The following is a 144,179-nucleotide window of genomic DNA, read 5'->3' on the forward strand; positions in this document are numbered from 1 at the left end:
AGGGACATGTACAGAACATGTAAACATAGACTTTCCATGTGCTCCACCATACGGATTGTCAATACACACATATGTAGTGACAAGTGTGGTGATGTCACCTGACACCCACTACATATGTGAGTATTCACAAAATGTAACCTACATGAATCATTTTGTGACGATATGCAGGTAATGACGCAGTGTGAGCCCAGGACAGTCATGTAACATACTAAAATGGCATCCGCCTGGCTTGCATGCATTGGACAGATGGAAGTGACCTCGTTCAGCCGGCGGCAGTTGTCATTGTGGAAGGCCGTCGCAACTGCTGTGCACTCCTCATTGGTTAACATGACGTCTATGGAAAACTGGGACCAATGACGATCATCGCCGGCGCTGACGGTCATGACCGCTGCAGTGATGACTGCCATTTTGTATGGGTAAGCTCACTTAACTCCTGGCATTCGGGCAAGGAAGACCTCCACTTTGTGTTGTGCTGTGTCCTGAATCTTGGAGCAACGATGGCACGCACTGCAGGGGATAGGACCCCAGCATTCACAGCTGAGGAGGTGGATAAACTGGTGGAAGGGGTCCTACCCTTGTATGGGCTGTTGTATGGGACTCCAGGACAACAGGTCAGTACAACGTCCTTTGTCCTATATTTCAGGTGGTGTTTGATGGCGAATGTATATGCACATTAACATGTGATGACTTATTTGGGGTTTTGCATGCACATTATTTGGGTGGTGCATGGTATATTGGCAATGTGCATGAACCGTGTATGTTGTGTGTCGCCAAAGGTTGCAGTTGTATTGGTATCATTTACATCATGTCCTCCATTTTCGGAATGTTTCCCATGCAGGTCAGCACCCACCAGAAAAAAGGATTGTGGAGAGCCATCGCCAAGGAAGTGCGGACCCTGGGGGTCCATAGCCGGCAGAGCACCCACTGCAGGAAGCAGTGGGAGGACCTGAGACTCTGGGCCCGGAAGACCGCATAGGCCCAGCTGGGGACTGCCTCCCAACGAGGAAGGGGTGCCCATCGGACCCTGACCCCTCTAATGAACACATACTGGAGGTGGCCTGCACAGAGTTGGATGGGCGCTTGAGGGCAGCACAGCAGCCACAAGGGGGTAAGTGTAGACTGTTAGGTGATTTCTGCATGGTTGTCTACTGTGACACTCACTGAACTTGGGATTTATGTGGTCAGATGAAATTTGGGGAGGGTACAGGCCTGGTTGTCACACCAATCATGTTGGAGTGTGACACATTAGCTATATACAGCCATGCAGGAACAGAAGTGGTGGTACTGTAACACACATTTTACTGTACATATGGGTTACTCAAATGTTCAGGCATTTTACTGGCTTCACACTCCATCTCTGCGTATACTGTAGTAGTCCAAAGTGTTCTTATTGGCACTGTATTTGGGTATTGACAGGTATGTTAATTAACATTGCAATTGATTTAATTGCAATATCATGGACATCTGTACCAAATGTAATCCATACATACCTATCAATTAGGTTGTGTGCACAGTTCCTCTGAGGTCAGATTTGTTTCATCCTGTCATGACTGGCATGTGGTTGGGTATGGCAATGGGTTAAATTGTTGGATTAGTCAGTTAGCCAGTTGACAGGCATGTAGGACGTTTCAATCAGGTGTCTAGGCTGCAGGGATGAGGTAATAGGTGATAAGTTTGGATATGGCTTGCAGGGCTCTATTGTTCATAACTGCAAAATGGGCTCTTGTTTTCCCAACATATGTAAATGTGTGTATTGTTTGTATGTGAATTGGATGTGTGGGTTTTTACCATTTACTCCCTTTCTTTTTCTCCCACCCTCCTTCTCTCTCCACCTCTGTCTAGGTGTGCATTAGCATCATCCGGCAAAGGGGGAAGGCACCGGCGAGTGGGGATGCAGCAGTCCACGGGACCCAGGAGGCTGGCACCAGCGAAGCCGAGGGGACCAGTGGGACGGAGGTTGAGGGGAGCACCACAGAGGAGACTGGACCTATCACCACATCTGATTCAGATTCCTCCTCCGATGGCGGCTCCCTGGCGGTGGCAGACCCATCTGGGACCACCCCAGCACCATCCTTGACTGCCACCCCCTTTACCAGCACCGCCATCCCTGTAGATCCCCACCCACTTGCCTGTGACTGCTCACCCAGGAGGGTGGGCATCTCCTTCGCCGCAGGCACCTCTGTCCCTGCCTCATTCGGCCTTGCTTCCCTCAATGAGGAGGCTATTGACCTCCTGAAGTCCATCTCTGTGGGGCAGACAACCATTGTGAATGCCATCCAGGGACTGGTATCCTAGATACAGCAGTCCAATGCCTACCTAGAAGGCATTCACAGTGCCTTGTCTTGCCTACAGAGAACATTTCAGGCTCTGGCCTCCTCGTTGACGGCAGCCAGTGTCCCTTCATCTTCCATCCCCCCCTCTAGCTACCTGTTTCCAATCCATAACCCCTCTCCCTTCATCCATCCAGGGCACACCTACAGACCAGCATACATTCACTACAACAGACAAGGCACGCAAAGACAAACATAAGCACCACAAATTCAACTACAGGCATGCACACACACAACACACATCTGCATACACAACAACAGACACTTCCCACACTGCCCCCCCTTACAGTCACATCACCACTCACACCTGCCAGCACTGCATCATCACACACTGGTCCTGCTAGCATTCCTGTAATACTCTCAATCACCACAACAGCAGACTTACAGACACCCACACCACATCCGCATTCACCATGACCACCTTCTCTGCCACCTGCAGCACATCCACTTCACTTGCACACATCACCCCAGCATTCACTCACACGTCTTCCATTCCCTCTCTCTGCATCTCTACCCCCTCCTCCCAAGATATGCACACACACCCTCTCACCCACCCAACATTCACCCACCACACACATGCACACTTTGCACACACCAGCATCCACGTACAGCACACCAACACATCACACAAGCACTCCCTCTACCTCCACTCCCATCCCCATTCATGTGACCACCCCTGTGTACCTAAAAAAGTCTTCCTTGCTGCCCTTGACCTCTTCCCTACTCCTCTTCCACCCTGTGGTGCCCCTAAACATCATGTCCCCTGCCCCTCCCAGGCCCTTCCACCTCCCATTCCTCTAGTGCCCCCATTGGTGTTTTCCCTGCTTCTTCACCCAGCAAAATGTCCACCCCTCCCACAGCCAACTTCCCTCCTCCCAAGCCCAAACAGAGACACCCCCTTTCAAATCCAAGCCACCTCCACCTCCCCTAAACCCCTGAGGTGCCTGCATGTCCAATTGATGCCCCTATGACGTGGAGGCCTATTTGCTATCAGGAGTCAAGTTGGGGCCATGATATGTGGACTATGTGTCCTGCAGTTCTGCAAGTTGAACTTGCCATTCAGCACATTTTGTATATTGCTCATTTTAATTTCATGGTTCCCAATACATCTGCCCACATTGCTGTGGTTGGCAAAATGATATGCTTGTCCTGGTTTCCTTCTACATGGTGGTGTGACATCTGTGTTCAGTGGTGTGTGAGGTCTGTGTATGGGTTGTGTCTGGGTTGTTGCATGCCCTGGGTAGATGGGTTGTGCCATGTGCATGTTGTTATGTGTCTGACTGTTTGCTTGTGGGATTGTATGGGGCACTGTGTGCGTCCATGTGTGTGGTGCTGCACCTGTGTATTTCTTTGTACGTGATGTGTGATCTGTGTCATTGTTTGGATGTGTGTTCACTGCTATTGACTGTGTGTCATTGCTACATACAGATTTTGGTGTTTGTGTATGTGTGGTGTTTCACAACATGCCTGTCTAAGACTGCGTTGAAGTGTTTTTGGTCTAGTTGCCGTTGTGCAATTCTGGGATGTTGTGTATGGATGTGTATGACTGTGTTGGTGGTGTTTGTGTGCGTTCTGCTGTGTGTTTGGCACATATCTGCTTGGCTTTGTGTGTGTATTGGGTACTTGATTTTACGTATTTTGTGTGTGCATGTGTGTGTGTATATGTGTGTGCTGGTAAGGTACGTTTGTATGTGTGTATGTTTGGCCTTCGCTGTCCGTGGCGGGAGTGCGTGTTATGTGTGTGTGTGTATCACTGCCATTTCCTCCACATTGTGCTAGGCGTACTTACGGTTGTCCTCTTCATCATTGTCGCTTGCCCTGAAGGTGTATGGCGAGATACAATGCTGGGAGGATTGCAGTTCGTTTGTCATGGCGAATGCATCTGTGTACCTGGAGGTGAGTTTCTTCTTTTGTATTTCCTGTTTTGGCCAAGATTGTCATCAAGGTCAGCCCGCCCTGGATATCCTTGTGGTCTAGTGACTCGTAATGTAGTGGGTGGGACATTGATTCCCGCCAGCTTGAAGTTGGCTACCGCCGCAAGCTGCTGCTCGTCGGCGGTGGCAGTACTGGCGGTAAGTTTTCTGTGTTGCATTGTGTTCACTGCCTTGCTCGTTACATGGTGGTCTGAACCGCCACCCTGGCAGCATCCTCACCGTCACCACCGGTGTGGCGGTCTGGTTACCGCCAAACTCAGAATGACCACCTAAATCTGGCCCAACATAGTGTTACCATGAGTAAAATGACAAAACAATGAAGTAATACTATCACAAAATGTGGTGTAATATGCCGCATAATTAGCCTGTATCTGTTGCATAATGTAGTCATCCCTTGCCACATAATTATATCCCCCCCTGCAGCATATTTCCTGTGGCTCTTTCAATAATCTGCTCCCCCGCTTAAGATGCCACACCAAGTCCTTCACTCTATACTGCCCCACCCCACCCTGCCACAGTCTGTCTACCTTCTAAATTGGGAGGAAAATCTATGGGAAGCCATTCATGTCAAACTTATAGCTCCCCATATAGGACTCCTCCTGAAATGCATAGAGTGCTGCAAAATGAATATGGCACACAACAGAATGAATGTGATATGTGTCAAAATAAATATGATACCTGGCAGAGTGAATCGACTTTGAAACAAAACAAATATGAAACCTGGTGGAATTAATATGGTACTTAGTGATTAATATGAATAACACACACTCTTAATTGAATAAGAGAAATGCTGAAATATATATCAATCACGCTGAAATAAATATGGCCCTCATTGTAAACAGTATAGCAATCACTGAAACGAATACAATATTCATCAAAAATGAAACATTTCTTGAAATTACCAGCATATGCCAGGAGGAAATTTACATATTTTTAAATGAAAATGAATATGACAGATTGAAATGAATTTAAGGTACTGAAATTGATATATTATATTCCGAAAATAATATAATGCATATTGAAAATTGTATAACATGCCCTGAAATGAACATTACACATGTTGCAATGAATATGAATTGCCCAAATTCCAATGAATATGAGATATACAGATATGGATAGTAGGTCATTTAAATTGAATATGGCTTGCGCTGAGCCCCATTGAATTGAATTTGACATGCCTTCAAATGAATATGACCAAATTTGAAATTCTCATGACATCTGTCAAAATGAATATGACATGCATTGAAATTATTATGAGACATATTCAAATAAATATGCTATATGGTAAAATGGATACTTTGCATCTTAAAATTAGTATAACTGTTAATATGGATATGACATCCATGGAAATAAATATAACACTAATTTAAAGGAATATAACACATGTTAAAATGAATAGGAGATGAGTTGAAATGAATATTAGCTTCACTGAAATTAATTTAACATGATTTACAATGAATACGAATAACTTTTAAATGAACATGACATTTATCAAAATTAATATGGCTTGCTTTGAAGTGATATGATACACATTGACATGATTACAATATGTGTTGCAATGGATATAATTCATGTTAAAACGAATATGATGTGGTAATATGAATGAAACATCCATTGAAAGGAAAATGACACATGCTAAGATTAATATATGACACGCACTGAAATGAATATGAGCCGCAGTGAAATTAATTCAACATGCCTTAACCCCTTCTGTGCCAAGGACGTAATGGTTACGTCCTGAGGCACAGTGCTGCTGTGCCCAGGACGTAACCATTACGTCCTGTGCACAGAGCCCAGAGGAAGCGCTAGCGCTCCCTCTGTGGGGTTCCCCCCCACCCCCCCAAGTCAGGGATGGAAGGGGAAGCCCTTCCCCTCCCACCCCCGACCCCCCCTGTGACGTCAGCGCGCGAGCGCGCGCTGATTAGTCACAGGGTCTCCCCCATCGTGCTGGAAGCAGAGCTTCCAGCGCGATTGAAAGAGAAATGCTTTTGCATTTCTCTTTCAATACCATGGGGGAGGCCCCGAGAGGCTTCAAAGGGAAGGAAATGTATTTCCTTCCCTTTGAAGTCTCTCACAGGTTTCAAAAGCCGGATTGCTTGCAATCCGGCTTTTGAAACCCCACTAGACACCAGGGATTTTTTTTTTTTCAATGAAATTGTCAAAAGGGAGCGACCCCTTGGGCAAGGGTCGCTCCCAGGGGGGGCATTTTTGTAGGAAGGCCTTTTCTGCCCCCCCCTGGGGGCAGATTGGCCTATTATTAGGCCGATCTGCCCCCAGGGGGGGCAGAAACCTCTAGGCACCAGGGACCTTTTTTTTTTTTTTTTTTTGTGATGTTTTCTTTTTTTTTAGGTGGGGAGCGATCCCTTAGGCAAGGGTCGCTCCCCTACAGGGCAATATATATTTAGGCCATTTCTGCAGATTGGCCTATTTTGATGAGGCCAATCTGCCCCCAAGGGGGGCAGAAACCATTAGACACCAGGGAGTTTTTTTTTTTGCGCGAATTTCACGCAACGGGAGCGACCCCTTGGGCAAGGGTCGCTCCCAGGGGGGGCATTTTTTTGGGAAGGCCTTTTCTGCCCCCAGGGGGGGCAGAAACCTCTAGGCACCAGGGATCATTTCTTTTTTTTTTCTTTTTGTTATGTTTTCTTTTTTTTTTAGGTGGGGAGCGATCCCTTAGGCAATGGTTGCTCCCCTACAGGGCAATATATATTTAGGCCATTTCTGCCCCCCTTGGGAGCAGATTGGCCTATTTTGATGAGGCCAATCTGCCCCCAAGGGGGGCAGAAACCATTAGACACCAGGGAGTTTTTTTTTGCGTGAATTTCACACAAGGGGCGCGACCACTTAGGCAAGGGTCGCTCCCTGGGGGGAGGGGGGATTATTTTAGGCCATTTCTGCCCCCGTGGGGGGTAGATCAGCCTATTTTGATTCGGCTGATCTGCCCCCAAGGGGGGCAGAAACCACTAGGCACCAGGGATTTTTTTGTTTTTCTGTTTTACAGATGGGGAGCGACCCCTTGGACAAGGGTCGCTCCCCTGGAGGGGCAAAATGTATTTAGGCCATTTCTGCCCGCTTTGGGGGCAGATCGGCCGATTTTAGGTCAATCTGCCCCCAAGGGGGCAGAAACCACTAGGCACCAGGGATCTTTTTTTTGCGCCGTCACGCAAGGGGAGTGACCTTGTAGTCAAGGGTCGCTCCCCGGGGGGGTTTGGGGGGGCAAAATTATTTTAGGCCATCTCTGCCCCCCCTGGGGGCAGATCGGCCTATTGGTATTAGGCCGATCTGCCCCCAGGGGGGGCAGAAACCTGTAGGCGCCAGGGCAAATTTTTTTTTTTTTTGTTTGATAGTTTTTTTAGATATGGGGAGCGACCCATCAGACAAGGGTCGCTCCCCTGGGGGGCAAACTGTGTTTAGACCATTTCTGCCCCCCTTGGGGGCAGATTGGTTGATTTTACGTCAATCTGCCCCCAAGGGGGCAGAAACCACTAGGCACCGGGGATTTGTTTTTTGGTGCCAATGTCACGCAGGGGGAGCGACCCCGTAGGCAAGGGTCGCTCCCGGGGGGGGGGGATGGAGGTTCAGGGGGCAAATTTATTTTAGGCCATTTCTGCCCCCCCTGGGGGCAGATCGGCCTGTTATTAGGCCAATCTGCCCCCAGGGGGGCAGAAACCTCTAGGCGCCAGGGCAAATTTTTTTTGTGTGTTTTTTTTTTTTTGTATGTTTGTTTTTTAAGCGATGGGGAGCGACCCATCAGGCAAGGGTCGCTTCCCTGGGGGGGCAAACTGTATTTAGACCATTTCTGCCCCCCTTGGGGGCAGATTGGTCGATTTTAGGTCAATCTGCCCCAAGGGGGCAGAAACAACTAGGCACCGGGGATTTGTTTTTTGGCGCCAATGTCACGCAGGGGGAGCGACCCCGTAGGCAAGGGTCGCTCCCGGGGGGTTGGGGGTTGGGGGTTCGGGGGGCAAATTTATTTTAGGCCATTTCTGCCCCAGAAATGTGAGGAACATGTGTTTTTTTAGCCAAATTTTGAGGTTTGCAAAGGATTCTGGGTAACAGAACCTGGTCCGAGCCACACAAGTCACCCCATCTTGGATTCCCTTAGGTCTCTAGTTTTCAGAAATGCACAGGTTTGGTAGGTTTCCCTAGGTGGCGGCTGAGCTACAGGCCAAAATCTACAGGTAGGTACTTTGCAAAAAACACCTCTGTTTTCCTTCAAAAATTTGGCTGTGTCCACGTTGCGCTTTGGGGCGTATCCTGTCGCGGGCGCTAGGCCTACCCACACAAGTGAGGTATCATTTTTATCGGGAGACGTGGGGGAACGCTGGGTGGAAGGAAATTTGTGGCTCCTCTCAGATTCCAGAACTTTCTGCCCCAGAAATGTGAGGAACTTGTGTTTTTTTAGCCAAATTTTGAGGTTTGCAAAGGATTCTGGGTAACAGAACCTGGTCCGAGCCACACAAGTCACCCCATCTTGGATTCCCCTAGGTCTCTAGTTTTCAGAAATGCACAGGTTTGGTAGGTTTCCCTAGGTGGCGGCTGAGCTACAGGCCAAAATCTACAGGTAGGCACTTTGCAAAAAACACCTGTTTTCCTTCAAAAATTTGGCTGTGTCCACGTTGCGCTTTGGGGCGCTTCCTGTCGCGGGCGCTAGGCCTACCCACACAAGTGAGGTATCATTTTTATCGGGAGACGTGGGGGAACGCTGGGTGGAAGGAAATTTGTGGCTCCTCTCAGATTCCAGAACTTTCTGCCACAGAAATGTGAGGAACATGTGTTTTTTTAGCCAAATTTTGAGGTTTGCAAAGGATTCTGGGTAACAGAACCTGGTCCGAGCCACACAAGTCACCCCATCTTGGATTCCCCTAGGTCTCTAGTTTTCAGAAATGCACAGGTTTGGTAGGTTTCCCTAGGTGGCGGCTGAGCTACAGGCCAAAATCTACAGGTAGGCACTTTGCAAAAAACACCTCTGTTTTCCTTAAAAAATTTGGCTGTGTCCACGTTGCGCTTTGGGGCGTTTCCTGTCGCGGGCGCTAGGCCTACCCACACAAGTGAGGTATCATTTTTATCGGGAGACGTGGGGGAACGCTGGGTGGAAGGAAATTTGTGGCTCCTCTCAGATTCCAGAACTTTCTGCCACAGAAATGTGAGGAACATGTGTTTTTTTAGCCAAATTTTGAGGTTTGCAAAGGATTCTGGGTAACAGAACCTGGTCCGAGCCACACAAGTCACCCCATCTTGGATTCCCCTAGGTCCCTAGTTTTCAGAAATGCATAGGTTTCGTAGGTTTCCCTAGATGGCGGCTGAGCTACAGGCCAAAATCTACAGGTAGGCACTTTGCAAAAAACACCTCTGTTTTCCTTAAAAAATGTGGCTGTGTCCACGTAACGCTTTGGGGCGTTTCCTGTCGCGTGCGCTAGGCCTACCCACACAAGTGAGGTATCATTTTTATCAGGAGACGTGAAGGAACGCTGGGTGGAAGGAAATTTGTGGCTCCTCTCAGATTCCAGAACTTTCTGCCACAGAAATGTGAGGAACATGTGTTTTTTTAGCCAAATTGTGAGGTTTGCAATGGATTCTGGGTAACAGAACCTGGTCCGAGCCACACAAGTCACCCCATCTTGGATTCCCCTAGGTCTCTAGTTGTCAGAAATGCACAGGTTTGGTAGGTTTCCCTAGGTGGCGGCTGAGCTAGAGGCCAAAATCTACAGGTAGTCACTTTGCTAAAAACAGCTCTGTTTTCTGTGATGTGTCCACGTTGTGTTTTGGGGCATATCCTGTCGCGGGCGCTAGGCCTACCCACACAAGTGAGGTATCATTTTTATCGGGAGACTTGGGGGAACATAGAATAGCAAAACAAGTGTTATTGCCCCTTGTCTTTCTCTACATTTTTCCCTTCCAAATGTAAGACAGTGTGTAAAAAAGACGTCTATTTGAGAAATGCCCTGTAATTCACATGCTAGTATGGGCACCCCGGAATTCAGAGATGTGCAAATAACCACTGCTTCTCAACACCTTATCTTGTGCCCATTTTGGAAATACAAAGGTTTTCTTGATAGCTATTTTTTGCTCTTTATATTTCAGCAAATGAATTGCTGTATACCAGGCATAGAATGAAAACCCACTGCAGGGTGCAGGTCATTTAGTGGCTCTGGGTACCTAGAGTTCTTGATGAACCTACAAGCCCTATATATCCCCGCAACCAGAAGAGTCCAGCAGACGTAACAGTATATTGCTTTCGAAAATCTGACATTGCAGGAAAAAGTTACAGAGTAAAATGTAGAGAAAAATTGATGTTTTTTTCACCTCAATTTCAATATTTTTCTTTTTCAGTTGTTATTTTCTGTAGGAAACCCTTGTAGGATCTACACAAATTACCCCTTGCTGAATTCAGAATTTTGTCTACTTTTCAGAAATGTTGCGGTTTCTGGGATCCAGCGTTGGTTTCATGCCCATTTCTGTCACTGACTGGAAGGAGGCTGAAAGCACAAAAAATCGTAAAAATGGGGTATGTCCCAGTAAAATGCCAAAATTGTGTTGAAAAATTGGGTTTTCTGATTCAAGTCTGCCTGTTCCTGAAAGCTGGGAAGCTGGTGATTTTAGCACCGCAAACCCTTTGTTGATGCCCTTTTCAGGGGAAAAACCACAAGCCTTCTTCTGCAGCCCATTTTTCCCATTTTTTTGAAAAAAACAAAATTTCACTGTTTTTTGGCTAATTTCTTGGCCTCCTTCTGGGGAACCCACAAAGTCTGGGTACCACTAGAATCCCTAGGATGTTGAAAAAAAGGACGCAAATTTGGCGTGGGTAGCTTATGTGAACAAAAAGTTATGAGGGCCTAAGCACGAACTGCTCCAAATAGCCAAAAAAAGGCGGGGGAAAAAACAGGAGGGGGAAAAGGCCTGGCAGCGAAGGGGTAAAATGAATATGACCAATGCTGAAATTAAAATGAAACATGAATTTAGTATGATAAACATCAAACTGAATATTGCATATATTGAAATGAGTATGACATGTTTAAATGGATATGAGATATGTTAAAATGATTATGACAGGTGTTAAGATGAATATGACATCTATTGAAATGAATTTGGCATCGTTTGAAAGGAATATGACACATGGTAAGATGAATATGACCCACTTTGAAATTAATATGACACCTGGTGAAATTTACATGGCCCACATCACAATTAATATGACATTCATTAACATAAACTTAAATTAATATGAAACTATGTGAGATAAATGTGGCAAGCTTAGAAATGAATAAAACACATATCGAAATGGACACAAGATATGTATGGCGTGCATTGAACTTATGTTGATTTCCTTTAAAATTAATATTACATATCAAAATTAATGTTACATATTCTGAAAGGATATGACATGGACTAAAATGAATTAACTAAAATTAATATACCACACATTTAACAGAATATAAAACAAGGAACCAGTCTTTACCACACATCCATTACATGCATCAATTTACAATGCAGGTACACAGTACTTTATCACGCAGGTAAGTATTTTTGTATATAACATCATTTTTTATGCTTGTGTAGAGATAAAGGGAGATGAGGATGATTTTAGGGTTTAAAGGTTGGTATAGTTAAAGGGTGGTATGGATAATTTTTGAGTTTAGAAGTGGGTACTGGTAAAGGGAGGTAAGGGCGATTTTAGGGTTTAGGAAGTGGTTTAGGAAGTGGCTAAAGGGAGGTAAGGAATAAAAAGGGGGTCCCCCCCAAAACTAAAAAGACCCACACGCACTCACATAGACCCTCATTACGAGTCTGGCGGTCTTCAGACTGCCCGACTCGCAGAGTCGTTCCCACCGCTGATGGGCCAGCAGTGTGGACCGCCATATTACCACTTCCCCGTTCCTACCGCCAGGGCGGTCGGACTGCCAGGCCAGAGATAAGCATTTCTGACCCAGTGGTCCATCCAAGACCACCAGCAGTATTACGAGTCCCCTTTCCGTCAGGTTTTTCGGCGCGGTAGCAGTGACACGAAAACCCTGGCGGAAAGGCCACCCCATACTTACTCCCCCACAGACACGCAAGCACCCAAACGCAGAAACATCCACATACTGACACACACGCACACACACCCTGACACTCACTCACACTCAGAACACCCTTACACTCGTGCACGCACACACACACACACAAAACACCCACCTCCCCTTTTGGCTGGTCAACTTACCTGGTTGTCGAGGTGGTCGTCTGGGAGGGAACGGGGCCTAGAGCTTGCACCGCCACCAGTGCCCCACCAACACAATACCGCCACACCGTTTTTAGAAATTAAATACAGTAGGCGGTGTTTTGTTGGCGTGGCTGTGTCGGGTGTGCAACTGTCACTAGACCGCCAACCACCAGTACGACTGTTGGCAGTTTTCTGTCTGGAAAATGGCAGAAAACCATCAGCAGTCGTAATTTGGCGGTATGAGGACAACTGTGCTGGAGGTCTTTTGGCAGCCACCAGAATGGCGGTCGGCAGTCTTCCCCCCGAAGTCATAAAGATGAATGATAATTATATATATATATATATATATATATATATATATATATATATATATATATATATATATATATTTGTGTGTGCACACACACATATGTATATATCTTTATTATTTCAGGGTTAGAGTGCAGGATACATTATGCAAAAAAAGAAGCAGGGAACTCTGAGTAGCTCCCAAGCTTAGATGAAGAGCAGCTCCTCAATATGGAGCACCCTACAACACCACTGACACTCTGAATCTGCTCACCTCAAATGTCAATTTTTCTAACAAAATGTTTAAGCATAGACTTGTACAGTTCCATCCAGACCAACGTAGAAAGTGACAAAGGCCTTCATTATGACATTGGCGGTAAGTCCTGCTTACCGCCATGCCGACTGCCGCCAACGTACTGCGACCGCAGCGGTATACCGCTACCCAGATTATGACTCACACATAGCAATCCATCACTATACAGCCACACACACAAGTCTGCCAGCCCAAAGGTCAGTGATAAACTGGCGGTAGCAAAACCCACACCGTTACGCCAACACAACTACATCCACAGCATTATGACCCACGAATCACCGCACCGGACAATCAACCGCAGTAAACCATTGCTGGTACATACAGCCGCCCTCAAAATACACACACACATACAAAACAACACCACATTGGTCAATTCAAACTACACACACACCTGACACTCATACACACACCACACCCACACCACTATAAAACACACACACACACACATTACCCACATCCCTTTACGACTAACAAAAATTGCCACTAGAAAGAGATACAACAAGAGCACCCACACAACCAGAGCCACAGAACACCATCACCCATACACCATCCATGCGCCTTACAGCTCACACCCTAACATATCACCCCACACACCCTCACACACACCACACACACTACACCGATGGCACCACAAAGACACCCCAGGTTCCAGAGGAAGAGCTAAGAGTCATGGTGGAGGAAATTATCCGGGTAGAGCCACAGCTATTCGGATCACAGGTGCAGCAGACATCCATCGCTAGGAAGATGGAGCTATGGCGGAGAATCGTGGACAGGGTCAACGCAGTGGGACAGCACCCAAGAAGAAGGGATGACATCAGGAAGAAGTGGAACGTCAATGCCGTGGGACAGCAACCAAGAAGAAGGGATGACATCAGGAAGAGGTGGAACGACCCACGGGGGAAGGTGCGTTCCATGGTGGCAAGACACCAGAGAGGAGTAGAGAGGACTGGCGGCGGACCCCCATCTCCTCCCCCACAACTAACAGCATGGAAGGAGCAAGTAATGGCAATACTGCAACCTGAGGGCCTGGCAGGAGTAGCAGGAGGACTGGACTCTGGTAAGTCAACTCTCTATTACTATCACCGCCCCTACCTGCATGCCATCACATACCCCCACCCCTACCCTCACCCCCATCACCCCTCCACCTCACATACACCCCACCATCACACCCCACCCATCCCAATACCAAGCCCTGCATGCACCACCAATGCATGGACATCACTTACAGCCCTGCATGGACACCCATCTCTAAAGCATGCACATTAGAGAGAATCATCTAGCCCACAAAATCACTACTAACACAAGGCAAAGCTGACAGGGCAATCACACCTATACAGGGCAACACACCCATGCACAACATGTCACACGCAGAAACATTAACACTGCATTTACATCCCCACAGGTCCCACACCGGAGAGGAGGTGCCAGAAACATCCAGTCCCCCCACAGAAGAGGCCCACAGTGGTGACAGCAGCTCTGCTTACCTGGATCCGGATGACCAACCTGGCCCATCAGGGACCTCCGGACAGTCGGTTACCCAGGCACAGTCCCATACCACCACAGAGCCTCCCCCCTCAGGAAACACCACCACAGCACCCACCCAGTGGATACCATACCTCTGTCCCCAGGACATGTCAATCAGCAGTGTGTCCACCACTACAGGGATCCAAGGGCACCCCACAAACACAAGACGATCAGGGACCTGGGGTCAGTGAGCACACGGTTCAGGGGACAGAGGCACAGGACAACAGGGAAGCTGGGAGGACTGCTGTGTGACAGGGGGAGGACAGGCCCAGGGAACCGACTCTCCACGAGGCACTCACCAACATCCTGGGAGCATACCACCATTTCCAGAAGACGATGGGCCAGATACTGGCCAAGCTGCAGGAGACCCATTGGCTGCAGGAGGGACAATAACTGGGGATCAGGGAGGACCTGAGGGACATCCACACAACCCTGGTAACCATTGCAGGGGTGCTGGCAGACATGGCCAACACTATGAGGGAGGAAGTGGTACACCAACGGGCCCCTGACACTAGCCAAACCGATGAACAGCCCTCCACCTCTGCTGACGCTAGTGGACAGGAGGCCCCGCCACAGGAACAACAGGCCACCAGCACCCCACCCCCTGCAGAAGGAGAGCCACCACACAACCGGTCCCTGCGACCCAGGCAGAAGCCAGAGAACATTGCCAAGACCCCCGCCAGAAAATAAGACTCTCCTGATTGTCACCCTTGTGTCCCACTCTGTCACCCTGTCCACCTTGAACTGCCATTGCTCCACTTCCTATGCCCCCTTGGACAATGCACCTGTGATACAAATAGACTGGACTCTATCCTGGACTCTCCTCCACCACCCCCCAGCCTATATACCCCATCCATTTATTAGCACATGAATAAACATCCTTGTGAAAAATACAAGTATTGAGTCTGTCAAGTGATTGAACTATGTATTAGTTTCACAGTCTGTAGACATTGCAATTTAACTGTACAGTCATGTATACTTAGGTATGACCTGTAGTTTGCTGCAGTCAATACACCAGGAGCCAGAGTGGGGCACAGATATCTGTGAATAGACATGTCAAAGGCTACAGTAAGTGGCCATAGTAGTGGGAACATCAGCCTGCCAGTGAAACCTTACAACATAAAACTGCAATGGTAGGTGAAGTTACAGTATCTTACCTGTGTGTCACTGGAAGTACTGTTGAATGATTGCTGTTCTGTTGTCCACATCCTCATCCTCTGCCTCATCTTCATCACTGTTCACAGGCTCCACCGCTACCACAGAACCATCTCCAGCCTCATCCGCCTGCAGAAAAGGGACCTGGCGACATAAGGCAAGGTTGTGCAACATGCAACATGCCACGATGATCTGGCACACCTTCTTGGGTGACTAGCACAGGGAACCACCTGTTAGATAGAGACACCGAAACCTGGCCTTTAGGAGGCCAAAGGTTCACTCTATAATTCTTCTTGTTCGCCTATGTGTCTCATTGTAGCGTTCCTCTGCCCCTGTCCTGGGATTCCTCACTGGGGTCAGTAGCCATGAGAGGTTGAGGTAACCAGAGTCACCTGCAAATATCGAGGGATACCAGTTAGCCAGACACTAACCTTTAGGGCCAACCCCACACCCATATACCAACATCCACTGGGTGGAGACCATGCACTCACCTATTAGCCACACCCAGTGCCTCTGGAGTTGAGTCATCACATATGGGATGCTGCTATTCCTCAGCATAAAGGCATCATGCACAGACCCAGGATACTTTGCATTCACATGGGAGATATACTGGTCCGCCAGGCACACTATCTGCACATTCATAGAGTGCAAGCTCTTTCGATTTCTGTTAACCTGTTCATTTCTCCGGGGGGGGGAGGGACAAAGGCACTATGTGTACCATCTATTGCCCCAATGATTTTGGGGATGTGTCCCATTGCATTGAAATCAGCTTTCACTGTGGCCAAATCCTCCACCTGGGGGAAAACGATGTAGCTGCGCATGTGTTTCATCAGGGCAGACAACACTCTTGTTAACATTATTGACAACATTGGCTGTGACATTCCTGCTGCCAAGGCCACTGTCACTTGGAAGGCGCCAGTTGCCATGAAATGGAGCACAGATAGGACTTGCACAAGTGGGGTGAGGATTGCTGAGATCAGGTCTGGCTCCAATTAGGCACACAGCTCTTAGATTGTGGCCCTATCAAGCCAGCCTCTGAGGATAATGTGCCTGTCCTCCATTGTTGCCAAGTCCACCAGTGGCCTGTACACGGGGGCATGCCTCCATCTCCTATTCATCCGCAGCGGTTGTAATTTAGGGGACAAAACAATGAGCACCTGGTCAGTTTTTAACATTTCCTAAATGTACAGTGCATTGCATGTTGTGACAGAAACAGTAGGTTTATGTTTAGCCCCAAAATGTGCCTATGTGTGCTTTGACGCAGTTAGGTGCCATGACCTGCACCCCCCCTGAAATGGCAGCCACCTGTCCTGTGTAGATGGACAGGTGGAAATGAGATAATGCCGCTGACATTGTGCGCCATTGCGGGAGGCGGTTGAGTACCGCCGTGCAACTCATTAGTTAACATTGGGCCCTATGGGTTACAGTAGCCAGTGGTGATGTCCCAAAGTACAGAAACGCAAGCACTCAGACACCCAACAGCCATCCACCTCACACCTCCTACAACCACTCCCTCTTCCTCCACTCCCAAACCTTCGCCCCCTTCCCACCCCAGTGTCCCTAAGAAGCTTTTCCTCTCCGCTTCCCTCCCCCTGCCCCCTCATCCTTCACGTCGGCCCAGGGTGGACAGTACCCAGGCCAGCATCTCGGCCACCCAGTCCACTGCCACTGTAGTTTCGGCAGCTACTACAGGTGTGAGAGGCTCCAAGGAGACACCCATCAGCACTGGAAGTGTGCCTTCACCAGCTGCCAAGGGGAAGGGCAAAGATGTACCACCAGCTGTCAAGGGGAAGTGCAAGGAGGCACCACTACACGGCAATGGCAAGGAGGGACCACCAGACGGCAAGGAGGCACCACCACATGGCAAGGGCAAGGAGGCACCACCAGACGGCAAGGGCAAAGAGGCACCACCACACAGCAAGGGCAAGGAGGCACCACCAGACGACAAGGGCAAGGAGGCATCACCACACGGCAAGGGCAAAAGGCCTGCCGCTGTAGGCAGGAGGGACAGGAGGCCTGGTGCTGTGACAGAATCTGAGCCCCCAAAACCAACCATGGTGCTTCAGCCATCGGAGGCTTCATGGGAAGGGCTGGAACCTCCCCCACCACTGGCAGCACCGACACGAGCACCACTGCCAGCACCTCTGCCAGCAGCGGCAGACCCAGTGGGCAGCTGTCCAAGGCTGCTGGGGAAGGGCTGGGGCCTCCCCCCACCACTGGCAGCACCGACACTAGCACCACTGCCAGCACCGCCACCTGCACCGCCGTCAGCACCGCCACCTGCACTGCCATCAGCACCGCCACCTGCACCACCACCAGCACCACTGCCAGCAGCAGCAGCCCCAGTGGGCAGCCGTACGAGGCTGCGGGGAAAGGGCTGGAGCCTCCCCCCACCACTGGCAGCACTGACACCAACACCGGCACTGCCACCACTGTGCAGCTGTTGCCACCGGCGGATGGTCTGTACCCCTGCCTCCATGGAGTGTAATGCATCCTGCCCACTGCAAATCTTGTGGGTATGACACCCAGGTGAGAGACTGTGACCTTGCATGCCCAAAGATCTGCATCACAGGACAAAAGCCCCCCTCCAGAGCCAGAGGAAGAAGGCATCTACTCACCCCCTCCTTGCCAGGATGAAGCACACTGGGCACAAGGGCCCCTCCAGAACCAGTGGAAGAAGGCATCCACTCACCCCATCCTTGCCAGGATGAAGCACACTGGGCACAAGGCCCTCTCCAGAACCAGTGGGCAACCCACCCACTAGAGAGAATGTGGCTTTGCACTCCCCAGGACCAAGCAGTAGGCAAACCACCCACTAGAGAGAGTGTGGCTTTGCACTCCCCAGGACCAAGCAGTGGGCAAACCACACACTTGAGAGACTGTGACCTTGCACTCCCCAGGACCAAGCAGTGGGCTAACCACCCCCTTGAGACACTGTGGCCTTGCACTCCCCGGGACCAAGCAGTGAGCAAATCACCCACTTGAGCACTCCCAGGACCAAGCAGTGGGCAAACCACCCACTTGAGTGACTGTGGCCTTGCACTCCCCAGGACAAAGCAGTGGGCATGTTGCCCCCTCCAGGACAAGTGGCATTGTACCATCTGGGGTGCCCCCCATTCTCTGTCCCACTGAGGTGCCTGTGTATTTTCGACCTGATGCCCCAGCAGTGTCCTCTCCGTGTTGATACAGGAGTAAGATGGGGCCTTGGTCTAAGTGATGTGGCCCTGTGGCTCATGGACATTATGGACTGGGTAGTGTCCCTCCATCTGTATATCTGTAAATACTGTTTTGAATTTAGAGGACGTTTTTTTCTGGATTTTTATCTTATTCCACTCACTTTAATCACTTCCTTTTGTCCTTGCATTATTCCTGAGTGGTACAGGGTGAATATGTAATGTTACTGCATCTGTTTGTGTGTATGCTTTTGGGGGTGGGAGTGGGGGTGTTGCATGTGTGTGTCACTCTCTTTTCCCTCCCCCCTCCCCTGTGTGCTAGGCGGCAGTACTCACTGTGGTCGTCGTCGCCGGCGTTGGTATTCCTGGTGTAGGAGGAGGTAGTCCAGCATGGGGAAGATCTGCAGTTTGGGCTCCATGGCGTTGTGGTTGTTCCCTGAGTCTCCAGAGGTGAGTCCTTTGACTTCTGTGTTCTGTTTCCGCCGTGCTTTTGTTGTTGTTGGTACCGCCCCGGAAAAGGTGCCGGATAGGCCTCTTGTAATAACAGTGGGCGGAACCTTGACTTCCACCTGGCTGTTGGCGGTTACCGCCGCAGTGCTTGTTGCTACTGCAGTGGTGGTCGGTGTGTTAAAGTGGCTGTCTGTGCTGGCGGTTTCCGCCATGGTCATAATTCCATTTTTTTTACCGCCGGCTTGTTGGCGGTATTACCGCTGCTTTATCACCGACCGCCAGTGTTGTAATGAGGGCCATCGTCTTTTGCCAGTGTAAATAAGAATTGAGGGGTGATAAGTGGAGAATGAGGGTTAAAGAGGGAGATTTGATAAATGAGGGTGATGCCATCCATGCAGAGCTAAAAAATAACAAAATCCTTTGACCACTCCAGGCACTGTATCACACCTTTGAATTGGAAAATATCATACAAGCCACCTTGGAATGAATAAAAGCAACCCCTGACTCATATTTTGCTCTTATTAGAGCTCTCCAGAGAGGTATGAGGACTGAGAGTAAGGCATGAAGAGTAAGTAGTGAGAGATGGTGAGTGCTGCATGAGGTATAGATGAGTAGTGAAAGATGGGAAGTGAGAAATGAGTGATTAAGAGTGAAGGTTGAGAAATGAAGACTAAAGAGTAAAAACACAAAACCAAGGATGAAAGGTGAGGGAAGAGGAGTGAAGGATGAGGAATAAGGGATGAGATTTAAAGAGTGCAAAATGGTGAGTGAGAGATTAAGAGTGAGATGTGAAATATGATTGAGGGACAAGGGGTAATGAGTGAGAAATGAAGGATGAAGAGTCAGAGAGGAGAAGTGTAGGACACGCAGTGAACAAACATAGGTAAAGAATGAGGTGTGAGAATGATGGCCTAGGGTTGAGGCCCAAGCAGTGAAAAATGTGAATAGTGAGGGACAAGGAATATGGCATGAGAAGTAAAGACTGAGGCGGGAGCAATGAAGTATGAAGAAGGAAAGATGAGACGTGAAAGATGCAGGATGAGAAATGAGAAGTGAAAAATTAGAAATGAGGGGTTCTGGACAGGATGCAAGGAATGAAGGAAAATGAGGAAAGAATAAGAATTGAGGAATGGGAGATGACGATTGAGGGATAAGAACTCTGAAGTAAGGAAAAAACAATAGAGTGGTGAAAATGGAAGAATGTAGAGTGAAAGCTGGGGAGTGAAGATGATGAGTAATATGAGGTACGAGAGTAGAAGAGGGTCAGATAAATGATTAATGGTAAGGAATTAGGATTGATAAATAAGAACTGAGGGGTGATAAGTGGAGAATGAGGGTTAAAGAGGAAGGTTTGATGAACGAGGAGTGATCAGAGAGTCAAGAGGAAATTGAAGATGAGAAATGAAAAGAGGGTGAGCTGATTGATGGTGAGGGATGAGGAGTGAGGTTAGAGTAAAAAACAGGGCATTTGGGACGTCCTTTATATTTTGTTGGAGTAAATTACCACATCGCCCTGACGGAGGTGCCTGCAGACAAATTTTGAAATGTCCATTGGCCTGACAAACATTTCAGGCATTGACAGGTACCATTGTTACCTCTGCACCTAAAATTTAAACCAGACCCAAAGCATGATAAAAGAGAAGTAAAGAATTAGGACTGAAGAAGAAGGGAAGGGCTGAGGGATGAAAAGAAAGCCAGGAGTGAGATGTGATGAGTATTGGATAAGGACTGATGAGAGGGTTGAGGAGTAAGAGGGTATACATGAGGAGTAAAGGATGTGGAGAGGTGTGTGTTGGTGTGTGGAGAGGGGATTGCATACTCACAGTGAAGACCTGGTTGCATGATATGATTTACTTTAACCAACTGACTAGAACTCTAAAATGTCACCGTTAACCAGGCTCCATGGCTCAGGAACATCTGGTGTCCATTGTAAGAATATCTGCTAGATATCAACGGCATCAAAACTGGTTAAAGCTTGGGCCAAACATGAGGAATGGAGTAGGGATGGACGAATGATGGGAATGTGTATACAGACTAGTTACTGGACAAGAGCTCCACATGCAATGATACCTAATGCACCCTTATGACCCCATTTCAACTGTGAATAATGCTACTGTACTTTGGAGGTTCCATCCTGATGTGTGGAAAGGATTTCTGGGCCAAGGGGTACACTGCTGGACTGTTGATATACACAGGGCCAATCGAGTTATGCCAAAGAGGAGGGCCAAATTGTGTGGCAGGGTTAACTAAATTATGCAGTAAGAAAAGCCAAATTATGCAGAATGATACTGCACATTTTGTGATAGTATTAATGTATTATTTTGTCATCCTCCAGGACCACGTTCAGCCTTCTGCAACTTCATCGCTGACTTCATTGCCGCCTCACCGTAGACTCCAACAACTACACTTTCCTAGGTAAGCTCAACTTCCATTTCGATGACCACAATGACATCAACACTACCAACCTCCTTGACAGCATGAGCAACATCAGACTCACCCAACTCGTCCATAACCCCATGCACACCACATGCCACACACTAGACCTCCATCTTTACATCCAGCGACCGCATAAGGTATAGCCACACCACAAAACTCACCTGGACCGACCACACCATTGCTCACTTCAATATCACCAGCTCACGGACCTTTGCCCTCAGTCTGCCCACCAACCCCACCACAGCTGGGGCAAAGTCTGAAAAGACACATGAGTCAATGCCCTCAACACCACCCACCCCAACCCCTCCAATAACCTAGACCAGTGCAACAATTGGATCAATTACTGAACCAACAGCATTACTCCCATACGCAACAACACCCACAGAAGGCCCACCAAGCATGGCAGCTGGTACACGGAAAATCTCAGAACCACAATACAACACTGTAAACAACTGGAAAGCAGATGGCGCACCAGCAAGGACATGACTGACAAGATCACCCTCAATACAGCCCTCAACCTGTACCACAGACAGTTGAGAGAATCAAAGAAAAATGCCTTAACCTCACATACCGAATCAAGCTCCAATATCAGCAAGGAACTCTTCAACATCATCACAATAATTCTTCAACCCCTTAACCACAACAAACAACATTACCCCCTCACAGGAACTCAGCAACAACTTTGCAAATGTCTTCCACAAGATCGCCAACATCTACAGAACTTCAAACCCAAGGCCACCAACTTCTTCAAGCAACACAATGACCCGGTACTACCACAGATATCTGACTAACCAAATGGAGCCAGCTTGCCCCACAGGACACTGCCTACATTATGAACTCAGTCTACTCAGTGGCCCCAATCGACCCATGCCCAAACCACATCTTATTCCATGTATTCACCACCTTGTTTAACACCTCAGTTGCCACAGCCACCTTCCCTGAGGACTGGAAACATGCAGAAGTCAAAGCCCTACTAAAGAAACCATCAGCAGACCCCAGCGAACTTGACAACTACCGACGGATCGCCCTGCTCCCATTCCCAGCCAAGGTATTAAAAAAATCCTCAACCAAAAGCTCTCCTTACATCTGGAATGGAACCTCCTACTCGACTCCTCCCAATCCAGATTCCGCAGCAACCACAGCACTGAGACAGTCCGCATCACAGCTACTGAAAACACCCGAGCCCTACTCGACCGAGGAGGGACTGTGGGTCTCATCCTCTTAGGCCTCTCAGCATCCTTTAATATGGTCTCCGACCACACATTCAGCACAAAGCAGCACAGCATAGGCATCCGAGGAGCTGCTCTCAGATGACTTGCCTCTTTCCTCACCAGAAGAATGCAGTCTTTTAGCTTGTCATGGATGGAATAGCTAATCCTATGCTTACAGACATTGCTGTAAAAATGGCAAAAGACTGAGGGCCTGATTGAGCTCTTGGATAGGATTAATATTTTGGATGAGTGAGATATCAATCACAGTTGTGACGGAGTAACTCATCCGCCAAGATCTCAATCAGGCCCTTTGTCACTTTCTAGCTTGGCATGAAGGGAACTGTACAAATCATATGCTTAAAAACTTTGCTAGAATAATGGACATTTGAGGTGAGCAGAGTCGGAGTATCAGTGGTGTTGTAGGGTGCTCCACCTAAACGTGGAAACTACTCAGAGTTTTCTGCTTCTTTTGTTGCATAATTCATGCAACACTGTAATCCTGAAATTATAAAGATTGTGTGTATTTTTATTTTTTAAGGGGGAACACCCTTTTTTATTCCTTACCTCCCTTTACCTTTACTCACTTCCTAAACCCTAACATCACCCATACCTCCCTTTACCTGTACCCACCGTAAACTCAAATATGATCCATACCTCCCTTTACCTATACCCACCTTCAAACCCTAAAGTCATCCTTACCTCTCTTTACCACTACACGCACATAATAAAAAATATATTATTTATAAAAATACATACCTGAGTAATCAAGTACTGTATGACAAATGTAGAAATACTTGCTGCGTCGTAAATGGACGCATGCAATGGATGCATGGTAAAGGCTGGTTCCTTGTTTTATATTCTGTTAAATGTATGGTATATTCATTTTAGTTAAATCATTTTTGTCCATATCATATCCTTTCAGAATATGTAATTTTAATTTCAATATGTAATAATAATTTAAAAGTAAATCAACATAAGTTCTGTGCAAGTCATATTCATTTAAACATTACTTGTGGTCATTTCGGTATGTGCTTTATTCATTTCAAAGCATGCTACATTTATCTCACATAGTTTCATATTCATTTCAAAAAGTGTCATATTCATATTAATAAATGTTATACTAATTTTGATGTGGGCCATAATAATTTCACCAGCTATCATATTCATTTCAAAGTGGTTTGTAGTCATCTCAACATGTCTCATATTACTTTCAATTATTGTCAAATTCATTTCAGTAGATGTCATATTCACCTTAACACCTGTCATAACAAATTTAACATGGGTGATATCCATTTCAACATAGGTCATATTCATTTCAATATATGTAATATTAATTTTGACAAGTATCATTTTATTTTCAGCATTGCTAATATGCAGTTTAAGGCTTGTTGAATTAATTCCAATGAGGCTTATATTCATTTCAATGCATGCCATATTCATCTTAGCATGTGTCATTTTCCTTTTAATGGATGTCTCATTCATATTAACACATCATATTAATTTTAACATGAATCATATCCATTGCAACACTTATCATAATCATGTCAATGTGTATGATATTACTTTTAAAGCAAGTTGTATTCATTTTGATAAATGTCATGTTCATTTTAGAGTTACTCGTATTCATTTTAAAACAGGTCAAATTCATTTCAATGAAGCTCATGTTCATTTGAACTCATGTAATATTCATTTTAACATCTGTTATATTCCTTTCAATCAAAGTTATATTTACTTGAGCTAATGTCATATTAATATTAATGCTTGTCCTATTAATTTTAAGATGCAACTTATCCATTTTAACAAATATCATAATCATGTGAACATGTATTATATTAATTTCAATACATGCCATATTGAAACGTGTAAGCATTTTAGCTTTGGTCATATTTATTTGAAGGCATGTCAAATTCAGTTTAATGGGGCTTATATTCATTGCAACACAAGCTATATTTATTTTAAATCATCTCCTATTTATGTTTTATATCTCCTATTTATTGCAATCTGAGTAATATTTATTTTAACATGTGTAATGTTAATTTCAGTGTATGTTATATTATTGTCAATGTGCATTATGTTCTTTCCTGAATTTAATATCTTAATTTCAGTAACATATTTATTTCAATCTTTCATATTAATTCAATGTATGTCATATTCCTTTTGATAAATATTGTATTTGTTTCAGTGATTGCTTTACTGTTTACTTTAAGGGCCATATTTATTTTAGTATGATTGATATATATTTCAGTATATCTCTTAATAAATTTGGTGTATGTGTTATTCATATTATCCACTAAGTACCATATTTACTGTGCCAGTTTTCATATTTGTTTTGGTTCAAGTCATATTCACTCTGCCAGGTATCATATTTATTTTGACACATATTACATTTATATTGACGTGTGTCATATTCATTTTGACATGAGCGGCTTCCCATAAAAAGCAACAGTGATAGCGGAAAAGGTGATGACGGCAGGGACTTTCTGCATAAGGTTGCCATTTTTCAATAGTATCAACTTAATGGTTTGAAAGAACTGAATTTCAGGTTAGTAAAGATTAAGGGGGTTATTCTAACTTTGGAGGAGGTGTTAATCCGTCCCAAAAGTGACGGAAAAGTGACGGATTTACCACCAGCCGTATTACGAGTCCATTATATCCTATGGAACTCGTAATACGGCTGGTGGTATATCCGCCACTTTACCGTCACTTTTGGGACGGATTAACACTCCTCCAAAGTTAGAATAACCCCCTAAGTGCTCAAAAATGTGAACGTAAAATTATGTTGAGACTAACTGTGATTTTGTGGGTTACTTGAGCAGTTTTCCTTGAATTAATTTTTGTCGTTGCTGATGTGTGAGAGTCTATTACAGACATTCTGAAGAGAAATGTTGTATTTATGTTATATGCAACATCCATAAAAATTATGCATGAGAACACTGAGGGCCCACAGAGATTATTTACAGTAATATCAGTAAACTGCTGCTGTGTTGCAATATTAATAGTTATTAATAGCTACTGAATGTTAGATGTAAACACATTCAGAATTTGGAGGTGTCTGTGCACTGACAGTGACCCGGCCAAAGAGGGCATGAAAGAGCTGAAACTGGATCATAAATTATAAACTGTTTTGAACAGGGTTCCCCAAAATCCTTAAGATGTCCCTGCAAATAGCGAGTCTGGGCTGTGTAAACAAAAATTCCCTAAAAATGGAACATAAACCGAGGTTTATCTGCTTGTTCATTTGAGTGTCACCACGTTTGGTAGATTGTTCTCTGTTCCTGTTCGGAGTTTGCTCTGTTACCCTTCAATCGATTAGAATTATTATTTTTCCCTGCCAGGGCGTTGCTTTTATTTTATTAAAGGATCGCTCTTTGACTTCACACGTATTTACACTGCATGCTCACGGTTTTCATTTTATCATCTGTGATTTATTGAATATTTATAATTTGTTGGAAAAATATTTTCTACTCATGCTCTACAGCACAAGGGAAATGCTTGACAGATGCCATTTTTATTAGTTTCTGCAATTCAGATCGTGCCTACTTGGCAAACAGAATAAACTCTGCAGAAGTGTTATTTTTGAAATAGTTGTTAACAGGCTCAAAGAATGTGAAGCAGCTTATGTTTAAAATGTGTCATACATAAATTTACCTAAAATATGAAATATCTGAGCCCAGCTGCTTGCCCTGCCTTTATCCATGTAAATCAATTTACAGCATTGTGCATTGTAGCGAGTTCTTCACAGCCTCCGAAGAACTAGGCGAGATTGCAGAAACAATGGACGAGTGAAAAAAGACAGATAAAAATATATCTGCACAACTTTTGCTACTTACCTCATATGGAATGGAGAAAACACATATGAAGCATTTATTAGAAGGTAAAGTAATACTGTAACTGAATGCACAGCAACAAGGCGGCAAGACTTATCAAATTACACGGTTTAATGGTTTCTGTGTATTGAACGTTTTGTATTGTCATTTCTCATTATGCCTGTGTTGTCTGTGTTATATTTTGTCTTCTAGAATAGGTAGTGTACTTGAGGGCATGTCCTAAATGTAAATATTATATGTAGGAAAATACCATCCTTTGCGTGGTTACCCCACATCTTTCTCTATCTGTTTTTTGCTGGCTGTAGAACTCTTTGCACTTTACCCCTGCTAACCTGAAGTAAAGTGCCTGTGATCCCCCTCTTACCATGACTGAACTGGCATAACCCTAATTGACATATGTAACATACCTACAAGTACCTACGGGTACATAGTTTACCCAGGGCTTGCAAGTTAAATGCCAATAGTGGAATGCAGCACCTATTGTGACGTTCACTACAACGCCAGTGCAAACATGGCTTTAGGGCTAGCATTGTAACTTACAATTGAACCTGTCAAAATAAACTCTTTTGACAGGTCTAAAACTTCCTTTCAAATGTTAATAAGTCACATCAGAGTAGGCCTATGGCACATAAGGCATGGCTCTCAGTATTGAGAAGTAGGACATGTAGAAAACTAATTTTAAACATGTCCTCACAGCGACTAGCACCTAAGACCTCTTTTCACTGTAACAAGGCTGGATGTTCAATCGAGAAACATTGGGATGCACTATTTAATTCAATAATGTTATATTTGGCTAGGAAACAGCTAGAAATTTCAATGTTGAACTTTTTGGCACAGTTATTAAAGCCCAATTACCTGATGAAGTCCCATTTTTAATACATTTTAAAGAAAAGGTACTTGAAGAAAGTTGCATTTTCTGTGCCAAAAGCCCATTGAGGTTAATTTGCCTCCAGCTTCAGCCCTCTGAGTGCTCAAGCCCTGAATTAGGTGAGAAAACCACTCCCAGACCAGAGATAACGAGCAGCGGCATTTCTGTTCCAATGACAAGATGACCATTTGGGCAGTGCCCAGGATCCGGATTAATGTCAAAGAGGTTTCCTCTGTTACAGGCAAATGTTAGCTGACACCTAGGCACAACCCTTGCATTGTTCCCTTAGTCAGGCAGTCTTCCAATGGACTAGGAGCTGCTCCCAGAACTGGTTTGAAGTGACAACAGAGTAGTGGGTGCTCATTTCACTGGCCATACTGCTGGGGTTGACACACAGGCTCTGCAAAAGTGGAGGAGGGGAGGGATTCACCATCCTGGATTTAGGAGAGCTGTAACATAGGATTGCTTGCAGTAGGATGCATGGGAAATTCTGAGAAAGAGAGTAGGGTAGCCCCTGCATAGATTCTACTCATCTACCACCCGGCTCTAAATCAATTTCTCTTTGGCTGTGAATATTCTAGGTTCACATTTTCCTTGATCAGATTTCTTTTCTACAAATTTGTGATCTAATCTGACCACCAGGTCAATAAAGTTGTTGCTGTCATCTGGCGGATCTACTACCTGAGCCAATAAATCATTCGCATTGTCTCATAAACCCCTGTAGAACAGAGAAGCTCTCTTCTCCTTTGGGCCATCTTGATTCAGCAACAAGTCTATTAAATGCGGTCAAATAAGTAATGATATCCTTACTCCCCTGTTTAAAATTCAGTATGAATTGCATAAATGTGTGTTTCTCAAACAATTTCCTCATCTGAGTCTTAAAGTCCACACAATTATATAAGATTGCATCAGCCCTTTCCACCAGTTGTACTGGCCATGTAGCAGCAGTTCCTCCAACAGAAGAAAGCATAAATGCCACGCGCGATTGATCATTCGGAAAATAAGTAGGTTTCCTTTGATTTAAATGAGTAGCAAACTTAGATGATTCCTCATTAAATGTTTCAGGAGGGGGCCAGTGGGACACTATATGATGCAAGGACCTGAATAACTGGGTTTGACACTCCTTCCTGACCTGCTGCACCACCCTCAACATCTGATGCCTGCATGTCAGAATAAACAAGAGTAGAGAGTTTAAGAGTAAACTTGGTGTGAGCTTTCCCACTTGAACTAGAAATAGTTTTAGGTCTAGCACTTTTTCATCCTGGACTACCTTGTAAATTGTCTAACCTTTGTTAAAGCTGATGTGCTTTGGCTTGAGACATTTATACTTCTTTTTGTGAATCCTTAGTTTTATTCTGTAGGGGTACTAGTACATCAATTACATCTGCCAAGAAAGGGTTTTTGAGATTACATCTCACTCAGACAAGAATGCTTAACTTGGGCATGTGATTCTGTAATGTATGGCCAGAACCAATTCAGTTGTTGGCTGTGCAATCTTGTGGCAGCGATACATGAATACCAGAAGTTGATTCCCTATATCGCCTAGAGCCATTTAACCACCTGAGACATGAAAAGAACTCTAGGAGATAACAGAACCCCGGGGAGAAAGGAAGTAGAGATGAAAAACAAAAAGATGGCGTCCTAAGGTGCCTTCAAGGGGACTGCATCAATTCTCAGCATTGCATTTTCCTTCAGTGATTTAGTATCATCATGCACCTACCAAAATATAATGAATTTTATAGAACTTTCACATCTTCAGCATCAACAAGACCAGAAATAGAATATAGATTGATAAATGTATGTTCTTACCCTATATTTCCCACTTTCCTATGTAGTATCCAGTGGCTGGAAAGCAGTGTAAATCCTGGAGAAAAAAAAACAAATACAGGCTGATGTGTGAATAAAAAAACAGAATATCACTGCAACTACATCAACCCTATAACATCTAATACTGACCTAAACACCAAAAGAGACAGGGGTTAAGGAAACCTAGATAAAGCTGGAATTCCGCAATGTCTTGAAAAACAAAATCCATAGGAAAACTGGTTGGTTTCAGGTGCACCTGAAAGTCTTTAGAAACAAATAATAGTCCTGGACTCTCAATCACTATGCTTTAGTAGAGTAAACATGAGTTAATAGTCTTACTTCTTTTTGCAGAATGGTCATATCATCATCCATAAGGTACATGAAGACCCAGCATTAGACGGTAGTATAGGTCCAGAAATAATTTTATGCGCGCATCTTACCAATTCAGAAGAGCAGTCAGCTTTTGGTAAACCATTCTTGGTACCCTTTTTGTCTCCACAGATTCCATGGAAGAATTTAACTCCACAAACAGAATAAAATGCCAGGTAATCAGCAAAATCAGGCGCTACAATTGAAGAAGAGCTGAAATCCACTCCAGTGGTCATGGAAAGAAGCAGCAGCGAAACCGTTGTGGACAAAGGTAAGTAGCAGCAGCATGACTGTTGTGAGCAAATGTAAGTAGCATGCATTAAACACAGAATTACAGATTATAGTGTGCAGTTTTCATGTTAGAGAATCCTGACTGTGACTAACACGGAATCCAGGAGGAGGACTGATCCAGGGAAATGTGGAAAGACTGGATCAAATCACCTGCCTCAGCCTTTCCCCTCACTTCTTGGTTTTCGGCTTCACTGCACACGTTGAACAGGGATGAGCGGTTGCAGCCCTGATAGTGGATGGCCTGGAGCAGAAATCTCCAACCTTTTACATAATAAGAGCTACTAATGTTCAACGAGACTCATCAAGAGCTACTAATTTATTAGTGTTGTAATAGTGACCACATCAGGGCGAATTATGTTAGTGCTCACATTATGTAAGATTACTACCAGCGTTCGCCATCACCTCGGTGAATCGGGCGTGTTTGCCAGCAGTAATGTTAACATTCATTGGTTTCTCCTCATAATCAACACAGAGGTAAAATGTTTACAAGCTATGCACGTGTACACAGAAACAAACAAGCGTGGCTCTCCCGCAATGGCGAAGGAGCGTCGCCCCCCTCCAACAGTAGCAGCTGCAAAACATTTACGATAAAACAATAATAAGAATTGCATGCTGCTTTATTTATTTGGTAGTAGGGCATATATAAAAGGGATAGTCTGGAGTATATCTATCTGAGTGAATGTTTAGAACACATTTTGAAGGTCCCATCCATCAGCTAGGTTTGTCAATGGCTTAGTTTAGTAAGTTATTGGCTGCAAACAATATTAGAATTCCTTTCACATTGTTTGGGTTATCATATAAAAGGAAAGGTTCCTCATTATGCTCCGGTATTTCTATGTTTTGGTACCTTCTAGGGGCAGGAGGAATATCGCTGGTGTTTTTCTAAGCTGTGCAATTAAGCACTCTAACGTAGGTATATGTGGATATAGGTGGTAGTTGGCCTGTGATGTGTTTATGGACTTTAGGAAGTATACTTTTAACAATTTTGGTTGTGGGATCCTGGGAGCTAGTGCTTGCCTCGTTTATATCTTGCAATACCTCCCTTACTTCTATTTGTGTGACATTTGTGGGGTGGTTGAGCTCCCTTGCATGAATCACAACATCAGCCTTTGTAGTGACCCTCCCATAGCATGCATTAGAATAAAATTTGTTATATTTCCAATTTATATTTTCTGTTGATGAACTTTCTTGGCTGCCGGTGATGCCCATGTAATTTAGTAACTGCTTTCCTTTCTGCAATGTTATTTATTTTGCTGTCTCGTTCATTGTATCTGAAAGAAGTGTAATACTATAAATAAACACAATAGATTCAAGTTTGTATGTTTGTTATTTACATGTAAAATTATGCAACTACTTCTATTTTGTATACTTATATGTATGTTCTGTTTATATGTTGCACACTGCTTTGAAGCTTTTCTGGTGGGGTTGTTCTAATGTGAAGCAGTTGATTTCTTTTTAGTTGGATGAAAAAAATGGTAGCTTCATTTCAAATGTTGATTTAATGGTAGTTTGTGGAGGTTGAGGTCATTAGGTTTAGTTTTAAACGCTACTTGGGTAAGTTTATAGTTCTTTATTAATTTATTTGCACTTGCTTTGTTTTGTCTTTTTGCTGGTTTGTGATAGCTGTTTTTTTCTGGCAATTTATCATATTTCCATGCCATAGTGGGTTTTCTTCTGAAGTCTATGTAATTTTTTCAACAAATACGTTTTAGTTCAAATATAAGTTTTGCTTACTTGGTTAGGTAGTTGTTGAGATGTATACTTGTCTTCTTTAATGGTCTGGTCAGATAATTCGCCAGAGTTTCCTCATCTTGCAGCATTTGTAATTTAAAGTATTTAAATGTTTAAATTATTGTGCCTTTTACATTGTTGATTTAATGGTTTGTTTGATTTTGTTGGTTAAAGTTGTTTATACATTGAATTTATAGATTGGTTTAGTTTTAGTTTGTTTTTTTGTCATTATGGGGGTCATTCCAACCCTGGCGGTAGACTACCGCCAGGGCCGGGGACCGCGGATGCACCGCCAACAGCCTGGCGGTGCATCCATGGGCATTCTGACCGCGGCGGTACAGCCGCGGTCAGAAACGGGAAACCGGCGGTGTCCCGCCGGTTTCCCACTGCCCTAGGGAATCCTCCATGGCGGCGCTGCAGGCAGCGCTGCCATGGGGATTCCGACCCCCTTACCGCCAGCCTGGTTCTGGCGGTTTTGACCGCCAGAACCTGGCTGGCGGTAACAGGTGTCCTGGGGCCACTGGGGGCCCCTGCAGTGCCCATGCCAATGGCATGGGCAATGCAGGGGCCCCCTAACAGGGCCCCACCAAGATTTTCAGTGTCTGCCAAGCAGACACTGAAAATCGCGACGGGTGCAACTGCACCCGTCGCACCCCTTCCACTCCTTTCCCTTCGGAGCCGGCATCCTCATGGAAGGGGGTTTCCCGCTGGGCTGGCGGGCGGCCTTCTGGCAGTCGCCCACCAGCCCAGCGGGAAACTCAGAATTACCGCGGCAGTCTTTTGACCGCGCAGCAGTATTCTGACGGCGGGACTTTGGCGGGCGGCCTCCGCCGCCCGCCAAAGTCAGAATGACCGCCTATGTCTTTCTATGGTAAAGCTAAATTTAGGTTTAATTAAAATAGTTGTTTTTTATAAAAAGTGTTTTTTATTTTTATTAATGATAAATTCAATATTTTGGCGAGATTATTGTAGTCATTATTTTGTGAATCAATATTTAGGACATATTATACATATATTTAATGGTGATTGTATTTTTCTCTCCGATATTTATGTTTTTTATTTAAGTAAAGATCATTATATTTACCAACGATATTTGTGTCCCGATATTTGGTTTTTTTACTAGTAACTTACAGAAAATTGATATTTTTCTGTTTGGATATTGCATGCGTCGATATTATACCAGTGATCCATCCAAGGACCACAGATTGCCTCAAACTTGTGGAGTTGGCCTTGCTTCATGTATGTTCTCTTTTCAAATGTGGCCAGGTGGAACACTTCAGTTGTCCATTCAGGACGTGAGGGCAAAGTTATGGTGCACAAATGTTGGAGTGTGCATACCTTTGCTGTAATCAGTGCAGCTGCTATCCACCGTCTCCAGAGGGACGTAGTTCGTCAATGTCTGTAGTTTCATGTAGTAGGGTCAATTTTGCAGATTTCGCGAAGAGGTAGAGGCTCGCCTTTTGTAATGTATACCAAACCTGTGTCCAATAGCCTTGGAGCCAAGGACAACACCATAGAATGTGGAAAGGGTCACATCCTGGTTGCAAGCAGTGCCAAAAATGATTGTTAGGCAGGATTCGGGTGCTGGTCAGTTTGTGGGGGTCCAATACCAGTCATGGAGCACTTTGAAGTATGTGAATTTTAGTCTGGCCTCTGGGAGTGCTTGATCATGAGATGCCAGAAGGTCAATCCTGTTTTTGTGAGAAGACTGCCTATCCAGGCTCCCAGCCAGTACCCTTCAGCCATGGCCCTAGCAGTCGAGAAGTTTTAAGCATTGATTTAACATCTGATAGAAACTTGTGGCCATGAGCTGAGTGTCCCCAAGTGAATAGGCATTTCTAAAGTGCGGAATCCTGGAGTTGGCTTGAGCTACGTCCCAGTGCATCGGTCATATGTGTTGCAGTTGCCTATAGTGCCAGCCCTATGAGTTGGGTAGGGAATAAGTTGTGCACAATGCTTGGAAAGGGTGAAAATCACCCTTCTCTTATAAATTGTCTACTGTCCGTATTCTGCATTCTTAACATACTTCCCAGTTGATCATCTTTCCTCTGTTCTGGATGTCTCCTTTGGACCATAATGGTGCCTCTTGGTGCAGTGCACCATCCACCCCTAACACTCTATCGGAGTCCCTCCAGGCCAGGCTTCTCCAACAAGTAGCTTGTGAGCTACTGGTAGCTCTCAAGTTACTTGTAAGTAGCCCTCTGTTGTGCACCATAAGTAAGAAGCTTTTGCTTGGTGGAATTAATATCTGGATACCAAATTGAATTTATATTTGAGACAAACATATCTTTATTTACAGAACTCATAAGTTGATATTTAAAGTAAAATGGCTGAATTTCCAAAATATATTTAAATATGATGTTTCAGTGATAAATCATGTAGCACAGGGCAGACTTAAACACATCTTATTGTCCTGGTACCAGATGCATTGCTGCTATAGGTGGTATGCATTACTCATGTAGAGGCATTCCATAGTGGCAAAGCCTTTATAGGTTTTGCCTGAACAGTGCATGCAGCGCATGAGCAGCCCTTGTAAAAAGTTTAGAAGGGGCTTAAAGCCTACCCCTTAGTTACCATTACTTACCATTGATTGGCTTGCACACCACTTTGTTTCTTCGCTTCTTATTGGTTAGTGGTGTGCTTTGATTCCTGCTTCCTCTTGGCCTTGAAGTTTTTGTCCTTGCTGTGGTGCAATGTCCTTCCACTGGCCAGTCACAATCCTGCATTTACTTTTTTTTTGTGTTTGTTTTGGACATGCACTCTTAGAGAGTGCATGTCCCTGCAGTGGTGTTTCACCCCCTGTGAGAAGGTAGCCTCTTTCTAGCCTTGTTACCCCCACTTTTGGCCTGTTTGTGAGTGTATGTCAGGGTGGTTGTCACTGTTTTCACTGTCTCACTGGGATCCTGATAGCCAGGCCCCAGTGCTCATAGTGAAAACACTATGTTTTCAGTATGGTTGTTATGTGTCACTGGGATCCTGCTGGTCAGGACCCCAGTGCTCATAGGTTTGTGGCCTATATGTATGTGTCACTGGGACCCTGTCACACAGGGCCCCAGTGCTCATAGGTGTGCATGTACATGTTCCCTGTGTGGTGCCTAACTGTCTCACTGAGGCTCTGTTAACCAGAACCTCAGTGGTTATGCTCTCTCATTACTTCCAAATTGTCACTGACAGGCTAGTGACCATTTTTACCAATTTACATTGGCTTACTGGAACACCCTTATAATTCCCTAGTATATGGTACTGAGGTACCCAGGGTATTGGGGTTCCAGGAGATCCCTATGGGCTGCAGCATTTCTTTTGCCACCCATAGGGAGCTCTGACAATTCTTACACAGGCCTGCCACTGCAGCCTGAGTGAAATAACGTCCACGTTATTTCACAGCCATTTTACACTGCACTTAAGTAACTTATAAGTCACCTATATGTCTAACCTTTACCTGGTAAAGGTTAGGTGCAAAGTTACTTAGTGTGAGGGCACCCTGGCACTAGCCAAGGTGCCCCCACATTGTTCAGAGCCAATTCCCTGAACTTTGTGAGTGCGGGGACACCATTACACGCGTGCACTACATATAGGTCACTACCTATATGTAGCTTCACCATGGTAACTCCGAATATGGCCATGTAACATGTCTATGATCATGGAATTGCCCCCTCTATACCATCCTGGCATAGTTGGCACAATCCCATGATCCCAGTGGTCTGTAGCACAGACCCTGGTACTGCCAAACTGCCCTTCCTGGGGTTTCACTGCAGCTGCTGCTGCTGCCAACCCCTCAGACAGGCATCTGCCCTCCTGGGGTCCAGCCAGGCCTGGCCCAGGATGGCAGAACAAAGAACTTCCTCTGAGAGAGGGTGTGACACCCTCTCCCTTTGGAAAATGGTGTGAAGGCAGGGGAGGAGTAGCCTCCCCCAGCCTCTGGAAATGCTTTGTTGGGCACAGAGGTGCCCAATTCTGCATAAGCCAGTCTACACCGGTTCAGGGACCCCTTAGCCCCTGCTCTGGCGCGAAACTGGACAAAGGAAAGGGGAGTGACCACTCCCCTGACCTGCACCTCCCCTGGGAGGTGTCCAGAGCTCCTCCAGTGTGCTCCAGACCTCTGCCATCTTGGAAACAGAGGTGCTGCTGGCACACTGGACTGCTCTGAGTGGCCAGTGCCACCAGGTGACGTCAGAGACTCCTGCTGATAGGCTCCTTCAGGTGTTAGTAGCCTATCCTCTCTCCTAGGTAGCCAAACCCTCTTTTCTGGCTATTTAGGGTCTCTGTCTCTGGGGAAACTTCAGATAACGAATGCATGAGCTCAGCCGAGTTCCTCTGCATCTCCCTCTTCACCTTCTGATAAGGAATCGACCGCTGACTGCGCTGGAAGCCTGCAAACCTGCAACATAGTAGCAAAGACGACTACTGCAACTCTGTAACGCTGATCCTGCCGCCTTCTCGACTGTTTTCCTGCTTGTGCATGCTGTGGGGGTAGTCTGCCTCCTCTCTGCACCAGAAGCTCCGAAGAAATCTCCCGTGGGTCGACGGAATCTTCCCCCTGCAACCGCAGGCACCAAAAAGCTGCATTACCGGTCCCTTGGGTCTCCTCTCAGCACGACGAGCGAGGTCCCTCGAATCCAGCGACACCGTCCAAGTGACCCCTACAGTCCAGTGACTCTTCAGCCCAAGTTTGGTGGAGGTAAGTCCTTGCCTCACCTCGCTGGGCTGCATTGCTGGGAACCGCGACTTTGCAAGCTACTCCGGCCCCTGTGCACTTCCGACGGAAATCCTTCGTGCACAGCCAAGCCTGGGTCCACGGCACTCTAACCTGCATTGCACGACTTTCTAAGTTGGTCTCCGGCGACGTGGGACTCCTTTGTGCAACTTCGGCGAGCACCGTTTCACGCATCCTCGTAGTGCCTGTTTCTGGCACTTCTCCGGGTGCTACCTGCTTCAGTGAGGGCTCTTTGTCTTGCTCGACGTCCCCTCTCTCTGAAGGTCCAATTTGCGACCTTCTGGTCCCTCCTGGGCCCCAGCAGCGTCCAAAAACGCCAAACGCACGATTTGCGTGTAGCAAGGCTTGTTGGCGTCCATCCGGCGGGAAAACACTTCCGCACGACTCTCCAAGGCGTGGGGGATCCATCCTCCAAAGGGGAAGTCTCTAGCCCTTGTCGTTCCTGCAGTATTCACAGTTCTTCAGCCTAGAAAGAGCTTCTTTGCACCAACCGCTGGCATTTCTTGGGCATCTGCCCATCTCCGAGCTGCTTGTGACTTTTGGACTTGGTCCCCTTGTTCCACAGGTACCCTCAGTCAGGAATCCATCGTTGTTGCATTGCTGATTTGTGTTTTCCTTGCATTTTCCCTCTAACACGACTATTTTGTCCTTAGGGGAACTTTGGTGCACTTTGCACTCACTTTTCAGGGTCTTGGGGAGGGTTATTTTGCTAACTCTCACTATTTTCTAATAGTCCCAGCGACCCTCTACAAGGTCACATAGGTTTGGGGTCCATTCGTGGTTCGCATTCCACTTTTGGAGTATATGGTTTGTGTTGCCCCTATCCCTATGTTTCCCCATTGCATCCTATTGTAACTATACATTGTTTGCACTGTTTTCTAAGACTATACTGCATATTTTTGCTATTGTGTATATATATCTTGTGTATATTTCCTATCCTCTCACTGAGGGTACACTCTAAGATACTTTGGCATATTGTCATAAAAATAAAGTACCTTTATTTTTAGTATAACTGTGTATTGTGTTTTCTTATGATATTGTGCATATGACACTAAGTGGTACTGTAGTAGCTTCACACGTCTCCTAGTTCAGCCTGAGCTGCTTTGCTAAGCTACCATTATCTATCAGCCTAAGCTGCTAGACACCCTATACACTAATAAGGGATAACTGGGCCTGGTGCAAGGTGCAAGTACCCCTTGGTACTCACTACAAGCCAGTCCAGCCTCCTACATTGGTTGTGCAGCGGTGGGATAAGTGCTTGAGACTACTTACCACTCTTGTCATTGTACTTTTCATAAGAGAAAAATATACAAAACAATGTCAGTGTATATACACATAGCCAAAAAGTTTTGCATTTCCTCTTTTCTCTCTTTTCTAAGTGCTGAAAAGTACTTCTAAACTTTCAAAAAGTTCTTAAAAGTTTAAAAAGTTTTTTCTGTCTTTCCAAAAAGTTCTGAAAACTTTTTTCTCTTTTTGTATCACTTTAACTCTCTCTAAAAAAATGTCTGGCACAGGCCAAAAAGTTGAACTGTCCAAACTTGCATATGATCACCTTAGCTGGAAAGGAGCAAGGAGTCTCTGCATAGAGAGAGGTTTGAGTGTAGGGAAGAATCCTTCCTTAGAACTGTTAATTAATATGCTTAGAGTACAGGATAAGGCCATAAGTGCCCAATCTGTAGAAAAAGTAGCTAATGGTTCTCAATCTGATCCAGGGACTCCCCCAGGAAAAGGTTCAGGAAAGAAACTTCTCAGCCTGCCCATTACTAGACAGTCTAGCATAGTTGGTACAGAGGTTGAATCACATCATACTGATGATGTGCTCTCACATTATGCTGGTAGCCAAGCTGTTAGGGTGCCCTCTGTAAGGGACAGGTCTCCTTCTGTTCATTCCCATCATACCTCTGTATCTAGAAATGTCCCTCCCACCCACCCTGATGACAGATTGTTAGAAAGGGAGCTCAATAGATTGAGAGTGGAACAAACCAGACTGAAGCTCAAGAAGCAACAGCTGGATTTGGATAGACAGTCTTTAGAAATAGAAAGGGAAAGACAGAAGTTGGGTTTAGATACCCATGGTGGCAGCAGCAGTATTCCCCATAGTCATCCTGCAAAAGAGCATGATTCCAGGAATCTGCACAAGATAGTTCCCCCTTATAAGGAGGGGGATGACATTAACAAGTGGTTTGCTGCACTTGAGAGGGCCTGTGCTGTACAGGATGTCCCTCAAAAGCAGTGGGCTGCTATCCTATGGCTATCATTTAGTGGAAAAGGTAGGGATAGGCTCCTTACAGTGAAAGAAAATGATGCCAATAATTTCCAAGTTCTTAAGAATGCACTCCTGGATGGTTATGGCTTAACCACTGAACAGTACAGGATAAAGTTCAGAGAGACCAAAAAGGAGTCTTCACAAGACTGGGTTGATTTCATTGACCATTCAGTGAAGGCCTTGGAGTGGTGGTTACATGGCAGTAAAGTTACTGATTATGAAAGCCCGTAATAACACAATCCTGAGAGAGCATATACTTAATAATTGTGTGTCTGATTTGTTGCACCAGTACTTGGTGGACTCTGATCTGACCTCTCCCCAAGAATTGGGAAAGAAGGCAGACAAATGGGTCAGAACAAGAGTGAACAGAAAAGTTCATACAGGGGGTGACAAAGATGGCAATAAGAAGAAAGATGGTGAAAAATCTCAAGATAAGCATGGGGATAAGGGTAAAACCAAAGATCCCACTTCAAATCTTAAACACTCTTCAGAGGGTGGGGATAAAACAAATTCTTCCTCTTCTTCACAACCTGCACACATTAAAAAGCCTTGGTGCTTTGTGTGTAAAAATAGAGGCCATAGGCCAGGGGATAAGTCCTGTCCAGGTAAACCCCCTGAGCCTACCACCACTAATACATCAAGCTCTAGTGCCCCTAGCAGTAGTGGTACTAGTGGTGGGACTGCTGGCAACAGTCAAGCAAAGGGTGTAGTTGGGTTCACTTATGGGTCCATAGTGGAAACTGATGTAATCAGTCCCAAGACAGTTTCTGTCACACCTAGTGGCATTGGCCTTGCCACAGTGGCTGCTTGTCCCCTTACAATGGATAAGTACAGGCAGACAGTTTCAATAAATGGTGTTGAGGCCTTGGCCTACAGGGACACAGGTGCCAGTTTCACTTTGGTGACTGACAACCTAGTGCACCCTGATCAACACATCATTGGACAACAGTATAAGATTATTGATGTCCATAACTCCACTAAGTTTCTTCCCTTAGCTATAATTCAGTTTAGTTGGGGTGGAGTTACTGGCCCTAAGCAGGTGGTGGTATCACCTAGCTTACCTGTAGACTGTCTCTTAGGTAATGACCTAGAGGCCTCAGGTTGGGCTGATGTAGAGTTTTATGCCCATGCAGCCATGCTGGGCATCCCTGAGGAATTGTTCCCTCTCATTTCAAGTGAAATGAAAAAGCAAAGGAGAGAAGGCCTGAAAATCAGGATCCCTCTCCATCAACAGGTAAAAAGGGTATCACAGTATCCCCTAACCACCCTACCATTCAGGATACTATTCCTGTGGTAGGAGAAACCTCTCCTGGGGTGGCACCTGTTCCAAGGGAATCATCAGCTGGCAAAGCTGGACTCCCTGAGGTGGAAGTACCTCTCTGTGGGATAACTAACATTGGTGGGAAAAACAGCACCATTTTAGTTAACATGGAGCATCCCTCCAACCCTCCCAGAGAAACTTTAGTGCAGAAACCCTGCACTACCTCACAACACTTAGGACAGCATCCCTGCCCTAGTGTGGAGCTCATAGGACAGCATCCCTGCCCTGCTCCAACTCAAGAGAAACAGCATCCCTGTTCTCTCTTCCAGCCAGATGGACAAAGTTTTTGCCCAGCTATGGCTTTTCTGAGACAGCATCCCTGTCTGGCATTTCCATCACTACAAATAGGTTCAGTGGACAATTCCCACTGCTCTAAACTAAAACTTACTGATAGAAACTCTGAAAATACATCTTCACATTGTTGCTTAGCTAAAAAACTTCAAACAGGGTGGTTTACATCCCCACAGGGAAGTAACCATATAGTGGATGATAAAGGGAGTAACCAGTCTATTGCAGAGCTACTCTCTACTTATCACCACTTAGACAATAAAGTCTCAACTGGCTAAGGTTAGCCTTATTGTCCTTCGTTTGGGGGGGGGGTTGTGTGAGAAGGTAGCCTCTTTCTAGCCTTGTTACCCCCACTTTTGGCCTGTTTGTGAGTGTATGTCAGGGTGGTTGTCACTGTTTTCACTGTCTCACTGGGATCCTGATAGCCAGGCCCCAGTGCTCATAGTGAAAACACTATGTTTTCAGTATGGTTGTTATGTGTCACTGGGATCCTGCTGGTCAGGACCCCAGTGCTCATAGGTTTGTGGCCTATATGTATGTGTCACTGGGACCCTGTCACACAGGGCCCCAGTGCTCATAGGTGTGCATGTACATGTTCCCTGTGTGGTGCCTAACTGTCTCACTGAGGCTCTGTTAACCAGAACCTCAGTGGTTATGCTCTCTCATTACTTCCAAATTGTCACTGACAGGCTAGTGACCATTTTTACCAATTTACATTGGCTTACTGGAACACCCTTATAATTCCCTAGTATATGGTACTGAGGTACCCAGGGTATTGGGGTTCCAGGAGATCCCTATGGGCTGCAGCATTTCTTTTGCCACCCATAGGGAGCTCTGACAATTCTTACACAGGCCTGCCACTGCAGCCTGAGTGAAATAACGTCCACGTTATTTTACAGCCATTTTACACTGCACTTAAGTAACTTATAAGTCACCTATATGTCTAACCTTTACCTGGTAAAGGTTAGGTGCAAAGTTACTTAGTGTGAGGGCACCCTGGCACTAGCCAAGGTGCCCCCACATTGTTCAGAGCCAATTCCCTGAACTTTGTGAGTGCGGGGACACCATTACACGCGTGCACTACATATAGGTCACTACCTATATGTAGCTTCACCATGGTAACTCCGAATATGGCCATGTAACATGTCTATGATCATGGAATTGCCCCCTCTATACCATCCTGGCATAGTTGGCACAATCCCATGATCCCAGTGGTCTGTAGCACAGACCCTGGTACTGCCAAACTGCCCTTCCTGGGGTTTCACTGCAGCTGCTGCTGCTGCCAACCCCTCAGACAGGCATCTGCCCTCCTGGGGTCCAGCCAGGCCTGGCCCAGGATGGCAGAACAAAGAACTTCCTCTGAGAGAGGGTGTGACACCCTCTCCCTTTGGAAAATGGTGTGAAGGCAGGGGAGGAGTAGCCTCCCCCAGCCTCTGGAAATGCTTTGTTGGGCACAGAGGTGCCCAATTCTGCATAAGCCAGTCTATACCGGTTCAGGGACCCCTTAGCCCCTGCTCTGGCGCGAAACTGGACAAAGGAAAGGGGAGTGACCACTCCCCTGACCTGCACCTCCCCTGGGAGGTGTCCAGAGCTCCTCCAGTGTGCTCCAGACCTCTGCCATCTTGGAAACAGAGGTGCTGCTGGCACACTGGACTGCTCTGAGTGGCCAGTGCCACCAGGTGACGTCAGAGACTCCTGCTGATAGGCTCCTTCAGGTGTTAGTAGCCTATCCTCTCTCCTAGGTAGCCAAACCCTCTTTTCTGGCTATTTAGGGTCTCTGTCTCTGGGGAAACTTCAGATAACGAATGCATGAGCTCAGCCGAGTTCCTCTGCATCTCCCTCTTCACCTTCTGATAAGGAATCGACCGCTGACCGCGCTGGAAGCCTGCAAACCTGCAACATAGTAGCAAAGACGACTACTGCAACTATGTAACGCTGATCCTGCCGCCTTCTCGACTGTTTTCCTGCTTGTGCATGCTGTGGGGGTAGTCTGCCTCCTCTCTGCACCAGAAGCTCCGAAGAAATCTCCCGTGGGTCGACGGAATCTTCCCCCTGCAACCGCAGGCACCAAAAAGCTGCATTACCGGTCCCTTGGGTCTCCTCTCAGCACGACGAGCGAGGTCCCTCGAATCCAGCGACACCGTCCAAGTGACCCCTACAGTCCAGTGACTCTTCAGCCCAAGTTTGGTGGAGGTAAGTCCTTGCCTCACCTCGCTGGGCTGCATTGCTGGGAACCGCGACTTTGCAAGCTACTCCGGCCCCTGTGCACTTCCGGCGGAAATCCTTCGTGCACAGCCAAGCCTGGGTCCACGGCACTCTAACCTGCATTGCACGACTTTCTAAGTTGGTCTCCGGCGACGTGGGACTCCTTTGTGCAACTTCGGCGAGCACCGTTTCACGCATCCTCGTAGTGCCTGTTTCTGGCACTTCTCCGGGTGCTACCTGCTTCAGTGAGGGCTCTTTGTCTTGCTCGACGTCCCCTCTCTCTGCAGGTCCAATTTGCGACCTTCTGGTCCCTCCTGGGCCCCAGCAGCGTCCAAAAACGCCAAACGCACGATTTGCGTGTAGCAAGGCTTGTTGGCGTCCATCCGGCGGGAAAACACTTCCGCACGACTCTCCAAGGCGTGGGGGATCCATCCTCCAAAGGGGAAGTCTCTAGCCCTTGTCGTTCCTGCAGTATTCACAGTTCTTCAGCCTAGAAAGAGCTTCTTTGCACCAACCGCTGGCATTTCTTGGGCATCTGCCCATCTCCGAGCTGCTTGTGACTTTTGGACTTGGTCCCCTTGTTCCACAGGTACCCTCAGTCAGGAATCCATCGTTGTTGCATTGCTGATTTGTGTTTTCCTTGCATTTTCCCTCTAACACGACTATTTTGTCCTTAGGGGAACTTTGGTGCACTTTGCACTCACTTTTCAGGGTCTTGGGGAGGGTTATTTTGCTAACTCTCACTATTTTCTAATAGTCCCAGCGACCCTCTACAAGGTCACATAGGTTTGGGGTCCATTCGTGGTTCGCATTCCACTTTTGGAGTATATGGTTTGTGTTGCCCCTATCCCTATGTTTCCCCATTGCATCCTATTGTAACTATACATTGTTTGCACTGTTTTCTAAGACTATACTGCATATTTTTGCTATTGTGTATATATATCTTGTGTATATTTCCTATCCTCTCACTGAGGGTACACTCTAAGATACTTTGGCATATTGTCATAAAAATAAAGTACCTTTATTTTTAGTATAACTGTGTATTGTGTTTTCTTATGATATTGTGCGTATGACACTAAGTGGTACTGTAGTAGCTTCACACGTCTCCTAGTTCAGCCTGAGCTGCTTTGCTAAGCTACCATTATCTATCAGCCTAAGCTGCTAGACACCCTATACACTAATAAGGGATAACTGGGCCTGGTGCAAGGTGCAAGTACCCCTTGGTACTCACTACAAGCCAGTCCAGCCTCCTACACCCCCCTCCTCCCGCTCCCTTGTGGAGCTTCCTCCAAGTTGTGATTGCATAGAAGTGTACACCATTATCATGCGTGCCTGCTTATGTTGTAGTGGCCAGGAAGTCTTCACATACTTCAAATAATCACAGGCTTTGAACAAGCTTTAAAAATGTACCCCCACACAGCCATACAAGGCTTATACTATCATTTCAATCAAAGCATATGGAGACACCACCAACAATCTGCACTAAGTGTAGAATAATCTACAAACAGCCATTTTGTCGTTGAAATAAAAAGAAGATACCAATAGCCTATGCCCCTTTCACAGAGTTAGATAACCAGTACAAATACAAATAGAAAGCTCTTTTACTAAAAAAAGAAAGACAAACTGAGAGCTCTAATGGATTATTTTGAAGACACTTAGGTTGGCAGACGGCATCACTCCAGACACAAATGCCGACCAAATACCTTGGTGGAATGTATATGACAGCACCTTGGCACAGGTAGCCAAAGCACACAAACACTTCTAAGGATGGCAGAATGGCTTCCAGTCCCTGCTAAGCAGAACCCAACCTATAATCTACAAATTTGTAGAAGCATTACGAAAAGAGGAAAGCTATCAACAACTTCGAATGGAGCAATCTGTTAGCAATGCTGCTCCTAAACTTAGCAAACAAACCAAAAGATGTATTGCATGCTACAATGTAAAATCAAAATCTTCATAATTCAATTCAATTCAATCATTATTCATGATTTGGAACTCAATGAGGTCCACTTGATTTAAAACCTAAAATACACTAGCCAAAACAATCATAAAATCGGTAACACCCACAGTAAGACATCATACAAATAAATAATTCATAAATCCAACCTCCCCTCAGTTCTCTAATGAATATCAGCTAATACATCTCCTCATAAATGGTATAGCAGTTAAAATCCCAAATATAACACATACATGGTTCAGAGAGAGTTAAAGTGCAGCATGGCAGTACACACTCCCATGATTACCCATAATGGGCTCCCGCTGCCTCATTCACACATCATGTATATATAGAAAGCAATACCCCCTCCTAGCAGTAAACAATATATCCATAATATACATACAAAGCACCCCCAAAACATATACGTTCTCGTACAAATAACCTATAAGAAGTGTAAACATAAACGCCCCCCTCATAGCGGCAAAACTACAGTAATACAAATTCATAAAACACTAAAAAATCTAGGTGCTTGTGCACATTACCGCAATCTTCAGAGAAGAAAGACTCTTGCGCCCATAATCTTCCCATAAATGCTCCCTCTCGTCCAACCAGACACCCTAAATGTAAACAAGGAAACTTCCCCAGCTACAAACGCATGTTTAAACACATCCATTTATAATTCCCTTAATAGTTGAAAGAAGAATGCATTATTATAAATTCATAAATCCCTTAAAACTTTTACATTCTCATACATATTACAGCATTCATAGGGAAAAACAGAAACTCTCGTGCAATCTCAACAGAGGATACCCTATATTGTAAAAACATTAAACATAAATAACAATACAGTGGCTGCAGAACCGCGGGACAAAAAGTACATGATTGAGATCTCAACATTCAAAATCACACAAATTACAGGTTTTTCCCATTTCTCCATGCAAAGACCAATTTGCTATAAATTATTTAAAGGAAGCAAATTAATTTGAAATAAAATCATAATACGATGAAGACCATGTTCCAGGTTCCAAAACAAATATCTCTGGGCCACATTAAGCGCTCTGTCCTCGGTTAACACCTGTAACCTTTTTTACGCTCACAATGCATAAAATCTCTCTGCCAACTTGCAAAACTAGTAACACTTTTTAACAAAGATTTCAATTCAATAGGGAAGGGAGATTATAATCTCTTCCTGCAGGCCTAAATATCTCAATGACAGTGCAAATTCTTGAGAAAACGAGTATTTCATAGGGTCTGATTAAAAGATTTAATGGTTCATGAGGCTTCGCATAGATTCCTGTTCACTATTCTTCAACTGAAAGCCCCACCGAACCGTCCTGGCCAGGCCTTGTTCATAGGAGCTAGTTAGTAATTGCTGGTAGTGGGACAACTGTAATAAACCCTCAGACCTTCTGTAGAATTTGCCCCTTCATTTGTTCCAGGAAGCTCCATGTATCCAAATTAACAGATTCTATGGCATACAATAGAGTCGGGGGGACTTTTGCCTTAAAGGGCGAAAGCAAATGTATAAAATTGCGTCATCCCATTGCCTTAAAAAAGGTGTGTTTTTCATTTGCATGAGAGGAGGCCTTTTGAGAGCAATTGTCAAGATGGACCTCATCCCGTAAGCTACCTGAAACCACTTTCCCCAAATAGGGGTAAGATTAACCATCTCCGTGGCCCCTGAGGCTCTCATTCTCTTAATGAGCCCTACAATCTCATTCTCGGACTGGGCATAGCCAGTAGGGGGAGAATCACTGGCAGAAATGGAGGTGACACTCAATACAAACCGGAATTTGCAGAATACAGATCTTCAAGATACTCTCTCCATACTTTTTCTTTTATAGGAACTGGCAAAGAGCTAGTTCTGGTGCCACAGCCAACCGCAATAATTTCCAAACACATTTTTTGAATCCCTAATGGTAGCTGCCTTCTTTAACAAAACCCAATTGCTATCTCCTTTTTCCTTGTGTAGGACTTGTTTAAGCCTATTTCCTTTCCGCTTAAAGCAGGCAATTCATTTATTTTTCTCAGCGAATTTCACTAAATATTTAGCTCTTACTAATTTAATTATTACTGTTTAAACATCTGACTGGATCCAAACATGGTTTAAACTTGGGGGTTAGATTATGATTTTTAAATGAACAAGCTGTAATCATAGCTTTTACACACTCTCCAAGTGTCACCAAGGGGTCCACGTGAAGCTGCTGATTCTCCATTAGTGCCATAGGAGAAGCCCACTTCTAGCATACAGAAAATGAACCTGTGGTCACTAAGGGTATCCTCAAGCACTGCCGTAATGGACAATATAGTAAAGAAAGTAAAAGAAATAATTACATAATTTATAATAGACCCACCACTGGGTCATTTCCAGATCTACTACCAGAAGCTCGGCTGACCTTAGGCCTTCAAGCAAGATTAAACCTCTTTCATTTGCTCTTCTACTGGCCATAAACATGGCCGTGGAATTTTAAAAGCCTCTTATTTGGCTTCATTAGCAAAAATCCTCAAGGTATGACTGGAAACGTTGGCATTCAAATCGCCTACCAAACCCAGATTTCCGCAATCTTCCGCTACCATATTAGAGGAAATACAGGCAAACATGCCCTTCAGTAAGGTGGAGTACTTAATATCAGGCGGACTAAAAGTGTTTACTATTAGGAAAGAATCCCAGCCCTTCTGACCCCTATGTGGCTCTATTTTCACTGTCCGAATTAAATTACAGGAGTGTGGAAAATAATTATAACCCCAACTAATATTGCTACTCAGTAGGAGTGCTGTACCCCCTTTTGCATGACCCCTCCGGACCTGGCAAGCTGGCGCACTTAACACAAGATAAGCTTTTGCAGCCCAGGTTACACACCATGGGGGATATTTATAGTCCCCTTGCGCCACCTAGTGCCACATTAACGTCATTATTTATGATGTTAATGTGGCCCAACAAGGCCTAAATCTCAGCGCCGTATTTACAGGGTGGCGCAATGCATGCATTGTGCCACCCTGTAACTCTTTGCGCTACATTATGCCTGCACCAGGCATAATGTATGCAAAGGAGGCGTTCCCCCGTTAGGGGAGCTGAAAAAATGGCGTAAGGAAATCTATGAGATTTACTTGCGCCATTTTTATGGCACTTTTAACCCCTGCTTTAGAGCAGGCGTTAAAAGGGGGCTTCCATTATTTAGAATGGAGCCCTTGGTACTCTGCAGAAGTAGCGATAATATTGTGGCACTACTCCTGCAGAATACATCAATAGTGTCATGTGAAATGAGGCTATTGCCCCTACCCTGTGCCATGGTGCACCATATTATAAATACGGTGCACCATTGGTGGCGGTAGGGGGGTGCTAAGGGGCACAGGGAAAGTGGCGCTGCACTCTGTGCAGCGCCACTTTCCATGAATCTGCCCCCATGTTTCCTGTATGCAAAGTATATCGGCCTTAAAACCTTTTAGAAATGGTAATTTATTATTATCAGAAAATAGACCTGCAGCATTCCAAGAGGTTAATCTAAGGCCAGCACTCGGAAGTGCTGGCCTTAGGAAGGAAGTCTTCAGCAAATCTTTATAAATAGCAAAGGAGTATATTACTTAGAAATAATAGCCATAAGCATATTATAAAATAAATATTACCCTACCAAACTCCCCCCAAAAAATCTCAAAATCTAAACCAACCTGACAAATCATTTTTTAATAAATAAAAAATGTATCATTTTATTTCATCAGCCTAAAAAGTAAATAAAAGTAAAATGTTAATGAAGACTGAGACAATAAATTATTATACAAAAAATATAACCATTACCAACTAAAAATCGAAAAACATCAAACTCAGTCCATCACATAAAATAATTATAATGCCTAAATCACACAATTCTAAATACCTATCACATAATAGTTACACAAACAATAAAAATACAACATTTCTCACATTTCCAAAGACATGAAATAAATAAGTCTCAAGGCCTCATTATGAGTTTGGCGGTCCATGGATTGCCATGGTGGCATTGCTGGTCCAACCGCAATCGGTTTGGCAGGTAGACCGCCGAATTATGAGTCATGCGGGCCTATGGAGCAAAGACTGCTGTGGTTTGGCCGGACCTGTCAGGAAGCGCAGACCGCTGCAGTCACGAGGCAGCACAAACAGGCCAACGGAGACAGTGTTTCCACCGGACACATTTTTAGGTTGCACACCACCAATGTGACCGTGGCAGTCCAACCAACATGTCTCAGCATGCTGAAACAGGGAGTATAAAGGGAGACACTCACCGGAAGGCAGCCTTACACATCATGTGCCGCTATGGAACTCATCCCAAATGTCCTGCCACTGGTGCTGATCATTGATGGAGCCAAAAATCCATGCCGCTGAGGACACAACCAACCATAAGTACAGACACCTACCTGTGTCATGCAGCTCAACAACAGATTGTCTTACCGTCATCCACATGATATGGGGGTCACAGTACGGGCATCAAGTGCACGTTTCATTGTGTCTCCGGTCAGAATCATTCACAAGGAAAGACACATTAACAGTCACAAAATGCCCCCTTTGGGCAGGTCACTCACACTGCACTGCAACACTACACAAAAACACACGTCTGACCATCTCAAGCACAGGAACAGTGAAGTGTACACAACATTGTGTCACACAACACCAACAACACAGCTACATCACATCTACAAATACAACTAACACACACACATCCCTCACATGCCATGGACTGCCATCATCTTTAACTCACATTTGTATAGATGTGTCAAAGAACACATACACCTCTCCCAAGAGCCAGGCCTGCAATGGAAATACACATCACCCCACATTGCAACACAATGGAAGGACAATAGGATGCACATTAGTCAGAGAGACCCAAAGTTCACTATGCAAGCAATAACTGTACAATAGGGATCGGGGCATCAGGCGCACTCAGGGAATGATGCTGCACTGGGACACACATCACTTTGCACACCCCCTTTAAACAATGTTTTCACAGGAACTGGCCCTTCAGGGATCTCCGGGACAAATAACACTAGAGTCAAGTGACATGCCTATCTGCACAATGTGGAAGTGCAAGTCAGCAAAGCAAATACAACTCAAACTGCACAGGACATACATCTACATGAAGTAGTTGCAAGGTACATACAGCTAAATGGACACATGCACAGTCAAATACAAACAAAGATAGCATAATTGAACACACTCCATGTCTGCACAATACATATCAGGAGGACAGGTCTAGCACCATACATGCTCACATTGGACAACTCAAGATGAAATACTTACCATACCAAACAGAATACAATGGAATGACACCACAATTACATTTACAAAATCATATCCATATGGTCAACATATACCTTTGATTTGGTGGACACCAGCACTGCCCACAAAGTCAGGCACTGCAAACACCAAATGGATCAGCAAGTAGGCTGAAACACACAGAACTGTAGGCAGACAACACAAGTTACTCTGCAAAAACATAAAGGTAGAAAAGTAATTGCAGAACAAATGTGCCCCCCAAAATACAACTGTTTTAGTTTACTAGTAAACTAATGTAAATTGTGCAATGCCATTGGCCAGTCCTTTTCTAAGTCCCACAAAGCACAATACTGTGCCAACACTTGACTCCTAACCGCCAGGGAACCTCCACAGAAAGGGGCATCAAGTGGGCAGGTAGGATTCTCAGGGATCATCCTTGGGGGATGTGGTTTGGATTTGGGATGGATGGGTTTAAGTTTGGGAGGGGTAGACTGCTTCTTTGGAAGGGTGGGTTTCTTCTTGGTGGGGGAGAGTATGGGTGCTTGTAGGGAGGCAGGTGTGACAGGGGAGGACTTCGAGGTGGGATGGATGGGTTGGGATGTAGGTAGGGTCCTCTTGGGTTTGGGACAGGGGTGGAAGGAACAAGGGAAAGAACAAGGTCAAACAAAATGCTTTCCTTTGGAAGGGGATGGGGATTTGGAGGTTGAGGGAGTGGTTGTCTGCTGTGTTGGTGTAGAAGTCTTGGGTGTGTGTGCATGAGGTATGCTTATTTGTGGGTGTTGTCTGTTGCACGTGTGAGTGTGGACGTTTGCAGGTCTGGGAGGTGGAGGTGCATGTGTCTGTTGGGGTGTTGTCTGCGGGTATGCTTGTTGTGGTGGATGTGTGTGTGTCTGTTGGGGTGGTGTCTGCAGGTATGGTGGGTTTGGTAGATGTCTGTGTGTCTGTTGGGGTGGTGTCTGCAGGTATTGTGGGTGTGGTAGGTGTGTCAATGCCTGCTGTGGTGGTGCCTGTGGGTATGCTTGATGTGGTGTGTGGGCCAGTGGTGGGGGTGTCTGAGGAAGTGGTGAATGATGTTCTGCGTGTGGGTGTATGCTGAGTGCTTGTGTGCCGGTGTTTGTGTTTATGTGTGCTGCATTAGTGTGTTGACGTGGGTGCATGCATATCTGTTTTTGTGCTTGGGCTAGGGTGAGGTATGGGGTTTTGGGTTGGGAAGAGGGAGGTGGGGGGGGCAGAAGGTTGGGGGTGACTGGCTGCCATTAGTGAGGAGGCCAGAGCCTAAAAAGATCTCTATAGGCCAGAAATGGCACTATGAATACCATCCAGGAATGCATTCTTCTGCTGCAGTTGGGTGGACAGTCCCTGGATGGCATTCACAATGACAGTCTGACCCACAGAGATACTCTTCAAGAGTCCAATAGCCTCCTCGCCAGCAGGTGTAACAGGGGCTGGGGGTGAGGTGCCTGCGCAAAGGAGGCATCCACCCTTTTGAGTGAGGGGGCACGGCTAACTGCATGGGGAGCAACAGGGAGGGTGATGATACAATTGGGGGTGGCAGACAAAGATGGTACAGGAGTACATCCTGATGGGTCAGCCACCACTAGGGAGTGGCCACTAGAGGAAGAATCCAATGATGACAAGGATGTAGCGCCTGTCTCTCTTGTGGCACTCCCCTCCCTCTCTGGGCCACTGGGTCCCTCTGTATCAGTGGTGTCTTGACCCAAGTTCCTGTGGCCAGATGCTTCCCCACTTGGCTGTGCCCTGTCTCCTTCACTTTCCTGGGCCGATGCTGCAAAGAAGAAAAAGAGAAATAGGGTCAGCACATGTCCATGATCACACTTGAACAACAGCTCTCATTAGCAAACATTACCATGATGCAAAGTAGGCACCAGGAACAAACTCCACCTAAGTGCCCTCTAAATGTACCATACCATATGCATGCATGCCATCTGAACTGTCAACAGTTGCCCACAGGAAAATCAGGATTTCAGACAACTGCAATTGCATGGCTGAAGTTGTCCATTCACAGTAACCATTGAACAAGTAGGAGACCACATCACCTGTAATGCTTTGCCTCATGGAGCATACATCACTTACCTGTTGTCATACAATAGTAGGCAAATGCCAGCTCCATTCACACAGATCCCACACAAGGTCATGCACAAATATATTTGTCACATACAAAATAACATAATAAGGAATGATGTTCCCAGAACCTGCTATGTTGCTGACAACAGTACAATGGCCTGGAGAAGGTCACATGGAAATGCTCACCTCACACTGGAAACAATCAACAATGTACACTTCACCAAGTGAATTATGTCCCAGTGAAGTCATGGAGGTAGTCCTAATGTTGCTCAAATATGCCACATTTTTGGCATGGAAATGAACACTGTAGATAAAAAGTGCAACATGTAAGGGAGATATGTCTCGAAAATCCACAACACAATGAATCAGCAATTCCCAAAGAAATCATCACAATTTTGTGGTACCCCTTATATAGACTTACACTAGTCCTTTGGATGTTGGAGATTCCCAGAGATTTGCAAGTACTTGTAGAAGGCCCTCAACATGTTGCCCAATGGGAAGATTTATCATTGTCTCCATTTTGGTCATGCAACCCCAGATGTCTGTAGATGAATGGTAGTACACGACCACATGTGATTCCAACATAACTGCAAGCCACTTCATGATGCATGCCAACAGTCAGGTTAAAAGCGTCTCCATTTCACATGTGCGAAGAACTTTGCTACATGATTCTACACCAATGGTGTGGACATGCACATTGTGGGTAAAAATTCTAGGCCTACCTGTCACATCCCTCATTGGTACTGCAGTTGTTTATGCCAAATGACATGCTATGACAGGTGAGGGTATGTGTCAGCCAATAATCAGTGGTGATACACTCCTGTCTGTGGCACCACATGAAATGCACCCCCGTTATACATGTCCTATTCAACACACTGGTTGGCATGCACATATATGTGAGGGAATACAGAAATCATCCCATCAACACAGGTAGAACATGCATGTAACATCAGCTTACAAATGATTATCAAAAGAGAAAGGGACACATGCTGACATATAGGCAAGGAATGTTAGCAACAGTGATGGCACATACATCATGTCAATGGACATTCCCCATGTACCAAGGGAAAGTTTTGTTCTATAGCTGCACTCCAAAAACAAATGTATCCACTGTCACATGTATGATGACCATCTTCACATTACAGGCAGTAGTGAGGCACCAGCACCTGCAATACACTCAAGACAAGGAGCCTCAGGTGGCAGGTGACAATATACTCATGACAATATACACATGGCTGAGGACAGTGATCCATCACTGCCTCTCCTTTGGCCTGTAACACTGAGGAGTAGTGGTCTGTTGCATAGAATTCATACCCACTGCAACAACAAACAGTACTTGATTGATCAATCTACATAGCCATCTATTGTCCCTGAGAGCAAAATGTATGTGGTTTGTACACAGTTGTGTCCTAGGTCCCTGGGAGAATAGGCAAGGAACATCAGTATGCACCACATGATATGTCTACACAAACAATCACTCATCTACTGTGTTACACATGGCTTCTCCCTAGCCATCAGTGGGAAATGTCAGAACCTAACACATTCACTTGGCAATGTGACAGGCAGGAATATGTCCTGTACTCACCCCCTTATGGCTGCTGTGCTGTCTTCAAACACCCATCAAGGCCTGGGTAGGCTACCACCGGAATGCGGGCCTTTAGGGGGGTCATGGTCCAATGTGTGCCCTATCCACATTGGGAGGACAGCTCCAGCAAGACCTCTGCTAACTTCCCAGCCCAGTGTCCCAGGTCCTCCTACTATGGACCCCAGGGAATGCACCTTCTGGGCAATGGCTCCCCATAGCTCCTTCTTTTGATGGGCGTTAACCTGCATAGTTGTAAGAGACAAATCAAGAGATTACAATCACACATTTTGGCAACAAGGGGTGAGTCACATACTTGTCAGAAACATCAAGCTAGAACTATTCAGTTTGTTAACCCTCCACAAGTGTGAAACACACAAGCCAATAAGTATAGGGACACAACTCCAGACATACGTATTTCCATCTGCAGACTAACCCACTACCCTGCTCAGGGCCTACAATGACTAAGCAACCTTACTTACATCAGGTAGCCCATGCTCCAGGAACATGTACTGTGATGTGAGCCACAATGAACCACTACACATCTATGTGGTTTCTGAAGGGTAAACTCCTTAGACCTGAATGGACAAACACATTAAGGGGGTCATTCTGACCCTGGCGGTAAAAGGCTCTTACCGCCGGTCAGAAGACCGCCATCATTCCGCCGCGGCCGCGGTAAACCGCCACGGTCATTCTGACCCACAACTGGCAAACCGCCAAAAACCCGACACCCACTGAAGGCCGCCTCATCAGCGGTCAGCGATAAACTGGAGATGACCAAACCTCCACCGTCACGCCAACACAAACACGCCCATGCCATTACGACCCACGAATCCACGCGGCGGTCTTTCAACCGCGGTATTCCATTGGCGGTACACACCGCCGCGGTCAAAATACACACACCTTTACAAAACACAGCCACATTGGACAATTCAAAATACACACACCTGATACACATACACACACCACACCCACACCCCCATCACCATATAAAACACACACCCACATCACCCACAAACCCCCACAAAGCAAAATTCAGAGACAAGGCGCAATACACAGAGAGAGAGCACAGGGAACGCAAAGCACAACACACACAGGAACCCAACATCATCACCCACACCACATCTACGCACAAAACACCACACACCACCACACTCATCACCACAAACACCACCCCACACCTCATCCACACCACCCCATGGCACCCCAAAGACACCCCAGGTTCTCGGACCAAGAACTCAGGGTCATGGTGGAGGAAATAATCAGGGTAGAGCCCCAGCTCTTCGGCACACAGGTGCAGTACACCACAATAGCCAGGAAGGCGGAGCTATGGCAAAGGATCGTCGACAGGGTCAACGCTGTGGGACAGCATCCCAGAAATCGGGAAGACATCCGAAAGCGCTGGAACGACCTACGGGGGAAGGTGCGGTCGATGGTGTCAAGATACAACCTCGCTGTGCAGAAGACTGGTGGCGGACCCCCACCCACTCCACCCGAATTCACAGCATGGGAGCAAGAGGTCTTGAACATCCTGCATCCTGAGGGCCTCGCTGGAGTAGGCGGAGGAATGGACTCTGGTAAGTCTAATCTCAACTACTTCACCCCCCCAACCACCAGCATGCCAACCCACACCCCCACCCTCACCCCTAACCCCCCAGCACACATACTCCCTGTTAATGTCTCACCAGCACAACCCACCCAACCCCACCCCAACCCCTGAATGCCAACACAAACCATGGACACCCATCACCTAAGCATGACCACTGCACATACCCATCCTCCCCCACAAACCACCCTCACAACTCCTCCCACATGGGACTGCCAGCACTGGGGGACAAGGGCACCCACAAATCGCACGCCATGGCACACACAAAATCAATAACCATACTCTTTTACCCCTGCAGGGCCTGAACGCCAACACACCGGCCAGGAGGGTCCAGATTTGTCCATCCCACCCCCAGAACAGGCCCCCAGTGATGACAGCAGCTCTGTCGACCTAGAACCTGATGACCAGCCCGGACCATCGGGGACCTCTGGACAGTCGGTTACCCTCAGACAGGCCCAGGCCACAGCAGACCTACCCCCCTCAGGAAACACCAGCACAGCACCCACCCAGCGGGCCCATGCTTCTGTCTCCAGGACAGGTCAAGCAGCTGTGTGTCTACCAGTACAGGGCACCCAGGGTAACCCACAACCCCAACAACAACAGGGACATGGGGGCACTGGTAGTGGGCACACCGTCCAGGGGACAGAGGCCCAGGAACAAAGAGGAACTGGAAGGGCTGCTGTGCGACAGAGGGAGGACAGGTCTACGGAACCCACTGTCCAAGAGGCCCTCACCACCATCATGGGAGCGTACCACCACTCCCAAGAGACGATGGCGACGGTCCTGGCCAGGTTCCAGGAGATCCAGGCCATGCAGGAGGGCCAGTACATGCCACTAGCATGGAGGAAGAACAGCCCACCACCTCTGCCGGCGCTAGTGGTCAGGAGGCCCGACACAACAGCAACGGCCCTCCCCGACCTCACCCCCTGCAGAACAAGAACCACCCCGCAAGAAAGGCCTGAGATCGAGGAAGAAGACAGAGTAGGATGTCAAGACCCCCGCCATGCACGGAAACCCCCGGATGTCATCCCACTGTCCCACTTGTTTACCCTGTCCAACCTTGAACTGCCCCTGCTCCACCTTCCACAGGCATATGGACAATGGACCTGTAGGAACGATAGTCTGGACACTGCCATGGACATGCCTCCACCATCACCCATCACCCTTTTTGAACTATACACCTATTTGAAAACTTCAATAAACACAATTATTGCACAATACCCAACTGGATTCTGCTATCTATTTATTGAAACCAAATGTATTCGATATAACCAACAAAACATTTCTAGTTACATTGTGATGACAACATACCAGTGTCACACAGCGGTAGTCCATGGGGAAGAAAACCAAAGGGCACTCCGTGGGGATCAGATCACTGAAATAGGAAGTGATATACATAACTAAGTTACCATACATTGGGGTGAAAGGTCAGACAGTAGAGAGCCACTACAATTACAGATATAATACAATGCAGGAGTAGATTATTACCTGTGTGTCACTGGAAATACTGCAGTATCACTCTGTCCCTGTTGTCTGTGTCGTCCTCTTCGTCTTCCTCCTCTTCACTCTCCGCAGGCTCCACAGCGGCCACAACACCACCATCTGGACCATCCTCCTGCAGGAAAGGCACCTGGCGTCGCAAAGCCAGGTTGTGAAGCATGCAGCAGGCCACGATGATATGACACACCTTCCTTGGTGAGTACATTAGGGATCCACCAGTCATATGCAGGCACCTAAACCTGGCCTTCAGGAGGCCGAAGGTCCGCTCAATCACCCTCCTGGTACGCCCATGGGCCTCATTGTACCGTTCCTCTGCCCTGGTCCTGGGATTCCTCACTGGGGTCAATAGCCAAGGCAGGTTTGGGTAACCAGAGTCACCAATTAGCCACACACAGTGTCTCTGTAGCAGTTCCATCACATAAGGGATGCTGCTATTTCGCATGATGTACGCGTCATGCACTGACCCTGGGAACTTGGCATTTAAATGGGAGATGTACTGGTCAGCCAAACAGACCACCTGGACATTCATCGAATGATAATTTTTTCGGTTCCTGTACACCTGCTCATCGTCTTTTGGGGGAACCAAAGCCACATGGGTACCATCAATGGCACCAATGATATTGGGAATGTGTCCAAGGGCATAGAAATCACCCTTCACTGTAGGCAAGTCACCCACCTCTGGGAAAATGATGTAGCTCCGCATGTATTTCATCAGGGCAGACAACACTCTGGACAACACCTTTGAAAACATAGGCTGAGACATCCCAGATGAAATGGCCACGGTAGTTTGAAATGATCCACTGGCAAAAAAATGCAGTACTGACAGCACCTGCACTAGAGGCAGAATCCCTGTGGGTTGGCGGATGGGTGACATCAGGTCTGGCTCCAGCTGGGCACACAGTTCCTGTATAGTGGCACGGTTGAGTCTGTAGGTGAGTATGACGTGTCTTTCTTCCATTGTCGACAGGTCCACCAGCGGTCTGTACACGGGAACATTCCTCCGTCTCCTCGCAAGTCCCAGCGGACGATGCCTAGGAAGGACAACATGGAGCACAGAGTCAAGCAACCCACAGGTAAGTGCCCACAGCATGCACAGTACACGAATCACTCGGGATTGAATGGCTAGTATGATTGTCGGTGCAAGGCCTAGCCATGTGTGACGCAGTAGGAATGAAGGCATGTGGGCCCTTGAAATGGCGGCTGCCTGACCTGTGAAGTGTGACAATGTGAAGTGAGGTCATTGCGCAAGTGTGGCACACCGTTGCGGTAGGCGGTCGCAGTCCGCGGCGCAAAGCCGCATTGGACAACATTGAACCCTATGGGTTTCAGGAGCCAATGGCGGTGAGCGCCGGCGGTCGCGGTACGCACCGCCGCGGTACGCACCGCCGCGGCACGCACCGCCGTGGCCGTAACCGCCATTTTCTCTCTGCTTGATCACACGAGACCTGAGCATCCACAGGAGAGGACGTATACTGCAAGTGCTTCTGTGACCTCGGTCTGGAAGTGACAATGGCTGCTGCGACTGGGGAAAGGGCCCCCGCCTTCAGTTCCGAGGAGTTGGAGAAGCTCGTGGACGGGGTCCTCCCCCAGTATGCGCTACTCTACGGGCCTCCAGACCAACAGGTGAGTACACGGGGGGCAATGCATAGTGCCCAATGCCTGGGCTGAGTGGGGAGGATGTACGATGGAGGGGAGGGCAGCGAATGACGAATGCATGGCCCGACAGATGAGAGCATGTGCCACATGGCAAGGTTGGGGAGGGGGGGCCACTCACATCGAGCATGCAGAAAAGTGATGATGTTTCTCTTCCCCCCCTGTACATGTCACATAGGTCAGCACCCATCAGAAGATTGACATTTGGCGTGCCATCGCCAAGGACGTCTGGGGGGTCCACACCAGAAGGGGCACCCACTGCCGCACCCACTGCCGCAAGAGGTGGGAGGACATCCGCCGCGGGAGCAGGAAGACCGCAGAGGCTCTGCTGGGGATGGCCTCCCAACCTAGGAGGGGTGCCAGTCGTACCTTGACCCCCCTGATGTCCCGGATCCTGGCGGTGGCCTACCCCGATTTAGATGGGCGCTTGAGGACATCACAGCAGACACAAGGGGGTGAGTACCAGCAAATCCAGCTATTTTGCGCGCAGTGGAGGTGCCTGGGTGGGGGAGGAGGGCTGTGGGTATCCCTAGGCCAAGGCGACGTCTGTAGGATAGGCCCGTCCGTGAGGTATGGTCCTGTGCCCCCGCCCCCCACCTCTGTAGGGTGCCTAGTAACGCGATTCATGGACCAGTGTATACTGTGTGGGCAGTTGTCGCCCATAGGCTTGTAGGGCATGTCCCAGTGAATGAGTAGTGTACCCCAAGTGCGCAGCGTAGTGCAGGGGGCTTCTGTGTCTGTCCTCTCCGCCAACTGTGTCCCCAATGCATGCACTCAACTTGTCTTTATGTTTTCCACCCCCCCATTTTCTTTGTTTTACTGTGAATGTGTGCATTAGCATCATCAGGCGGAGGAGAAGTGGCATCGGCGCAAGAGGGAGCTGCATCTCACATGGCCCCCGGAGGGCCATGCAACGGACTCCGACATGACCACCCATCACCAGCACACCCTCCACACCAGTCCGCACACGTGCAGTCACCACCCCCACTGCCATGTACACGTCCCCTGTGTCCTCTCCCAGTGTGTCTGTCACCCCCGCTTCCCAACCACACAAACGCAGGCAGGCACCCAAACAACAGCCATCCACCTCACGTCAGCCTCCTGCCCAAGCACCTGCACCCAAAGACAGCACACTTGACTCTCCTACAACCACATCCTCTTCCTCCACTCCCATACCCACTCCAGCCACCCTTCCCATGGCTCCAAAGAAGATTTTCCTCTCTAAAGTGGACCTCTTTTCCTCACCTGACCCACCCCCTCCATCCCGTAAGAGCTCCACAAACACCTCAGCCACCACCATCCCAGCAACTCCCAAGAAAGTCGTGCCTGGTTTTTGGAGTCCGCCCTTTCCTTGGGCTGGGACATCGTCCAGCAGCAAAGGCACAGCCAGCCCCCCCCCTGGGAAGAGGACCAAGAAACTAAAGGGCAGGCGCCAGAGGCCTGATACGCCTTTCCCCAAGGAGGGTAGCCTTGCACCGTCACCTGCCACATCGGGTAAGGGAGCCAAGGGCCACGGACAGTCTGCCAAAGAGGGCAAGGGCATCAAGGAGCAAAAGGCAGGGAGCAGCCGACCTGGCCATGAGGGCCCCACCAGCCCCATTCCGGGGGTATCGTAGGAGAGCCAGGGCCCCAGGACTCCATCACAGGAGGGCCCCGCAACGGAAAGGTCCGATGCAGACTGAGCGGCAAGTATTGGCCAGGTGTGGTTCACTGGAAACACAAGACAGGCACCGCTGAACAGGGCCCCGCCGTGAGGAGCACCGCTGAACAGGGCCCCGCCGTGAGGAGCACCGCTGAACAGGGCCCCGCCGTGAGCAGAACCGCTGAACAGGGCCCCGCCGTGAGGAGCACCGCTGAACAGGGCCCTGCCGTGAGAGGCACCGCTGAACAGGGCCCCGCCGTGAGAAGCACCGCTGAACAGGGCCCCGCCGTGAGAAGCACCGCTGAACAGGGCCCCGCCGTGAGGAGCACCGCTGAACAGGGCCCCGCCATGAGCAGAACCGCTGAACAGGGCCCCGCCGTGAGGAGCACCGCTGAACAGGGCCCCGCCGTGAGCAGAACCTCTGAACAGGGCCCCGCCGTGAGGAGCACCGCTGAACAGGGCCCCGCCGTGAGGAGCACCGCTGAACAGGGCCCCGCCGTGAGGAGCACCGCTGAACAGGGCCCTTCCTGTCAGGCACTGCTCCGCTGGGCCCTTCATCTCAAGCACCGCTCCGCTGGGCCCTTCATGTCAAGCACCGCTCCGCTGGGCCCTTCATCTCAAGCACCGCTCCGCTGGGCCCTTCATCTCAAGCACCGCTCCGCTAGGCCCTTCCTGTCAAGCACAACTCCGCTGGGCCCTTCATGTCAAGCACCGCTGGCCCATTGGCAGTCCCGGTTCTGTGTCGGGCAGGCCTTCACGACGCACTCTGCCCACCATGCCTCCTCCATGACCAGTGGTCTCTGTAATCCACCTGATGGACTGTGGCTTTGCACTCCCCAGGATGTAACAGTGGGCAATCCACCCACTGTAGAGACTTGTGAGACTGTGGCTTTGCACTCCCCAGGATGGCACAGTGGGCAATCCACCCACTGTAGAGACTTGTGAGACTGTGGCTTTGCACTGCCCAGGATGTAACAGTGGGCAATCCACCCACTGTAGAGACTTGTGAGACTGTGGTTTTGCACTCCCCAGGATGGCACAGTGGGCAATCCACCCACTGTAGAGACTTGTGAGACTGTGGCTTTGCACTCCCCAGGATGGCACAGTGGGCATGGAGGCCCTTCGTGGATCTGGCGTCGTGGACTCATGTGGCTGAGGTGCCCCCCCTTCCCTTCCCCCTGAGGTGCCTGTCTTTTTATTTTAGTGATGCCCCAGCAGTGTTCTCTCCATTGGACTCGATCTCGTGTGTGGGCTTTGCCCATGTGTTGCTGCACATTGGCCCACGGACATTTGGACTTTGAATGACTGGGCCGGACTTTTGCTACTTGTAATGATCTAGTTCTAGATGTGTATTCATTCTTCATATATTGCTAAGGTCGCTATACTTTATTGTTGCAATAATATGGTTCTACTTTTACATTCATTGCCTTTTGTCTTTGTTTTTGGGGGGGGGGTTGGGGGTGTCACTCTGAATTTTTTATCTGCATAGGTGTGTAGGTATTTCGGTGGGGGTGAGGGTGGGGGTGGGTGTGTGGCGTATGTGTGTGCCCGTAACCTTTCCTCCTCCCCCCTCCCCTGTGTCGTAGGTGCAGTACTCACTGTTGTCGTCTGCGGCGAGGTTCGTGATCCTGGAAGAAGAGCAGGAAGGCAATAGCTGGGAGGATGTGAAGTTCGGGTTCCATGCTGTTCCGATTCCGCGTGGGGTGTGTCGAGGTAAGCGTTTTCCATTGGAGATGTCTGTTTCCGCCGTGTTTTTATCGGCGGGGCTCCCGCCCCGGAAAAGGTGGCGGATTGGTGAGTCGTGATAGGGTGGGCGGTACATTGTCTGCCGCCTGCCTGTTGGCGGTGACCGCCGCGCTGTTTGTTTGTACCGCTGTGGCGGTCGGAGTGTTAATGCGGCGGCCTGTGTTGGCAGTTCCCGCCAGGGTCAGAATTCATATTTTTAGGCCGCCAGCCTGTTGGCGGGTTGGCCGCCTCTTTAACACTGACCGCCAGGGTCAGAATGACCCCCTAATTGTCCACATGCCAGGATCTGCTAGTGTACAGGGAGTGGGCACAATGCCACGGTTGCATAGCCATAGTGTAGGAAAATGCCACTGTTGGCATGGTTAACACCCCACTTTTTGCCTGGTGTTGATGCCAACTTTGAATTAAAGTGTGCTGGGACCCTGCTAACAAGGCTACAGCACCAGCGTTCTCTCCCTAAAACTGTAACTTTGTTCCCACATCCCTGGCACACAGTTAATTCCCTTGTAAATGGTACCCATGGTACCAAGGGTCCTATGGCAAGGGAAGGTCTCCAAGGGCTGCAGCAGGTATTATGCCACCCTGGGGACCCTCACTCAGCACAGCAGCTTGTGTGTGCTGGTTGGGAGAAAATGGCTAAGTCAACATGGCACCCCTCTCAGGGTGCTATGCCCACAAACCACTACCTGTGGCATATGTAAGTTACCCCTCTAGCAGGCCTTAAATCCCTAAGGCAGGGTGCACTATACCACAGGTGAGGGCATAGCTGCATGAGCAATATGCCCCTACAGTGTCTAAGTCCATTCTTAGACATTGTAAGTGCAGTGTAGTCATGGTCTGGGAGTTTGTCATTACGAACTCTACAGCACCATAATGGCTTCACTGAATACTAGTAAGTTTGCTATCAAACCTCTCAGCACAATAAAATCACATTGATGCCAGTGTGGGATTTATTGAAAAATGCACACAGAAGGCATCTTAGAGATGCCCCCTGTATGTTAGCCTAACTGCTAGTGTAAGACTGACCGGTTTGTGCCAGCCTGCCACTTTCAGACGAGTTTCTGACCACATGGGGTGAGTGCTTTTGTGCACTCTGTGGTCAGAAACAAAGCCTATCCTGGGTGGAGGTGCATCACACCTCCCCCTGCAGGAACTGTAACACCTAGCGGTGAGCCTTAAGGGCACAAGCCTCACATTACAGTACCCCCAGGGCATTCCAGCTAGTGGAGATGCCCGCCCCCCCGGACACAGCCCCACTTTTGGCGGCAAGTCCAGAGGGAAAATTAGGAAAAACAAGGAGGAGTCACCCCCTCAGCCAGGACCACCCCTAAGGTGTCCAGAGCTGAAGTGACTCCTCCTTGAGAAATCCTCCATCTTGCTTTGGAAGATTAGGACCAATAGGAGTATGAATGTGTCCCCTCCCAAAGGGAGTGGACACAAGGAGGGTGTAGCCACCCTCAGGGACAGTAGCCATTGTTTAGTGCCCCCTGACCCTAACACCCCCTAAACTTAGAATGCAAGGGTCCCCCTGAATCCAGCTCACCAGATTCCTCATGACCCAAGAAAAAAGAAGGACTGCTGAGCTGAAAACCTTGCAGAGAAGAGAAGGAGAGAACAACTGACTCTGCCCCAGCCCTACCGGCCCGTCTCCTGCTTCAAAAAGCTGCAATAGAAGAGTGACGCTTTCTGTAGGTACAGCGACCCCTGAAAAGCCTCCAGGGGACTGCCTGCATCACAGAGGACCAAGAAACCACCGTGGAAAGCAGACCTGTCCAACAAGAAGGAAGAAGAAACTGCTTCTAAAGGACTCCCACCTCACTCTGGAAGTGTGAGTCCTAAACCACTCTGCACCCGATGCCCACGGCCTGTGTCCAGGTGGCCCAACAAGCCAGAGAGGATCCCCAGGCAATTCAGACTGATGGTCTACCCTGGGCTGACCTCTCCACCCCTCCATGACGACGCCTGCAGAGGGAATCCCGAGGACCCCCCCTGACCGCGATTGCCCGGGATGAAGATATCCGACTCCTGGAGAAGCACTGCACCCCAGCCTCCAGACTTGAGAGAACCTGACCACCAGTGCAGCTACGACCAGAAGGTGGCCCTTCACCCTATCCAGTTTGTGGCTTGCCTGATAAGCCCCCCTGTGCCTTGCCTGCAGCACCTGATCCCCTCATAGAGTTTCATTGGAAACCCGACGCCCTGTTTGCACTCTGCACCCGGCCGCCCCTGTGCCGCTGAGGGTGTGGGATTGGTGCCTACTTGGGGCCCCTCGAGTGCTCCTATAAACCCCTGTGGTCTGCACTCTGACAACACTGGTACTTACCTGCAAGCAGACCGGAACCGGAGTACCCCTGTCTCCATAGGGGCCCACATTATTTTGGCCCTTGTGTGACCTCTGCACCTAACCTGCCCGTGTTGCTGGTGTTGGGTGCTTGGGGTTATCTTGAACCCCCAACAATGGGCTACTTATGCCCCAGACACTTAGGGGGTTATTACAACTTTGGAGGAAGTGTTAATCCGTCCCAAATGTGACGGATATACCACCAGCCGTATTACGAGTTTCATAGGATATAATGGACTCGTAATACGGCTGGTGGTATATCCGTCACTTTACCCTCACTTTTGGGATGGATTAACACCTCCTCCAAAGTTGTAATAACCCCCTAAACCTGTAAGTTTGTTACTTACCTCAGAAACAGTACTTTACTTACCTCCCCCAGGAACTGTTGAAAATTGCAGTGTCCACTTTTAAAATAGCTTTTTGCCATTTTTAAGAAAACTGTGCCGATTGTGGATTCCATTCAAAGTTCTTAGTATTCGTATGCAAAGTACCTTTCATTTTATGTACTTACCCGCAAACTGAATCTTGTGGTTCTAGAAATAAATTAACAAAATATATTTTTCCATATAAAAGCCTATTGGTCTGGAGTTAAGTCATTGGGTGTGTGTTTCTTCTATTGCTTGTGTGTGTACAACAAATGCTTAACACTACCCTCTGATATGCCTAACTGCTCGACCACACTAGCACAAATAGAGCATTAGTATTATCTATTATGCCTCTGTCAAGCCTCTGGGGGACCCCTGGACTCTGTGCACACTGTATCTCATTTTGATATAGTATATTCAGAGCCAGCTTCCTACAGATATTGAGTCGCCCACAGCCAGGTCTAGGTGCCATACTGGGGGATACATTTGGCAGGCCCTGGACTCTGAAGGCTGTTCAGACAGGGCCTACATGACACTCCATTTCCATTTCAATTTTTTCAATGCATGACAGTACATCATATGGCCATCAACAAGTTGGCATGTGGTTTGGATGTCAACGTGAAGGGCAGATTGAGTCATGATATGTCTTCCACACAATAGTTTTGCAAGGCCACATGTGGGTTCAAAGATCTGTGGCACTATACACATTGGTCACGATTCACAAATAAATCATACAAGATGCATACACAACTCATGCTGTCATGCACATACATGTTGTCCAACATTTACAACAATCATGAAGAAAGAGGTGTCATTTGATGGCAGAGATGTCTCCTTACCTACTTATTTGCATCCAACACAAGTGGGGTGTAGGATCCAAAAAAAACACACAAAACACAATGTGACTGAACTTGACATCGGGTCCTGGCCACAAATACCTGCACATTGTACATCCTATTGATGCTACACAGACTTCAACAACAGGCACCCAGGGGTGCATGTTAGTCATTAAGGTGAAAACAGATGGTGAATTGCAGAGAAAATTGTGCACATAAGGTACTTACCTGCTCCTTTGGTGAGCCATAGAGCTGTTCATGCAGGGGTAGAACCTCATTCACAAGCCTCTCCAACTCCTTTGGAGAGAAGGCAGGGGCCCTATCACCTGCTGAATGTGGAATGATTGATCCCAGAGGTGGCACACAGCAGCTCAGCTTGTGGAGATGTTGCGGGCAGCAGTGTCAGGAGGCAAGCGAGTGAATCTGCACAACATGACGATCTTGTCTGCCACGGACACGGTCGTCACCGCCAGTGGACACAGTCATTGGGTCCCGACCGCCACTGTCAACAACGTTAGCCTATGGCTGTGCCCGCGGCACTTGCAACCGCCTACCTACATGACAACGTCTGTTGGCGGTTGCAGGCAGTTCCTAATGTACAATGGAGTAGGTCAGGCATACGCCATTTTGGCAGCCTGAAATACTGTATTGGGCTTAACAAACCGCATCACACCTACAAAACATGTTTTTTACCTCTCAAACATCCTTATCCTGTCTTGTCATGTAGGTTCTTCTACTCCACCACTATTTCAGTATGTTGCAGCGCACAGATGGCATTTAACAGTGGTGCACAGTCCACCACCGCTGATAGCAATTTTGACGGTCTGAACATACAGTTACATTTCAAGGGGCAATTGTGTTGCATGTCTTTGAGTTTGCTCCAAATCCATGTTGTGGACACTTGTGTTTTAAAAGCCTGGGGATCACATGTGACACTTGTGTAGTTGCCAGCTGGGAGGTGTACTGGGTGCCATGTCTATACAGTCTGAAATGCTTTGTCACAGTATATCATTGGCATGCATCATGTATGTTGATGTGGACACACTGACTAATCTTAAATTTCATGTCTTGTCACACACAGCTACCCAGCGAGAAGGTAGATGTGACAACCTCCTGTCTACCGTCAACTGACAGAATTTCAGACCATGGAGCAACACCACATTATAATGTACTACCGCCTGGACAGGCGAAGAATAGTGGACTTAGCAGTTGGAGCAATATCTGATGCCAGCTATTAGTTATCCAATCAGCATACCACCCATTGTACAAGTCATGTCAGTCAGTATTGCACTTCCTAGCCACAGGGTCCTTCCAACATACAGTCTCCATATCTGCTGGTGTATCCCAACCTATGTTCAGTCTGGTCTTGAAGGCTGTCCTCTCAGCAATGTTGAAACACCTTGACTGCTACATGCGGTTTCGCCGACGTGAGGATTTAGCCAATGTGAAGGCAGACTTTTATGGTTTTCCCCAGCTTCCACATGTGGTGAGGCCATTGATGGCACACATGTTGGCTTTGGGCCTCCGCAGGCCAATATACAAATTTATCACAACAGAAAGAACTTCCATTCACTCAACGTACAAGTTGACTGTTTGGCGGATGTCCAGATTTCACATGTCTGTGCTTGTTATCCGGGTTCACTCCAAGATTCCTTCATAATGCCGTACAGCACCATACCCCAGCAAAGCTCACAACTGTGTGCAGAGAGAGCCTGGCTTGTTGGTAAGTCACATTTGTCCTGATTGTGTGTGTGCAATGTCAGGTGCTACAATCATGAAGTGAGTGACTCATTGTTGCACATATTTCCCATTCCTTAACAGGAGACTCTGCATATCCAAACTGTCCTTGGTTGTTGATGCCAGGGGAAGTCTGCTTCAATGAGACCTATGTAAGAACACAACAGGGAGGGGAGCTGGCTTTTGGGCTCCTAAAGGGCAGATTTAAGTATGTGGATAAGTCTAGTGGAGCCCTCCTCTACACACTCAGGAAAGTGTGTCAGATCACTGTGTCATGCTGCATGCTCCACAACATCGCTCTGTGGAGGATTATCCCATACATCCCAGAGGAGGAGGAGCCTGCAGTGCAACAGGGTGAGACTCCTGAAATGCCAAGTGAGGATGACAGTGGCGAAGAGGAAGGAGCTGAGTTGCGGGAAGATCTCACCAACAGCTACTTTTCATTAGTGTAACTATGTAATGTGATGTAATGACTGTGACTGTACAAGAACCCGTAGTTGGGAGAATGGGTGGAGTTTATTGTATTGGAAACAGCTAGGGAGCTGATACTCTGCTATATCCGGCCAAAGGTTGCTGGATGAGATAGCTTTCCATCTTGATGATGTTGCTTTGTTAGAGTCAGTTTCCATGCAGTGTAATTTCTTTTCCAGATGCTTGCTATTAAGTTTGTGTAATAGGGTTGTTTTGAAGCCTATATTCCTTGTTTTGTCTTTGTACAGGTGCCTTCACCATGACATCCTTAAGTGGGCATTTCAGAGTTGTGACATTGGCAGGTATCTGATGCTGTTCCTGCATACAAGGTGGACATGGGTTGTTTCAGGTAATGTAGGTCACAGAGTTTGGGTGTATGACACCTGTTCCCAGGCAGCTTGTAAATTCTTTTGGTAGAAGGACAGAAGGGCCCATTGGACTTGTTTTGTGTGCTTTGGTGGGCCAATTGCATCATGTGTTTCATCATGTGGGCATGAAATATGTAGTCATAGATTGAGACCAAGGGGGTCATTCCGACCCTGGCGGTAAAATCCGCCAGGGCCGGGGACCGCGGATGCACCGCCAACAGGCTGGCGGTGCATCCCTGGGCATTCTGACCACGGCTGTACAGCCGCGGTCAGAAACGGGAAACCGGCGGTGTACCGCTGGTTCCCCGCTGCCCTGGGGAATCCTCGGGATTCCGACCCCCTTACCGCCATCCTGTTCCTGGCGGTTTTGGCCGCCAGGAACAGGATGGCGGTAAGGGTTGTCATGGGGCCCCTGAGGGCCCCTGCAGTGCCCATGCCAATGGCATGGGCACTGCAGGGGCCCCCGTAACAGGGCCCCACCAAGATTTTCAGTGTCTGCCAAGCAGACACTGAAAATCGCGACGGGTGCAACTGCACCCGTCACACCCCTTCCACTCCGCTGGCTCCATTCGGAGCCGGCATCCTCATGGAAGGGGGTTTCCCGCTGGGCTGGCGGGCGGTCTTCTGGCGGTCGCCCGCCAGCCCAGCAGGAAACTCAGAATTACCGCGGCGGTCTTTTGACTGCGCAGCGGTATTCTGACGGCCGGATTTTTGGCGGGCGGCCTCCGCCGCCCGCCAAAGTCAGAATGACCCCCCAAGTCATTTAACCCTCACATTGGCCAAACACTTTTTGTATGACTGGTATATAGCTGTAGAAGTTTTTAATCATTGCAGGCCACAGTGCCTGTGCCACAATATTGACATATGTTTGTGTCATACCATCAGATGCATGGTCATTGGATTAGGATGGCCCTGTGATCAGGGGCTGTTGTACTGCCATCTGTCTGTATCTTGGATTAGGTGATGTTGGATTATTTTGATGTGGGATGTGATAAGGCTCAAGCTGGTGACCTCATCCACTTCAATGTGTGCCTGTTCTACAAGACAATGTCTCACAAATCCCTTCTTTCCGTGGTCTGAGGGGCTGTATATTGGAATATGTACTTCGATTCAGTATGAGTCACACAATCTTGTTTCTAAAAGTCAGACATATAGACAGCCTACTTGCTGTACACTGGAAGAACATTTTCTGTGTTCCCAGACACTTGTACTAAAGTGTGGTTTTGTAATGGTTGTAATACTGAGCAGGACAATATGTAACTGTAGCATATCCCTTCTTCCACAAGTAGCTTGTGTCTTGATCATATGGTTCACATGGTCATATATCTCTACATAGCAAATGTGTAAATTAAGCAAACAGACAATGAGTTTGTGATGGGTGGATTTTATTCTAATGCTAATGCAGAAAGTAAGTTTGGGGCTGAAAGGAACCAAAATGTAAAGTGAAGGGGTCAGTCATGTTGAATGAAATCATTGAAGTAGATGCCATGCCATTGGGAATGCAAAGTCCAGAGTACACCTCCTATTGAGGAGAGTGTATGTGTGGTTCACAAAGGAGGTCCTTTAGGAATAGGTTACTTGCTGTCAGTGGTGGGTGTCTTGCCATCTGCACCTTCTGGATTCTTTGCTGGACGTCCCCTCATCTGTGCTCGCACATCCCTATGGATGTCCCTCTGTAGCTTCTTGATTTCCCGGACCTCAGTCAAGACCTGGCCCATCACACCTTGGGACTCCTGATAGATCCCCAAGACATGGTTTATGGAGTTTTGGCCAAGATCAGCCCCTGTGGCCTCACCCCGCTGGCCCACAGCATCCCTCCCACTCACCCTTTCCCCATGGGCCTGCGCCCTTGCCACAGGGTGCCCTCTTCAACTTGCTCCTGGACCCTCATTGTCCAGTGCAACTCAGGATCCATGACTTGGGGGCACAGGATGGTAGACAATGTGCTCGGACCACAGGTTTGCAGGCGAATGGCTCCCTGTTGTGTCGAGGCAACCGGGCTGGGAGGTGTTGATGTGGGCACAGTGCGACTCACTGTTGGTGTCTGACCAGGTTGCCCAAATGGGCCAGAACCGTCCTTCATATCCAAACATCCAGGAATGTCTTCTTCACTGAGGGCTTCATCCAGGGGGATAGTGGCAGTCTTTTTTGTGGCCTCTGTGTGCCCAGTGGCAGGTCGACCCGTTGATGCAAAACGCGCAATGTTACTCGTTGTATTGTGACATCTAGCTCCAACAGGTTGGTGTTATAGTGAGCATACACTTTGTGCAAAGTTAAGTTGCAGTTCATCTAATCGTGGTAAGTACCCATGTTATTGATTGTATTGACGTGACATTTGTGGAGCTTTCTAGATATTTCTGACTGAAGGAGCTGCTGAAATGTGCAGATAATTAGCACTTGGGAGGATGGCCTAAGAATGCCATCTTGCCACCAGTGCAGGCAAAACAGTGGCTACGCAAGATATGGCTTTAGCCATTTAGAGGCCTAGTTGATTGTGATGTAGGCAGACCCAGGAGTTTGTTGTATTTGTGACAGGCATCATCACGTGGTCAGTGCAGTGCGAATGCATCTGCTGCCAATACCATTCTGGTTATGCACCTTGAGTCCCTAGAGATCATTGTTTTGCACAGTTGATAAGCGGTCCTTCCTGTTCTCAATAATTTCATCTTGGGTTGGCAGTTCAAGATGGAGCTAGGTAGCCAGACACATCTCTGAGTTGGAGCATGATCTGTATCTTTGCCACCCCCCAGCTGAGTAAACGTCATTTGTGAGTTGACAAACAAAAAGGGTTATATGGGCAAGTGACCACTGGTCTGGTGTTCAGATGTACAGATACAGGGCCTGCTAGGAGTTACATTCAGGTCACTCAATCTACTACATATGCTATACAAATATTATCCCCCCAGATGAGTCCACTTTAAACTTTAATTGATAATTACAAAATAGATGTATTGGGGCATGTGACCACTGTGCTGGTGGTTGCAATTACAGATATAGAGCCTCCTGTGAGTTGAGGTCAAGTTGAGGTCAAGTTATTCTCTATACTACACACCCTTGACCAATGAGTCCACACCAATTGATAATTGTGATACAGATGTATTGGGGCATGTGACCACGGTGTTGCTGGTCAGAGTTACAGTTCAGGGACTCCTGTGAGTTGCAGTCAGGTCACTCTCTCTACTACACACACTTGACCAATGTTCTCCCCCCAAGTGAGCACACTTCAATTGAGAGTTCACTAACAGATATATTGTAGCAGTTGACCACTTTGCTAGTGTTTGTAGTTGCAGGAACAGTGCCTCCTAAAAGTTGTAGTCATCAGTCCCTGTACTACACACACTTGACAAATGTTATCTCCCCAGGTGTGTACCCTTAAAGTAATAGATAATAAACATGGGTATTTGGACAAGTTACCACAGGTCTGGTGTTTGGAGTTATGGAAACAATGTCTGCTGGAAGTTGTAGTAATGTCAGTCCCTGTACTATACACACTTTACAAATGTCATCTCCCCAGGTGAGTACGGTGAGTACACTTCAATTGTGAGTTGCCAAATAGAGGTCTTTGGACAGGTGAACACTGGGCTAGTGAGTGGAGTAACAGTAAATGAGGCAAAAGGTGAGCTATGAGCATGCCTGACATAACTATTTTGTGATATCTTTTCATCTTGTGACTTACCAGACTGCACTCATCCAGGTATTTCTGTCAAGCCCTCAGGTTGCAGGATGCCCAAGACCTTTTCCTCCCAGGGAAAGAGTATTAATGGGGGACTGGGAGGACCACGGTCAGTGTTCTTGGCCTGCAGCTGGTGCCTGGAGATCAGAGAACATACCACCTCTTTCTAATGTCCTCCCTTGTGCGCAAGGTGGTGCCTACAACATTCACTCTGTCAACGATCCTGTCCCACATTTCCATTTTCCTACTGAGAGGAGTATGCTGGCCTTGTGCTCCAAACAATTGTGGCTTTACTTTTATGATTTCATCCACATTGGCTTTTAACTCATCTTCAGAACAACATGGATTTTTGGAACGTCACATGGTGGACAAAAAAATAAAACAGGTAACAGTGACTTACTAAACAGAAGTGTAAAAGGACGTGAATGGACAAAAGTGTGTGCAGGGTGTTCAATGGGATGGTGAAAAAAAGGATGCCTAATATATGGACTCTGTGGACAAAAAGTGTTCTAGCTTCTATGTTTTGTGTTGAAAATGCAAAGGATTGTGGTGTATGAAGGGTGTGTTTTATAGTATCCTTTGCAAGTGTGTCCAGTGTGGAAATGTGTGTCAGCTGTGTTGTTTTCAAATTCATTCAATGTGAAGTCAAGTATTGCTTTGCAGACCGCAAACTGCCGTAGTTCGGACCGCCATTGGCTGACAGCCATGGGAGACAGCCATGGTGACTGTGTACTTGTAATATGCTCTGTGGTCGGCGCTGCAGGTGGGACTGCCTATTTCCAGGCAGAAACTCCCAATGCCCACAGCACTTGTTCGTAGCCTAAAATCTGTGAAGTAAATAGGAAAACCCACCCACAAAACACATTACATTCCCAAAAATAAATACACATCACACTTAGGGGCTGATTACGAGTTTGGCGGATGGGAACATCCGTCCACCAAACTCCCGATGGGGAGGTCGCCGCGGTGCTGGCCACTTCCCTGCCGGCCCCATTATGACCTTCCCTCTGGGAAATGATTACATTGTTATAATTTATTTTTGTAATATTTCATTTAAAAAAAAATTAATAACATTAATATATGTTTTCATTAAATATAAATTAAAATGGATTACAAATCTTAATGCAATCAAATACATTTAAAAAAATGTATAATATACATTTACGTATCCTAAAAATAATTAACATAACATTTACTTTAAAATATACAAATTTTAAAAATCTTCCACTCTTATCCCATAAAAACCCAATATCTTGTACTAAAACAATATAAAAACATTATTTATATACATTACCACAAATAATACAAATTCCAACAATTTAATAGCAAATTATCTTCCTAAAAAACAAATAAAAACAATCAGTAAGCATACAGAATCAAATATACTACAATAAATTACATACTAATTAACATTAAAAATGATATTACGTCCAACAGTATTTTCTATATTGATATTTTTTTCAATGATATTAAAAACAACACTTAAAAATATATTTTTACCTTCAATATTCCTTTCAATAATATTTTAGACTTCCCAATATTCTAGAAACAATATTATTGCATCACAATATTTTTTTCCCAATTTTTTTATTCATATACCCCTCTCAAAGAGTCATCCATTTACTCCTGTCAAGGGCTATCACAACTCCTAACACCCTTTCCAAGGTCAGAAGGGAACAGGTCACCCCTTTGATTTGTTAGTGGTGTGGGGGAATGGCTTTCTCCAAAAGGAAACATATTATCTTATCAGAGAACAATGATGTGCATTTGCACAGGTGATCATGTTCCCATTTTGTGGAGTTCTCTTCTATAGAGAACATTGTACAGCAGGAAGCAGGAATAGGAGACAGCATAGGAAGTAACATGGCCTTCCTAGAAAGCACATCTGGAAACTTGAGTGTGGTGTAGCTTTTCAGCAGCACTCCTGGCAATGTTTTGTGATTACAAAAAAATAGGAAAGGTACATTCAGGCTGAAGTGGAGATCTCAGCTTCTGTTTCCTTCATTTTAAATGATTCAGACCCATTCTGTGCATCAGGGTGCACATGATTATGGTCTTTAAAAGGAATAGGCATGGTGAAGTAGTGTGGATTTAGAGGAAGGGAGGTCCACGCAAGTGTAATTATATTCCTTAGTTTATTCCAAGTAATCTTCATAAGTAAATAGGCACTCCAACCTCATCCTAGGCATCCAGCACTTCCAACTGTCCAGCTCAGAATGTTCATCTTAGCTGAGGAAGAATCTAAATGCCACAGTTAGAGATGGAAGATACCATACACTACAAACTTACACTACATGGTACAAACACAACATAGGATGTAAAATACCACCCAACACTAATACAACACTACCCAATACTACATACAATATTACCCAATACTAAATACAATACTACACCATCCCGCCCCCCACAAACTATAACACAACAATTCTATTCAAATTCCAGGTACGTCCATCATCAAGTTTGACGGACCCTTTAAACACTTTGACAACCTCATGTATTGAACTAAATTGTGATATGCCAGACCTGCGCCTTTCTGGCAATTTAACTTTAACTCTATCACCTGCACGCACTGTACATTTTTTCACCGATTTGCGAACATTATAGACTTCTTTTCTCTATTTTGGAGATATCTATCTTTCTCTTTTGCGTTCTTTTTGATGATTTCCTCATCCAAACTAAAAGAAAGATGTTTTTTAAGCCAAGGAGGATTGATCTTGGTATGTGGTACACGCTTTCTAAACAACACAAAAGGAGTCTGGTCCGTGTTGGAATGTGGAGTAAACCTATACTCTTCAACCTTGGCCGCCACCAAATTCTCCCAATGAACCCCATTAACTTTTGCAAATTGTATAGTTTCTTTCAATGTTCTGTTAAAGCGTTCTACCATACCATTCATTTCCGGATGATAAAGTGTGCATTTTTTGTGCACAATTCTCCTGGAGGAAAGAAAGTCACACATATATTTTGAGGTGAATTGAACTCCGTTGACAGACAAAATAGTTCCAGGATTTCCCTCCCTGCTGAAAACTTTGGAAAGAAAGTCTACAACCACATTAGAAGTTACTTCGAGACAGTCAACACTTCAGGCCAGCGAGACAGCATATCCATAAGCACAATGACATACTTAGAACATGACCCTGAAGAAATGGGTCCCATAATGTCAATATCAACTTCTTCCCAAACTTCTTTGGCAATTTCTTTAAGTATCATGGGTTGAGTCCTAACTTTGAGTGTCTTGTCTGCCAAGCGGTTGTCCGCCAAGCGGCACTCAATACATTCTCTAACTCTCCTTTCCAACGCAATGTCCATACCAGGCCACCAATACGTGGCTCTCATTCTTTCTTTAGTTTTGCTTATACCTTGATGACCAGAATGTGAAAGATCAAGAAGACTTTCGCGCAGGGAAGAAGGAGGTATGAGCTTGTTACCTCTCAACAACAAACCCTCATGTAACCACAACTCATCCCACACTTTCTTGAAAGGTGAAATAGAAACATCTTTGTCATTCCTCAACTCCCCCGACCCCAGCAAGTTTATCACTTTAGTTAGATCTTGGTCCTTACCCAACTCTTCTCACCACTCACGTTCTGAAACACACCCATCAGCAATGGTACAAACGTTTACTTCCTCATCCGTCCACCACGATGTACAATTAAAATCATCAGATACATCATTAGAAGTCAACCTAGACAAACAGTCTGCAGTTTTGTTGTCCCACCCAGGAACATATTTCACAGTAAACTGATAATCTTGGAGCCCTACTACCCACTTACAGATGCGGGAGGATACGTTATCCAGACCTTTCTTTCCAAAGATCTCTTGCAGTGGTTTATGATCCGACCGTACCTCAAAACAAATGCCCCAAAGAAATTGTCTGAATTTTTTAATTGCCCAATAGATTGCTAATGCCTCTTTCCCGATTGTGGAATAATGAATTCTGCACCACGTAGAGTGCGTGATGCAAAGGCAATAGTAATTTCAGTGCCATCCCTCAGTTGTTTCAACACACATCCTAAACCTTTGTCAGAAGCATCTGTTATAAGATAGCACAGTAGACCAGGTAGGAAACTGCTAAGGGATTGTGCATAAGCTAGAGCCTTCTTAAGATCTTGGAATTCCAGCTCGCAATTTTCAGACCAGTTGAATTCAATACCTTTTCTGAGCAGCGATCTAATGGAGCTCGACCTTTTAGCAAAATTGTGAATGTACCTGGCATAGAATTCTGCCATACCCAAGAATACCTGAACATCTTTATTGCATACTGGTGTGGATAATTCTATAATAGTGTGTATCAAATCATTTTTCGGCTTAACTCCAGTACTAGAAATAATATGTCCTAAATACGTTATCACAGACTGAAGATTTTTACACTTTTCTTTCTTCAACGTTATGCCTTTAGATCTGAAAATTAAAAGTACATCTCTCAATTTCCTAATATGTTCTTCTTGGGTATTTGTGAAGACAAGCACATAATCTTGGAAAAAAACAAACACCATCCAACCCCCCCTAAAATGTCTTGCATTAATCTTTGAAACACCGCAGCTGCTGAACATAATCCAAACGGCATTCGGTTGAATTTAAAGACGTCTAAGGGAGTGATGAATGAAGTGAGAAGTTTAGAGTCTTCAGTCAATTGTACCTGATGAGACGCCGAAGTCAGGTCGAGTGTAGAAAAGAACTTTGCATCTCCTAATGAGCTGATCATTTTGTTGTTATTTGGCAGGGGAAATCTATCTTCAACAACTTGTTTGTTCAGGTAACGAAGGTCAACGCAAAGTCTAACGTCACCAGAACGTTTAGTTGCCGCAACAATGGGAGCAATCCATTGTGCTGCTTCCACCTCTTAAATAATTCCAAAATCTTTGAGTCTTCGAAGTTCCTGCTTTACTTTCTCTTTCAAACTCATAGGAATGTTCCTCAACTTGCAAGCCATGGGTTGAGCATCCTTTTTCAAAACTATCTGATGTTTGTAGTCTTTAACGCACGCCACGTTGGAATTGAATACATCAGGGAATTCACTCCACAAATGACGTTTTAGGTCAGAAACCTCTTGCGCAAGAACTTGCGGTACAGCATTGGGGTTCAAAATGATTCCCAATTCCTTTTGATGGGGCCAACTCCAAATAGTATCTCCAACGACTGGAACATAAATCTTTCCACAAATTTCATTCCCTTTGAAATTTATGCTTGCATCAATGTATCCTTTCAAGTCTATAGGTTTGCCGCCGTAGGAATAAGGCAATACATCCGGTGACTGTAGATCAAATTTTCCTTCAAAATATGTCTCATAATCTTTGACTGATACAAGAGGCAGTTTCGCACCCGAGTCCATCATCATAATGATAGAAGTCCCATTTATCATGACCAGATCTTTTGGATACTCACAATGGACGGTGGAAATACAGTTAACATAATTTACTAATTGTAGAATAAATGTTTGGTCTTCGTTGTCGTTGGTCACTTCATTTATTCTTATATTACTTTTGTTTGTAGATCTACAGCATTTAGCAAAGTGACCCTTCTTGTTACACTTATTGCACACTACATGAATAGCTGGACACTTTTTAAAGTTCGCTAAATGCGAAGGTGAACCACATCTGAAACACATTGTTTTAGTTTTGTTCTTGACGTTGATAGGTGTCTTAGGTTTTGAATCAACTTTGTGTACCGTAGCAGAAGCTTTAGATTTCTTCAAAGTCTCTATGCAGGATTCAGAATGTTCAATTTGTTTTGCAACTTTCAATACTTCATCCAGTGATGGATCACTCTTGGACCATAGAGCTTCTCTAATTTTATCACTTTTGCACTCTAACATAAATTGGTCCTGAATGCGTTCTTCCACGTTTGCTCCAAAATTGCAGAGTGCAGCAAGTTTACGAAGGTTCGTGATAGAGGCCCTCATTACAGCATTGGTGGTAAAAGCCGCATACCGCCGTGCAGAAGACCGCCAACACACCGCCGCAGCCGCGGAAAACCGCCACAGCCATTATGACCCACAGCACGGAATTCGCCAAACTTCAGACACCCACACAAGTCCGCCACACCAAAGGTCAGTGATGAACTGGCGAAAACAAATCCTCCACCGTCACGCCAACAGAATTATGCCCACACTATCACGACACACGAATCCACGCAGCGGTCTTTCAACCGCGGTATTCCATTGGCGGTACAAACCGCAGCGCTCAAAATACACACACTCTTACAAAACACTACCACATTGGACAATTCGAAATACACACACCTGATACACATACACAAACCACTCCCACACACCCAATACAATATATAACACACACCCACATCACCCACAAACCCCTACGACCAAAAATCACGAACGAAGGCCAGAGAGAGACACCACCATCAACAATACTAGCATCCACAGGCACACAACACCACCACCCACATAACTTCCACACACCTCACACTACACACCACTACATATCAGCACACTTATCACCCCACACACCACCCCATACATCACCTACACCTCCCAATGGCACGGCAAAGACACCCCAGCTTCTCGGAGGAGGAGCTCAGGGTGGACGAAATCGTCCGGGTAGAGCCACAGCTATTCGGATCACAGGTGCAGCACACCTCAATTGCAAGGAAGATGGAGCTATGGCGAAGAATAGTGGACAGGGTAAACGCAGTGGGACAGCACCCAAGAAATCAGGAGGACATCAGGAAGAGGTGGAACGACCTACGGGGGAAGGTGCGTTCCGTGGTCTCAAGACACTACCTGGCGGTTCAGCGGACTGGCGGCGGACCCCCACCTCCTCCCCCACAACTAACAACATGGGAGGAGCAGGTCTTGGCGATTCTGCATCCTGAGGGCCTCGCAGGAGTAGATGGAGGAATGGACTCTGGTAAGTCAAATCTTAATTATTACATCCCCCACCCTACCTGCATGCCAGCACATACCCCCACCCTCACCCTCACCCCCATCACTCTAACTCCTTATGTAGGAAAGTCCTCCTTTTTTGCCCTGATCACCCCCACACTTTTTGGACAGGTACTGGTGGTTACTGACTCTTGGCTGTGCCCTGGGTACTGCTTACCAGTCCCAGGGCCAGTGCTCTGTGTAAAATGGATATGCAAATTAGGCTAATTATAATTGGCTAAGTTAACCTACCTATAAGTCCCTAGTATATGGTAGGGCATGTAGGTTTAGGGACCACAGCATAGGTGGTGCACATCTAGGTGCACTGCTGAGGTGCCCAGTGTCATTTTAAAGGCAGGCCTGCCTTGCTGGCTGCTTTTAAATTAAAGTTATATGCAAATTCGACTTTGGAATTAAAAGTAGTTCCAAAGTCTTAAACTACCTTATTTTTACATATAAGTCACCCCTAAGGTGTGCCCTATGTGCCCCTAGGGCTGGGTGCCATGTAACTATAAGCAGGGACTTTATAAAAATAGATTTATAAACCCTGGTGAGGTAAAAACAGCCAAATTTGTTTTTCCCTCATTGAAGTAAATGGCCTTCATAGGCTAGAATGGGGAGACTTTATTTTAAATTTTAAAGTCTCCTTAAATGTTGCATACCAAGAATTTGGTATCAAATTAATTGTTGTAATAAATCCCACAACTTCCAGTTGTTGGATTTAATATAACTTGTTCAGGTAAAGAGTTTTAGACTTTACCTAAAAAGTTGCCAATTTCAGCCCTGGATTGTTTTTGCTGCTGTGCTCTGATTGGCCAGCCTGCAGCAGCTTAGTCAAGCTGCCTTGATGAGGTGTGAAGTGGCCTGGCTTCACACAAAGGAATGTGCTTGTGGGAGAGAATCTCCCCTCAGCAGATGGTGAGGCAGGAAGGGGGAGGGCTGCCAAACTGGTCTTCAAAGGCAGAGAAGGACATTTGGAGCAACCAGCAACACCCCCACATCCTGCAACCCCAGACAACTAGGTGCCCCCTTGATTAGATTAGGAGAGGGCAGGAGAGGGGTGTGTTTATGATTTTTAGCCACACCAGTGGGTGGGCTCAGCCAGATGTAACCTCCAAAAATCAGATTCAGCCATGTTGGATTTTTAGAGAATGTTGCCTTTTGGGATGGATTTTTGCCACACTTCCCAGGAAGTAGTCATCACAGGGGGACGACCCTGTACCTGATTGGAGAACCAGGACCCCCCTGCTTTTCACCCAGGAGCAAGGATACAACTGGCAGACCTGCCCCCACACCTCAGATCCCTGCCAGATTTCAAGAAGAAAAGAACTAAATGAGAAGAAGGACTGCCTTGCTGGACCCCTGGCCTGCACCTGGAACCTGCACTCAGAAGGACTGCACCAGCTGCACACTTGGGCTTCACCACAAGAAGGACTTTGCCTGGCTTCAACTGGTTCAAGGAGGGACTCCCTGTTTGCTACAGGTGAAAAATTGCTATCCAGAGTCCCCTTGCACCAACTCCTGAAAAGTGACCAGCTGACCACTGTCCAGTGGCCAAAAAGGAGTTTGCGCCAGGTGCATTCTGGGAGTTGAAGTCCGCACCCCCCAAGGACCATCTCAGAACTTCTGGACCCTTGGGGTGAGCTGTGGACCCCAAAAGAACCTTAAAAGAACATCTGGGTGAAGCCCCAAAAGTTTGGAGAAGATTTGAGAATTTTTGTAAAAAAGCTCCAGAGAGGGACCGACCCGCCGCGGAAATTCTAGCCGGCTTGCCTCAACCGCGACCCGGCCTGACTTGGTGGTTCGTCCCGGTAAAGAAAAATCTCAGAAAAAGAGACTAAGTCCGAAGGTAAAAAGTTGACCGGGACCTCCCAGCCATCGTATCCGAGAAGGGCTCCACGGACGTCGGATCAAGATCCAGGTTTACCCCGGTCGAAGGATTTTCACCTCGAAAAAACGACTAAGTCCGAAGGTAAAAATCTCCACCGAGGAATCCAGCATCGCGTATCCGGACAAGGGCTCCAGGAGGTCGGATTCGACTGGCAGGTTCGTCCCGCTGAAGAAAATCTTCAAAATAAAGACTAAGTCAGAAGGTAACTTTTTAACCAAGGCCTCCCGCGACTTGTAGCCGAGCAGGCTTCCATCGCGGTCGGCCTGAAACTTTGACTTTGCCCCGGTCGTGGTGCAACCAGATGACCCGATTGGCGCTTTTTGTTTCTAAGCGCTAGAAAAATAATAATTCTTTAAAAATTCATATCTCCGGTTCCCTTTATCCGATTTTATTCGTTTTTGTGTCATTTTAAAGATAAAAATATAAACTATTTTTATAAATTGGTTTTGGATTTTTAAACTGTTTCCTATGTTTTATTTAATTACTGTTTTGTGATATTTGAATGCTTTACACACTGTCTCCTAAGTTAAGCCTTGACGCTCGTTGCCAAGCTACCAAGGGTTGAGCTGGGATTAATTTACTGAGACCTAACTGTACCTAGGTGGAGGTTAGTGGCTTGTTGCTAGGTGTAGGTACCTACCTGCCCTTACCAATAACCCATTTTCCAACACCTTACAAATGTCCCAACATCACAAACCACACATCCTAACCCCAAGCCCTGCATGCAACAACAAAGCATGGACACCCATCACTAAAGCATGCCCACTGCACATACCCATACACCCCCCTAAACCATCATCACACAAGGTCCCACACAGGAATGCAAGCACTGGGGTACACGGTCACCCATCCATTGCACACCATGCTACACACAGATGTAATAAACATCCTTTTATACCCCTGCAGGACCCCTACCCAACGTCACCGGACAGGAGGGTCCACACATGTCCACACCACTACCCGAAGAGGCCCACAGTGATGACAGCACCTCTGTCCAACTGGATCTAGCTGACCAGCCCAGCCCATCGGGGACCTCGGGACAGTCGGTTCCCCACACCCAGTCACAGGCCACCACAGAGCTTCCCCCTCTGGAAACACCAGCACAGCACCCACCCAGCGGGCTCATACCTCCGTCCCCAGGACACGTCAATCAGCAGTGTGTCCACCACTACAGGGAACCCAGGCTAACCCACCACCCCAACAACAACAGGGACCTGGGGGCAGTGGTAGTGGGCACACGGTCCAGGGGACGGAGGCCCAGGAACACAGGGGAACTGGGAGGGCTGCTGTGCGACAGGGGGCGGACAGGCCCAGGGAACCCACTCTCCACGAGGCCCTCTCCTCCATCATGGGAGCCCACCACCACTCCCAGGAGACGGTGGCAACGGTACTGGCCAAGTTTCAGGAGACCCAGCGCCTGCAGGAGGAACAGTATATGGGCTTCAGGGAGGAACTCAGAACCATCAATTCCACCCTGGGCACCATCGTAGGGGTGCTGAAGGAAGTACTCAACACAGGAGGGACACTGTGGCACTACAAGGGGCCCCTGACACTAGCCTGGACGATGAACTGCCTACCACCTCCGCCGGCGCTAGTGGACAGGAGGCACCGCCACGGGACCACCACACCAGCACCCCACCCCCTGCAGAGGGAGAACCACCTCGCAAACGGTCCCTGAGATCCAGGACAAAGACAGAGAACGATGCCAAGACCCCTGCCAAGAAATGAGACCACCCTGATTGTCATCCTACTGTCCCACTTTGTCACCCTGTCCGTCCTTAAACTGCCCCAGCTCCACTTCCTATGCCCATTTGGGCAATGCACCTGTGAGACTAATAGACTGGACTCTGCCATGGACATTCCTCCGCCATCACCCCTCACCATTTTGCTACCCACTCCAATTCTGAGCACTAAAATAAACACCCTTAAAGTACAAAACAATCTGGAGTCAGTCTGTGATTTCGGAATAGTGTATTAGCAATTACAGTGTCAAAAAGCTCTTTGATTTGTAATGTCAACAAACCTATGTCACACAGCTCTAGTCCATGAGGAATCAAAGCAGATGTCACACTGTGGGACCCATATCTGTGAAATCGTAAGGGAAAGTGGCAACTCAGTGACCATACACTGGGTGAAAACGACAGACAGTAGAGAGGTAGTAGTGTTTAAGTACATGTAGTAGGCAGGTTTGTATTCTTACCTGTGCTTCACTGGAAATATTGCTGGATCACTGAGTCCCTGTTGTCCATGTCTTCTTCCTCTGCTTCCTCATCTTCACTGTTCACAGGCTCCACAGCTGCAACAACACCGCCATCTCGACCGTCCTCCTGCAGCAAAGGCACCTGTCGTCGCAAAGCCAAGTTGTGAAGCATACAGCAGGCCACGATGATCTGGCACACCTTCTTTGGTGAGTAGAATAGGGATCCACCTGACATATGGAGGCACCTGAACCTGGCCTTCAGGAGGCCAAAGGTCTGCTCGATCACCCTCCTAGTTCGCCCATGGGCCTCATTGTAGCGTTCCTCTGCCCTTGTCCTCGGATACCTCACTGGGGTCAGAAGCCATGACAGGTTGGGGTAACCAGAGTCACCTGCAAATGGCGAGGGACAACTGTTAGACACACACTAACCTGGTGGATATCCCCAGACCCAGACAACCATTCCCACTGACTATCTTCCAGGTGCTCACCTAATAGCCACACACAGTGCCTCTGGAGTTGACCCATCACATAAGGGCTGCTGCTATTCCGCAGGATGTAGGCGTCATGCACTGAGCCAGGGAACTTGCCATTCACATGGGAGATGTACTGGTCGGCCAAACACACCATCTGTACATTCATCGAATGATAACTCTTCCTGTTTCTGTACACCTGTTCATTCCTGTGGGGGGGTACCAAAGCCACATGGGTCCCATCAATGGCACCTATGATGTTGGGGATATGTCCCAGGGCATAGAAATCACCTTTCACTGCAGGCAAATCCTCCACCTGAGGGAAAACGATGTAGCTCCGCGTGTGTTTCAGCAGGGCAGACAACACTCTGGACAACACGTTGGAAAACATGGGCTGGGACATCCCTGATGCTATGGCCACTGTTGTTTGAAATGACCAACTTGCAAGGAAATGGAGCACTGACAGCACCTGCACTTGAGGGGTGATTCCTGTGGGATGGCGGATAGCTGACATCAGGTCTGGCTCCAACTGGGTACACAGTTCCTGGATTGTGGCACGGTCAAGCCTGTATGTGATTATCACATGTCTTTCCTCCATTGTCGACAGGTCCACCAACGGTCGGTACACCGGAGGATGCCGCCATCTCCTCACATGTCCCAGCTGACGGTTCCTATGAAGGACAACAGCGAGCACAGAGTCAAACAACTCAGAGGTACGTACCCACAGCTTACACAGAATACCAATCATAATCTAAAAAGTGGCCTGAATGTGTGTTGAGTCTAGGCCTAGGTATGTGTGACGCAGTTGAAAATGAAGCCATGTGGGCCCTGAACTGGCGGCTGCCTGACCTGTAAAGTGGGACAATGGGATGTGAGGTAACTGCGCTGGCGTTGTTCACCGTTGCGGTAGGCGTTCGAAGACCGCAGCGCAATGCTGCATTGGTTAACATTGGACCCTATGGGTCCCAGGAGACAATGACGATGTACGCCGGCGGTGACGGTACACACCGCCGCGGACGTGACCACCATTTTCTATCACTTCAATCGCTCGATACCTGATCTTCGACAGGAGAGGACCTACATTGCAAGTGCTGCTGTGACCTCGGTCTGGAAGAGACAATGGCTCAAGTGTCTGGGGAAAGGGCCCCTGCCTTCACATTGGAGGAGTTGGAGAAACTCGTGGATGGTGTCCTCCCCCAGTACACACTACTCTACGGTCCTCCAGTCAAACAGGTAAGTACACTGGGAGCATGCTGTATGGGCTATGCCTGTGTGGAGAGGGGTGGATGTAAGAAGGAAGGGGGGAGATTGCGGCGTGCATGAAACGACGGTGAGTGCATGTGCCACATGGCAAGGGTAGGGATGGGGGCCAATCACTTTGACGGTGCAGTTGGTAATAAGTTTCTCTTCCCCCTGTACAAATCATGTACGTCAGCGCCCACCAGAAAAAATATATTTGGCGTGCCATCGCCAAGGACGTCCGGACCCTAGGGGTTTACCACAGATGGAGCACCCACTGCCAGAAAAGATGGGAGGACATTCGCTGCTGGAGCAAGAAGACGGCGGAGGCTCAGCTGGGGATGGCCTCCCAACGTGGGAGGGGTGCCCGTCGCCACAAGGAGGGAGTACACTCTCATTCTGCTGATTTTGCACGCAGTGGAGGGGTCTGGGTGGGGGAGGTGGGCTGTGGGTTTCCCTAGGCCAGGGCGAGTTCCGTAGGCAAGGTCCCTCCATAAGGTAGGCCATGTGGCACCCTACCACACCTCTGTAGAGTGCCAACTACACCTAGTCATGCCCCTGTGTTATCAATGTGTGCAGATGTCGTCCATAGCCTAGTAGGCCATTTCCCAGGAATTGAACAGTGGAGCCCAAGAGCGCGGCGTAGTGCAGGGGGCTTCCGTGTTTGTTGTGTCCGCCAATGGTAGCGGTAATGCATGCACTCAACATGTCTTTCTTCTGTGGCCCCCCCCCTTTTTGTGATCTCCCTGTTCTTGTGTGCATTAGCATCATCAGGCGGAGGAGCAGTGTCACCGGAGCACTAGGGGGCTGCATCCTACATGGCCATGGAGGGCCACACTACGGAATCGGACTTCACCAGTGGGACGGAGGGCGAGGGGAGCTTCACAGCAGGGACAGGAGCTGAGATCAGGACACGGACTCGTCCTCTGATGGGAACTCCCTTGTGGTGGCGGCAACATCTGTGCCCCCCCATCTACAGGTACAGCTGCCACCCCCCCTTCCAGCACCACCCTCCCAGCAGCCCCTCAGCCTATGCCCCGTGCCCGCCCACCCGGGAGGGTGGGCATCACCTTCGCCACAGGCACCTCAGCCCCTGCCCCAGTCCCCCCTGCTGTCCTCATTGAGGAGGCCATTGACCTCCTCAGGTCCCTCACTGTTGGGCAGTCTACCATTTTGAATGCCATCCAGGGTGTTGAAAGGCAGTTGCAACAAACAAATGCATTCCTGGAGGGCATTCATTCTGGTCAGGCGGCCCTTCAGCGAGCTTTTCAGACTCTGGCCTCAGCACTGATGGCAGCCATTGTCCCTGTCTCTAGCCTCCCCCCTCCAACTTCCTCCACCCAGACCCAATTCCCTCTACCCCAGCCTATCCCAAGCACACCTCTAGACCAGCATGCACACACGTCAACACACAAGGGAAGCTCAGGCAAACATAAGCACCACACATCCCACAGGCACTGACGCAAGCATCACACACATGCAGACACACCAACATCCACTGCCTCCACTGTGTCCCCCTCCTCCTCATCTCCCTCCTCCCTCCCAGTCTCGTCTCCACTCACACCTGCATGCACTACCTCTACAGCCACTACTACCATCACCAGCACACCCACCACCACACCTCGCTCACGTGCAGTCACCACCCCCACTAACATTCACACATCCCCTGTGTCCTCTCCCAGTGTGTCTGTGACGCCCCCTCCCAAGATACACAAACGCAGGCACACACCCACCCAACAGCCATCCACCTCACGACAGCCTCCAGCACATGCACCTTCACCCAAAGTCAGCAAACGAACACCTCCTACAACCACAACCTCTTCCTCCACTCACAAACCCCCTCCAGCTACCCGTCCCAGTGTCTCCCAAAAACTTTTCCTGTCCATCCTTGACCTCTTTCCCACACCTCCCCCACCACGTCAATCTCCTAGGTCCCGAACTAGCACCTGAGCCACAACATCTCCGGGACCAGTGGTGCCTGTAGTCACCGGAATCTGGAGTGCACCGGCCACACCAGTGTGGCACGGAGCCACAGCACAGACAGTCCCCCACCTGTCAAGCATCAGAAGTTGGCCAGTGCCCGGCGGGAGAGGGGGAAGACTCCAGCCACCAAAGCCGCTCCCAGGGGTACAGGTGGGAGTGTGGAGTCAGCTGCAACACCTTCCAAGGTGGGGAAGGGGCACAAGAAACTCAGCAAGTCTGGGAAAAGCAGCACGGCGGAGAAGACCGCCATCATCCCCGCTGCCCAGGAGGCCACCACCAACAGCCCTGCTGCCCAGGAGTCCACCGCCAGCACCAGCCCAGCTGCCCAGTAGGCCACCGCCAGCCCAGCTGCCCAGGAGGCCACCGCCACAAGCCCTGCTGCCCAGGAGGCCTCCGCCAGCACCAGCCCAGCTGCCCAGGAGGCCACCGCCACCAGCCCTGCTGCCCAGGAGGCCACAGCCGTCATCACCGCGGGGACAGAGAAGACCGTCAGCACAAGCCCCGCTGGGCCATGGAGGACCGCCAGCACAAGCCCTGCTGGGCCATGAAGCACCACCAGCACAAGCCCTGCTGGGACAGAGAGGACCGCCAGCACAAGCCCCACTGGGCCATGAAGGACAGCCAGCAGCTGAGTCACTGCAAAGGAGCCCGCCGCTCCAAGCACCGCTGAACAGGGCACCGCCGTCTCAAGCACATCTGAACAGGGCACCGCCCACTGTAGAGACTTGAGAGACTGTGGCTTTGCACTCCCCAGGATATGGCAGTGGGCAAACCACCCACTGTAGAGACTTGAGAGACTGTGGCTTTGCACTCCCTAGGATTGGACAGTGGGCATGTTGCCCTCTCGTGGATTTGGCGTCATGCACTCAACCGGCTGAGGTGCCCCCCCCTTACCCTCCCCCTGAGGTGCCTGTTTTCTTGCTCTCTGATGCCCCTGCAGTGTTCTCTCCGTCATGGTCAGGGATCTTGTGTGGGCCTCACCCATACCGTGTTAGCCCAGTGTTCCACGGACTTAATTGGACCACTACCTGGACTACTATGCTTGGTGTATATTTTGTTAATGGTGTATATATATATTTTTGCCTACTTGATTTTAATATATTACAATGGTCGCACTCATTTTCTATTGTCTTTGCATTCTTCCAGGGTGGTTGGGGGGTGTAATTGTGATGTATCAATATGGATTAGTGTGTGTGTTGTCGTGGGTGAGGGTGGGGGTGGGGGTGGGGGTGTTGCGTGTGTGTGTCCCTGTTTTTTCCCTCCGCCCTCCCCTGTGTTGTAGGTGCAGTACTCACTGTGGTCTTCGCCGCCGGTGGCGTTCGTGCTCCTGGTAGAGGAGCAGGAAGACAATCGCAGGGAGAATTGGAGTTCCGGGTCCATGGTGTCCTAGTTCCTCGTGGGGTGCGTACAGGTGAGCGTTTTCCCTTCGGAATCCTGTTTCCGCCGTGTTTTTATCCGCGGTGAATCCGCCCCGGAAAAGGTGGCGGATTGGTAGGTTGTGATACTGTGGGCGGTACATTGTCCTCCGCCTGTCTGTTGGCGGTGACTGCCGCGCTGTTTGTTTGTACCGCCGTGGCGGTCGCAGTGTTAAAGTGGCTGTCTTTGTTGGCGGTTTCCGCCACGGTCGTAATTGCAAAATTTTTACCGCCGGCCTGTAGGATAATGACCACCATAATCTTCTATAGATTCTTCATCCATCTGTTTGCACTTTCCAAAATAAAATCTTTGCAAAAGAATCAATATTTTAGGCAAGAAATGTCTGTCAAGATTAAGTAGGGTTTCCTCAAAGTCATTCAAAGGAGCATCTCCAACAGCTCCATCTAAATTTGACACAGCAGGTAAAGTCTCTAGAATTTCTTTCCCTTCAGCTCCTAAACAATGTTGAAGAACCGATGTTTTTCTTTCAATAGATAAATTACTTCTGCAAACCTTTAAGTAAGTTAAAAAAACTTTTTTGCACTTTGGCCAAGGGAATGTAGGTTCACCGGGAGCAGACAAAAAGAAAGGAGGAGGAGAGATGTTCTGCATCCTAACGTTTCCAATAATATACGTAGAAAATGTTTGAAGAAACAAAAAAAAATGATAAAGGAAAGAAAGATACTGATAGATAGTATAGAGGAGATGCTCGAATGAAAGGAATGAGACGTGAGAGGAAAAGTTAATAAATAATAGAGCAGAATACTGTCTAATGACAGATTTTGCAGAGATAAAATGTAAGCGTTAAAGTTTGTAAGACTGAAACAAAAAAAACACAATGTAAATGCAGGTAGAGGGCACGGGGAACGGGTGTATTAAAACTGAAACAGGGAAGCAACAGAAATAGAAACAATAATTTGCAAAGGCGGCTGCTTCCAAAGGAAAACCAAGCTGTATAGTTCACAAAAAATTTGTTGGAAGTAATACGGTAGAATTGGTAAATATTAAGCACATGCAGGTAGGATTGTTTTAGATCACTATAGCGTGCACGTTTATTAATGCGGGACAGAAAAGGGAACGGAACGGGCACAGGAGCGCGTCGTTCCCAGTTTCAGAGGTACTGCTCGTGTAAACAGGACGCGCACGGGAGCGCGTCGTTCCTGGTAGCCTGGAAACAGGTCGGGCGCAGGAGCGTGTTGTTCCTGATTGCCGAGGTTGCCGAGATAGGCAGGTCGTGCAACCAGGAGAGCGTTGTTCCTGGTTGCTTGGATACTGCACGTGCAGCAGGCAAAGCAACAGGACAGCACGCGCGGGGCGCTTCGTTGAAGATAACCGAAGCGCGCGCAGGATTCCAGATAAAAGGGAATAAATACATAAAAGGAAAAAAAACGGGGAAAGGGTAAAAAGGGATTAAAGGCAATAAAAACAGAGTGGAAATAGGGAAGATATGTTACAAACAAAGGGAAGTTAAAAAAAAAGAAAAGAGAATAATGGTCTAGAACAAAGAGGAAAATGTTAAGTAAGAAAAGACAAGGTAGTAAAGACATACAGTACCTTGGGGAAGAGAAAACAAGATGAAAGGTGAAAAAACAATCCCAAAGGCCTAGAGGAGGCTGGAGTTCCTTAGCCAGCACAGCACATCATGGATTTCGCATCCCATCCTCGTCGCCAAAATGAAGTAGCGTGGATTTAGATGAAGGCAGGTCCACGCAAGTGTAATTATATTCCTTAGTTTATTCCAAGTAATCTTCATAAGTAAATAGGAACTCCAACCTCAACCTAGGCATCCAGCACTTCCAACTGTCCAGCTCAGTATGCTCATCTCAGCTGAGGAAGAATCTAAATGCCACAGGTAGAGATGGAAGATACCATATACTACAAACTTACACTACATGGTACAAACACAACATAGGATGTAAAATACCACCCAACACTAATACAACACTACCCAATACTACATACAATATTACCCAATACTAAATACAATACAACACATGGCCCACATTGACATCAAAGACCTGTGTTTATTGTGCCTAATGTGTGTTTTTTTTGTGAGTTGCACAGTATACAGCACAAGGTGCAAAGGCACTTGTCCGATGTTGTGCTCTTTATACCAGTGGATGAGCAATTTGTCAATGGATGTGCTCAAGTCACTCCGATCTAGGTTGGCTGTATTTCCCTTTTCTTTGTCTTTACCAGTTGTTAATGTCCAACACCAATGGTGCATAGTAAAAGTCTAGATTTCTCAGTGAGGTTTTGAGACTAATTCACAAAGACAAATTTGGTTGTAAGGGCATTTTGTGACTAAATGTAACTTGTATGCCTGTCAGGAATTCACAAAGAGATGTCAGGCAGGTGTAAATCCATTTGCAGGGATAGAGGTATCCACAATGAGTGCAGTGATCCCCACAGCCATAAATGCAACTTAAGGGATGTAAAGTACAATTCTAAGGCATGACTTGCAGTAGAAGTTCAAGGCCTCATTTACAAGTGGCTTGTGTCACTGCTGTGTCACTTTTTTTGACGCACCAGCGGCCAAGGCCCATGTCTACAAGCCATGCAAAGCACTTTGCGTGGCTATTCATGTCCTCGTAGATATGGAGTAAGGCAATGCAGCACAAGTCACTGCGTTGCTGTACTTTGCATCAAAGAGGTGTTCAATGGGTGTTATCATGGGCGTTCCCATGCAACACCCATGGATTTTGACACATTCCCAAATTTACAACATTTTGAAAACCTGGGAATGCGTCAAAAGCCTACACCTCCCCTCCTCGTTTTTCCTTGTTCTACTTATGCTGCATTGTGCAGCACACATAGAAAGAAGAAAACGCCTCTCATGATTGGTTTTGTGCAGGAGGGTGCCCCCTTCTGCACAAAAACAATCATCCCTGCAACACAGACACCCTTGCACCATGGTGCAAGGGTGCCTGTGTTGGCGCATGGCAGCACATTGTGCGCCAGCGCAGGGGAAAAGGACAGATACATGGCATTTCTGCCCTTTCTTTTGACGCAGGGCAGTGCAGGGCAGCAAGAAGGCTTGCGGCATGTCTCTGCACCAAAAGATTGTAAATGAGGCCCCTAGTTTTGGAAAGCCTACAAACATATATGTTGTGAGCATTATCAAATTCCAGTCTGCCCCCTTTCCACCCTGGTAATAGTCATAAATGTACTTTAGTCAAGGGCTATCTTAAATACTAGCCCCTGCATCCACTTCCAAGAGGGAAGGGGAATGGATAACCCCCAGATTGGCTGAGGGTATAGGGGAGTGACTTTCTACATGGGAAACTATTTTATGACTTTGGTGGTCAGACGAGCCAAACACTAAAGCCGTGGGGAGGAGGTGGTCGTCATACCTGCGGTCTTCCCCCCCAATCGTATTATGATGTTTCCACAGGGCTGACTGGAGAAACATCATATTAAGATGTTTCCGTTGGTCAGACCCACGAAAACAGTGCCACGGCATTGGCCTTGGATCCCTTATGGGAGAAGAGGCCAATGCAGTGGAACAACAGCACCACCGGAATGCACACTCTCTGCAGAGCAGAGAGTGTGCATTCCAAGAGTGCTGGCAGGTGGACCCCTGAACTGCCCCACTGTGGCCCCCAGCACTGGTTTTCCACCAGCCTTTCTATGACAGGGATCTAGCCATGAAAAAGCTGGTAGAAAGAGGGGTCATAATCAGCATGGCAGTGCTGAACTCAGCACCGCTGTGGCTGAGCACTACTCCTACCACTGCCACCCCATTGGGATCCATGATCCTAGTGATGGCGGCAGTCAACTGGTTGTTTCCCCGCCAGGGTCGTGATCTAACAGTGGGGCTGCCCGGCATGTGGTGGTCCCACTGCCAACGTGGATTTGACGGTACTTGTTCCGCCAAACTCATAATGAGGCCCAAAATGTTTATTTGCACAACGTATTCTAGTCCTGCTTTGTAGAGTTCTTTGCTATTGAAAACTTTGTGCAGCTTTATAAGCCTCTACCTGGAAAGTCATATATTTTCTGTTTAAAAAATAAAATAAAAATGTACGTTTTTCGAGGAGGTGGAGGTCTCCGCCTGAACGTTTCCTAATTTTTATGTGATTTGATTGCAGTTTGTGCGTCAGGGGATGAATGACTATGGTCTCCATAGGTATAGGCTTCGCCCACAATGACATCATGACACGTAATGCCTGTCCCTTGAAAGTGTTCCTCATCCATTGTACATGAACACCAACAATGGTGCTAGGTGTATGGCGCAAAGTGAAAAGACAATTATCTGATTATGTGTTCTGTGTGCCAGTGAATGTCAAAGCATTGTTAGGTGTGTTGTGTGCCCCTTGTGTGTGTTCTTTGTGCATTGTTCAGGAATAGTTGCCTATTGTTCATGAATAACAACAGTGGTGTAAGCTTTGAGCCATTCTTCTCCAAAATTGGTGTAGGTTGGTCGAAGGGTGCCAAACTTATTATTGATACAAAAACTGGATTTTCTATGGAGTGTGGTGTCAACGTTAACTAGAGAGGTATACATAATACAAATGTATGGATATGCTCATCCATGCTCATATACATTACTAATAACACATTATTTTGAACACGTATATTAATATACAGAGATTCACATAGTTATTGAGAAAGTGCACGAGTGATGTTACAACAACAAGCTGTAACTGATTTTAGAAAAAAAATAGCTTAATGCCTTGCAGATTCCAATCTAGAAAACAAGAACTGGAGCCCAAGTCATAGGGCATAGCTATTATGGTTTTATCTCATTACAGAGATTAATGGTATGGTATGGTAAACACAGTTGGTTTTAATGTGCTTAGAAAGCAGCATGGCAGTCACCATAAATTCATATACACTGTGCGGACCTATTATCATTGTTGAAGGACAGGAGGAAGCTTGTGACACACTTGAATCTTCACCTTTTGTGAATCAAGGTCCCTCCTCACACTCAACAATGTTAATAAATAGTATATTACACCCAGGAATACTTTTCTTGAGTCCCACGACAGTTATTGGTTACTGGGCTCAGACTGTGTCAGTCAGGTCCTTTTACCACTACTTACCTCCAGCTAAACCCAAAAGTGAACTCCAAAGACACCTCTTTAGCACTTTAGCATTTGACCTAGAGGGTAGCAAAGGCAAGCGGTCCAAAGCTTTCTCAGAGAGCTTGACTGGAATATGAGATTCAGGACTCCCTAAACAAACCAATACTACTTGGTATCTTTAATTTGAAAAACAAGTATTTTACACAATTCAAATAAAGTAAGTAATGTTCATTTGATATTGCCCCCCCAAAAGACTACGAGCCATTCATAGAAATGACACACGTGAGGGTCATGAAAGATTCAGGTCCTGATTGTGAGTTTGGCAGTCGGACGAGCTGACCACCTCCTGCCAGCAACCTCCCCCAGTCGTGTTACGATATTTCCACTGGGCTGACTAGTGGGAACATTGTATTATGACGTTCCCGTCGATCAGCTTGGCATGAACAGTGCTACGATATTTGCCTTGTCTGCCTTAAGGAAGCCGAGGCCAATACCGTAGCACAATTGCACCCTCCGAATGCACACTGTCTGCAAAGCAGACACTGCACATTCGTAGGCAGGGCAGGGGCCCCCCTGTGGCCCCCAGCACTTTTCTTCCACCAGTCTTTTCATGGCTGTTAAACCACCATGAAAAGGCTGGCAGAAAGGAGACTCGTGATCAGCATGGTAGCACTGAACTCAGCACCGCTGTGGCTGACCATGAGTGCAACTGCTGTCAGCCTGTCGGGAACCATGTTCCTGGTGGTCTGACCGCCAGGGTCGCAATATAGCGGTCAGACTGCCTGGAGTGCAGCGGTCCAACCGCCACCAAGAGGCTGGTGGTCTCAAGAACGCCAGCCTCGTAATGAGGCCGTCAGTAATAAAAAAAACAGAAAACTCATTTTACGGTAGAAAAGAAATTAAATGAAAAAGCAAACAATTTTATAATGCTCCCTCATAAAACTCTTGAAATAGATAAATATCCAGTAAGCTTCAGGTATAGATGTAGAAGATTAGACAAGCTTCAGAGTCTTTGCAGAATTTTTCTAGAGGTCAACAATTACCCCAAAGGTGTCCTGAGTTAGCTATGAATAGTGCACAGAAACCACAAAAATATGTATATTCTTTTATAAATTAAAATAATGTTCTAAAGCATTACTAAAGCTTGTCCTAGATCTCGTAAAACATGAGGCTAAGCCAGTGCTATTCCAGAGCGAAGGAAATGTACAGAAAGATAGGAAAAATCTTAATCTTGAATATATATGGACCTTTGTGGTTGGAATGCCCACTGGAAAATGCAGAAACTATTAGCCTCTAATTAGCTAGGGCTTTTGCCCTCTAATGCTGATCCTTTTTTTGGCTATTTGGGACAGTTACCAGTTAGGGTGCCACAACCTTTTTTCCCCACATATGGTACCCATGCCAAACTGGTGTTCTTTTTTCCATCATCCTGGGGATTTTAAAAGTACCCAGGGTATGTGCATTACCCTGCAGGGGATCACGCAAATGGCCAACATATAGCTAGAGTTTGAGATTTTTGGGAACATTTTGGAAAAAGCTGCTCTGGAAAAAAGTGTCTTTTTCCCCTAAAAATATCATCAACAAAAGGTTTGTTGTGCAAAAGTCACCATCTTCTCAGCTTCAAGGATCATGCAGAGCTGAATCAAAAAGTCTTATTTTTACTGCAGTTTTGGCATTTTTCATATGGTGAAATATGTAGAGTGGAAAATGGGTATCAAGGACACCTGTGCATTTCTAAAATGGGCACAAGAAATGGATTTTAGGAGCAGTGGTTATTTGTTCATCTCTGAATTTCTGGGCACCCATACTTGCATGTGATTTAGAGAGAATTTTTCCTGTCTTATTTTTTACACACTGACTTTCACTTGGAAGGCACAAATGCAGCAAAAAACAATTGCTAATAACAAATATTCACTATTCTATGTTTCCACATGTCTTCCAATAAAAATGGTACCTCAGAATTACCTTAACTGCCCTGCAGCAGCCTTGTCTTAAAAGGAGGAACCTGGTGGTACACACGTCCAGTCCAATTACCATGAAATTACAGTAAAACTCTCCAACAGTAAAGGTCCAAAACCCTAGTGATGAAGAGCAAAAAAATCCTGGTGGACTAAATGGGCAATACCCATTTGTAACCAACTACCTTTCAAAATCCTATGTGCAGGTAGTGCAGAGTGTAGGATTTAATGACAGGTCAGATTTGGCAGCACCAAACTCTTGTGTTCACAGATTCATCAGAACATACTCTGTTTATTCATGAACAGTGGAGTCTAGGTGCAAATGGCGGTCTCCTAAACCAGCCACACACAGTGCTGGGCAAATGCCCACTTTCTTTTATTACTTTCCTAAATTGCAGGACTTCCTATCTTATTTAAAATATATGTATACATATATGTATGTGTGTGTGAGTTTAATTATCTATATATATATAATAATAATATGTGATATATATATATATATATATATATATATATATATATATATAACACATATTATTATTATATATATGTATATATATTCAGTCACACAAAAAACAAAGTTTAAAGATAAGTTATAGTTAGGAAAACTTGGGTTTGTATACAACCCCAACTTAAACAAAACAGACATTACAACATTGCAACAAACATTACAAATTCTACAATTATATCTTTGTTATCATTTGAGTACCACTTTCAAAGTACTTATAATTCACATTTATACACACTACCTTAATGTTCAGATAACTCAGAACCTCCATACACAGTCTTCTCACCTCACTCACACTACATTAATTATAACTCGCCCCTTCTCCATGCACGACTTGCATGACCTACACAGAAGTTAGAGCATGTGAAATCACTGCATTAATAACAACACTTATCACATCTCAAATTACCTGATTTACCTGAACACACTGCATGGTACAATGGCGAGTGGCAATGTACTGTATGCTATTTGACTTTACAAAACTGCACTCTGTACTACTCCACTAAACAACACTTTAGTGAATGTCACTAGACTGCGCTTCTATAACTATCTCTATTGAATTGTACAACACTCTGCTGGACACTCCTCCACTATGTGACATTCCAAAGTACAACTCAAGACTTAACTAGGCCTGTGTGAAAAACTCTGCTCTGCTGGCAGAGTTTGTGGAATTCAGAAACTCTGTGTTCCGTGGAGAAATCCGAGTTACCGATAGACTCCGCGCTCCGCAACGTAGCAAAGTTTTTTTTTTTTTTCTCCATTGGCGCGCGCTTACTATCATTTCTTGCGTGCGGGTAGTGAGACAAGAAACTTCCAGTCTCCCAAGCACAAATTAGATTTTTTACCCGTTCACAAGAGTTAGCACCATGCCATATACTTCTGACACTTTTGACATAGGCGAGCGCTAGTGAGCACGATTGACTGCTGCTGCAACCTGTTGAAGCTGAAGCAGCTAAAATCTACAACTTCGAGTGAAAAATCTTCTCTAATGGACCGTTCGCATTGATATTGTTGTTGAGGAGTACTTTTTACATTTTTTTTTTCAACAACAGGAAGTGCCCCAGAGACTCCAACTTCCTGTTCCTGTCCAGCAGGCTCCTCCCACTGCTTTGTCCATCTCCTGGTCACTTTTCACATGCATTTCGAGCTGGAAGGATCACTTTTTTGTCTCCTGGATATATCATTGAATTTAAGGACTTTGGGGGTCATTACAACCTCGCTGGTCTTTTAAAAAGACCGCCGAGGCTGTGGGAGCCAGAATACCGCCATTGCCGGCGGTATTCCTGGCTCCCTATTATGAATTTTCCGCTGGGCCAGCGGACGGTAACAGTGTTACTGTCCGCTGGCCCAGCGGAAAAGTCACATGAACATTGCTGCCGGCTCGTAATAGAGCCGGCGGCAATGCTGATGTGCAGCGGGTGCAGTAGCACCTGTCGCGCATGTCACTGCCCGAAATTCGGGCAGTGAAATGCGCGATGGGGCTATGCCTGGGGGCCAAGTGCATGGGCAGTGCAGGGGCCCCCAGGGGCACCCCAAGTCCCCTTACCGCCAGCCTTTCCATGGCGGTGTTTACCGCCACGGACAGGCTGGCGGTCGGGGACTCATAATCCCCTGGCCAGCGGTGCTTGCCTGGCGGTATAGTGGAGGGGCCAGCGGTATGGCTGTGGCTATTGCGCCACAGTCATAATAGCTGGCGGAACACCGCCAGCCTGTTGGCTGTGTTACCGCCAATTTACCGCCGGCCGCCAGGGTCGTAATGACCCCCTTTGTTGTTTTTGAGATTTCACAAGTAAGTTCAAAAGCACTTGTATAAGGGTGTTGTACAACTTGTTTGTTTGATAGGGGGCATGCACCAGGATTTATCTGTACTTTTATTTGATTTTTTAAATGTATTGTGGTTGGTTGCCTGCGTCTGGGGCCTGGTTATAGTTTTACTTGTAGATTTTGTTCTATAAAGAAAAATGTTTTACAGTTCACAACATTTTCTCCATGTTTTGTTTTGTAGATTTGTAATATTCATTTAATTCACTATGTTAATGCTAAGTGGCCTAGCCTGCTAATGGAATAGGCTTTCTAGCTGCAGGCCCAGTACTAGTAATGGGTGCATGATGAAACAACTGTTTGTGGTGTCTCTGGAACTGAAACACCATGGATGGTATTGGATTAAAAATAGCAAAATGTTGTTGGGCAGTATTTTTATTTTTTCCTGCAAACAGTGTATGGTGGGGTAATAGTATTTGATGCCTTTGTATGATGCGTGTTGTTGTTGTTAAATTTTTAGCCCCTTTAATTTTAGTTTTTGGAATTACTGACTTAATGCTGTTTTTTTCTCCTGTACCAACGCCTTCTTTGTCTGCCCAGTACGTGAGAGAGTTTGTCATAGGCCACCATTTTTCTTTTTTCCCCATGCCATGTGGCCAGCTGCCCTTTTTTCATAGTCAATTATAGTCCTATACCTATATGTAATTTTTGTTTTCTATTCATCCTGCTTGTTGTTTGACCATGTGGCTGGTGGACATTTTGTGTAAGCTGCCAGTAGTCCTGCATGTGTTTTTCTTTGTTGTGGTGGCCATGCCTCCTTGCTGGTTGTTGTTTGACCATGTGGCTGGTGGCCATTTTATGTAGGCAGCCATTGTGCATTTTAGGCCTGCATGTGTTCTTATTTGTTGTGGTGGCCATGCCTCCTTGCTGCTTGTTGTTTAACCATGTGGCTGGCAGCCATTGACTGTAGGCAGCCAGTGTGCTTTTAGGCCTGCATGTGTTCTTCTTTGTTGTGGTGGCCATGCCTCCTATCTGGTTGTTGTTTGACCATGTGGCAGGCGGCCATTTTGTATAGGCACCCTGTGTGTTTCTAGGCCTTCATGTGTTCTTTTATGTTGTGGTGGCCATGCCTCCTTGCTGGTTGTTTGACCATGTGGCTGGCAGCCATTTTGTGTAGGCAGTCAATATGCTTTTAGGCCTGTATGTGTTCTTCTTTGTTGTGGTTGTGTTAGACTTGGCATCATTGGCATGGTCTCCCCTAACATTTTTTCTCTACTTCCCAGGTTGTTTCTGTGTGCTGGACTCTGTTTTTGCTGTTTTGTTTGCTCTGGACACTTTACCACTGCTGACCAGTGCTAAAGTGAAAGTGTTCCCTGTATAAATTATATGTGTACATTGGCTTATCCATGATTTGCATATCTGATTTACTACTAAGTCCCTAGTAAAGTGCACGAGAGGTGCCCAGGGCCTGCAAATCAAATACTACTAGTGGGCCTGCAGCACTGGTTGTGCCACCCACATTAGTAGCCCTGTAAATATGTCTCAGACCTGCCACTGCTGTGTCTGTGTGTGCAGTCTTGTACTGCCAATTCGACTTGGCAAGTGTACCCACTTGCCAGGCCTAAACTTTCCCTTTTTACTTGTAAGGCACCCCTAAGGTAGGCCCTAGATATCCCCATGGGCAGGGTGCAGTGTATGCTAACGGTGGGTCATGTTCTTATGTGTTTTACATGTCCTGACAGTGAAATACTGGAAAATTTGTTTTCACTGTTGCAAGGCCTGTCTCTCTCATAGGTTAACATGGAGGCTGTCTTTAAATAGTATTAAAGCACAGATTTAATGATGACGACCGAAAGCCAGAAACACGTGTCCAGAGATACCTCACTTGCTGCACCTACTTAAGGTGAAAGACTTTTTGAAAAAGTTTCTCTATCTTTAAATCAAATGACTGCCTTTACCATAATGTATTGAGACTATTTTATGCTGGAGTGTGAGGCAGTGTGCTCCTTTTTTGTGTGTCTAATTGACGGCTCCCGTAAGCCTACGAACTGACGAGCTCTGGTGATGACCTGTTTGCCTACTGAGTGGTACAACAACCTGTGAAGACGTTCGGCGGCATTTCAAGCAACCCCTTCAGATATATTTTCTCTCTGCTGATGACGCCCGAAAGCCAGAAACACGTGTCCAGAGATACGGCACTTGCTGCACCTACTTAAGGTGAAAGACTTTTTGAAAATGTTTCTCTATCTTTAAATTAAATGACTGCATTTACCATAATGCATTGGGTCTATTTTATGCTGGAGTGTGAGGCAGTGTGCTCCCTTTTTTTGTTTGTCTAATTGACGGCTCCCGTGAGCCTACGAGCTCTGGTGATGCACCTGTTCGCCTACTGAGTGGTACAAAAACCTGTGAAGACGTTGGGCGGCATTTCAAGCAAACCCTTCAGATATATTTTCTCTCTGCTGATGACGGCTGAAAGCCAGAAACACGTGTCCAGAGATACAGCACTTGCTGCACCTACTTAAGGTGAAAGACTTTTTGAAAATGTTCTCTAGCTTTAAATCAAATGACTGCATTTACCATAATGCATTGGGGCTATTTTATGCTGGAGTTTGAGACAGTGTGCTCCCTTTTTTTGTGTGTCCAATTGACGGCTCCCGTGAGCCTACGAGCTGACGAGCTCTGGTGATGCACCTGTTTGCCTACTGAGTGGTACAAAAACCTGTGAAGACGTTCGGCGGCATTTCAAGCAACCCCTTTAGATATATTTTCTCTCTGCTGATGACGGCCGAAAGCCAGAAATGCGTGTCCAGAGATACGGCACTTGCTGCACCTACTTAAGGTGAAAGATTTTTTGAAAATGTTTCTCTATCTTTAAATCAAATAACTGCATTTACCATAATGCATTGGGGCTATTTTATGCTGGAGTGTGAGGCAGCGTGCTCCCTTTTTTTGTGTGTCTAATTGACGGCTCCCTTGAGCCTACAAGCTCACGAGCTCTGGTGATGCACTTGTTCGCCTACTGAGTGGTACAAAACCTGTGAAGACGTTCGGCGGCATTTCAAGCAACCCCTTCAGATATATTTTCTCTCTGCTGATGACTGCCGAAAGCCAGAAACACGTGTCCAGAGATACAGCACTTGCTGCACCTACTTGAGGTGAAAGACTTTTTGAAAAATGTTCTCTACCTTTAATCAAATGACTGCTTTTACCAAAATGCATCTGCCTGAGAGAGGACAAAAACTGACTTTTGTGTGACTTCCCACTGGTGAAGAATCTCAAAGGGCTTGAACTGAGCTTGCCTCCTATTGTTGAAGTCTCAGAGACAACACAAACTTCTCTCTGCCAGCACTTGGGCTTTCTTTTGAGAGTCCTGCCTTCCAAGTGGTGTCCTAACCTGTCTCTGGGCCCTTGAAAGGTGCATCTGGCAGAAAAGGACAGAAATCCACGCAGAGACCAGTGTGCGGGGAAACTTTTGATGCACCACCCACGGCTAAAATAGACGCTCCACCTGCATCGCGGCTGGGAGATTGACGCAACACGGCTGGAGAAACGACGCTCAACACCCGCAGCGGCTGCTGTTAACGGCGCAGGCCCCCACGCAGCGCTGTTTCTTCACACCATGCGACCGGATTTCAACACAACATCGATGGGCAGAAAATCAACACAAAGCCTGCCTGGTCCCGAGGTGCCTGTCTGGATCGACGCATCGCTCTCTTGCGGGAGAGGAGAAAGGACACATGCCGACCCGACCCGAGGAGGAACGATGCACGTTCTCGCTTACGAGTGAGAAATCAACGCATCGCTGGCCTTTTCTGATGCACGCTTGCCCGTGCTGCTTTATTTTGACACTACCCAGGTACTTATGTGTTGTAACAACGTGCTCACTGTTTTCTAAAAGGATTTCAAACTCTTTTGCTTACTAAATTCATAACTTGACTTGTGTATATTGGATTTTTGTCTTTTTGGTTATTTTGGTAAACATTGTCTATTTTTCTAAACCTGTGTTGTGTCATTTTGTAGTGTTTTCACTGAGCTACTGTGTGTGTTGGTACAAATACTTTACGCATTGCTTCTGAATTTAAGCCTGCCTGCTCGTGCCAAGCTACCAAGACGGTGAGTGGGGGTTAACTGAGGGTGATTCTCCTTTACCCTAACTAGAGAGAGGGTCCTTGCTTGGACAGGGAGTAACCTGACTGCCAACCAAAGACCCCATCTCTAATAGGTGGCCATGCCTCCTTGCTGGATATTGTTTGACCATGTGGCTGGTGGCCATTTTGTGTAGAGAGCCAATGTGTTTTTAGGCCTGCATGTGTTCTTCTTTGTTGTGGTGGCCATGCCTCCTTGCTGGTTGTTGTTTGACCATGTGGCTGCCAGCCATTTTATGTAGGCAGCTAGTGTGCTTTTTAGGCCTGCATGTATTTTTATTTGTTGTAGTGGCCATGCCTTCTTGCTGGTTGTTGTTTGACCATGTGGCTATCGGCCATTTTGTGTAGGCAGCCAGTGTGTTTTTAGTCCTGCATGTGTTTTTTTTTTGTGGTGGCTATGACTCCTTGCTGATAGTTGTTTGACCATGTGGCTGGCAGCCATTTTGTGTAGGCAGCCATTGTGCTTTTTAGGCCTGTATGTGTTCTTCTTTATTATGGTGGCCATGCCTTCTTGCTGGTTGTTGTTTGACCATGTGGCTGGTGGTCATTTATTATAGGCAGCCAGTATTCTTTTAGGCCTGCATGTGTTCTTCTTTGTTGTGGTGGCCATGCCTCATTGCTGGTTGTTGTTTGCCCATGTGGCTGGAGGCCATTTTATGTGTTATTCAGGCATAGTAGGTCTATGCTTATTACTAAATGGGCTGTATGAGGAGTTTTTTGTTATCTTTTATTATATACTTTTTTTCTGCATTTTTCACCTCCACCACTCCTTGCCCCCCAAATCCCTGTGCTAGTACATCAGCAATTGAAATCTATTTTTTTTTCTAATTTGTTTCACAAACTTTATTTTGTTTAATTTTATAATAACAGTATAATAACAATATATATATTTTTTCTTGGGTTTAGATTTGTTTTTTAAATAAATTACAATATTACATTTTTTTCCCCATTAGCCCCATGTCTGCCATAGGTGTACAGTTGCATTACATTAAATTATTCAAGGATTATTATTCCATTTGTCACCACCACCTCCCTGAGTGCCACATGCCAACTTGATGCAGATACAACTAACAGTTACATTCTGTATGTTGTAGTTGTTGTTCTTTCTTATCCTTCATGAGTGTACTTGATAATGAAAGTTAATATTGGTGTCGTTTTACAAATGGATACCCTGTATTTCATAATTATTTCTAAGTTTAGTTAAGTAACCATTAAATGATTTTGTTTCTACTTCTAATGCAACTGCAACAGTGCCACGTTTCACTGATCCTTCTTCCATGTTTGCTTTTAGGTGCACAAAGAGAAAGAGACATCGCCCACAGTACTGCCAGACGGAAGGCCTGTGCACGACGTGACGCGTGACCACACTCTCAACCACATGGACATCTCTTCAGCTTGTGAAGCTAAGTGCTACTGCCAACTGACAGCTTCAAGATGGCCCCAAAGAAAGCTGCTACCAAGAAAGAAGTCAGTGATAAGAAGGAGCTTCCCACCACTGTTATGTTTCCCCGACATTTTTTGGGCAAAAACGTGTGCCTGCTGTACTAACCTCTGGGGATCAAGCTGGGAACAGCACTCCCTCATCAGCGGCCATATTCCAAACTAGGCCCAAGCCCATGTCTGGCACAGAGGCTGCCCCTCTAATCACAGGAACGTCATCTAGCAGTGACATTGAATTGGACTTATCTCTTTCTCAAATTAGTACCCAATCATTGCCCGAAACTCAGGCCAGTGGATAGCAACAGCAGCAGCCAGCAATTTCAGTTCCACCCAAAGTGGAGCACATCAGGATGTTGAGCTTCATGCAGAGGAAGCCGAAAAAGCCCCTCTTTCACATGATCCACTGTCTTCCAGATCTCCGCCAGCTTCTTCTTCAAACCTCCCTTCTGATGATCAAGACTCCACTCGGATGCCACCTCAGTCTGAGATATGCCAGGAGAGGCAAGGTGTGAAATTGAAGGTTCCTGAAAACCTTAGAGTTATGGGTAAAGAAGAGGATGATGATGAATCGGACGATGAGCCAATCATCATGGATGTTAGCTCCAGCCCCTGTGGAGTCAAACATTACCCCATCTTCTCAATCTGATCTGAGGAATGCGGCACAGATACCACCACCTCCTCCAGCTTCCATTACAAGGCCTCAGGTGCGACCTACATCCACAGCCACCTGAGTACAAGAAGGCGCTGCAGAGAGGCAAACGTCATCAAAACAACATCCACCTGCTGTCACTTCTTCAGACATTGTCAGTGACCCCAGTGTTAGAAAGTTGACCTCTCCAGTTTGGGACTTCTTCACAGTTAGTGAAAAGAAGACAAACATTGCCATATTCTCCATCTGTTAGGTGGGGTGAGCTTGGTACAAACTATGTAACCGGAGGCTAAACAGTCCATTTGAGAAAACCTTAGAGGCCAAAGGCCTGCAAGTGGTGTTAGTGAAGGTGTTGACAGCAGGGAATCTGATCCGATTATGGTGGAAGGTGAAGGGGAAAAAAGAGGGTGGCATTTTCGTCACACAAATCGGACCTGTCCCCAGCAGTGCAATAGTATCATCGCCCACATCAGCAGCATCACAATGGCACAGGAAGACTCAGAGTCATGTTGAAAAACCAAGACAAGAACATACAGTAGCTGTCCCCCTACCCTGAGACGCACATTGAGCCTACCACCACCTTCTAAGTCACCTGCATCAGTGGCACCAGCAAAGAAAAAAACTCCAGGCTACTATTACTGCCATGTTTAGGCAGGAAGGGCAGCACGAACGCAACCACCCAAGGGCACGTTTATAGAACGGGAAGCTGGCTAAAATGTTAGAGTTGGACCTCCTCACTTTTTCTTTTGTGTAAGGAGTGGGTTTTTTACAATTTGTGGCAGCTATCTGTCCAAAATGGAAGGTTCCCAACCAGACCAATTTTGCCAGAGTTGCTGTTCCAGCTCAACATCACGATATGCTGGAATTGGTTGGACAAGCTTTGAAGCAGAGTGCTGTCCACCCAATCCACCTGACGACAGACATGTGAACCAGTTGCCAAGCCGCTGATTACATGTGCATCACTGCACACTAGGGGCCAGATGTAGCAAAGGGTTTTTCCCATTCTGTGTCAATGGGAAAAAGTGTTCATACATATGGCCCTAGGTCTCTTTTAAGGGGGTGAGAGAAATTATATCTGCAGGTGTTGGCACAGCTGAAATTCTTAATGTGGTGGGAAGCATGCAACAGTAGCTATGTTCGCCATGGAGAAATCCCATACAGCTGTTAACATCTTGGATGACTTTACCAACAAGGTCTTAGAATGGCTGCGCCCCAGAGAGCTTAATATTGGATTTGTTGCCATGGGCAATGGCAGTAATATAGTTAAGGCCACACAGATCGTGGCTATTTTAGGGTCCTGTGTTTGGCGTACTGCATAAATATCATTGTACAGCACTTCCTCAAAAAAGAACCACGAGTCAGCAACTTACTGTCCACATGCAGAAGAATCTGCACTCATTTTAGCCATTCTTTTAAAGCATGCAAGCTGTTGAGGATTATCCAGCGTGAAAATAGAATGCCAGTTAACGCCCTCATACAGGAGGTGTCAACATGTTGGAATTCTACTTATTACATGTAACAACGTCTGTTTAAAAAGTACAGACTGATAAATGAATATGTCATCCAAAGAGGGGATGCAACTATGAAAGGCATGATCATTGGAATGGACGATTGGGGCCCTGTCAAATGCCTGACAGAGATGCTGCTTCCTTTTGAAATATTCACATGGGAAGTCAGAAAGGAGGACTGTACCATGGGCCTGCCTATCCCATTGGTGCATATGCTGCGGAGAAAACAGCTAAATGAGATGTCTAAAATGTGTGCGGATGTGGATGAAAAAACAAATGCGCAGGAGTTGGTGGAGAGCTTAATCCTTCACTTGTCTGTTAATACAAAGCTGCAAAGAGACATCCAAACATTACATCTGTGCCACAATTCTTGACCCACGGTAAGAGAGTTACTGGCCACTTTCATTCCTTTTTCAGACAGGGATGTTTCAACATGCAAGACATGGATTTCTGAGCAAGCCAGTGATCTTGAAAAGGAAAGGCTGGAAATTAGAGTCACACTCAGGGGCAGAAGTTCTGGGGTGCAGCCTACACCTTCTATAGAGCCTGCAGACAGTGCTGTTGGCTCACAGCAGCCAAAATCAACACCAGCAACAACAACAGGAATAGGAGCAGCAGCTCCAAACTCTGCATTTGATTGGTTTCTAAAGGCAGGGCTTAAGCCTACTGCAGAGGGGAAGGCAAAAGAGCTCGAGCAAGGTGGGGCACAAATGACTATTGAAAGGATGGTCCCGGCCTACTGGGATGACCCAACAGAGGTCTATCTGGATCAAAACCTATTGGTGTCATTGTATGGGAAGAGGCACCAATGACCAGTGCTCAGCAGGCTGGCAAAAAAGTATCTGGCTTGCCCTGTAGCAAGTGCGTCTGCTGAGCATGTGTTCAGTGCAGCTGGTGTGTTGTCACAGTGAGAAGGACCAGTCTCTCACCCCAAAACGTCGAGAGATTGACCATGATCAAAATGAATAAGCACTTTATACCACCATATTACAGCACACCCGAAGTACAACAGGAGGTGGATGAGGGTGATTGGTCTGACGCAGGTCATGGTAGTGTGTTCACTGACAAACTTCACGTGAACCACTTGAGTTTGTGTACAAACTATACCATAGAACGTTTGACTTTCTACTATTGATGAACTGCTTTGAGAAATAAAATATCTAGCTGGGAGAACCTTATTATTTTATATAGTTTGTTTCTGTCTAAAGGACTAATGAACTGCAGCTGTTTTAGGCACATATGGCTGAATTGGAGTTGGACCAGTTGGCATTGAAGAAGCCCCCAAACCTCCCAAAATCACTTTAAGGAGATTTGAGAGACAATGCGTGCTTCTATTCTGTGACTATCCTTCCTTTTTGTCCCCTAGAGGGACTGGCCCAGATATTTGATTTATAGCTTACTGGCCAATGTGTGTTTCATTTCCTGAATCAAAGAGGATCAGCAATGTGCCACTATGCTTGATTGGAACAGGTAAGTAATGCTATATGCCTCAATGATTGATATGAGGAATACTTGTTTAAATGTTGAGATGGTTCATGTGAATCATGTCCAGTGGTGACAGATATTGAGAGTGGGTGTTTATTAACTATGTTATTATGCTGTCTTGTGTTTGTGTCATGATTGATTTACAATGTTGGTGGAATAATAATAATGGGTGCTAATGTTTTTTCTGAAGGTGATTATTTTTCCCTTCCCTTTTGACACTTAGAGAAATGTGTTTGCTGGCGTTTTCACACTGCTTTGATTTTTAGTGCTTTGTTTCCTGGTTCGCATTTGTCAAAGAACACCCACCCAGTCCATTTAGCTAACAAACAAAATTCTAGTCCAGAAAAAATAACCTACTCACTGTATCTCTTGTTACACACAGTTATGCACAACAGGTCGCTCTATCTCAATTTGATCGGGATACTGTGACTCTCTGGAGCAGTTGGTACGGAGTAATCTTTATCAGAGTCTGAAGGATGATGGAAGGAATCAGAGCATGAATTGACAACATAAACAACTGCCAGAAGAAGGAATTTATCAACTTCATAGAAATTAACATGGATGATGTGAGGATAGGTCTAAGAGGCCTACTCCAATCTGTAGACTGGTGGTGAGAGGTCCATCAATTATTTGATTTGGGAGTTGAAATGTTGCTGTGTGTGTCTGCTGGCTGGCTCAAACTTGAAACTATGAAGTTGGGTGGGGGGGGCTGTTGTAGGAAACTGGAGGAGACAGACATGTGATGGATGATAATATCACATTATGCACATGCTCTGGGCTAAATGTTATGATGATCATGACAGCTGCGGCTTTGATCATCCCGATACATGCTGCCACTTGGCTGTGATTGTTGGTTGTTGTAATGCTCTCACTTAATTGATTGCACATCAGTCATAAAATGAATGATCACAAAGGTATTTGCTCTTACTCTGCCACCTCCGAGTCTTCTTGATACACACCTCCTCGTGAGCTTACCTTCCATTTCATCCTTCTGTATTCTACAATATCATGATAATCATTTCTGTTTTACAATCCGCAGGCCTTTTCTTCTCCTACACCATAATACTCATGCTTAACTTATCGGACCGCTTAAGGCAGGCACCCGACAAGATTGATGGGGCAATCCAAGAAGATTTCAGATGAACCACCCAATTTGACAATACAGACTAGTATCATTTTTCTTTCAATAATCTTTTTTTTTAAATTGTGTGTTAGCTTCACCCCAAGGTTAATTATATCAACTATTTTGCAAACGTAGGTGACCGAAAATGTTTAGATATAGATTATAACAACTTGGGTCTCACTTCGACTGATGGAATGTAAAGTTAGCTGTGTCATACATATTCATTTTTTTCTATTCGTCCCACAATGGACTGTTGATCATTTCCCAGATGAATATTGTGTTTGTGTAGTGTCTGTCTTTTTGTCACACCTTTCTCAAAATACCTTTCCCATCGATTCATCAAATCCCTAACCCTCTTCCCCCAGGCTCTGTGATTTATTGAGGTGTTCCTTAATAATTTACATCATTGAATAATCACACACTTGGTGGGGTGGATGTGATAGAATCAACCTTAACTCAATGTGCAGGATCTTCATTTAAGTTCACATGGGTGGAGTGGGACCTCACTTCCGATGCCTTCACTGTTAGTGCACTAGCATGCTACTACTACACCACAATGCTACCTTGAGAAACCATGCAGCCCTCGCTTCATCCATTCAGGTAAGAGAATTATGAAGCATTGTTGTGCTTTTAGTTTAGGCAATATATTTGGCAATGGCAAATCTCTCTGCCCCACTCCTATGAGTCAAATTTTGCAGAATGCACTGCAGAGACTAGGAGAGTATTAGGAAAAGGTTACCTAATTGCATAAATAATTGTTATACACTATCAGCAGATTTTAAAACATGCTGCGCTAAAAGGAATACATTAACAGCAGATTTGAAAAACACACTGCGCAAAGACAGTAGTGCAAAGTAAAACACCCCAAAAAAGATTTTAGTCATAAAGAACTGTGAATAAATATTTATTTTCCCCTGTCCCTAACAAAAATAATAAATACCCACCCCTTCCACCCACAACTGGCCCACCCCTATCCCCAAACAAATGTTCCTTTCCCAAACCAATGTTCCAAAAAAAAAACTGTCCAATTGTCCATCATGATATAAGAATAACACAAAACAAATTAGAGAAATACGCAAGAACCCATTCCCACTGCTCCCCCCACAATAAGTCCCACCCAGGAAAATAAAAAGTTAAAAATGGAACAGAGGATATTCTTCTGAGGAGCCCCTCCATGTGTGCCTGACGGGCCTCTAACAGCGCCAGCCTCCAAAGGACGTGGCATTGAAAAACGGTCTCTGATGGGGTGGCTTCAGGGATGATATGGCGGCGGGTGGCTGCCCTGGCACTGGGGAGGAGGAGGTGTTGGGCTGGAGGCACTGGGTCTTGGCTGTGACCCTGAGTACTGGCATCAACTGCTGCTGCTAACTCCTCCTCCTCTTCCTTACCAATCACCAGCCTCTGGTACTCGACCCATATGGCCTCCAGCTTCTGCTGCCGGAGCTGGACTGCTACTTCCTGCCGTGATGGTGGACCAGCAAGAATAGCTATATCAAGAAAGAAAAAAGAGAAATTGTAACTAGTGATCTGAGAAAAACACTTGTTTAAAATTATGTATTGTAGTGACACAGCAGCAGTAGATTTGGTGGTCGCCTCAGGCCATTCTAATTTATGGTGATTAGAGTCACAGCCATAATACGCACTATGGAGTAGTACAAGTATTCTTCTCTCTCCTATTGTGCTAAATAAATGGTGGCACTGCTAGCTCAGCTGGCACCTTAATCGTACTCGTTACTGTCTGCAGCTGGGGAAGCTGTACTAGAAATTATCTTATTCCAATTGCTGTGTTCTTCTGTGTACCTGGACTACAAGGCCGATGAATACTAAGAATGAAACACACCCTGTAGTATAATAAAATCAATCTTGCAGGCATCCTGTCTGCCATAAGTAGATGGTGAGAAAAGCGATGCACTGCAGTACAGGGAAAGGATTAAGTAATGGGATGTATATATGGATTGTATTAGGCACATAAGCATCATCACAGATTATCCCTTTCAAGAAACTCAAGGCACTTACTTTTGGGCCACTTTACTCACTGTTCCCATGCCCCTGCTCTACCACACTTTGCAATGACTAATTATTTCCCAATAAATACATTTGCAGTAAGGAAAGGAATCTTCTTAACATATTCAACTGCAGGGTAAGGTAGAGGGGAGTAGGATGGGTAGGTAGAGTACACACTTTACTGATCAATCAAGTCCTCATCATCATGATCATAATGTGCCTGAGGTGTGGCTAGTAGTGTGACTCACTGGGTTGGCAAAGTTGGAAGGGAAAAAATAGAAGAGAAGTAAATCCATTATGGAAGCCATAATGAATTATATTTATCACTTGGCTTGAAAAATGTGGTGCAAGCAAAGACTGGATTTTTCAATTTATTCAGAAGTCTGGGACAGAACTTAAGAAAAATTAAAGGAGTAAAGTACTAGGAAGTGACTGATCCAGTGGGCACTGGGAGGAAAGAGAAACACACCTTATTTTTGTATTGCCATGCATTGAACAGTGTTTGACACATTAACTTAACTTAAGCAGATAGACGCACATAGTACAGCCAAAATTGCAGTGCTGATTCTGCTGAATTGAACCATGTAGTTGTTAGGTCATCATGGGCGGCACTGATGAAAGGCCATTGCAAGGGAGGGAGGTGATGGTAAATGGATGGTGGAATACATATCACCTGCCTCACTTCAAAAATACTGTGAGTCAAGGGAATATTCTGAAATATCATCCAACCCGTTGAATCAAACCTTTGATCAAAAACATTAAGTAAGTAAAGTAGGTGAGAAGAATGCCACTATCCAGGGGAGCTCCCTTGTTTCTTCATTGAAAGCATTTATCTATTCATCATTACAAATATGTTCTTCTAGTACTCTTATTCTTCACCCTTGGCTTTGATACACACCAATAAAGCTAAGCTTCACATGTTCTCATTCAGTCATTTCCCATTTAAAACCACCCAAGTTCCAAACATGGCTCTCTACTAACCTTTCACCAACATCTAGTTACCCAATAACCACCCATGCATCCTCTCACCCATTCACCCACCCAGGAGATCTAACTCACCTAGGGAGGAAGTTCACCCATTCAGGCATGGTATCCTTTCACCCATAACTAGTCACCCACCTGGGCTGGCATCCTTTCACCCGTATACCCTTTCATCCATCCTTTACCCACCCATGCATCCTATCATCCTCCTCATCGCCCACTTATATGATTATTATGCACCTTTTCAAACACACATCCTTTCACTCAAATTATATTTCACCCATCCATTCTCCTTCCACCCCTATTTCAATTTTCCAGAACACATCATATTTCAAGTTCATTTTATGGACCTTAGGGCCTGATTTAAGAAACGTGGCGCTGCACTGCCACTTTTCTTGCGCCCCTTATTGCTTCCCTAATGCCACCATATGCGCGCCGTATCTAAGATACAGAACACCATGGCAGTAGTTAGGGACCTAGCGTTAGAATTTTTCACGCTAGTTCGGAGCTTTGCAGGATTAGTTTAAAATCTTTTTAAGCTAATCCTGCAAAGCCAATTGAGGCCTAGTATAAACAATGGTGTGTCTCCTTTTAATGCCTGATTAAAGCAGGCATTAAAAGTGCTTAAAAAAATGATGCAAAGAAATTTCTTAGATTTCTTTGCTCCAGTTTTTCTGCCCTCCTTATGGGGGACGCTCCGTTTGCTTACATTATGCCTGGCGCAGGCATAATGTAGCGCAAAGGGTTACAAAGTGGCGCAATGCAGCATTGCACCACTTTGTAAATTCGGCTCAGTGATTTTGGCCTCATTAAGCCAGATTAGCGTAAAAAAAAAAATGACGCTAATGTGGCGCAAGGAGGCACTAGCGGCTCCTTTGTCTGCTGAGTTGCAGATAGAAGAGGCCATTAATACTTAACTCCTGCTGCATCTGCTAAAGCAGGGCGTTGGCAAGTGAGTCAACAACACTAGTACAACCTTGTAGTGACTATGGGCCAGATGTATGAAAGCTTTTTGCTTTCGCAAGCGGTGCGAATGACCGTTTGCGAATGCAAAATGCCATTTCAGAATGTATGAAAGACATACTGAACGCAATTTTAAGGAAGCGCTAAAATAGCGATTCCTTAAAATTGCGACCCTGTTTAGAGAGTCGCAAATTGCGACTCTCTAAATAAGAAATCGCAAATAAGGATTCCTTATTTGCGATTTCTTAGCACATGTAAGAAGCAATTCCTAAATGCGAATTGGGCATTTAGGAATTGCTATTTACCACCAGGTTGAACCTGGTGGTAACAATGTGCAAATGTAAAAAATGCATTTAAAATGCATTTTTAAAATGTACATGTAAAGCACACATGTCCTTTTGGCATGTGTGCACCTTACATGTCCTAAAAAATTATTTTGGGGTGCAGCAGAGCGGGCCTTAGGCCCCCAGCACCCTGGGGTTTTGCATTTCCAAAATTGCGATTTCTAGTTAAGAAATCGCAATTTTGGAAATGCAAAAAGTTTGCAGATATGGGCCTACAGGCGATTACCGAATCACAAATGTGATATATTGCATTTTGCGAATCAGAAATAGCGATTTCTTAAAAATTCTTGATACATCTGGCCCCAAATCACGAATTGTCAATAAGCAAGCAATAGGACTTACCACTGTCGCTGCCGTGACTCCCACCTCATCTGTTCCAACAGCCGCTTCCGCGCTGGTGCTGGTGCTGCTGGCCCCGGCACTGGTGGTCGGTGCGGCTAGAAAAAAACATTACAGAATTTAGACGTCAGATATGCCTCACCTTATTGTGTTTTTTTAATAGCAAAATACAACCACAATACATCACTATATTTAGGTTACAGACTTCTCTTCCATCAAAATATGAAGTGGGCATTTTGTTGGTTGGCAATTTTTTAAAAGCCAGGTAGTCAAGTAAAAAAAAAAAACTTTTGGTAATGGAGGGGCAGAACTAGCTATTGATGAATCTGTGTTTTTTTAAGAGAAATAAAATGTTGCTAGAATTGTTCAATGAAGGACATATGGTCTTAGTTGGCTAATGCAATGGGCCCATCCTCCTCATACTTCAGACCATGGTGCACAGTCATCAACTGGTAGTATACTAATAATACATACACAACATTGGAGGGTACAAACAATTACATGACCATGCTCAAAAACACTTTCTTTCATTTTTTTAATGATTGAGCTGGAGCAAGAAAAAGAAAGCCTTTTCACAAAACATGTGTAGAATACCTTACATGGGCATGCGATCTTCATTACATGTGTTTTCTAAGACTTACCACCACGCCACAAGATAAGATACATAAGGGGAGAGGGAAAGCTCAACGAAAATGCAGAAGAAGGAAAGCTACTGACAGACTATTCCAGCCAGACAGTTTGAAGTAAATAAACTTGAAATAAAGAAAATTATTAAATAGGAGAATGCAGGGATAAGAAGAATTTACGAAACAGATAAATCAGAGAGGAGATCGAAAACAATTAGGAGACAGGCACAGTAAAAAGGCAGAAAATGATTTTAAATGTGGAGCGGTAAAAGTTAGGGAAATAAATATTAATATTAACAACAACAGGAGAACTTACTGGGGCCAGCAGAGCCATCTGCTGATGCACTTGTGGAGGGGCTACCTTCAGCTCCCTCACCCGCCTCACCAGCCCTCTTCCTGCCCCCGATGCTGGATGATGTAAGAATTTTTTTTAGAAAAGATTAGTGGTACTGTTAATAAATAATCTCTCCAAGAACATACACTTTTTTAGAGGAAAAGGCAAAAGCAGTAACATTCTACATCAGAGGTTCAGTGTGCCTGTATAATAATAATACTAGTATCATGGACCATCTTCTTCCAAATTTCCTAACCCTATTCCAGATTTCCTAAACTACATTTTGGAATTACTAATAAATTGCAATGAATGATTTCTACAGTTCTCATCTCATTGTCTCAACGCATAGATTGAATGCATGCAAAACTACTACACATCACTGAGAAAGTGCTTGGCAGTTGGCACTGTATGAGGTGCTAACAATAAAGGCACAGAGAAGTGAGAGAACATGCAAACTCACTAATACTAATATTAACTACGACTATCTTAGACAGGGCACAGGAGGAGTCTCTGCATTACTTCTTAATCAGCACAAGCAAGTGCCAAAAACAAGTACAATTAGGTAGTGCCGAGCACCTGTCTAGATGACAATCACAAAATATTATATTTATAACATAAAGGTAACTTACCTGCGTGTGAGCAGCATGTTTGCTATTTGGGAAGAATCTATTAGCATACAACAGAACGAATAATTAACTATTACTCACCGAGCCCCGCAATTTAAATGCCTAACAGTTCGAGCAGGTCCCTTTCACGGCCTGGGATATTGGCCCACTGGGGCGTAAGCTGTTGCTGGGTGCACCGGACCCCAGAGTTGCAGCGCTCTGCCCAGCGCACCCTCTACCAGCATTGCTGGGGCATGCCGTCTGCTGCCAAAGTGGAGGGTAGGTGGCACTGCAAATAGAACATCAAGGCAGCCACCTCCACCTCAGACAAAATGGCGCTGGGCTACACCCCTTCACGTCACCACCGCCCACAAGGAAGAAGGCTGACGGTTGTGGTTGGGGGCCTGGCACTGCCGCTCCCCTGCTATGCCATGGTGCTGCAGATTGTGGAAGAAGGAAAGGAAAAAAAAGAGAGTGAAGCAAAGAAATTAAAAAGTAAAAAAGTCGCAAAAAACACAAAACAATTAGGAGAAAAGTTAAAATATAATAACACAACGACAAAAGGTAATATAATACAAAGAAACTATGGGAAAATATGTTTTAAAAGTGTGGGATGGGACAGATATAGAGGAATATAAAAGTAGGCCCCAGCACCATAACAAACAAAAAAACAAGATGGCCGTGCACATACGACCCGCATGGTGCCGTTAGCATGAGGATTCCAGCGCGAGAACGGAATTCGCGTTGCCAGTGATGTTAAACGTCACATGAACAAGCATGGCAAGAAACTCAGCTCGCTAGTGGAAGTCTCCGTAGCGCGACTGAGTTTTTTTGCAACTTTGCGGAATTCCGTGTAGCACAACTACGCAAACTCCACCTAGGACTAGACTTAACACCTGTAAAATCTACCTTATTACAGTAAACACTACTTAATAGTATGGTACTCCACTGTATGGCACTGCATTGTACCCTATGACACTGTATACCACTGTAGTGTATGTTATTACACTCAGCACCACTGCACTGTACGACACTCAAATATACACCATTCCACTTTACACAATTGTTCTTTACAACACTACACTGCAGGACACTCAACATTACGTAAGCTCCCTGTACACCACTCAACTGCACAATGCTCCACTGTATACCACGGTACAGTACTCCACTACAGTGTAGGCTTTTCCAGTAAATATAACTATACCTGATGAGTTGCTATGATTTTGTGTGGTAAAATGTGAACCTAACTATAAAGTCCCTGCAACCTTTGTGTTTTTTCAGTGAATTGCTGTTTTTTTAAACGTAAAGTAAAATATAATAAATATATATACAGCCACTGCCGCGCGCAGCCTTTGGTTTTTGGCCTATGGCATGGGTTTGCTATGTGAGTGGGTGCATGTTTTGTTTCATTGTCATACAGATCTGTGGATCCCTTGCATTTTTACACTGGGGGTCAGGCTGAGTGCTGGGGTGGATCCGTGGATCGGCCAAAAAAACATTGGGGGTCATTCTGACCCTGACGGGCGGCGGAGGCCACCCGCCAGAGTTCCCCCCTCCGAAATACCGCTCCGCGGTCGAAAGACCGCGGAGGGTATTCTAAGTTTTTCCCTGGGCTGGCGGGCGGTCGCCAAAAGACCGCCCGCCAGCCCAGGGAAAAACTCCCTTCCCACGAGGATGCCGGCTCGTAATCGAGCCGGCGGAGTGGGAAGGTGCGAGGGGTGCTGTTGCACCCGTCGCGTATTTCACTGTCTGCCAAGCAGACAGTGAAATACTTGTAGGGGCCCTCTTACGGGGGCCCCTGCAGTGCCCATGCCAATGGCATGGGCACTGCAGGGGCCCCCAGGGGCCCCGCGACCCCCCCTACCGCCATCCGGTTCCCGGCGGGCGGACCGCCGGGAACTGGATGGCGGTAGGGGGGGTCGGAATCCCCTCGGCGGCGCAGCTAGCTGCGCTGCCTTGGAGGATTCCAAAGGGCGGCGGTACACTGGCGGGAGACCACCAGTGTTGCCGGTCCGACCGCGGCTTTACCGCCGCGGTCGGAATGCCCTTGGGAGCACCGCCGGCCTGTCGGCGGTGCTCCCGCGGTCCTCCAACCCGGCGGTCATTGACCGCCAGGGTTGGAATGACCCCCATTATTTGGCCAATTGTTTCGCCATAGACGGTCCTTCAGAGACCACTGTGGGGGTCATTACAACATTGGCGGTAAAAGCCGCTTACCGCCGTGCAGAAGACCGCCAATACACCGCCGTGGCAGCGGAAATCCGCCACAGCTATTATGACCCACATCTCGGAATCCGCCGAAATTCAGACACCCACACAAGTCTGCCACACCAAAGGTCAGTGATAAACTGGCGAAAACAAAACCTCCACCGTCACGCCAACAGAAACACTCCCATGCTATCACGACCCACGAATCCACGCGACGGTCTTTCAACCGCGGTATTCCATTGGCGGTACACACCGCCGTGCTCAAAATACACACACATCTCCAAAACACCGCCACATTGGACAATTCCAAATACACACACCTGATACACATACAAACACCACTCCCACACACCCAACACAATATAAAACACCCACCCACATCACCCACAAACCCCTACGACCAAAATTATTGATGAAGGCCAGAGAGACTGCACAGCATAGACAACCCCACCACACAGAGGCACACAACACCATCACCCACACAACATCCACGCACAAAACACCACACACCACTACACATCACCACACTCATCACCACATACACCACCCCACACATCACCTACATCACCCCATGGCACGCCAAAGACACCCCAGGCTCTCCGATGAGGAGCTCAGGGTCATGGTGGAGGAAATCGTACGGGTAGAGCCACAGCTATTTGGATCACAGGTGCAGCACACCTCCAAAGCTAGGAAGATGGAGCTATGGCGAAGAATAGTCGACAGGGTCAACGCAGTGGGACAGCACCCAAGAAATCGGCACGACATCAGGAAGAGGTGGAACGACCTACGGGGGAAGGTGCGTTCCGTGGTCTCCAGGCACAACATCGCGGTACAGCGGACTGGCGGCGGACCCCCACCTCCTCCCCCACAACTAACAACATGGGAGGAGCAGGTCTTGACCATTATGTATCCTGAGGGCCTCGGAGGAGTCGGTGGAGGAATGGACTCTGGTAAGTCAAATCTTAACTATCATATCCCCCACACCTACCTGCATGCTATCACAGACCCCCACCCTCACCCCCTCCCCTATCACTCCAACTCCTCACTAATTTACTAATAACACAAACCACCCATCCCAACACCAAGCCCTGCATGACACAACAAAGCATGGACACCCCTCACTAAAGCATGCCCACTGCACATACCCATAACACCCCCCAACCATCATCACACAAGCCCCCACACAGGAATGCTAGCACCGGGGTACACGCTCACCCACCCATTGCACACCATGACACACACAGATGCAATAATCATGCTTTTACACCCCTGCAGGACCACTACCCAACGTCACCAGACAGGAGGGTCCAGACATCTCTACCCCACCCACAGAAGAGGCCCACAATGATGACAGCAGCTCTGGCCAACTGGATCCAGATGACCAGCCCGGACCATCGTGGACCTCGGGACAGTCGGTTCCCCTCGCACAGGCACAGCCCAACACAGACCTTCCACCCTCTGGAAACACCAGCACAGCACCCACCCAGCGGGCCCATACCTCCGTCCCCGGGACACGTCAATCAGTTGTGTGTCCACCACTACAGGGAACCCAGGATAACCCACCACCCCAACAACAACAGGGACCTGGGGGCAGTGGTAGTGGGCACACGGTCCAGGGGACGGAGGCACAGGAACACAGGGGAACTGGGATGGCTGGTGTGCGACAGGGGGCGGACAGGCCAAGGGAACCCACTCTCCACGAGGCCCTCTCCTCCATAATGGGAGCATACCACCACTCCCAGGAGACGATGGCTACGGTCCTGGCCAAGTTTCAGGAGACCCAGCGCATGCAGAAGGAACAGTATTTGGGGTTCTGGGAGGAACTCAGAACCATCAGCTCCGCCCTGGGCACCATCGTAGGGGTGCTGAAGGACATACTGAACACAATGAGGCACACCGTGGCACTCCAAGGGGCCCCTGACACTAGCATGGACGATGAACTGCCCACCACCTCCGCCGGCGCTAGTGGACAGGACGCCCCGCCACAGGACCACCACACCAGCACCCCACGCCCTGCAGACGGAGAACCACCCCGCAAGCGGTCCCTGAGATCCAGGAACAGGACAGAGCACGATGGCAAGACTCCCGCCAAGAAATTAGACCACCCTGATTGTCATCCCACTGTCCCATTTTGTAACCCTGTCCATATTGGAACTGCCCCAGCTCCACTTCCTATGCCCATATGGGCAGTGCACCTGTGAGACTAATAGACTGGACTCTGCCATGGACATTCCTCCACCATCACCCCTCACCATTTTACCACCCCCTCCAATATTGAGCACTTCAATAAACACCCTTGAAGCACAAAACAATCTGGAATCAGTCTGTGGTTTTGAAAATGTGTATTAGCTATGACAGTGACAAAATCCGTTCTCAAATGTAATGTCAACATACCTATGTCACACATCACAAGTCCATGAAGAATGCAAGCAGGTGACACACGTTGGTAACCACACCCGTGAAACCGTAATGGAAATGTACAACTCAGTTACCAAATACTGCTTGAAATTGACGGACAAGATAGAGGTACAAGTGTGAAAGTAGGCAAGAAAGTGTTCTCACCTGTGTGTCACTGGAAATATTGCTGGATGACTGAGTCTCTGTTGTCAATGCCTTCTTCCTCTGCTTCATCCTCATCACTGTCCACAGGCTCCACAGCTGCCACAACACCGTCATCTGGACCATCCTCCTGCAGAAAAGGCACCTGGCGTCGCAAAGCAAGATTGTGTAGCATACAGCAGGCGATGATGATCTGGCACACCTTCCTTGGTGAGTAGAATAGGGAACCACCTGTCATATGAAGGCACCTGAACCTGGCCTTCAGGAGGCCGAAGGTGCGTTCGATCACCCTCCTAGTCCGCCCATGGGCCTCATTGTAGCGTTCCTCTGCCCTGGTCCAGGGATTCCTCACTGGGGTCAGTAGCCATGACAGGTTGGGGTAACCAGAATCCCCTAATAGCCACACACGGTGCCTCTGGAGTTGACCCATCGCATAAGGGATGCTGCTATTCCGCAGGATGTAGGTGTCATGCACTGAGCCAGGGAACATAGCATTTACCTGGGAGATGTACTGGTCTGCCAAACATACCATCTGTACATTCATCGAATGATAACTCTTCCGGTTCCTGTACACCTGTTCACTCCTGTGGGGGGGGGACCAAAGCCACATGGGTCCCATCAATGGCACCTATGATGTTAGGGATATGTCCAAGGGCATAGAAGTCACCTTTAACAGTAGCCAAATCCTCCACCTGAGGGAAAACGATGTAGCTCCTCATGTGTTTCAGCAGGGCAGACAACACTCTGGACAACACGTTGGAAAACATAGGCTGGGACATCCCTGATGCTATGGCCACTGTTGTTTGAAAAGACCCACTTGCTAGGAAATGGAGCACTGATAGCACTGCACTTGAGGGGGGATCCCTGTGGGATGGCGGATTGCTGACATCAGGTCAGGCTCCAACTGGGTACACAGTTCCTGGATTGTGGCGCTGTCAAACCTGTAGGTGATGATTAAATGTCGCTCCTTCATTGTCAACAGGTCCACCAGCGGTCGGTACACCGGAGGATTCCACCATCTCCTCACATGTCCCAGCTGATGGTGCCTAGGAAGGACAACAGCGACCACAGAGTCAAGCAACTCAGAGGTATGTACCCACAGCTACACAGAACACGAAACATAATCCAAAAATTTGTCTGTATGTGTGTTGAGTCCAGGCCTAGGTATGTGTGACGCAGTTGAAAATGAAGCCATGTGGGCCCCTGAAATGGCGGCTGCCTGACCTCTAAAGTGGGACAATGGGATGTGAGGTAACTGCGCTGGCGTTGTACACCGTCGCGGTAGGCGGTCGAAGACCGCTGCGCAATGCTGCATTGGTTAACATTGGACTCTATGGGTCCCAGGAGCCAATTACGAAGTGCGCCGGCGGTGATGATACGCACCGCCGCAGACGTCACCGCCGCAGACGTGACCGCCATTTTCTATCTGTTGAATCACTCGATACCTGATCTTCGATAGGAGAGGACCTATACTGCAAGTGCTGATGTGACCTCGGTCTGGAAGAGACAATGGCTCGTGCGTCTGGGGAAAGGGCCCCTGCCTTCACTGCACAGGAGTTGGAGAAGCTCGTGGACGGGGTCCTCCCCCAGTACACATTACTCTACGGTCCTCCAGACCAACAGGTGAGTACACCGGGAGCAAGTTGTATGGGCTATGCCTGGGTGGAGAGGGCTGGTTGTAAGAAGGAAGGGGGCAGAGTTCAGCGAGCATGAAGGACTGTGAATGCATGTGCCACATGGCAAGGGTAGGGATGTGGCCCACTCACTTCGACGGTGCAGTTGCTAATGACTTCTCTTCTCCCCCTGTACACGTCATGTAGGTCAGCGCCCACCAGAAGAAGGATATTTGGCATGCCATCGCCAAGGACGTCCGGACCCTGGGGGTCCACCAGAGACGGAGCACCCACTGCCGGAAAAGATGGGAGGACATTCACCGCTGGAGCAAGAAGACAGCCGAGGCTCAGCTGGGGATGACCTCCCAACGTGGGAAGGGTGCCCGTCGAACCATGACCCCCCTGATGTTCCGGATCCTGGCGGTGGCCTACCCTGAGTTGGATGGGCGCTTGAGGGCATCACAGCAGACACAAGGGGGTGAGTACAAAATCATTCAGCGGACTTTGCACGCAGTGAAGGTGTCTGGGTGGGGGAGGAGGGCTGTGGGTTTCCCTAGGCCAGGGTGAGTTCCGTAGGCTAGGCCCCTCCATAATGCAGGCCATGTGGCACTCCACCCCACCTCTGTAGAGTGCCAAGTACAGGTATACATGCCCCTGTGTCATCTATGTGTGTTGATGTCCACCATAGCCATGTAGGCCATATCCCAGGAACTGCATCAGTAGAGCCCAACAGCGCGGCATAGTGCAGGGGGCTGCTGTGTTTGTATTGTCCGCCAACGGAAGTGGTAACCCATGCACTCAACCTGTCTTTCGTCTGTCACCCCCCCCCCCTTTTTGTGCTCTCCCTGCTTTTGTGCATCACAACACGGACTCAGAATACACCAGTGGGACGGAGGGGGAGGGGAGCTTCATGGCGGGGACTGGATCAGCAACCAGCAACACGGACTCGTCCTCCGATGGGAGCTCCCTTGTGATGGCAGCAAAATGTGTGCCCCCCACTTCTACAGGTACAGCCGCCACCCCCCCTACCAGCACCGCCCTCCCAGCAGCCCCTCAGCCTTCGCCCGTGCCCGCTCACCCAAGAGGGTGGGCATCACCTTCGCCGCAGGCACCTCAGCCCCTGCCCCTGTCACCTCTGCTGCCCCCAGTGAGGAGGCCATTGACCTCCTCAGGTCACTCACTGTTCGGCAGTCTACCATTGTGAATGCCATGCAGGGTGAAAGGGAATTGCAACACAGTAATGCATTCCTGGAGGGCATTCATTCTGGTCAGGCTGCCCTTCATCGAACCCTGCAATCTCTGGCCTCAGCACTGATGGAAGCCATTGTCCCTGTCTCTAGCCTCCCTTCTCCAACTTGCTCCACCCAGACCCAATCCCCGGTACCCCAGCCTATCCCAAGCACACCATCAGACCAGCCTGCACACAAGTCAACACACAAGGGAAGCTCAGCCAAACATAAGCACCACACATCCCACAGGCACTCACGCAAGCATCACACACATACAGACATACCAACATCCACTGCCTTCACTGTGTCCCCCTCGTCGTCGTCTCCCTCCTCCCTCCCAGTGTCTTCTACACTCTCACCTGCATGCACTACCACTACAGCCACTATGTCCCGCACCAGCACACCCACCAGCACACCCCACTCACCTGCACTCACCACCCCCACTACCATTTACACGTCCCCTGTGTCCTCTCCCAGTGTGTCTGTGACGCCCCCTCCCAAAGTACACAAACGTGGGCACACACACACCCAACATCCATCCACCTCACGACAGCCTCCAGCGCATGCACCTACACCCAAATCAACAAAAGTTACACCTCCTACAACCACCTCCTCTTCCTCCACTCCCAGACCCCCTAAAGCTACCCGTCCCAGTGTTCGTCATAAACTTTTCCTGAGCAACCTTGACCTCTTTCCCACCACCCCCCCCCTCCAATTCATAGGTCCCGTACTAGCACCTCAGCCAAAAAATCTCTGGGACCAGTGGTGCCTGTTAGAGGTATGTGGAGTGCACCGGGCACCAGGGCAGCCAGTGTGACACGGAGCCACAGCACAGCCAGTCCCCCCCCTGTGAAGCACCAGAAGTTGGACAGTGCCCGAGGGGTAGGGGGAAGACTCCAGCCGGCAAAGCCGCTCACAAGGGTCCCGGGGGGACTGTCCACTCAGCCGTGACTCCTCCCAAGGTGGGGAAGGGGCAGAAGAAAGCGCCAAAGTCTGGGAAGAGCAGCACTGCGGAGAAGCCCGCCATCATCCCCGCTGCCCAGGAGGCCACCGCCAGCCCCATCGCCACTGGCCAGGAGGCCACCGCCAGAGTCAGTGCCCAGGAGGGCAGTCCCATCGTCAGTGGCCAGGAGGCCACCGCCAGAGTCAGTGCCCAGGAGGGCAGTCCCATCGTAACTGGCCAGGAGGCCACCGCCAGAGTCAGTGCCTAGGAGGGCAGTCCCATAGTCACTGGCCAGGAGGCCACCGCCAGAATCAGTGCCCAGGAGGGCAGTTCCATAGTCACTGGCCAGAAGGCCACCGCCAGAGTCAGTGCCCAGGAGGGCCCGGCAGCCACAGCCCCGCTGGGCAATGAGGGACCGCCATGGCAAACACCGCTGCACAGGTCAGCGACAGCTACGTCAAGCACCGCTGAACAGGGCAATCACCGCTGAACAGGGCAAAGACCGCCATGGCAAGCACCGCTGAACAGGGCAAGCACCGCTGAACAGGGCAAAGACCGCCATGGCATGCACCGCTGAACAGGTCAGAGACAGCAAAGTCAAGCACCGCTGAACAGGGCAAGCACCGCTGAACAGGGCAAAGACCGCCATGGCATGCACCGCTGAACAGGGCAAGCACCGCTGAACAGGGCAAAGACCGCCATGGCATGCACCGCTGAACAGGTCAGAGACAGCAAAGTCAAGCACCGCTGAACAGGGCAAGCACCGCTGAACAGGGCAAAGACCGCCATGGCAAGCACCGCTGAACAGGGCAAGCACCGCTGAACAGGGCAAAGACCGCCATGGCAAGCACCGCTGAACAGGGCAAGCACCGCCAACTCAAGCACCGCTAGCCCATGTGCGGCAGGGGCAGTGTCGGAACTGGGACCGTCACGGGGAGAGCGATGCACTCTGGGAGCAGTGCCCCTTCAGAACCAGTGGAGAACAGCATCCACTCTGTCTGTCCTTAACAGGATGAAGCACTCTGGGCACCCGTCCCCCTCCAGAACCAGTGGAGAACAGCATCCACTCCGTATGTCCTTAACAGGATGAAGCACTCTGGGCACCAGTCCCCCTCCAGAACCAGTGGAGAACAGCATCCACTCCATCTGTCCTTAACAGGAAGAAGCACTCTGGGCACCAGTCCCCCTCCAGAACCAGTGGAGAACAGCATCCACTCCGTCTGTCCTTAACAGGATGAAGCACTCTGGGCACCAGTCCCCTCCGGAACCAGTGGAGACTGTCATCGACTTGAGAGACTGTGGCTTTGCACTCCCCAGGATATGGCAGTGGGCAACCCACCCACTGTAGAGATTTGAGAGACTGTGGCTTTGCACTCCCCAGGATATGGCAGTGGGCAACCCACCCACTGTAGAAACTTGAGAGACTGTGGCTTTGCACTCCCCAGGATATGGCAGTGGGCAAACCACCCACTGTAGAGACTTTAGAGACTGTGGCTTTGCACTCCCCAGGATATGGCAGTGGGCAACCAACCCACTGTAGAGACTTGAGAGACTGTGGCTTTGCACTCCCCAGGATACATCAATGGGCATGGAGCCCCCTCGTGGATCTGGCGTGGTGCTGTCATCCGGCTGAGGTGCCCCCCCTTCCCTTCCCCCTGAGGTGCCTGTTGTATTTCTATCTGATGCCCCTGAAGTGTTCTCTCCGTTTTGCTCAGGTATCGTGTGTGGGCCTCGCCCATGCATTTTGGGCCCAGTGGTCCACGTACATTGAATGGTGCATTACCTGGACTACTATTCGTGATGTATATTTTGTTAATAGTGTATATATGTATATATTTGCTAACCGAATTTTGCTATATTACAATGGTTCCACTCATTTCCTTTTGTCTTTGCATTCTTCCGGGGGGTTTGGGGGTTGTTACTGTAATGTTTGGATATGCATTGGTGTGTGTGTTGTAGTGGGTGAGGGTCGGGTGGGGATGGGGGTGTTGGGTGTGTGTGTCCCTGACTTTTGCCTCCCCCTCCCCTATGTCGTAGGTGCAGTACTCACCTTTGTCTTCGGCGCCAGCGTTGCTGATGATCGTACAGGAGCTGGAAGACTATCGCAGGGAGTATTTGGAGTTCCGGGTCCATGGTGTCCTCCTTCCTTGTGGAGTGTGTAGAGGTGAGCGTTTTCCCATTGAAATGGCTGTTTCCGCCGTGTTTTTATCCACGGTGAATCCACCCCGGAAAAGGTGGCGGATTGGTAGGTTGTGATATTGTGGGTGGTACTTTGTCTCCCGCCTGTCTGTTGGCGGTGACCGCCGCACTGTTTGTTTGTACCGCCGTGGCGGTCGGAGTGTTAAAGTGGCTTTCTTCGTTGGCGGTTTCCGCCACGGTCATGATTCCCTTTTTTTTCGCCGGACTGTTTGCGGTCTTACCGCCGCTTTAACACCGTCTGCCAGGGTTGTAATGACCACCTATATGTTTCGTATGGGGTCAGGATACCTCTATTCTGACCCCTTATGTGATTTTTTTATTTATAATTTATCCCAGGGGCCCAGCAAAGAAACAAAATGGTGTCTGCAGCTTGCCTTTCAGGATGCAGCCAGCCAATCAATCAATCAATCAATATTTGTAAAGCACAGCTATTCACCTGTGAGGGTCTCAAGGCGCTGTTGGGGAGGGGAGGGGCCACCTCTGAAAAGCCACGTCTTGAGGTTCTTCCTGAAGATGGTGAGGGACAGGCTTTGTCTGAGATGCAGGGGGAGGTTGTTCCAGCTCTTTGCTGCAGTATAGGTGAAAGATCATCCTCCGTCAGTGGTTTTGCGGATGCGAGGGACGGTGGCCAGGGCCATCTGAATGAAACGGAGGCATCAGGTGGGGGTGTGGAAGGAGACGTCAGGTAGGCTGGTGCTGCGCTGTGTATGGCATTGTACATGTGGGTGAGAAGCTTGAAGGTGATTTGATTCTCGACCGGTAGCCAGTGGAGGGTCCTCAGGTGTTGGGAGATGTGTTCTCTGCGAGGGAGGTCCAGAATGAGTCTGGCGGCAGCGCTCTGGATGAGTTGAAGTTTTTTGATGTTCCTAGTTGAGGTGCCGGCATAGAGGGAGTTGCCGTGGTTGAGCTTGCTCGTGACTAAGGCGTGGGTGACTGTCCAGCACAGTCTGCTGGGATCCATCTGAAGTTCTCCTGAAGCTTGCGTGTGTGCCAGCAGGAGGAGGCGACAGAGTTTACCTGGCGGGTCATGGATAGGGAGGAGTCGAGGATGATTCCTAAGCTGCGGGCGCGCTTGGTTGGTGCAGGGGGGGCGCTGAGGGATGTGGGCCACCAAGAGTTGTCCCAGGCTCAGGTGGCGTTTCCAAAGATGATGAGCTACATCTTGTCAGAGTTGAGCTTGAGGCAGCTTTCTCTCATTCAGGTGGCAACGGCTTCCATTCCTGCGTGAAAGTTCCTTTTGGCCGTGCCCGGGTCTTCGGTGAGGGAAATAATGAGTTGTGTGTCATCGGCATATGACACGATGTTCATACCGTGGCTTCTGACGATGGCAGCAAGAGGGGCCATGCATATGTTGAACAGTGTGGGACTCAGTGAGAATCCCCGGGGGACTCTGAAGTTGACTCCTGTGGGTCTGGAGGTGTAGGGCGGGAGTCTGACCCTCTGCATCCTCCCGGAGAGGAAGGAATGGATCCATCCAGGGCTCTTCCACGGATTCCTATTTCATGGAGTCTGGCGCTCAGAGTGCTGTGGGAGACTGTTTCTAAAGCTGCTGAGAGGTCGATGAGTATGAGTGCTGCGGTGTGTCTGTGGTCTAGGAGTAATCAGATGTCATCTGTGGCTGCCAGGAGTGCTGTCTCCGTGCTGTGATTTCTGCAGAAGCCGGACTGGGATCTGTCCAGGGAGTTGTTGGCCCCAACAAAATTCCGTAGTTCTGCATTGATTGCTTTTTCTAGTACTTTGGCGGGGTAGGGAAGCAGCGAGATGGGCCGGAAATTCTTTAGTTCTGATGGGTCGGCCAGAGGCATGGGCAGTGCAGGGGCCTGCAGGGGCCCTGCGTCTCCCCTTTCTGCCAGCCTTTTCATGGCGGTTCATACCGCCATGAAAAGGCTGGCGGGAGGGGGACTCATAATCCCTTGGGCAGCGCTGCCCTGGGGGATTACAGCCGCCGGGACCAATGTGGCGGTAAACCAACGGGCCAATGTGGCGATAAACCGCCGGTCCCGGCAGTGCGACTGCGGCACTTCCGCTGCGGTCGTAATCCCAGGTGAAGCACCGCCAGCCTGTTTGCGGTGCTTCCGTCAAAACAGCCCTGGCGGTCTTTGACCGCCAGGGTTGTAATGAGGGCCATAGTAATGTGTTTTATATGTCCTCACAGTGAAATATTGCTAATTTCGTTTTTCACTGTTGCAAGGCTGTCCCTCTCATAGATTAACATGGGGGCTATCTTTAAATCTGATTAAAGTGTAGATTCCCTTTGGGAGCGGATGGACATGTGGGGTTTGGGGTCTCTGAGCTCACAATGTAAAAATACAACTTTTAGTAAAGTTGATTTTAAGAAAGTGGGCATTTTCTTGCTTATACCCTTTCTGTGACTATGTCTGTTTGTGGATTCCCTGTCTGGGTCAGTTTGACAGTTGGGCTGGTTGCACCTCACACTAGACAGTGACACAAAGGGAGCTGGGGTGTAGCCTGCATATCCTGATGAGCCATCTGTGCTAGGAGGGAGGGGAGGAGTGGTCACTCACACCTGAAAGGGCTGTGCCTGCCCTCACACAGTGCAGTCTCCAACCCCCTGGTGAGTGTCTGGGGCCTGGCCTGGGCAAGGCAGGATTTCACATTCAAAAGAGACTTTACTTTGAAGTAGGCCTACTTCAAAGGAGAAATTGGGTATAAGAATGGCACCCAAAACCACAGACTTTGGAAACACTTCTGGAAAGAAGAGGAACCTCTGCCTGGAGAATAGCTGAAGAGCTGAGGAAGAAGAGCTGCCCTGCCTGTGACTGTGCTGTGCAAAGCTATCCTGCAGTTGCTGCTTCTGCCAGAGTAAGAGGGCAAAGACGACTTTGTGTGCCTTCCATCTTGAGAAGAAATCTCCAAGGGCTTGATTAGAGCTTGCCTCCTGTTGTTTGTAGTCTCAGGGACAGCAAAGACTTCTCTCTACCCCTACCTGGAGTCTCTGTAGAGACTCCTACTCTGCCCTGTGGTGCCCATCCAGTTCCTGGGACCCTGAAAGGAGAAGCTGGCAGCCTAAAGAACAGGAAATCCACGCACAGAGCGCTGTGCGAGGAAAAGATCGACGCGGCTCCGATCTGCGGCTGAAGAAATGACGCACCGCTGGCTCCGCAGCTGAAAATCGACGCTCGGCGGAAACGCAACCGAAGATTCGACACACGGACCAGGAGAAACGACGCGCAGCATCGCTGACGGAGGCTGGGAGATCGATACCTACGCTGCAGTGTTTTCAGATCATCGTGCAGCTTGATTTCCGACTCAAGTACCGCTGGGTGTGTAAAAACAACGCAAGGTCTGCCCGGACCCGAGAGTGTTGACAGGATCGACACCACTCTCCTGTAGAGAGAAGAAACGACGTGCCCTGACCCGACCCGGCGAAAGAAGAAACGACGCACGGTCCCGCTTGTGAGTGGAATCAACGCATCACAAGCCCTTTTTGACACACACTCGCCCGTGCGGGGTTATTTTTTGAGGCACCCAAGGTACATTTTCACGCTAACAGTGTTAGTGTGTGTTTGAAACTACTTAAAGATTCTTTTTGATTTTTAATTCATAGCTTGACTTGTGTATTGTGGATTTTTGTCATTTTGGTCTTGTTTTGTTTAGATAAATATTTCCTATTTTTCTTAACTGGTGTTGTGTCATTTTGTGGTGTTTTCATTAAGTTACTGTGTGTGTTGGTACAAATACTTTACACCTAGCATTCTGAAGTTAAGCCTACTGCTCTGCTAAGCTACCAACGGGTTAAGCAGTGGTTAGCTGAGGGTGATTCTCTTTTACCCTGACTAGATTGAGGGTCCTTGCATGAACAATCACGAACGCATTTCGGCTCAGCAGAGCCTTGATCACTGTATAGTAATGTTTCTGCTTACTCCTCCACCATTTTGATATATATATATATATATATATATATATATATATATATATAAAGCTACTTGCGGTTGCCAGTAGTTATAGTTAGGATCTAGTTGCCACAGAGAAAGCATTTTTGACTTGCCTATATCTTTGGCGCTGTTTGACAAATCTTCATGACATTTTCCAAAGAAACTGATCCAGTGATGTTGTTGTGCTTGGAAAGTTTTGGGGTGATCTGTCAAGCGGGGGCCGAGAAAAAAGGGGGATGTCAAAAAAGTGCATTTCCCATTTTAATTCCCATAGGCATTTTGACGACTGCATCCTGAACCGCTGGACAGAATTACAACAAATTTGGCAGTAAGGTAGTTTTTGGTCCAGAAAGAAGCTTTTTTGTAATTGGGGTAAATCAATTCAGAATTTTTTGAAATAGTAAAAAAAATATGATTGGCTGCCAGCACTTCAACCAAAAAGTTTTGACAGCCATTTTGACACTGGGCTCCAGCTACCTCCCTCGGGAGGTCGAATGGCCCACTGGTAAAGCTCTGGGACTGTCACTCAGTAGATTGAAAGTGCAAATCTTAGTATTTCATGGTAGTTTGTCTGTTTATTTACTAGCATTTTGCTTCTTAAACATTCCTAGTGATGGAACATTCACATCTTTTTGCCATCAAAATCTTTCGGTTGAATGTAATTTTTATGTCTGGAAACTGCATAGCAAGGGGTCATCTGGGGTCAACGTGGGGTTGGGTGGTTTAAGGGGGTTGGCCGCAGGGCCTGGCCACAAACCAGGCCCTGCAGCCAACCCCCACCATGCATGGCCGAAGTCGAGGGTGCAAGTTGTAGTTACCTTTGGCCATGAGTTATAGTTACTTTCAAATAACTCTAACTATAACTGCTGATTTTTTTAATGGTTTTCTGCAAGTAAATTCAGAACCTAACTATAGCATCCCTGTAACCTTTGGTTTTTTAAGTGAATATATATATACAGGCTCAAAGTATATAAAAGCCCAGTAGAAAGCATAACACTGAAATGTGTCGGCCATTAAATGTATTTTTAACTTGTGTACCTTTTCCTGCAGAAATGCACCGCTTCGAGATGTTTTATGGGACTCCAGAAGTACTTTGAATAAACCATGTCAGCACTTGCAGTGGATTCTTGTGGTGTTTAGTGCTGCCACGTCTCATGTCAATGGAATGGGAATATGAGGAAGAATATATATATATATATATGTGTGTGTGTGTATATATATAATATATATATATATATTAATAATATATATATCACCTACTGGCGGTCGACAGTAGGTAGTTATACTTAGGACCTAGATTCCACAGAAAAAGTATTTTTTGACTTGGCTATATCTTTGGTGCCGTTTGACAAATCTTCATGAACTTTTCCCCAAAAAGTGTCCTGTAGGCTTTTGTTGTACTTAGAACATTTTGGGGTGATCCTTCAAACAAGGGCCAGAGAAAAACAGGGGGGTTTAAAGAAAGTGCATTTCCCATGTAAATTCCCATAGAGATTGTAGACACGACTACAGCCAGAACCACTGGATGGGATTACAGCACATTTTACTGAAAGGTAGCTCTTTTTAAAATTTATAGCAAAATTCACAGAAGTCGTGAATTTTGCTGTAAGTGAAAAAAAAAACTAGTGCGGCCTCCTGTACTTGTTTCTAATGTTGCCCCTGGGTGGACCAGGTCCTGGAGACATGCACATTTAATAAATCATATGAAGGAGGGTGCACAGGGCCCCCCTTCTAGGGCTTTTTTATGCCCCGGGGACCACAACCTCCCCAGGGATACATTATTACAATAAATAAACGATAAATGGGGGGTGGGAATACCACCACGGTCTCTAGTGCGCACCACCTCCCTGGGATTTTTTCTAACAAAGGGTGGGGGCAGCATGGACCCCACTTCTGGGGCTGTATGAAATCCGAGGGAGCACCACCTCTCTGGGTCAAATAGAAAATTATTACAGGGGGCTACACGACCCCCCCACGCCCCAGGGACCACCATCTCTCAGAGGCCATTTATAATTTTACAGAGGAGATGGGCATGAAGGGCTCCCACCTGGGCCATATACGGCCCGAGGACCACCACCTCCCTGCGGCCGGCCCATGCAAAAGAGAGGGGGGGGCTGCATTGTTGTGTAGCCATTTTAGCTGTAGCTTCATACAAGTTATTTTAGCAAACTAGGCCTGCTGTTGTGCACTTTAACCTACATATGTTTTTATTCTAGCTTCATTATATTATTTTAATACCAGGCACGTTTGCGGTCTTGTTTTATTTTCTCTATCTAGTTGCTCCTCGCCTAGGACATTTCTTTCACTCGGTGCTTTCTTAAGGCTGCATTGAGATAGGTTGCCGGCAAAAGTGGTACGCTATGTCTCCACTGTTCACAGAAACATACACACTCTTACGTGGGGATCCTTTCTTGGAACATCAGCTGTTTTATTATAAAAACACTGCTTTGACCCATGTACATTAGAGGGAGATTCCGGCCAGATGACCACGACTGTATGCTGATTGCTGAATGCTTCGCTTCAACTGCTTATGTAGACTACAGCCCTCTTGCTCAGGTATGAGGGATGATGTCTTTGTAGGGGAACCTGAAGGGCAGAATTAGAGCTTAACATGCTGTGCTCTAACATAGCGTAGAAACTATCTATACAAACCCTAGTGACAATATGGTAGCGTTGTTCGCGTGTTTTACTCTGCTTGTCACTTTTTTAATCCTGTTGTGCTTCATTGTCCTAGTTATTGCAATACATGCTTTATTATCTAAGAAGCAGTTCCTTCAATAAAACCTTATTGAACTTTACTCTGCCTCTGATTGTCCTTGCATAAGTGAGACTAATGTAACTGAGAGAAACAGATGAGATCTGAGTGACCACAATTTCCCTGAGGAGTCATTTATGTCATGCGCCCGGTTGCCCAAATCATCCCTGCTCTTGGGTGGAGATGAGGCACTGCTAGATAGCTGTAACAAACCTGTATTAGGTTGACAGGTGTCACCTGGAGCATGTTCAGACTCAGTCCCCCACAGTCCTGGCGATTCGGAGTGGGAGCACCAATAATGATTGTTGGACTGGGCGCAGGAGGTGCTAAAGACTGTGACGAATGGTATGTGACAAGGTGTTTGAGTGTCTTGAAAGAACGTGCTGACTGAGGGAAGAAGCGCAGGTAAGGTGGCCTCTACTGTTGCACGTATCACACAAACACACCAGCAATTTTGTGACTGTCTATGTAGGCTAGTGTTTTAGAGCAACAGTTTAGCCAATAGCAGAGATGGCATCTTGATGGATGACTGCTGCTGACGTCTCTCGGGTTATAGAGGACAGCTCTGACATAGGATCAGAGACTGAGACAGCAGATACGGAGACAGCATCTGAGGGATAGGACAATGGCGCAGACTCTGGGAGTGATTTTTCAGTTGGAGGAGTCCCATTGGATAACTCCTTCCAGTAAATTGTGAGGGAGGTGATGAGGGCAGTCCTGTTGTCCATTCGCAAGCACAGTCTGTGCAACAGGGTAATAGTGGGTTAGCCCAACCCAGAGAGCAGGTGAATGCGGGGGCAAGCACAGAGAGGGTGCTCTCTTGGGAGCTTCCCAATTTAGTTCAGCCCCAAATTCCACTGCCCAAATTGTATTGTGGAGACATCAAAATTATCTATCACAAAACAAACTGGTTTTGTAAGGCAGGCACCTGTGTTTTTGGTCCTGGGTTCGGCGGTGATATAGGGAAACATACTAAACCCAAACATTTCTGGAAACTAGACATCCAAGGGAGTCCACAGAGGTGTGACTTGTGTGGATTCCCCAAAGTTTTCTTACCCAGAATACCCTGCAAAGCTGAAATGTTGAATAAAAACTCTATTTTTCTTGCATTTCTTTTACACAAACTACAGGAATATGCTGCGATCTACAAAATTCCTGCCACCCAGTGATTCCTCACCTGTCCTGATAAAAGCGCTACCCCACTTGAGTGCCTATACCTAGTGCCTGCGTAAAGAATGGATCACCTCCGGGTCAACAGTTGCCTCATGTAAGTACCAACATTGACCGTTGTGTGATCTATTCCTGTCGCGAGCACTAGGCCTACCCACACAAGTGAGGTACCATTGTTATCGGGAGACTTGGGGGAACGCTGGGTGGAAGGAAATTTGTAGCTCCTCTCAGATTACAGAACTTTCTGTCACCGAAATGTGAGGAAAAAGTGTTTTTTTGGCCACATTTTGAAGTTTGCAAAGGATTCTGGGTAACAGAACCTAATCAGAGCCCCACAAGTCAGCCCATCCTGGATTCCCCTAGGTGTCTAGTTTTCAGAAATGTGCAGATTTGCTAGGTTTCCCTAGGTGCCAGCTGAGCTAGAAGCCAAAATCCACAGCTAGGCACTTTGCAAAAAACAGCTATGTTTTCTTTGTGAAAATGTGATATGTCCACATTGTGTTTTGGGGTATTTCCTGTCGCGGACACTAGGTCTACCCCCACAAGTGAGGTATCATTTTTATCGGGAGACTTGGGGGAACGCCGGGTGGAAGGAAATTTGTGGCTCCTATCAGATACCAGAACTTTCTGTCACCGAAATGTGAGGAAAAAGTGTTTTTTTGGCCACATTTTGAGGTTTGCAAAGGATTCTGGGTAACAGAACCTGATCAGCGCCCCACAAGTCAGCCCATCCTGGATTCCACTAGGTGTCTAGTTTTCAAAAATGTGCAGGTTTGGTAGGTTTCCCTTGGTGCTGGCTGAGCTAGAGGCCAAAATCCACAGCTAGGCACTTTGCAAAAAACACATCAGATTTCAATGTAAAAATGTGATGTGTCCATGTTGCCTTTCCTGTCGCGAGCATTCGGCCTACCCACGCAAGTTAGGTACCATTTTTATCAGGAGACTTGGGGGAATACAGAATAGCACAACAAGTGTTATTGCCCCTTGTCTTTCTCTACATTTTCTCCTTCCAAATGTGAGACAGTGTGTAAAAAAGACATCTATTTGAGAAATGGCCTGTAATTCACGTGCTAGTATGGGCTCCCCGGAATTCAGAGATGGGAAATAACCACTGCTGCTCAATACCTTATCTTATGCCCATTTTGGAAATGCAAAGGTTTTCTTGATACCTATTTTTCACTTTTTATATTTCAGCAAATGAATTGCTGTAAACCCGGTATAGAATGAAAACCCATTGCAAGGTGCAGCTCATTTATTGGCTCTGGGTACCTAGGGATCTGATGACACTACAAGCCCTATATATCACTGCAACCAGAAGAATCAAGCACACGTAACTGTATATTGCTTTAAAAAATATGACATTGCAGGAAAAAGTTACATAGTAAAACGCTGAGAAAAATGGCTGTTTTTTCGGCTCAATTTCAACAATTTATTTTTTCAGCTGTTATTTTCTGTAGGAAAACCTTGTAGGATCTACACAAATGACCCCTTGCTGAATTGAGAATTTTGTCTACTTTTCAGAAATACTTAGCTTTCCGGGATCCAGTGTTGGTTTTACACCAATTCCTGTCACTAACTGGAAGGAGGATGAAAACACCAAAAATAGTAAAAATGAAGAATGTCCAGTAAAATGCCAAAATTGTGTTGAAAAATGTGGTTTTCTGATTCAACTCTGCCTGTTCCTGAAAGCTGGGAAGATGGTGATTTTGGCACCACAACCCCTTTGTTGATGCCATTTTCAGGGTAAAAACCACAAGCCTTCTTTGGCAGCCCTTTTTCCCATTTAAAAAAAAAAAAAAAAAAAATTGGTATATTTTGGCTAATTTCTTGGTCTCCTCCAGGGGGGTCCAGAAACTCTGGATACCTTTAGAAACCCTAGGATGTTGGTAAAAAAGGACGCAAATTTGGCGTGGATAGCTTATGTGGACAAAAAGTTATGAAAGCCTAAGCGCGAACTACCCCAAATAGCCAAAAAAGGGCTCAGCACTGGGGGGGGAGGCCCAGCAGCTAAGAGGTTAAAAAACATAGAAATTCTCTTAAACAACAAAGATTACAGAGGTGTTATAGTTTTGTTCTGAATTTACTTGCACAAAAACAGAGAAATTCAGCAATTATAGTTATGAGGTAACTTTATCTCGTGGCCTCTCCATGCGCTGCTAATTATTCCACATATTACATCAGTCATGACATCTTTTATGTAATCTTTGACAATATCACAGCAACATTTGCAATAAAATTATTGATGATAAAATGCTATGAAACATTCAGAACTTAAATCAACTATCACATCTCTGTAACCTTTGTTTTTTAAGTGTATAGTTATATTTAGGCCAGAGTTTCCATAGTAACAGTGTTCTCCGTTTTGCTAATAACATTGGCACAATTTGATAGTCTGAATAAATCTTTCCAAAAAACACAATTTTGTTCACCCCATCTTCTTCCTGCAAAGTTTTGTGCTGTGGGCCAAGAAAAAGAGGGGGTACCAAACACTTTTTTTGCCAAGCCATCCCACATAAATTCCCATAGGAAACTTTGCTCTCCAATACAAAAAAAAAAAGTTGTACGTCATTACACCAAATTTTACAAAAAAAATTGAACTTCACACAGAAAGCATGCATTTTCTGATTTTGTTTTTGAATAACCAAAACAATAAGTTAACATTTTGAGGAACTACTGACTAAACCAACATTGGCTATTCACCAATTTTTTTTTTTTTGTATGTTGAAATCAACCACTGTGACAATGCTTGATTTATTGATACAGGGATGACAGGCGGGTCAGTACTTTTCACTTACATTTGGCATACTGTAGTCCATCAGGGTGGCTGACATAATGTCCTCTGCTGCTCAGATAGACTGTACTCCGCTCACCAAGCCATAAAATAGACCCTCAGTGAGAAACAAGATATGTGCATTCTGTTCTTGGACCAGTAGAGGTGTTTCTAAGAAGAACTGTTTTTTATAACAAATTTTAAGAATGAAACAGGCATAAACCTTGGTTTTTGCAGAAGGCTCCATTATCAGCCACCACTTAACCGTGAGCTGCAACACTCTTCTCACCAAAGACAATAATATTAGGAGACAGTCCTTGCACAGCAGTGCAGTCCTAGAGTAGGAATGGTTGAGTTGTCTCTGTTGTGAAGCCAGCACATCTGCTGGGACAACATTTCCAGCTTTAAGGCTCTTGAGGACTGCACAAGATGCAGCTGGTCCATCTTCTTCATCTTGTTACTGTTTTCCCACATTTAACTGGCAGGAATGCCATGCTTTGTGATGCTTATGCATGCTGGGGGCTCCTAACGTTTTCCCATTTCCACAGATAAGATCTTCGTTAAGAAACTGCAAGTCACAATTTTGAAGGGCACCTTCTTTTCCACTGAGCAGAGTGCACTAGATCTGAACTCACTCAAATTTGGATCTATACTAAGAGTAATGAGGTGGGAACTACTTCAAACTGAATAAAGACAAAGATACCAGCCAATCACAAATGTTTTACTGTGAGTCACATTTACCTCAATACTCTTTTTAAGTCCTGTGTTACTGCAAAATCTAAGTACTCAAAAGTTTAATGACGTTTAATAAAAACATCAAAAATTTCTTTTTTATTTGGACCTGTCTAGACTCAAACCTAAAAAAAAAGACCCATTCATAGTAAATTCCACATTTATCAAATCCTCTGGATCCTGCGGCACTCCTTTGGGACCTGGAAAAAGAAGTAAAGGCCTGTGGTAGTGATGCTTGCACTCTGTCAAAGGCTGCATGGGTCTTCCAATGAGACATCAAAAAATAAAAATAAAACATTCATATGCGTGACCATTAAAGGAGCGCTACTAAAAAAAAACAGCCTTTAGAAGAAGCCTCACATGATTTTCCTCAGCACCATTAGCAGATTGGTGTTACAGAGAGTCAGTCTGGTGTAAAGATAATCACACACCCTCATGGGCTCAGACAGAATAGTGCACCAGGAGACACCGAACACACCCCCGCCAGGCCTAGCACCGATGGAGCATCACAAGATGATGATGTTATTGTTGTTCCATCACCATCTGGTTCAATAACAGAGGTTTGACAAAGAATTAGTAGTGTGGCAGTGTTTCTGACTTCCAGGTGGCCAAAAACACATACCCAGGTGCTCTACAGGGGTTGAGCTGACCAGTATTCCATGGGAAAGAGTTGGAAGTGGGAGCATATTAGGACTGTGCATCCCAACAGCACAGCTTGTGTAGATAGAAAGTTGTCAAGCCATAGAAGGACAAAAAAACACCAGAGGTTAATATCAAGAGGAAGGCAGCAGGATGCAGTATTTCACTACATATTGCAGGCATTGCCTAAAAGTTGTCGCTTCTGGAGAAACAAATAAAATAATATTTTCAAAGTCTATGGAAAATCATCTCAACAAAGAATTTAAAGACTTGGGGAAAAACGAAAAAAAAACATATGTTTTAAAAATACATTTAAAAAGTTGAAAAACTACAACGTTAAAACACTGTAGTTAAAGACTGTAAAGAAAAAAATGTATCAAAAAAGCAAACCAAAAAAGAAATGTGTGTAAAAACCAACACACACACACACACACACAAACTCATCCAGAGGTAAAACTCTGCATCCAGTCTCTTCTGCACACAAGAGGCTGTGTATTAAGTGTTTCAGGTCGGATAGTTTCAGAGAGTTGGACACAACATCTGTTAAGAGACTTTCTGCAGCGGCGGCTGCTGCAGATATCAAGGGGTGGGGCAGGGAGGGCGACAGGGCGACGGGGATGGGGTTAATAAATAATAATAATTTTTTTTTAACTTATCGTTCGTCGCCTCTGCTGTCCTCTCCTGCCGCCTCGCTTGTCTTCCTTTCTTGGTCTGGTGTCCCAACATTTGCTGGGATACCAGAAGAGGCTCCCCAGCAATCCTGGTGCTGCTTACATGCTAAACATAGCATGTAAGCAGCATCAGGATTGGTCTGAGCAGTAGTGACTGCTGCTCAGACACAACCCAAGGGCCTGTGCAGTTTCTCCAGCCCGACTGTGTACAAAGCCGGGCTGGAGAAACCTAAGTGCGCATGTGTGTTTGGTCGGCCATGTTAGGCTGTCCAAACACACATGCGCACTTAGGGGCATATTTATAATGCCCTAACGCCACTTCGTGCCACATTAACGTCATTATTTTTGACGTTCATGTGGCCCAATGAGGCCGAAATCCCTGCACTGTATTTAAAGTGTGGCGGAATGCGCCACTCTGTAAACCTTTGCACTGCATTATGCCTGCACCAGGCATAATGTATGCAAAGGTGGTGTCCTCCCTGTTAGGGGAGCCGAAAAAATGGCGCAATGAAATCTATGAGATTTCCTTGCACCATTTTTTACGGCTCTTTTAACTTGAGCAGGCGTTAAAAGGGGGCTTCTATTCTTTAGGCACTACGCCTGCAGAGTACATCAATAGCGTCATGCAAAATGACAATGTTGCCCCTTTGCTTGAGCCAGGGGGAGCCGTATTTTAAATACAGAGCACACATGGTGGCAGTAGGGGGGTGCTAAGGGGTGCAGGGGAAGTGGCGCTGCACTCGGTGCAGCGCCACTTTCCATAAATCTGCCCCTTAGTGCACACAACTCCTCATCCCCCATCCCACCTCCTGAGGCCCAGCCCTGTCCCTCCCTGCACCTACTGACTGAGGCAGCAGCAGAAAAATAAAACCATATTCAAATATCGTTTTATTTTTCTGATGCTGGATCCTAGCCAGTCGGTGATGCTCCTCCGTCATTGCGGAGGAGCCACCCCTGGCTTTCTGCCCAACTGTCTACTCCAATTGGCCATGTGCCAGCTGTAGTCTGATTCCACACCAGAAGAAGCAGTTACACATGGCATATATATAGAATAGGATCCAAAAAACGCAAAGTATTGCTCTTTCAAACGCCAGGTACTGCTGCCTTTTAAGCTGACGTTACACTTCTCCCATCATAGTGTGATTCACTGCTTGTAAAACTAATATTTATGTATTTGGTGATTGTCCTCTGCGGTGTGTTAAAATGAAAATAAAGGGTCTCATTTACAAGGCCCTAGTGACACACTTCATCACCGGAGCGTCGTTTTTTATTATGCTCCAGTGGCGCAGTGTGCCAGCCCATCCTTACAAGGCCACGCAAGGCCACCTTGCGTGGCTTTTCATGGCCTTGTAAATATGTATCTCTTTGACGTATAACACTGCATGAAAGGAGGGTTCCAAGGGTGTTGCTTGGAGTGTTCCCACCCAACACCCAGATGTAGGTAGGTATCCGATTGCGAGTTGCAATTTGCGAGTCATAGCGACTCGCAAGTTGCAACCCGCAATCCGAGATGCAGAAAGGTGTCTCAGACTCCTTCTGCGACTCGCTATGGGGTCGCAAAGACCCACCTCATGAATATTCATGAGGTGGGTTGCAGTTTGCGACCCCATAGCGAGTCTAGGCACTCATGGGGATGGTGGCCTGCTGGAGACAGCAGACCACCATGTACGTGACTGCTTTTTTAATAAAGCAGTTTTTTTTTTTCTCTTTGCAGCCCGTTTTCCTTAAAGGAAAACGAGCTACAAAAAGAAAAAATTCTGAAACCATTTGGTTTCGTTTTTTTCAGAGGACCATAGGACCACTGCCTGCTCTGAAAAAATATTTTTGTGGGCATTCACAAAGGGGAAGGGGTCCCATGGGGACCCCTTCCCTTTTGCGAATGAGTTACCATCCACTTCAAGTAGATAGTAACTGCGAGTTGGTTTGCGACCGCTTTCGCGGTCACAAAGCAACTCTACATCGCGATGCGTTCGCAAATAGGAAGGGAACACCCCTTCCTATTTGCGAGTTGGAATCACATTTTGCGAGTCGGTACCGACTCGCAAAATGTGATTCTGCATTGCGTTCAGCCTTTTGCGCCTCGCAAACTGCGTTTTTCGCCGTTTGCGAGGAGCAAAAGGCTTCCTACATCTGGCCCCTGGTGCATTCCCAGATTTACAAGCCTAGGAATGTGTCAGATTCCTTCGCCACCTCAGAGGTGCCGTAAGAGTGATGCGTTGGGTAGAAATATATTTATTTCTCCCCATTTTGTTCCTCTTTGTATATGTGCTGCATTCTGTAACACACATAGAAAGAGGAAAACACCTCTTGTGATTGTTTTTGTGCAGCAAGGTATCTCTTCCTGCACAAAAACAATCACCCCAACAATGCAGACCCCCTTGCACCATGGTGCATGCATTGGCGCATGGTAGAAATTTGTGCACCGGCACAAGGGGAGACAACAGAAATGTGCTGTATCTTGTAGATTTTCTGCACTTTCCCGGTGGCGCGGGACGGCGCAGCAAAACACTTGCTGCGCGGCCCTCCGCCGTGGGGGTCGTAACTGAGGCCCGAAGTGTTTTAAAAAAGTTTAAGTGATATTTTAGTTAGGTATGAAAATAAAACCTTACCTTGCTTTTAAAAATGCCCAGACATCCACTGAAAAATACACAAAGGTGAAAATGATGTTATACTCAGGTATGGAAATAAGACCTTAGTTAACTTAAAAAAAAAAAACACAGACATTCACACAAATGAAAGAGTGATGTTACAGTCAGGTGACAAAGTAACATCATAACTATTGTTTAAAAAACAAAATACCACGGACATTCGCTAGTAATACTTCATTGCGATCACTACAACGTGCGCCCTCATCATGATTGCTTCTGACCTCACAAATGACATAACTCATGACATGTTAAATGACATTGAGTAGTTTTTTATTTTTAAACGTTAGTTCTCAGGTGACTTTGTCACCTAACTATAACCTCACTTTAACTTTTGTTTTTTCAGGTGAACTTCAGTTTTTTTTTTTCTGCAAATTAATTGACTTATTTTCATACCTATCCTAACATAACGTCACTTTAACCATATTTTTTTTACATAAAAAATGTATAGCTATGTTCTGATACATATTGTTATAATTAAGGATTCCTTCCCAATAAGCAAGGGTCAGATAGCCACTTCCCCTAGGTAAACAGGTTGTACAGTCATTATTGATGACTAGTGCAGGTTACTAAGTAGCCCGCCCCCCCAGGAGCAGCATCCGCTATGGTCGCCCCCCCCCACAGCTGCCATCCATCCTTACAGCCACTTACCAACATTCTATGTCGTCATAAGCAGAGCATCCAAGCAGGGGAGCACAGAAGGGAAGTAATCTAAATGGTCGATCCTGTGAAATACTTTTAACCATCAATACCAGGGGGGCATATTTACAAAACAATGTAGTAGGACAGCCCGCAAGTCTTTTTGTTGCGCTGATGCACTGTGTTTACGAGATACGAAGCATTCCTGTTCCTTCAGCCAGTGCTGGCCCACAATTTGGTGCCTACCGCCAATGCAGGTGCAAGGTAATGGTTGTTGGTAGGATTGTTTTCGTGCAGGAAGGGACACCTTCCTGCACATAAACAATCCATGGAGGTGAGTTCCTCTTTCTATGTGAGCTGCAGAATGCAGCACACATAGAAAGAGGAAAATACTAGGAGAAATAAAGATAATTCTTCTCGCTATGCCTCCGAGGCGTACGGATTAGATGCATTCCCAGGTTTACAGGTCCTTGTAAATCTGGGAATGCATCATAACCCATGGGTGTTGCGTGGAAAAACTTACTGTAATGCCCACGGAACGCCCGTCTAATGTAGTGTAAGGCACTGCAGCGACTTGCAGAGCTTTGCTTTACACCATATCTACGTGGCCACTCAAAGCCACGCAAAGTGGCTTTGCGTGGCCTCGTAGATATGGCTCTGCACTCTGTGCCGCTGGAGGGTGCAAGGGGCTCGTAAATATGCCCCCAGATTTATACAGGTATTACTACCAGTGATGGCCTTGTTTTGGTTGCTGATCACAGTACACTGCACACGTTTCTATTTGCAAGAAGAGCAAGTTTACAAAAAAGAGTTTGCCTAAGAATTTGGGGTTTACAACACGAAATGTCAAATAGGCAATATGGCATAGTTAAATATTAAATAGAACAACAGTAGTAAAATCTATGAGGGAACAGAGAGCTCCTTGTGTTTGATAATCAGTGATTAGTGAAGGTGAGAAGAAAAGAGAAAAATAGGATGATGCAGAAATAGAACACGTTTACACCTTGTTGACAGCTCAAAGCCTTCCAAGTTCTGCTGCTTTTCTGAGTTTATAGTAGATGAGTTGAGCAAAGTCATTTTAAATTAAACAAATAACTTCAGAGGGGCTTTTAGGTCTCTTTGTATGTGTTGATGCCTTCTGCTATTAAATAGTTTTTAATAATGATTGGAATCCTTCCTATGTGATAGAGTCTCGTAACCCCAAGAAGGGAATTCAGAATTTATAATAGGCTTTAGTACCTTGTCAAGGGAATTGCATAACAAAGTGGAAAATTATTTAGTAACATGTGTTAAAAAAAAGTGAATATAAAAACATGATATTCAAGTATCTTCTGTGTACATGGATTAATGCTTAATATTCTGAGATCTTGAACACATTCCACCAATCAGCCTAATTAAATCATTGCAATGATTATCTTTTGCTGATGACCATAAACTGGTGGTTGCAGTAATAAAAACACTGCCCCACCAGTTGACCTATAATCCAGAACACAGTGAGAATCTCCTTAGAAGAAGGGACTTTCCTGCCAACATCCAAACAGCAAGCACAACTCCTCTGATTACAGCCCTGACTTCTGAAGACCCGGTCATTTTAAGACTGACATCCAAGGATGAATGTATTGAGGTAATTTTGGATAAGCCAGTGGCAGCTGTGTCCATGTGCGTTCTGTCAGCAGATGAGTTATAGCAATCAGACTGGTGCGTGGCAGAGAAAGCACCATCCTAGGTTCTGGATGAGGCTTGGCGTATCCTGGATGAAGGTGACTCATGCACCCTGATGTTGCTGGACTTCTCAGCAGATATTGTGTCTGCTTAACCATGGGGTGTGGAAGATATGTGGCTCTGTACTAAAGTGGGTCTCATCTTTCCTCACTGTAAGGGTCCACTTGTAAGTAAGGGTCCACTTGGTACAAATGCATCCCCTGCTTTGTTGCTGTTCTGTGTCTCTAGGTCTAGCTGCATCATCACCATGTTCATTGTGTCCGTGGACCTACTGGGGCTAAGACACCTGGGAACAGCATGGTCTTCTAACGATATATGGGTGACACCAATCATCATCACTGCTCACTTGAATAGCACTGAAACCTATGGGAACTAGGTGCTTCTTTGATGGGGGAGCCATCCAACCCTAATGAAAGAGGTCCATCTTCAAAACTTCACAGAATGGTAGCAGCAATGTTGTTCAGCACAAATGTGCCAGTGATCTGCTCCACAGCAGTTTGCCATGGAAAGGCTCTTTCTCCAGCCACCACCCTCTCCATCTTGTGAGGAACCAGCAGTTCTCCTTTGAGTGAGGATCCCTTTCAGTGTGATGCCATGTAATGTTGCATTACAAATACTCTGAGTATCACCGTAATTTGTCGTATGAATCATAGTCAGAGCTTAAAGATTACTCTCTTGTATAGGAAGCCAGTGCAGGGAAAGACTTGTGTTACAGGAATCTCTTTTTTTCCAACAACTCACACCATCACCTTTTGGATCAACATAAATATGTCAATGTTCTTTTTAGTTGTGCCCATCAATAGGCAGTTACAAAAGGCCATTATTACTCCAAGTGTAGGTCTAGCCACCAAGACCCTCTAAGACTCCTCTAAAAAGGGGATGTTGGACTTAGTCCTTTCTGCAGGATCGTCCCAGATTTTTGGTATCCTCTGCCTTCCTTTGCTGATTGTGTTTTTTTTGCTTTTAGGACTTTGTGCCCTTACCTCTGCTAACTAGTGGTAAAGTGCTTTCCCTTCTAAACATGGTACAACTTGCATACACCTGATTGGTACATTTAATTTAATAGTAAGTTCCTAGCATATGGTACTGCATGTAGCCATGTCCGGGAAATTCAATGCTACTGCTGGGTTGCGGTACTCATTATGCCACCTAGTAAAGTAGCCTTTTAAAACAAATCTCAGGCCTGCTACTGCAGCCGGTAGTGCTGTTTTAGCTTACCATTTGGCCTGGCAAAATAAACCTTTTGTCCGGTATAAACCCTAATTTTTATTATTTATAAATTACCGCTGACATATGCTGTATTTGAAACATAGGACATGTGCATTTAAGTTTTACATGTTCTGACGGTGAAAAACTCTGAAAGTCGTTTTTTTCTGTTGTAAGACCTATCTCTCCCATATACTAACACTGGGTTACCTTATTACATTTAATAAGTGCTAACTTCAGATTGGGAACAGATAGAGAAATAATGTTTACACTCAAATAAATTGAAATGTAAAATCCTCTTTAGCAGTAAAGTTGAATTTTAAGTTGCTTTTCTGAAAATGCCACTTTTAGAAAGTTGTCATTTTTCTGCCCAAACCAATTGTCGCTTTCTGCTAGTTTCCTGGGTCACATGACTGTAAATGACTCTGCTGTTGTGGGTTGTGTATTGTTTCTCGATAATGAGTCAAGGGGAGTCTAGATGTGAGGGAAGAGGGTCTTCCTGGCAGGATGGCAGCTGAGGAGGAATTGTACCATTCCCTTATTAAATTTCAAAGAGCCCTATCTGTAGCATACACAAAGGAACCTGAAACTAGACCTGCCCTTACCTTTGTCACCCTAGAATGTTTGAGCCAGAACCTGGAGAAGTGTAAGAACTGACCAGAGCCAGTTTGGGAGAAATAGGTTAGGAAATTCACCCCACAAACGATGGCATGAAGTATAAAAGTGGGATCTTCAGAACCTCTTAGCAGAACACTCTTGGACTTGTAGGAGACTCAGCTGAGGGCCGGCCATTCTGCCATAAGTACTGCCCTGCCACTGGAAGGGCTGCCTTGCTGTCTGGAGAAAGAAGATTGGACTTGCATGCCTTCTTTCAAGGTTATCCAGAGTGGCTTCAAGAGACAGTTGGCTGACCTCCTGTATGAGCCACAGGGGTACAACAAGCTTCTAAAGGCTTCCCTGCAACTGCCCAGCTGACCAGCAAACCTCGACTTGCCAGGTACCTGCTGCTGGCCTCTGCTGGGGTAAAACCTGATTCCCAAGAGGTGGCCCTAAGTCCTGGATGCTTGGCTAGCATCCGTGAGAGCACCTCCTGAAGAAAAGATGAAGAAGCAGAAGTTTTAGGCTCCTTGTGATTATAAACTGACATCTTTGTGCAGAGAATCAACTGTGCCTGTGATGACCACAAAGCCAGATTCTCGAGTGGGACCAGCT

Source organism: Pleurodeles waltl, chromosome 5 (genome assembly GCF_031143425.1).
Source record: "Pleurodeles waltl isolate 20211129_DDA chromosome 5, aPleWal1.hap1.20221129, whole genome shotgun sequence".
NCBI classification, from domain to species: domain Eukaryota; kingdom Metazoa; phylum Chordata; class Amphibia; order Caudata; family Salamandridae; genus Pleurodeles; species Pleurodeles waltl.